The sequence below is a fragment of the Aulonocara stuartgranti genome (genome assembly GCF_965226115.1).
Source record: "Aulonocara stuartgranti genome assembly, chromosome: 6".
In the NCBI taxonomy this organism is placed as follows: Eukaryota; Metazoa; Chordata; class Actinopteri; order Cichliformes; family Cichlidae; genus Aulonocara; species Aulonocara stuartgranti.
Window position 1 is genome coordinate 23,443,557 of NC_138944.1, and position 143,731 is coordinate 23,587,287.

General features: G+C 41.4%; 8 protein-coding genes across 9 annotated transcripts in view; 3 read left to right on the forward strand and 5 right to left on the reverse strand.

Moving 5' to 3' along the window:
• Positions 1-596: 596 nt before the first annotated feature.
• LOC309708839 (ecto-ADP-ribosyltransferase 4-like) lies at positions 597-3,888 on the reverse strand. The gene is made up of 6 exons (XM_082537161.1): positions 3,585-3,888; positions 3,372-3,470; positions 2,530-3,248; positions 1,624-1,671; positions 1,507-1,536; positions 597-1,399 (listed from the first exon to the last, which is right to left on the reverse strand). Exons 2-6 carry the CDS (start codon positions 3,432-3,434, stop codon positions 1,321-1,323), a joined length of 939 nt encoding a protein of 312 aa, XP_082393287.1. The 5' UTR covers positions 3,435-3,470; positions 3,585-3,888; the 3' UTR covers positions 597-1,320.
• LOC309708833 (uncharacterized protein) lies at positions 2,285-20,835 on the forward strand. Its single transcript, XM_082537146.1, has 2 exons — positions 2,285-2,326; positions 18,898-20,835. Exon 2 carries the CDS (start codon positions 18,911-18,913, stop codon positions 20,348-20,350), a length of 1,440 nt encoding a protein of 479 aa, XP_082393272.1. The 5' UTR covers positions 2,285-2,326; positions 18,898-18,910; the 3' UTR covers positions 20,351-20,835.
• Positions 7,342-10,910, reverse strand: LOC309708842 (ecto-ADP-ribosyltransferase 5-like). Its single transcript, XM_082537163.1, has 5 exons — positions 10,674-10,910; positions 10,421-10,516; positions 9,605-10,323; positions 9,093-9,140; positions 7,342-8,999 (listed from the first exon to the last, which is right to left on the reverse strand). The coding sequence occupies exons 2-5, from the start codon at positions 10,478-10,480 to the stop codon at positions 8,921-8,923; spliced, it is 906 nt and encodes a 301-aa protein (XP_082393289.1). The 5' UTR covers positions 10,481-10,516; positions 10,674-10,910; the 3' UTR covers positions 7,342-8,920.
• On the reverse strand, positions 13,283-32,435 carry glb1 (galactosidase, beta 1). Its single transcript, XM_082537140.1, has 16 exons — positions 31,752-32,435; positions 29,526-29,695; positions 29,034-29,184; positions 27,085-27,145; positions 26,905-26,999; positions 26,633-26,813; positions 26,413-26,471; positions 26,211-26,332; positions 25,316-25,356; positions 25,102-25,214; positions 24,849-24,923; positions 22,751-22,840; positions 22,553-22,666; positions 14,904-15,035; positions 14,365-14,604; positions 13,283-14,002 (listed from the first exon to the last, which is right to left on the reverse strand). The coding sequence occupies exons 1-16, from the start codon at positions 31,806-31,808 to the stop codon at positions 13,772-13,774; spliced, it is 1,932 nt and encodes a 643-aa protein (XP_082393266.1). The 5' UTR covers positions 31,809-32,435; the 3' UTR covers positions 13,283-13,771.
• A 776-nt stretch (positions 32,436-33,211) lies between these two features.
• On the forward strand, positions 33,212-36,533 carry ccdc86 (coiled-coil domain containing 86). Its single transcript, XM_082537165.1, has 4 exons — positions 33,212-35,727; positions 35,919-36,048; positions 36,149-36,223; positions 36,356-36,533. The coding sequence occupies exons 1-4, from the start codon at positions 35,198-35,200 to the stop codon at positions 36,503-36,505; spliced, it is 885 nt and encodes a 294-aa protein (XP_082393291.1). The 5' UTR covers positions 33,212-35,197; the 3' UTR covers positions 36,506-36,533.
• A 4,973-nt stretch (positions 36,534-41,506) lies between these two features.
• Positions 41,507-72,722, reverse strand: rnf24 (ring finger protein 24). 2 transcript variants are annotated; one of them, XM_082537009.1, is made up of 6 exons: positions 72,216-72,722; positions 60,671-60,820; positions 54,272-54,314; positions 53,671-53,712; positions 48,462-48,541; positions 41,507-45,189 (listed from the first exon to the last, which is right to left on the reverse strand). In XM_082537009.1, exons 2-6 carry the CDS (start codon positions 60,811-60,813, stop codon positions 45,048-45,050), a joined length of 450 nt encoding a protein of 149 aa, XP_082393135.1. In that variant the 5' UTR covers positions 60,814-60,820; positions 72,216-72,722; the 3' UTR covers positions 41,507-45,047. The 2 variants fall into 2 exon arrangements, with proteins under 2 accessions (XP_082393135.1, XP_082393134.1); XM_082537008.1 differs by lacking the exon at positions 72,216-72,722 and adding an exon at positions 62,832-62,971.
• A 30,111-nt stretch (positions 72,723-102,833) lies between these two features.
• smox (spermine oxidase) lies at positions 102,834-119,354 on the forward strand. Its single transcript, XM_082537141.1, has 7 exons — positions 102,834-102,965; positions 109,900-110,134; positions 111,994-112,220; positions 114,467-114,640; positions 115,816-116,536; positions 117,867-118,027; positions 118,812-119,354. Exons 2-7 carry the CDS (start codon positions 109,927-109,929, stop codon positions 118,962-118,964), a joined length of 1,644 nt encoding a protein of 547 aa, XP_082393267.1. The 5' UTR covers positions 102,834-102,965; positions 109,900-109,926; the 3' UTR covers positions 118,965-119,354.
• A 14,775-nt stretch (positions 119,355-134,129) lies between these two features.
• fbxo41 (F-box protein 41) overlaps positions 134,130-143,731 on the reverse strand; it is a 77,392-nt gene continuing 67,790 nt past the window's right edge. Inside the window, exons 7-14 of the mRNA XM_082537741.1 lie at positions 143,038-143,276; positions 142,810-142,925; positions 141,746-141,898; positions 141,481-141,576; positions 141,269-141,387; positions 140,858-141,016; positions 140,574-140,689; positions 134,130-138,722 (exon numbers count right to left, since the gene is read on the reverse strand). Coding sequence (XP_082393867.1) covers positions 138,660-138,722; positions 140,574-140,689; positions 140,858-141,016; positions 141,269-141,387; positions 141,481-141,576; positions 141,746-141,898; positions 142,810-142,925; positions 143,038-143,276 — 1,061 coding nt within the window. The 3' untranslated portion in view covers positions 134,130-138,659. The remainder of the gene's footprint in view (positions 138,723-140,573; positions 140,690-140,857; positions 141,017-141,268; positions 141,388-141,480; positions 141,577-141,745; positions 141,899-142,809; positions 142,926-143,037; positions 143,277-143,731) is intronic.

The window sequence follows — 143,731 nt, forward strand, 5'->3', positions numbered from 1 at the left end:
TCATATACTTATATTTCTGTGGAAACAACATCCTTCATATTTCCATGAAGCCTGTTCTTTAAAGTGTTTTGAGTGCTCATGTACAGTAGAAACACACCACTCTACTTGCCACCTCGCCAAGTGCTGCACCCCCAACCTTGGAAAACAACTGACAGTCACTTGATTTACTTTAGTGGAGCAGTACTCGCTGGAACTGCCAGCTGTTTCAAACTTCCGTCTATAGCATTACAAAGGCTGGGACACAGGCATAGCCTGCCCTGCCTCTCCACTCTCTCTCCAGCAGCTCCCTTTGTCTCTCATCCCTCCCACCAAACCCCTTTTAGTCCTCTGGCTGAAAGAGGCCTGTCCTAATTGTCTGATGCCAGTGTCCTTCATGGCCATAAACTCCACAGGTGTGAGCACTAAAAAAACATACAAATGTAACAATAAAAATCAAACAATACAAAAAAGAAATAAATCAATAAAAAGAAAAACAATATTCCCCGGGATGACTGAGCAGATGAAATGACATGATGTAAGAAGGGGAAAAAAACATATTTGTGGGTAAAATGTTTGTGTGATCAGGCTAAATTCATTGCAAAGCCTTTTATATTTTGCATGTTGTTTATTTGACAGGGAAACAGAAGCAGTTTGGCAGGAAGAGCATCAGCGACTGTTTAGGACAGAGCGCTGTCGTAAGTCCTTCAAATCAGTCAGACAGTACAATGCGCACACATCACAGATACCTACTAAAATACATACGTGTATATGTTATCGGTCCCACTGCACTTTATATACATATAACATAATCTCTGTGACATGTCTTGCAGTGTATTTTACTACAGTAACATACACTTTTCTATAGTATTTTGTTGTTTTTTTAATCTGTATACATTTTTTCTTATTTCTTTTCTAATCTATATCAAATTCACCTTTTTTCTTGCTGACCCCTGTGCCGCTAGAACAAATGAACTGTGCAGGCTTAATAAAGTCTATAAAACCTATCAATATATATCTATCGATCTATGTGACCATAAGAACAAATAAAAGCATCTCATGATTGCAGATTATTTCTAGTTGGTCTTGACAGCAGCTGCACATGAGCCTGAAATTTGAACCCACTGTGTTTTACACCAATTTTCTGCATCCCTTTAAAATCTTTATCAAATATTCTGAAGTCATGAAGTCTATAATTCATAACATATGACAGAAACAGAAAATTGCTGCTAAGACAACTAATTCAACACAATCAGTCAGATAACATGTAAAACAATTGTATGAAGAATCACAGCAGTACTGTAGATGATAAAACTCTGAAACTCTGAATGAAAACTGTTTTTGCTAAACAGCTAAAGAAAACAAAGATAAGGCCGCAAGCACTGATACAAGCCACAGGGTGGAGACAACAGCTGGAGGAGACCTGAAGACATGGAAACAAAGCAGAGAGACAGGAAGAGATTACTGTTGTTGTTGTTGTTGTTGTTGTTGTTGTTTGTTGTAATAATAATAATAATAATAATAATTTACCTGTTTCGGTCTGTGACAACTCCTGGAACACTGAATTAGAAAAGACGAAATAAATTAACGGATAATAATAATAATAATAATAGTAATGATAACAATAAAAATAGCAATAATAGTCACCTGGATCGCTCTATGACAGCTGTGGTAGTCTCATGCCCTCTTGAAGTGCTGAATTGGATAAGTCAAAAACAGTAATTGAAGTAAATGTGCTGACACATTTTCAAACCACACCCAACCTCAACACTGGACATGTGGAGAGATAAACCTCACTTTTAAAATCCCGTTTTTGCCACTTTTCATGCCACTTCCACTCACTTCATGCTTTCCTGACAACACCTATGATTTTTCTTAGTAGTTTTCATTGTTTAGGTGTATGCACATTTATTGAGATAAATAAATATGTGTTACTAATATTTTTGTTATATTATATATATATATATTAGGGGTGCAACGATACACAAAGTTCACGGTTCAGTTCACTTCACATGAAAACCAAGATAGTTCCAAACGCCAGATCTGAATGAGGGTGGGGGAGGTTCAATTTCGGGTAGCATTGAGGAAGTTGCCATGTTGCAACGAGCTTAGCTTCTGTCTTGCTAGCTTGCGCTGCGCTCAGTGGATCTGCGCTCGACAGTGCAGCCTAGGCGGAGTAGTCGAACGCAGATCCACTGAGCGCTCAACACAGACAGCATCGTCAGAAGAAAAGTTGATGAAATAAATAAAAAATGTTGTATTGTTCGATACATATGCGCACTGAACCGAAAGCACTGTATCGAACGGTTCAATATCGATAGGAGTATCGTTGCGCCCCTAATATATATATGTTATATAGAAATACAGAATGTATGGGGCTTATGAAGTATTTTTATCATGTTTTTATTATATGCACTTAGACTACGTAAAATGTTTGTATCTCCTTCGAATATGTTAACACTCACATGATAAACATCACATTAAAAGTTAACTTTGCAGTTCCAAGTTTAATAGAAAAATATTTCACTTTAATTGAGAGAATATGAATCTTACCGTGGAAAGATGTAACAGTTGTGTGAGCTTTTCAGTCCTGACTGTTTCAAATCAATCTCAAGGTATTCGTCATCATCCGATGTAGTTTTTGTTTTCACTCGTTGCACAGTGAAAACTTCTGCTGGAGATAAGAGTATTTCATCCTGTTCTTGACCGCACACATAGTCTTTCAGGTTGACAAAGAAGCATGAAGTGAGATTTAAAATAGTATTCTCATTGACATCTTCAAGTCTCTTTAGCTCTTCATAGTCTGAATAAGCTAAAGTGAAACTTGTAAATCTCACTGTGGAGCCTTTCTGTGGTTGGTTTTGACCATCTTGAAAAACATAAACGTTCTTGCACTCCTTTGGCTTCAGCAGCCTCATGGAGTCCATCAGCAGGAAATGAAGAGACTTGAAGTGGAAGCGGTTTTCATAGATGCTAACATTTCCACCCATTGTCTCTATTGCTTTGTTCAGTGTTAGTATGAAAGGCTGGTCTCCTTTAAGATAGACTGAAAGTGCAGCAGTATGCTCTTTTCTTCCTCCAGGGATCTGCTTTGAACACTCGTTACTTTTATTCCACGCTTTCTGAAATCCTTCACTGTTGCTTAGTTCTTGTTTTAACACGTCTGACTCGATGAACTTCTTCATGGCCTCTTCACGACATCCTTTGTACTGGTCATCTACAACATCTGTGGTCTTTTGGACATCCAGTAATCTTGTATCCTTTGCGGCCACCTTTAATTGAGGTGTATCACATTTAAAAAGACATTAATAGAGATATATCATTTTTAAAAGCATTTTTAGGAGGATAATTTTTCAAATCTTCTTATATTTGTTTGTATGAAACATAATTCTTACTTTGTAGCAGACAGCTGTGAAAAAAAATATTGTAGCAAGAAGCACTCTTTTTTTGTACTCCATTTTTTTTCCTCTTCTTCTACAGACTGAAAGAAAGTACTGCAGGATCACATGTGGATAGAAAAAAGTTCTTTAACACTTTACATGGTCCAGAAACTTTGATGTGGAAAAAATATATAAGTAGAAGACTAAAAAAAACTAAAAGGCACTTACCAGAAGCAAGGAAAGTAAACTTGTGCTAGCAACTCACAGCAAAGGGTCCATCAAACAGCCGGGACACCCAATAGGGTCTGGAGAAGTGAAGCAAGTTATCTTACCATAGAACGTCTTAGTCTTTCCTGTGGAGGAAGTAACATGGCACCGGGGGATTTGTTTTCCACTGATTTTTCCTGTTACTTGTCCTTCTGGAGCTACTGAGTTTCTGTAACCTTGTTTAGATTTGTCAAGTAATGTCTACATAACTTAGCTCTTTTAAGCCCAACCAAAGCACCAAATTGCCTTTACATCCCTGTTCTCACATTATTTCAGTATAACTGATGGGACCAAATACCACAGTCCTTGTTCCATGCAGATTTTATCTAAAGTAAACAAGAGACTCTAGCAGCCCTACTTGGACAAATGAGGGCATATTAAAGTTACAGGAATGAAACTGTATGAAAACAAGCTGTTGTATAACAGAACTGCTGTCCACACTGGGGTGCACCTTAACTTTATGTACGTAATGTAGGAAGGAGTAAGAGCAGCACATTTAAAAAAAAGTTCATTTTGAGATTAAAGTTGAAATGGGCAGATTACAGTTATTGTTTCAATTCAAACAACTGACACAATTCCTATACCCTCAACAAATTTCCTTGTGTAGATCAGTTAGTGAAACAACTTGATCAGCTGTGTTATTGTGTATTCAGATACAACATACATCGTCCTTATTGCACAAGGGTGTAAACATCAGTATTCTTGCATCTGTTCATTGCACAATTTCCTGGATGCCCTTATACTCATTACCACACTGTGTTTACGCGTTAAAAGAGCAACTAAAACTGCTACTAAAACTGATTCTGAAGTATGATTTCACTAACTCATGTTGTATAATAGATTACTATTTTGAGTAATGACCCCAACACTGAATACAACCTTTGCCATTGTCTGCCATCTTTGCTCTACACCTAGTTTCCCAGTACTCCTGTCTACTTTCTTCATCTCCCTCACTATCCCGCTTTTTCTTTGTTAACCTTTGTTCTTTGAATATTTTTCTTTGTAGAGCACCAAACATCTTGCTGCCAGTTTCCCTCAGCCCTGCAGCTGTCATCTGCTAACTCTTCGCTACTCCTCAGAGGCTGTCGCAACTCCTTCATGAACTCTGTGTGACATTCTTACTTCCTCAACATTCACCATTTAATCCTTGGCTCAGCCTTCACTTGTTTCCATTTCTTGATTTCTAAAGCCATGTGACAGCCTACCATCCACAGCCTAGCCACATTCTCCCCCGACACCACCTTCCAGTCTCCTCTGCCTTTCAGGTTGCACCTTCTGCAACAGATATATGGTGCTATGCATTTACTGCCTTCCTGATTTCTATTTTTTTAAACCAAGGAGATTCTGTTTTAAGTATTGGGTTTGCATACTCTGTTTTCTTCCCATCTACTGGAGAGAGAGAGAGAGAGAGAGAGAGAGAGAGAGAGAGAGAGAGAGAGAGAGAGAGGAAGTGCAGTTGCAAAGGTCTTAAGCAAACCCTCAAATCTTTATAAAACAGAAAGTTGACACAGTGGTTTAGTGAAATATGTTTAAACAGCCACACTACAGTCAGTGACCAGAGCTGTGGTCCACCATTGCAGAGAAGAAGACAGGACAAACACATCCTGCAGTGTTAAATGAAAAAGAATGAGGTCTGGCTTCCTGTCAGGCTCAGGAAGTCTCACAATATCCGAGCATTGTCTTTTATTCAGTTCAGCAGCTTCTTTGTTGCATGTTTTTCAATGACGTCCACAGAAATGTTCACAACCTGCTCAAGAATCAAACATGCACAGGTTTCGTGTTAGCCTAGATTCTCTCGGTTAAGTGATGTCTGGCTGGGTGGTTGGCATCAATCGATATTTAATTAGCAAGTAATTAATTATCAAAAAAAAAGCAAGAATGACCCTACCAATTAATCCAGATTGTCTAATAAATCAAAAAAGCTATGGCAAGTACAATTTTCTGTCAATATTACTGTCTTAATTAGGGATGGAAATCGAGAACCAGTTCTTCTAGAAAACTGGTTCCCAGTAGTCCAATTCCTTGGAATTGTTCACCTGCCTATCGATCAGGCTTATTGGTTCTTGCGCTCGCACTACAATCAACCGATATCAGTTCACGTGTCAGAGGAAGAAAAAAGTAACACCGTCTAGTGTGGACATGGACATTTAATTAATTTTTATTGCACAAAAAGACAAGATAAATGGCAAAGTGCAAAACTGCATCCAGGACAGAAATAACCGCATTATGCTGCTGACACTAACTTCAGTACTTTGCAAGCATCAGCCAAGATAGCATGCTAATGCTAAGCTAGCCAAGAACCCAGAGTGAAAGCTGAGTGAATGCCGACCCCAGCTGCCAGACCCTGAACCTTGACAGGTAACAAGAAGATGAGCAGTTAAGCTGCAGCTTCACTTTCTACCTGTTTATGTTTCTAATCAAAATCCCTGTGGCCCTTTTTGGTGTTGGTCTTCTTTTTCTTTTGGTGTGTGGTCAGCTTTGTATTCTACTACGAGAAAGATGTTAGAGACGTGTGTCCTCATTAGGTATTTGTGTTGGTGTGTATAACCTTAGCCTCAGGTTATATTGTTAAATGGTGATTATGAGTCAGTGGGTTTCAGCTGTTTTACAGAGTAACAGGAAAGTAACGTAATGAGTAGTAAAATGAATTACTTTTTCCTGGCAGTAATTAAGTAACGTACAGCTTTAGTTTTGAGAAAAGTGTTCTGGGTAATATGTGCAGTAATTACTTTTTTGAGTAACACTGATCACAGCAAAGTGAGGAAATACCTCAACAAACATGCACAAATATTTGACCCACAGCAACAATTAATTTGCATGAATGTAATTTAAGTTTATAAGTCTGAATATTTGTAACAAATTATACATAATTATTATTTTTAGTTATTCGGTTTAGTAACATGAACGAAGTGGGCTTATTTGTGTAAACAAACAAAATGATCACGTGAGAAGTTTCAGTTTTGTAAAATCTCCAGTGAAAGCGAATTTATTAACACAGGATATATATGAAACTTTAACAATGGCAGTTCATTCATACACTGGGACACACGAAAAACAAATTCAGTTTGAATAAAATGTTATTTATATGGCACCAAACCACAACACGTTGCTTTATATTGTAAGAAAAATCCCTACAATAATACCAATTAATAAAGACTAAACAAAACCAAAAACCTAAGTATGCCCATGATTCAGTAGCTTGTACAAACCCCTTTAGCAGCAGTAGCTTGATATAATCATTCTCTGTATGACTTTGTCAGTCTGTCACATCATTGTGGAGAAATTTTGGAAGTTGCTTCAGTTTCTTGAGGTTTGCAAAAATTTGTTCATGCACAGCTCTCTTAACAGCTCAGCATTTCAGGTAGATTGTGGTCTGGACTTTGACTGGTCTCAGTGCAACACTTTCATTCCTTTCTTACTCAGCCATTATGTTGCAGATTTGCTGCTGTGCTTGAGATCATTGTCCTGTTGCATGAGCAAGTTTGAGTCAAACTTTAAATGTCAGGCAGATGGCCTCACATTTGACTCTGGAATATTTTAGTATACAGATGAGTTCAAAGTCCACTCAGTGACTGCAAGTGTTGGGTAGATAGCTTGTACTGGAAGGACTGTAAGGTGCTTGTTCAGGTTTGCAGCTACCACTCCCCGGAGTGTCGGCCAGAACACTGCTCAAGGCCCGGATGAATGTTCAGAAGGGAGACAATGAAGACACCGAGGATAGTGCAGACTCTTGTATTGACTTCACACAGTTGAAGGTAACAGGGATTGTCAGAGGAGCAGGTATTGCATACAGGTTTAGGTGCGTGGGCATGGGTGTGTGTGTGTGTGTGGTCTGTTGCTCATTAACGCACACTTCTCACGGAATAACCAATTCTCTGCCGGTAATCTGGAGCAGAAAAGCTCAGGTGCTTTGCCCACGTTTCTCCCTGGACATAGTCTCTCATACAAAGCGGTGGGGTGACCTCTACTGGCCACTCTAAAAACTACAGGTGAACTAACAACTGAACAGAATAAAACCATAACTACGGGGCCTTTTGTACAGCAAGGTTCCCAGGTCCTGTGACTACAAAACAAGCCAAAGCAGCTTTACAAATCTAAGCTGTGCTTCATGATGTTTTTAGATAGAAGAAGCTTTATCCTGGCAAAACCTTCAAACAACCTTCATACCTGTTCAGAGTTTTTCTAATTCTAATTCTAAAGTTTAATACAGTGGAACCCTGACTTACGAATACCCCGTTTCACGAAAAATTCAAGTTACGAAGGCACTGAACGGCAATATTTTTGCCTGCCTGCCGCCAAGATGCGGTTTGTGATACATGTGGCAAGAAAGTGAGGTGTTGTGGCGACACCATTTACCTCGTCAAACACCTCAGAGTAAATCATATCACAGAATATGACAAGCGTATGTTGAGGCGAACTAAAGACGAGGAGGGGGACAGGTGCTGCTAGGGCGAGACAGACGACTCTCGAGGAGTCCTTTAGTGCTGCAGGCAGGCAACATGCTCAAATGGCGCACAACTTCAGTTTTCTGTATGATAATTCTGCATTATTAAGTGATAAGAACAAGTAATCTGACGTCCTGTAATCATTATGAAGCTATAATTTGAGATACAATAAAAGATACAGTAAAAAAAAAAAGTTTTTGTACAGAGTATCGGTATCGGATCAGTATCGCCGATACCACCCTGAATTATACTTGGTATCGGGTCGGAAAGAAAATCAGTGGTATCGCACATCACTACTGAATGCCACTTACCCTAATCAGTAAGGGCGTATTTAGTTTAGTCCTGTGAATCATACATTAAAGTTTTCCTGAAAGTCGTTTATGTTGTAATATACATATATTAAATATAATATACAATCATTTTCCAGAATTGCATTAAAGAATTATTGTATTTCCATTGTTGAATACTTGGAGGTACACCAGAAGCAACTGTACCAAACCTTTATTCTGACCTTATCGACACATATCGGCTTTTTTCATTCCCATCACTCATTTCCTATAATCATTTTAAAGGCATGCAAACCCTAACAAGAAATAATAAACACATACTGTATATATATTTCAAGTATGCTGTACATTTTTCTAGCGTGCATAAAGAAAATAAAAACTGAGTTTATAATTCATAATATATGACAGAAGCAGAAAACTGTATTTGACTATATTTTGACACAATACTGCAATACTGCAATTCACCACAATCTGCCAAATAAAGACCTAAAAAAAGGTGTATGAATAATCAAAGCAATATTGCAGATTATAAAACCCAGAAAACTCTGAATGATAACTGTTTTTGCTAAACAGCTAAAGAAACAGAAGATAAGGCTGCAAGCACTGATACAAGCCACAGGGTGGCGACAACAGCTGGAGGAGACCTGAAGACATGGGAAAAAAGCATATTATTATTATTATTATTATTATTATTATTATTATTATTACAAAAATAATCATTAATAATAATAGTTTACCTGTCTCGCTCTGCAACAGCTGTGGTAGTCTCCTGACCTACTGACATCCTGGATTGATAAAGGAGAGAAAATACTTTAAGTAAAATCTACTGACACGTGGTTTTATTTAAACCACACTCAACCCCAGTGGAGATGTGGAGAGCAATCCTCACATTTTAAAATCCTCTTTTTGCTACTTTTCACATCACTTAATTTTACATCATGCTTTCCAGAGTTTATAAAAGCTTTGATAAGCTGAGTATTCCCCAGTTATTACTGTGTACTTACAGCAATAACAACCACTAAGTTATAACAGAGTAACAGACTGTTTCAGACACCAATATTTCCCTCTTTTGATTTATGGGGCTTAAGTATTTTAGTATATGCAACTAGAACTTTTTTTTTTTCAAATACATAAAAAACATATTTATATATTTAACATCACACTGAAAGATACATTTGTAGTTCTAAGTTTAATTTCTGTAGAACTAATAAAAAAAAATTCACTTTACTTGAGAGAATATGAATCTTACCGTGAAAAGATGTAACAGTTGTGTGAGCTTTTCAGTCCCGACTGTTTCAAATCAATCTCAAGGTATTCGTCACCATCCGATGTAGTTTTTGTTTCCACTTGTTCCACAGTGAAAACTTCTGCTGGAGATAAGAGTATTTCATCCTGTTCTTGACCGCACACATAGTCTTTCAGGTTGACAAAGAAGCAAGAAGTGAGATGTAAAATAGTACTCTCATTGACATGTTTAGGTCTCTTTAGCTCTTCATAGTCTGAATAAGCTAAAGTGAAACTTGTAAATCTCACTGTGGAGCCTTTCTGTGGTTGGTTTTTACCATCTTGAAAAACATAAAAGTTCTTGCACTCCTTTGGCTTCAGCAGCCTCATGGAGTCCATCAGCAGGAAATGAAGAGACTTGAGGTTGAAGTGGTCTTCATAGATGCTAACATTTCCACCCATTGTCTCTATTGCTTTGTTCAGTGTTTGTATGAACGATTTATCCTCATTAATATAGACTGAAAGTGCAGCACTATGCTCTTTTCGTCCTTGAGGGATCTGCTTTGAACACTCAATACTTTTATTCCATGCTTTCTGAAATCCTTCACTGTTATTTAGTTCTTGTTTTAACACATCTGACTCGATGAACTTCTTCATGGCCTCTTCACGGCATCCATAGTACAGATCATCCACAACATTTGTGGTCTTTTGGACATCCAGTAGTCTTGTTTCCTTCGCGGTCACCTAATTGATATATCACATTTAAAAAGACATTTAAAAAGACATTTTTAAATGTATAATTTTTTAACCTTCTAATATTTGTTTGAATTATGATTCTTACTTTGTAATAGACAGCTATAAAAATTATTGCAGCAAGAAGCATTCTTCTTTTCTGCCCCATTTTTCTGCCTCTTCGTCTACAGACTGCAAGAAACCACTGCAGGATCAAATGCGGATAGAAAAAAGTTCTTTAACACTTTACACAGTCCAGAAACATGGAACTGACAAGATGTGAATGATCAATTATTTGTTTAGTTTCCTTTGAATATGACAACTTCAAAGTGTTAATGTTGAAAAGGCTGAAAGGCACATACCTGAAACAAGGAGAGTAAACTTGCCTTAGCACCTCACAAAAAAGGGTGCAACAAACTGCAGGGAAGCCACAAGCACAGCAGGCTCCAGGAAATTTGGAAAATATATATTATGCAGCAGTAAGTGTCATAGTAATCCAGAAGTTAATAAATTGCTTGTAACTGCATACGGTAAAGTTTGAACAGGATGTGAAACTCATGATCATGGGCCTCATAACGAGAGCAACAGGAAACAAAACAGAGTGAAAGAGCGTTGAGACTGTAAGTGAGGTGTGAACATTACTGCCTTAGAGGGGGATGAAGTTAACTGTCACTGTTGCATGATAACATACTTTGCTTATGCAGACAGTGCGTGTTCAGCCCTTTAAAATAGTGAAGCCTGTGTGCTTCCAATTTGAGATCTACCGGACTGCGCTTTGGGTGGTGTCGTGTGGATCTACCACATATATGTGCTTAATAAATAATTGTTGTTGACCGGACCTGCTCTGAGTATTTGTTGTTTATTCTCAGCCCATCATAAAAGAATCGGGACAGAAATGAAATACATTATCTTACTATGCAGTTCTTTAGTCTTTCCTGTGTTAGGAAGTAACTTCTCACTGGAATACCTGATATCCAGTCATCCTGCTTTATCCACTGAGTTCCTGTAACCTTGTTCAGATTTGTTTTATAACCAGAGAAATCGCCACAGCGCTGTGAAAAAGTATCTTCCCTTTCCTGAGTTTTTCTTCTGTGTGTGTGTGTCTTTTTCTCACACTTACATGTTTCAGATCATCAAATAACTTTTAACAATTCTGTTTTCAAGGATTCAAGGAAGCTTTATTGTCATTCTCATCGCATGTTTACATGAGATGGAACGAAATTACATACCCACAGGTTTTCCACAGGTTTTCCATAAAAACAACAGAATGACAGGTAATAAAATAGTACCAAATAGTAATAAAATAATACAAATAAGTAATAAATAATACAGATAAGTAATAGAATAATACAAATTAAGTAAAGTGCAACAACCTGAGTAACAGTATAAAGTATAGAAGTGTAGGTATAAGTATTTTAGCAGCAAAGTATCTGTAGTGATTACACCACAGTAGCAGTTTCTTGTCCATTATGTATTGAGATGTCTCACAGCTTCTGGAATGAAGCCGTTTCTCAGTCTGGGGGTTTTGCATTTAATGGTGGTTTTGTTTTGAAACAATGATTCCATATAAAAGAAAAGAAAAGCAAAGTTATCCAGCCTACTGTGTAAAAAAGGTTATTGCTCCCTAAAGCTAATAACTGGTTGTGACACCCCTGGCAGCAAGAGCTGCACACAAGCATTTGGCAATGAGGCCTTCACATCTTTATGGATCAATTTTATCCCACTCTTTTTTGCAAAATTGTTTTAATTCAGTCACATTTGACAATTTCAAATCATGAACAGACTTTTTAGGACGTTCCAAAGTGTCTCGGCTTATTTCAAGTCCAGATATTGACTTGGCCACTCCAAACCCTGTTTTGATGAGTCATTCAGAGATGGACTTGCTAGTATGTTTCCAATCATTGCACTGCTGCATAACCTGAGCTCTTGAACGTCAGGGCATAAACTGATGGCCGGTCATGCTTCTTCAGAATTTTTTGGTAGAGAGCAGAATTCATTCATCCATCAAGTCGTGCAGGTCCTGCATCCTGACACAAGGATGGATGTTTTATATCCAATTCTGACCCTAGCATCCAAATGTTGCACCAGAAATCAAGATTTGTTAGAGCAGGCAATGTTTTTCAATTCAATTCAATTTTATACAGCGCCGAATCACAACAACAGCCACCTCAAGATGATTTATATTGTAAGTTAGACCCTACAATAATACATACAGACAAAATCCCAACAATCATATGACCCCTATGATTAAGCACTTTGGCGACAGTGAGAAGGAAAAACTCCCTTTTTAACAGGAAGAAACCTCCAGCAGAACCAGTCTCAGGGAGGGGCGGCCATCTACCGCGACTGGATGGGGTCAGAGAAGGAAGACAGGACAAAGTCATGCTGTGGAAGAGAGCCAGAGATTGTAAAATACTACCCAATCTACTTATTGTTGCCTTCCTATCAGCTGGAGACAGTCTGGCTATTCTCATCTGACCTCAAAACACTTTCACTCAGAGAACCGCTGCTCACTGGGTTACACAGTTTTGTGCAGGAAAATCCCAGCAGACCAGCACTATCTGCAATATTCAGACCACGTTCAGTCACTTGGACTTTATCAGGTTGTTTTCACCATGACTACATATCTAAATGCTTTGAGTTGGTGCCATGTGATTGGATTATTAGACATTTGTATTAACAAGCTAAGTATATCTAATAAAGTGGCCATAATGGCTTTGTTCGCCTTATGGTGATGGATACATCACACCCAGTATTTCCCACCACAAACAACGCTTACCTTTTATAGAGAGGACTACATGTTTTTGTGCACTTAAGTGCAGCCTCACCCAAGGCCACTTCAGAAGAACCTACAGCCATGTTTTTGGACACAGACAAGCCTCGGCAGCAGATCCCAACCCTTCCAACCACTGTACCACCACAGCAGCCAGGCGGACTGGTATCTTTTCATACAAAGACAAGACAAAGGGGATTTCTGAAATTCCAAATTATTTGGTTTTTATTTGAAAGGTGTATAAAGGTAAATCAAACTCAGAGTGCATGTAATGTAATGTAAAAGAATAAAAGCAGCAATCCCGCAGTAATTTAAAAATACAATAATTCCCTGATCTGAGTTTTGAACAACAAAGAAAAAAAAAAAAAAAACAGCTTTCAGTGGCTTTCACTTCATTCCCTTTTTGAAGAGGAAAAAAAGTCTGTGAATTTGGAATCATGTGGAATCAGTGAGGTAGAGAAACCCGAAGTTAATGTGCTGATAAAAAACAGGCTAAAATAATTCAGCAAAATGCACAAAAACACACATCATTGATATTATTTCCCAAATTTAACCACTTTTCATAGTTTAAAAAAAAAAGAAAGATTGTTGAGGTGACCCAACAAGTGCTAAATCAATGAGTCTAAATGTGCAAATAGATCCCTTTTGTGCAGCGGAGAGTTTTCTTATCGTCACAGTAAATCCTCTTTAACAACTGTGCTGTTTGTAGTCAGACTGGACTGTTGCATTGAGGATGGGGGTGTTGGTGAACTCCACAGTGCACGCTTTAGAGCCGCAGAGAGCCCCTTCAAGCTCCAGGACGGTCACATTGTTTGGTGCAGCTGTACTGAGGATGTTAGCAGGGACAAAAAGTGTCATCTGAGGCCCTCGAGTCGGCCAGTAACGTCCTACATTAAAGCCGTTTATCCAGATCTGTCCCTGAAAAACACAAAATCACAAAGACAAGCTACTTAGCCCATTTTTCATCAAAATAAAATTAAATAATTAACAAAAATTAAAAATATCTTGTGTATCTATCTAGATGTCAAAGGTCTAATACACCACCTGGTCCTAAAAAATTGTACACAATAATTTCATTTACCAGGATGCAACTAAAAATGAATATTCAGTCTGTATACAGTCACATAAACACATGTACTTTGAGGTCAAACTGTCACCTTCTATCCAGCAGACCCTCTAAAACCAAAAATATTAAATGCATAAGAACATTCAGCAGAGAAAAGCAAAACCTGTCTTTTGACAAGTTAGCACCAGTGTGTGCTATAAAACATGTCACATGCCTTTCTCCAACTGCTCAGCTTGATGTAGGTGTCCTGAGGGAGGTCTGGGATGCCGTCGGGTATCACGAAGCTTCCCCCGTAGAAAGCTGGAGGGGAGAGATCAGCTGGCTGAGGTGGATCAAAAAGTGCAGGCTCTTTTTCTCCGAGGAGGCCCTTCATGACTGCTTCATCAATACTGAGACTGTACATGGTCCAGTCGGTGAGAAGGTCCGCCCCCAGGGTCAGATTAGACACCAAGCCCTGTGATAAGAGAAGAGAAGATCTCACGGGACTGTTTTTTTAAACAGCTAACAATAATAATAATAATAATAATAGATAAACAGAAAATAGTTTTGTTTGTGTGTCAATTATTATGTTTTATTATCTGATCTCTGATTGATGAAACTCTGAAGAACCAAAAAAAACCCTACATGAACCTCTGGACAATTTTTACAAAAGTGACCAAATTCCGCATGACCATAGACCTGGGATACTTACACAAACACTAAAATGTCCAAAGGACAAACATCAGCACGGCATGTTGTAGCACAGAAACAAACCTTGAAATCGTTGATCTGTTTTCCGTAGTTTACTCGGCCCATGTTCTCCACTAGTATGTCCACCTGACTTCGAGCCTTCCCGGTTACATTGATGCTTAAGACTTTATCCCTTTCAAGAATTCCTACAGCCAGCTTGAGAAGAAATAAAAAAAAAATCTGTAAAAAAAATCCAGATTATAGCAGAAATAATCACATTTTCTTGATCAGTGCAAAGCAGTTTTTGGGGAAAAAGTGGAGATTATATCAAGTTTAAAAGCTTAACCTGTTTTGTTTACTAATCTATCTTATTATACTACCTGTAGTTTTAGACTTAAATGAAAATGTAAGAAAGATTAAGAACCACGAGGAGGTAACGGAAATGGCACTTTTAAAATATTATTTTCAAAATAATAATAACAAAAAACCCCACACCAAGTATCACATCTGAAAAAGATTTTAAAGGAAATTTGAGGGAAAACTAAACATCTAGAGCTCCTTTTTCTTTTCTTTTAATTTCAGTTCTTTTGAGATGAAGGAAGAAGAATCCAGATGCAAAAAAAATAAATAAAAAATAAAACCTACTCAGTGAAAAAGGAGAGAATGATTTAAAGGTCTAATATATGGTGCAACGATATTCGTATCGATATTGAACCGTTCGATACAGTGCTTTCGGTTCGGTACGCATATGTATCGAACAATACAAAATTTTTGATTTATTTTATCAACTTTCCTTCTGACGATGCTGTCTGTTGAGCGCTCAGTGAATCTGCGTTCGACTACTCCGCCTAGGCTCGACAGTGCAGCCTAGGCGGAGTAGTCGAACGCAGATTCACTGAGCGCTCAACACAGACAGCATCGTCAGAAGGAAGAGCGCAGGGCATTCAGATCTGGCGTTTGGAATTATTTTGGTTTTCATGTGACGTATGACCCTGAAGGTAAGCGAGTCATGGACTAAAGTAAAACAGTATGTTTGCCATGCAATGCTCAATTACATGGGTGGGAGCTAGTGTGTTAGCGCAGTTAGCTCGTTAACATGTTGGCCATCTAGCCCCATGCACGGGGCGATCGGCGGTAGCTCGTTAACGGAGATTTGCCGTGTTGTGGCGTTAAGGTCATTTCAACGAGATTAACCTGAAAGCACTAGTGGGAACACAACGAATATGACTCGACATTTACGCCGACATCATCCTAGTGCAAAGACAAGTGGAAGCAGAAAAAAACAAGCAAGCATGCTACTAACTTTAGCCGAGTCATTTAGACAGCTGTTGGCACATGATTCTCCTTATGTGTTTAATATGCTGCTGAGAATATAGCCCAGAAGAAGCGGATAGTATAGCTTTTATTTTGGAAAGAGCCATTTCTCTGTAATAAACTCTCTTTTCCAAAGATGAGTGATTCCTCAATCAGATACAGGGCTCGCAATATCGCTAGCCCAACGTCCCGGGGCTAGCGATCTTTTCAGTCGGGCTACCAAAATCTATCTCTTCCCTGCCCGTCGGGCTATTGTAGGAAAAATATATGTCAATGCTTTTGCATTCTTTCAGAAATGTAGCTGGGTAATTATGTCATTGGCATCGGTGAGCCACTGTCAATATGTGACATATTGAAATCGCGTTTGAATTTGCGCTTGTTTTTTTGCTTTCACTTTGCAATCGTGCGAACTGTGTATAGAGAGCGACAGCACTGATCTGTGAGTGATGATAATTTGTGCACCAATTCCTCTGACATCGTCTTATTAATTGTTAGCTTACTATGCAAACATGACAAGTGAAATCTCCCGCAGCAAGCTTAAACATGTGAGAGGTTGATCGCGCAGAGAATCGCTGAGCTTATGTGAGTGCGCGTGTAAAAGCAGCAGGATATATATTTGACTACGATGACCTGGATGACTGAGAACCTTCACAGACAGATATATATTTTAGTTCTGCTGAGCCAAATAAGACAGGTCAGGGTGAAGAAGTGACAGCCAAAGAAAAGCTTACCACAAAACGGAGAAGTTATGACAAATCAGACTATAAGGCAAAAAGAAAGTGCAGCTTTATGGTTTCATGGACAAAAGAATTTCTGTGGCTGCAATATGATGAGCTAAATAACCAGGGCTGCACATAAGTGGTCCGCAGGTGCGCATTCGCTGTCAAAATAAAAAACACGCACAAGGGTTAGGGTTAAATTTAAAAACTGTACTTTTGAGTTAAAATATATATTTATAATTTTAATAAATGACAAATTAAAAATGCATGAACATTTTTTTTGTATCGAAAAAATATCGAACCGTGACACCAAAGTATCGAACCGTGAATTTTGTGTATCGTTGCACCCCTAATATATATATATATATATATATATATATATATATATATATATATATATATATATACATACATACACACACACATATATATAGCCCACCGATGCCTTCTTGTTCCAGTAGCCCACTTTTCGTCAGGGTGCCCTGGTTCCTCAACACCTGACGCGGACCTTGTTGATCCGGGCGACGTCCGAGCCGGCATGCCTTCATATTTATCTGTCTCGCTCATGTCTGCGGTAGGCTTGCTTAGCATAGGGGGTCTAGCCTTAGGACCCTTACTGGATACAGACGCCCCAGGCAGGAATCGAACTTGCGATCCTCTGTTCCAAAGGCGTGTAGTCTAACCACTACGCTATCCAGCTGCTTGAAACCTGTATCCCCCGTAGTCGGTTACCAAGATTACGTGAAGTACCCTCAGAAGGTCTGCTAGATGATGTTAATGCAGCACTACGGACGATACCTACAACCACGATTACCGACACTAACAAGCTGATCTACAATACGGCAGCAGTGATCAGTGAGATGCTTGGCTACAAGTTGAACAGCCACAAGGGGCAGTACCCTCCATGGAGAAGGAGGCTAGAGGGCAAGATCAAAGTAGGAGGGAGGTTAGCCAACTAATGGAGTTGCAGAAAGGTGCGACACAGAAGGTGCATAAGAAATACAGCAAGCTGTCCATACCTGAGGCCTTGGAAACTGCCAAGCAAAGACTCACAGCCTTGGCCAGCCGCTTGAGGAGGTACACCAGAGAGATAGAAGGCAGGAGAATAAACCAGCTGTTCTCCACAGAACCAGCAAAGGTGTACTCTCAGTGGCAAGGGAACAATAATAATAATAATAAGAGAACAGCACCACCAAGGCTGGAGACGGAGCAATACTGGAAGAGCATATGGGAGAAGGACGCAACCCATAACGGCAATGCTCAGTGGCTAGTGGATCTGAGGGCAGACCACAGCGACCTCCCTGAACAGGGTCCAGTAACCATCACAGTGGCAGATATCCAAGAAAGGGTCTCCAGTATGAAGAGTTGGACAGCACCAGGGCCCGACATGGTTCACGCCTACTGGCTGAAGAAGCTGACTGCACTCCACGAGCGTCTGGCAGCACAAATGAACCAGCTGCTAGTTAACGGGAGACACCCGGAATGGCTAACCGAAGGTCGGACGGTCCTGATCCCCAAGGACCCCAAGAAGGGACCGGTCCCCTCCAACTACCGACCAATAACCTGCCTCAGTACTACATGGAAGCTCCTGTCAGGCATCATATCGGCTAAGATGAACAGGCACATGGGTCAATACATGAGCGGGACACAGAAAGGGATTGGCAAGAATACCAGAGGCGCAAAACACTAGCTACTGGTAGACAGAACAGTCAGCCGAGATGCAAGACCAGACTGACCAACCTGTGCACTGCCTGGATTGATTACAAGAAGACCTATGACTCAATGCACCACAGCTGGATACTGGAATGCTTAGGGTCCCATTGATCTTGTACAATTCTAAGAGCCTTTATCAGGAACTCAATGGGGATGTGGCGTACAACACTAGAGGCCAACTCCAAGCCCATAGTACAAGTCACCATCAAGTGCGGGATCTACCAAGGAGATGCTCTGTCCCCACTGCTGTTCTGCATAGGCCTGAACCCCCTCAGTGAGATCATTAACAAGACTGGCTACGGATACCGACTACGGAACGGAGCAGTTGTCAGCCACCTCCTGTACATGGATGACATCAAGCTGTACGCCAAGAGTGAACGAGACATCGATTCACTGATCCACACTACCAGGCTATACAGCAATGACATTGGAATGTCATTCGGACTGGAGAAGTGTAGTCGGATGGTAACAAAGAGAGGGAAGGTAGTCATAACTGAGGGGATTGAACTACCAGAAGGCAACATTGCAGACATAGAGGACAGTTACAAGTACCTGGGGATCCCGCAGGCGAATGGGAACCATGAAGAGGCCACTAGAAAAGCTGCAACCACCAAGTACCTGCAGAGGGTCAGGCAAGTCCTGAGGAGTCAGCTGAATGGTAAGAACAAGATCCGGGCCATCAACACGTACGCCCTGCCCGTGATCAGGTACCCTGCTGGGGTAATAGGCTGGCCAAAGGAGGAGATAGAAGCCACTGACATAAAGACAAGAAAGCTCCTTACCATGCATGGAGGGTTTCACCCCAAGTCCAGCACCCTGAGGCTGTACGCTAAGCGGAAGGAAGGGGGCCGGGGACTGGTGAGTGTCAGCACCACAGTCCAGGATGAGACAACGAACATCCAAGAATACATTGGGAAGATGGCCCCAACTGACCGAGTGCTCAGTGAATACCTCAGGCAGCAGAAACCCAAGAAAGAGGAGGGAGACAAGGAACCATCATGGAAGGACAGGCCCCTGCACGGTATGTACCACCGGCAGATAGAGGAGGTGGCTAATATCCAGAAATCCTACCAGTGGCTGGACAAAGCTGGACTGAAAGACAGCACAGAGGCACTAATCATGGCAGCACAAGAACAAGCTCTGAGCACAAGTTCCATAGAGGCTGGGGTCTATCACACCAGGCAAGACCCCAGGTGCAGGCTGTGTAAAGATGCCCCAGAGACAATCCAGCACATAACAGCAGGGTGCAAGATGCTAGCAGGCAAGGCATACATGGAACGCCATAACCAAGTGGCCGGCATAGTGTACAGGAACATCTGTGCCGAGTATAACCTGGAAGTCCCGAGGTCAAAATGGGAGATGCCCCCAAGGGTGGTGGAGAATGACCGAGCTAAGATCCTGTGGGACTTCCAGATACAGACGGACAAAATGGTGGTGGCTAACCAACCGGACATAGTGGTGGTAGACAAACAGAAGAAGACAGCCGTAGTGATCGATGTAGCGGTTCCAAATGACAGCAACATCAGGAAGAAGGAACACGAGAAGCTGGAGAAATACCAAGGGCTCAGAGAAGAGCTCGAGAGGATGTGGAGGGTGAAGGTAACGGTGGTCCCCGTGGTAATCGGAGCACTAGGTGCGGTGACTCCCAAGCTAGGCGAGTGGCTCCAGCAGATCCCGGGAATAACATCGGAGATCTCTGTCCAGAAGAGCGCAGTCCTGGGAACAGCTAAGATACTGCGCAGGACCCTCAAGCTCCCAGGCCTCTGGTGGAGGACCCGAGCTTGAAGGATAAACCGCCCGCAGGGGCGTGCTGGGTGCTTCAACTGTGAGAGACAGAATGTGAAAAAAAAAAAAATCCATGAATTCACATGGTAGGATTTGTAAAGAATTTATTCGTAAATCAGGGTGGAAAATAAGTATTTGGTCACCTCAAACATGGAAAATCTCTGGCTCTCACAGACCTGTAACGTCTTCTGTAAGACGCTTTTCTGTCCCCCACTCGTTACCTGTATGAATGGCACCTGTTTGAACTCATCATCTGTATAAAAGACACCTGTCCACAGCCTCAAACAGTCAGACTCCAAACTCCGCCATGGCCAAGACCAAAGAGCTTTCGAAGGACACCAGGAAAAGTATTGTAGACCTGCACCAGACTGGGAAGAGTAAATCTACAATAGGCAAGCAGCTTGGTGTGAAAAAATCAACTGTGGGAGCAATCATCAGAAAATGGAAGACATACAAGACCACTGATAATGTCCCTCGATCTGGGGCTCCACACAAGATCTCATCCCGTGGGGTCAAAATGATCATGAGAACGGTGAGCAAAGATCCCAGAACCACACGGGGGGACCTGGTGAATGACCTGCAGAGAGCTGGGACCAAAGTAACAAAGGTCACCATCAGTAACACACTACAACGGCAGGGAATCAAATCCCGCAGTGCCAGACGTGTTCCGCTGCTGAAGCCAGTGCATGTCCAGGCCCGTCTGAAGTTTGCCAGAGAGCACATGGATGATACAGCAGAGGATTGGGAGAATGTCATGTGGTCAGATGAAACCAAAGTAGAACTTTTTGGTATAAACTCAACTCGTCGTGTTTGGAGGAAGAAGAACACTGAGTTGCATCCCAAGAACACCATACCTACTGTGAAGCATGGGGGTGGAAACATCATGCTATGGGGCTGTTTTTCTGCCAAGGGGACAGGACGACTGATCCGTGTTAAGGACAGAATGAATGGAGCCATGTATCGTGAGATTTTGAGCCAAAACCTCCTTCCATCAGTGAGAACTTTGAAGATGAAACGAGGCTGGGTCTTCCAACATGACAATGATCCAAAACACACCGCCCGGGCAACAAAGGAGTGGCTCCGTAAGAAGCATTTGAAAGTCCTGGAGTGGCCTAGCCAGTCTCCAGACCTCAACCCCATAGAAAATCTGTGGCGGGAGTTGAAAGTCCGTGTTGCTCGGCGACAGCCCCAAAACATCACTGCTCTCGAGAAGATCTGCATGGAGGAATGGGCCAAAATACCAGCTACTGTGTGTGCAAACCTGGTAAAGACCTATAGTAAACGTTTGACCTCTGTTATTGCCAACAAAGGTTATGTTACAAAGTATTGAGTTGTATTTGTGTTATTGACCAAATACTTATTTTCCACCCTGATTTACGAATAAATTCTTTACAAATCCTACCATGTGGATTCATGGATTTTTTTTTCCACATTCTGTCTCTCACAGTTGAAGTGTACCTCTGGTGCAAATTACTGACCTCTGTCATCATTTTAGGTGGGGGAACTTGCACAATCGGTGGCTGACTAAATACTTTTTTGCCCCACTGTGTGTGTGTGTGTGTGTGTGTGTGTGTGTGTGTGTGTGTGTGTGTGTGTGTGTGTGTGTGTGTGTGTGTGTGTATATATATATATATATATATATATATATATATATAAATAAAGTTCAGTTAATAAACTGAACTAATAAAGACGAAATGACTTTATTAGTTCTACCTTAATTGTGGAATATCTCTTTTTTATTTATCCTGCTGTTGTTTGGCAGTAAAGTGTGCCGTCCTTGTCGTGTCATTGTATGCGGTTGTACTTTGTGCTTATTGCAGATCAGTTCTTTTCAGTGTTTCATTTCTGTTTTCATCTTTTGTAACATATCCAGCTGCATCTTTAATGATTTTATTATGATTTTTTTTCTTGTTTTATCCACAGCGGTTACTGCAAAAGAAATTATGGGTTTTGATGCAAAAGACATCGAAGTTTGTTAATGAATAAATAAGTGACTTACTAAACATGAACACAGGAGCCTAATCAAAAAAAACAAGACAACTTAATGAAAGCAAAAGTTGTGTAAGTTTAATGATGCATACGTTTGGCTTCCACCGAAATATTTAAGAACAACAGCTAGTCTAAACTTGAACTGACTGAGCGAACTGTGATAAAGTCTGGCTTCATATGAAGAAGAACCTCCACCTAACATCTGATACTCACCCCGTCCACTGACACGTATGCTCTGTCATGGACCCCATTCAGTGGAGATGACAGTGGAGTTGGTGTGGTGCAGTCCATGGGCAGGATGGTCCTATAGAGCATAAAACCAAAAGCCTAGAGGAGCATAAGAGACTCGTTAATGACAGTACAAAGTTATTATTGCTGATAAAACGGGAAAAACGGAACAATTACTGGTACCTGATTCAAGTCGATGAAAGTCTGAGGATGGATGCTTCTGACAGGGCCAGAGAGAGACAGTACGTCTAGGGCATCCGACACGGTCTGGAGCTGCAGGTGGCACAAGGTCAAACTTTAATCTTTAATTTTCATCAGTCCATAAGCTTCATTATCCATTTTTTAATAAAGCAATGTGAAAATCATTATTAAAGTGCTAAAAAAGTAGCTGTTTGTCAGAGATTTACAGTTAACAAACAGTCAGGTGAATAAACAACACTGAGACACTCGAGATAGTTAACGTGCTGCACGGGTGAATCTCAGACAGAGCGACACCACGAACTGCAGCATTCGTTTATTTTTATAGGTTACATCGTCAATATGAAAATATAATCACATTTCCTGTTACGCAGGTCCTGATGCTGTCTGTGTGTAAGCTGTGTGTGTGTGTGTGTGTGTGTGTCACAAAGTGTGTGTGCTAATAATGTCACAGGGTGAGCTTCCTGTTTCTGCAGAGTTGGTACATTGTGTCTGGTGAAATATGTGAACATAAGTATAACATAACATTTGAAGCATAATCCAATAAAACAGTAAAAACTAGGGCTGAACGATTATGGAAAATAATCTAATTGCGATTTTTTGCCCCAATATTGCGATTGCGATGCGATATGCGATTATTTTTTAAGGTCTTTGTCTTCTGTATTATTAAACAAAGACAAGCAATACATCATATAGTATGGCCAATACTATATTACATTAATTTTAAACTGTTCTTTCCTGGAAGACAGACCTCTGTTATGATGACATGAGGTGATGCATGAATTGATGACTGACATTTTTATTTAACTTCTTCAATCACAACAGTATATTTGAACATACACAATAGTTTATTTTTAGCTTACAAACATCTGAGCATAAAGTGCTGACAAGGAACCCTGGTGTAAACATTAAAATGAAAGTCAGTACAATGTGCAGATTGCAGAAATATACATAAAAAAAATCAGTGGCTTTACCACACTCAGTTTTTCGACATCTGTGAACTACTAGACAGTCATTCAATTAAAAAATAATATTAAATAAATAAAACTAATAAATAAAAAATACACACATCTTACTGATCTCTGCAGTCAGTAACATTACACATAAAGTGCAAACATAATAGCAATTGTATAAACACACACACAAACACGCCTTTAAAGTTTAAAGGCGTGAAATTGGACGGTCTAGTTCTGATTAGCGTCACCGCTGTCTCGGTGGAGTTTAATAAACTCGGCCGTCTGCTTCTTGCTATCTAAAATATAACCAGACACTGGTGTAAATTCTCGACTGTCTCATACTTCTGTTTAATAAGTTTTCTGTTTGACGTTTAGTCAGCTGTGTGAAAACCAAGGAGGAACCCACCCGGGGGATTAATAAAGTTTTATTTTATCTAATCTAATAACTTTAATCTCAGCCAAACCGATTTACTCACGAACAAACAAAACACTGAAAAAAGCCCAACAATAACATTTTTAGGTTGTCTAAGTGACTTATATATTACGTTTAACCCGAGCAGCGAAACTCCGCGGTGATCTGAAAATGATGTGCCGGGAGTTGTGCCGTTCTCGGCCGCATCAGTAACCCTCGAGCTCCCGGCTAGCTGTCGAGCTGGTGGGTAGCAGACGCCTCTGAAAACGTCGAAGCACTTTTGCAAATATGGGATATCTTGATAAACCGAGCAGATATTTGATGTTTACACAACTACTTTCTCGCCTGAAAATATGTTAAAAGTTTATTTTGTGACCCAGAAAGATTAGTATGAGTAATTTTAAAACTTAGTAGCGGCCGCCATTGCTGGAAACTGGAGTTTGGCTGGGCCGCGCTATGAATTCTGGGATATGGTAGTAATTTGGACAGCCTTCGGTGCGTCGCTGTGACGTAATCGGTCTACAAATGCGGCCTCAGGAGGATGCAGCCCATGAATTGTATAATATAATCGCAGTATAATCGCAGCCTTTGCGGTTAGAAAATTGCACTTGATCATGTCGCGATATTATCGCAAATGCGATATATCGTTCAGCCCTAGTAAAAACTCTATAACACTGTTTTAATGACTTTATTAAAGGTGATGAGTATCACCCACCTTCTTCATTGTTACGGCACCATACGCATACTTTGGAGTTGTTGGTGGTATCGGCCCTTCTGGTACCTTACTGTACTGTTGGAAAAATGCAAGTTTGTCAAAATGGCTTATACAAGAAAACCATACTCAAAAGAAACAATGAATTACTTATTGTAACTACAGTTAGCGTATGCTAATGAAATGCTGCCACAGTGTTTTATTACCTTCACAGATATTAGACACTGTAAAAGTAGAAGCTTACGCTTGTTCGTACCATTTTGATCACCTCTCGGATGGCAAAATATTTCTCTGTGAGGTCTCCGGCTTCTGTGAGCGGAGCATCGTAGTCATAGCTTGTAGGCTGTGCAGCGTATGGCATATTGGCCCCTGAGGGTATTAAGTGACAGTCAGACAAAAGGCAGTGTTTTGTCAGAAGTCATGTGAAACAATCATCATCTCAGCAGATCAGTTTGTCAAAGTGGACTCACCATTCCAGTATCCAAAGTTGGTTCCTCCTATGAACATGTACCTGTGTGAGGAGGAAGGAAGGTGAGTACCGGTATATAAGCTAAAATATGCACCTGCTGTATTTGCAAATGTAGAGCAATTAGCTAGTATCCAATTATTTTACATAGCAATGTGTATATTCTTACAATAATTTAGCCCATTTCAATCACTGTTTGCCATAGTTGCAAACTCAAGATGGAAATGTTCAAGTGTGGATTTAAGATCAGACTCATTATTAATCACACACTACACAGAGTAATAATGTTTTACAGATCTGCTTCTTTTCACCTGCTCCCTGTAGATGTCACCTAAGAAGCTCATATGCCTCTTTGTTACCGTTATTCACAACTGTGTTGTCAAAGGAGATGTCTTTTTTTTTTTATTGTAGAAGAAACATTTGGCTGAAACTTTTTGATCACACCACCCTGACACACTGTGGAAATGTAGAATGGTGTATAAACACAAGAGAATGAAAAAGGTAAATGAAGGAGAAATGCAAAGTGCATTATGGGATGGGGTGGTAGATCGGTACCAAAGATTTTTGTCACTTAAGCCTGTTGCAAGGTTGTTGCTAGGAACATCTAATTTAATGTTTGTGTGGCAGTTGTAAAATTAAAACGATACAATACCAGTGCATAAATCATTTTAGCATCTTGCTAAGTGGCTGCTAAGCAACATGATGCTGCCATAATGTCTGATAGATAAGAACCTTCTATCATTTACCTGTGCACCATGTTTGGCCAATCACTGTATTAGGTGGCAGTTGTAGCAGTGGATTGATCCCTGGAGGCATCACTTCACCAATACATTTCTAGCTTTAGATGATACAGCCCTTCACTGTCTCTAACAATCAGTCTCTGAGATCCATAAACTCACAAGTTGACATTTGCTCCCATGAGCAGCATCTCGCTGAGGACCTTAGCCACTCGAGTGGGCGACACAACCGAGTGATGTGATCCCCAGTGGTCCAGCCATCCAGTGTAAAATTCAGAGTTCACCTGTGAATTAAAAACAGCACCGTGAGCACCTAAAGAGAAAACGTACCATGCTGTGAGAACATTGTGAGGGCGACCCTTACCAAAGGCCCGTGAGGTTGAACTTGTCTCTGTGCTTTAAAGGCAGCAGTAACATTAGCACCTAGCAAAAGGAAGAGACAATAATAATCATGCATTTGTTTTTGCTACTTCCCTGTGAATGACTAATGAAATGTGACAAGGAGTCAGTGCAGAAAAAAAACAAGAAGTTTTCAGCTTAGAGTGTTCACCTCACTCTGCATTTTACCGTTGACAGATACCTACCCGGCCCAAAATCCACAGTGGCATAGAGGTCTTGTATTGAGCCACACTTGAGGTAGCCCAGCCCAGCCCCATCTGTAGTGAACAGCACCACCTCATCACCCAGGTAAGAGCGGAACAGCTTGGACAGGTGACGCATGTAGTTGTAGTCACAGGCAAAGTAACTGCCGTATTCATTCTCCACCTATCAAACAGGTATGTAATGATGATGTAAAACATAACAACAGCAGCTAAAGCAGGTACAAATCCAAACACCAGGAAAGTACTGGACTCACCTGAACAGTGATGATCGGACCACCATTCTGATAGAGATACGGCTTTATCATAGGCAGCAACTTCCCCATCCATTTATCCACTGCTGCGATGTAGTCTGGAATACACAAATGACTCTGTTGCGAATTGTGCTGTATATACAATTTCTACTGGTTACATTACCATTTGCTTTTGTTTCTCACCTGAATCTGTAGAGCGCAGTACGATGTCTTTCTTTTTGAGAAGCCAGGCAGGCAGACCACCCTGGTTGGCAGAAATACACAAAAATAGATAACGTGAAATAAAGTCCAGTGAAACTTAAACAGCAGAAATATAACTTGCAATTCATACTAATATTAAGAAATTTTTGCTAAATGCATGTTTAAAGCTTTGAGGCATGGCATAGCATAGAAACTCAGTTTCTATTCGTTGCTAAAAAAGACAATTACTATGGGGACCACAGAGTATGTATTGCAGTAGAGGTTAATTATGAGGCGTGATGGGTTTCTGGGAATGTTATGATGCTTTGCACCAAAGGTTGGGAAGCTTTGCAATTCGGTTCATCCAGAGGGAAATATAAAATTTTACAGCGGTGTTCCGGGTCCCGAGAGGATCAACTCAACACTTGAAATTTGTTACTTATCCTTTTATCCATCAATTATTCATCAACAGTTTCTGACCAAACATTTAAATAGAAAGAAAATCACTGCTATCTGATTCATAAATTTCTGCAGATTTCAGATGAAGATGATACTAAACTGCACAGTGCTTCTGTTATAACAGCATGACTTTGCAGCCTGGATGATGAACAGGCTTGACTGCCTTCCAGACTTCTCACCATCTAAAAGCATTTAGCTTTAGTAAACCAAAAATACTGCAAAGAAGACCCCCAGGGCTGTTGAGCAGCAAGATCTGATATGAAACAAGAGCAGGACAATAGTCCTCTCCCTAAAGTTGGTCACATCAGTTCCCACATGTTTAGAGACTGTAGTTAAAAGAACAAGGGATGCTACAGAGTGGTAAACATGGCCCATCCACAACCTTTTTGAGGCATATTGATAACCTTCAAATCCAAAATTACCTTTTTTGTGCTCAACTGTGAATAAAAACATCACCAAATCACTGCACTATCTGTTAGTTAGTTAAGTCTGACGTCACTAGCAGTGTCTGGACCTAAACTCCGCTGCAGGTCCATATATCAAACGATCACTATGGCATTACTGAGAGTTGAAAAACTGTCTAAAGTCTTTCATCTTTAATAAAATGATCAGCGTTCTGCTCTACCAGGTGTAACAATTGAGTTTAACATCCAGGCATCCATGAAAACGGAATTTATGACATTTAACGGAGTTAGAAGTTAGCAGGGAGTTAGCTCGCTAGCTTCTATCTAAATACAATATAGCATGTCCTGACTGCGGGGTTTTGGAAACAAATTAAAACGTACAGCTCTGTTATCACTTCCAACATAAATGAAGACAGAAAACTAAACAGCAGTGACGTTTGTAGGGTTACTGAAGTTGGGCTAGCTGGTATATAATGATGTGCTACGTGACCGCTAGCGACACAGCTATGTTAGCATAATATAAACAAGCTAACTTTTTTTCCACTCGATAAAAGTTAACGTGAGTGTTCACGGTGGTCAGGAACAAATGTAATCGCATGGCAGGATGCTGTAAAAGGACCAAACTTCAGCCAGGAGAACAACTGAGATAATCCATCCACAATACGAGGTTAGTCATTCATATACTGCTGCATGGGCTGGGCTGTAGTTACATCCTAAGGTTTTAAAAACTGAGCTTAAATAAATGATTAGTGGTAATAAAAGCCGAGGGAGGTCAACAGTGATCACTGACTGTTTTTTGAGATTAAATAGAAGAAAATACATAACATTAAACATGTTAACAACACAAAAGGCATATTAAACGCAGACTACTTTAGGCCCGGAAGTAGGATTCGTCACGTCATCACTTAACGACCGGATACACGGCGTCCCAGCTTTTTTGGAAACGACTGTGTAGATGACCAGGTAAGAAGCGGTTAAGGCTGATGGAGGGATTAGACTCTCCACATTATTAATAAAAGGCAAGTGCATGTTTTAAGTGTCCTGTAATAGTTTATTATAAAAACACAGTCAACAAACACTTTCACTCACCATGTCCCACTCTGCACATATGTACGGTCCTGGCCGGAGGATGACCAGCAAACCGATGTCCTGCGCCAGCTTAAGGAAATGCTCCAAATCTCTGTCTCCACTGAAGTTGTACAAGCCTGGAAGCGCTTCATGGTAGTTCCAGGGAATGTACCTGCAAAGTGACTGAAACGTCAGTGTCATCCAAACAAACAGGAAACCTGTCAGATGTGTTTGTGCTTTCATTAACATGAAGCTTTAAATCAAATCATACATCCTTAGTTCTATAACTATTTTGTCATGATTGCGCCATAAATTAATTTGGATTCACTAACATGTAATCTATTTACAGTTTAGTTTATAGAGCATCATAGTGCTAAGATTATGTGTTTGTTTGCATCAACAGAGCAAAACTGCCACAGTTATTAACTTATAAGCTGAGTTCATTCGCTTCAGTTTCCACATCAGTTCCACAGATATGTGAAGATTACAGAGAGTGAGAGGAAGTAAGCCTACGTCTGGATGGCGTTCAGGCCTGCCATGTACATCTTGAGCAGCCGATCTTTCCAGTAGACTCTGGGTATCCTGTTATAATGGATACTTCCTGATATGTATTGAAACTTCTCCCCATCTTTACGGAAGCAGTCATGCTGGTAGTCCACAGTGAATGAAGGAGATTCCCCGAGCTGCAGACAGATCACAACACAACAGATTCACATCTGAATCTTTTTTCCCCTTTTTTTTTTCATATTTGTCACACTTAGATGTTTCATATCATTTTACAATTAGACATGGATAACCCAGCCACATACAAAATATTCATTTTAAATGATCATTTAATTTCTTAAGGGAAAAAAGTCATCTAAACCTACCTGGCGCTGTGTGAAAAAAGCTATTGCTCCCTAAACATAATAACTGGTTGGGCCAATCTTAGCACTAACAGCTATAATCAAGCATTTGCGATACCTGGCAACATCACTGTGGAGGAATTCGGCCCGCTCTCCTTTACAAAATTGTTTTAAATCACACACATTGGAGGATTTTCGAGCATGAACAGCCTGTTTAGGGTTGTGCCAAAGACTCTCAGTCGGACTGAAGTCCAAACTTTGACTTAGCTCAACAAAAGAAACCTTCATTTCTTTTTGTTGAGCCATTCAGAATTACTGGTGTGTTTCAGATCACTGTTCTGCTATGTAACTCCGGTGAGCTCGAGCTTCAGATATTCTCCTTCAGAATTTGCTGGTTGAGAGCAGAATTCATGTTTCTGTCAATTACAGCAAGTTGTTCAGGGTCTGAAGCAGCAAATCAGCCCCAGAACATAACAATAACACCACCATGTTTGACTGCTGGTATTATGTTCTTTTTATGCAGACCTTCCAAAAAGTTCAGATTTTGTGTCATCAATCCACAGAATATTTCCCCCAAAGTCTCGGGGATCATCAACATGGTTTTTCAAATGTGTGCCTTTGTGTTCTATGTGTTGGTGGTTTTCTCCTTGAACTCTCCCATGGATGCCATTTTTGCCCAGTCTCTTTCTTATTTATGGGGCGATCGTGGCTCAAGAGTTGGGAGTTCGCCTTGCAATCGGAAGGTTGTCAGTTCGAGCCCCGGCTTGGACAGTCTTGGTTGTTGTGTCCTTGGGCAAGACACTTCACCCGTTGCTTACTGGTGGTGCTCAGTGGCGCCAGTGTTCGGCAGCCTCGCCTCTGTCAGTGCACCCCAGGGTGGCTGTGTAGCTTGCCATCACCAGTGCGTGAATGTGTGGATGATTGGATGTGTAAAGCACTTTGGGGTCCTTAGGGACTATTAAAGCGCTATACAAATACAGGCCATTTTATTTCTTATTCTTGAATCATGAACTTCACTGAGGAAAGTGAGACCTGCAGTTCATTTGAGCTTGTTCTGGGTTCTTCTGCGACCCCCTTCATGAGCTGCTGATGCGAGGCTGTACACTCCTGGGAAAGTTCACCACTGTTCCACGTTTTCTCCTTTTGTGAATAAAGGCTCTCACAGTGCTTCACTGGAGTTTATGTGTTTCTTTAGATTGTCCCATGATGTGTTACTTTTGGAGATTGTCAGACTGGTTCTGTTTAAGTGATTTCTTGAATCAGCAGGCCTGGCAGTAATCAGGCTTAAGTGTGGCTAATGAGTCTGTGTATATTCATAATTTGAGAACGAAGGACATTAACTTTTTCACATAGTGCCAGGTACATGTGGATAACTTTTGTTTGCTTGTTAAAAAATGAAATGATCAGTTAAAAACTACATTTTGTATTTACTCAGCTTATCTTTGTCTAACATTACAAATGTGTTTAATGATCTGAAACATGTACGTGTGACAAATATGCCAAAATATAAGCAAACCAGGAAGCGCTGTTTCTTAGCACTGTATATTGCAGTGGTCATAATTTAGCAAGTTCGTGTTTTTATGGCACAGGGCTGACATCTCAGGTGATCTCAGGATGTCTCAGTAAAAGATGTCTCATTAAGATCCTGTAGTTATCCCAACATGGTTTTAAATGTTTCAGCTCTGCTAGACATTCCAGTGTAACCTATCGACCATTCATCTTTATAGTCTAAAACTCTGACAAACAACAACCGATACATGAGCCTGACACTACTGATGTTAAAAACCTTTATGATCTCACATCACAGCACCCAATTTCATGTTCGTGTAATGAGGCTGCAGAGTATGCACCAGACAAGTTTAAAACTTTATCTTTAAAAGCGTAGTCTACTCACTGATCGTCCAAAGAGCATCAGCAGAAGCAGCACGCTGCCAGTTTTGAGCACCAACATGATTACGAGTCTTCTCAGGAGTCCTGCTGCTCTGTTTCAGGCTCGGAGCGCATCCAAAGTTACCAAAACATGCAGAATTTATCTGAACACGGTCGGCGACAGACCTTACGTCCCTGGATCTACTGCGCGTGAGTCGTTTCATTTGGGCTCGCGGAAGTGAAATCATGTGATATGCTGGTGGAGTGTGGACGCTTTTACATCAGCAGAGGGCAGTGTTGAGCTTTTTATTCAAAGGCTTTGAAATAATGACAGTCACTGTTTTGAACTATGGGATAGAAGCCTTTTTTTTAAACGTACAATCTGACAGTATAGAGTAAAAATACAATATACAGCAGAAGGAAATATGGGTAAGAGAACGACAATGTATTAAATCCGCAATATTTTTATGTCTGGAAATCATGAGAGAGGTGAGGAACAGATGGTCTGGACCTGTGCGGAGGAGGGACAATGAATATACTGGATGAAGGATGTTGAATAAGGAGCTGCCAGGCAGGAGGAAAAGAGGACGTCCTAGTTTTATTTATTTATTTTTATTATTATTTTTTAAAATATTATTATTATTGTGCCGTATGGTGGCGTATGGACGCTTTTAAGCCAGCAGGTGGCAGTGTTGGGCCTTTTATTTAAGGCACTGAAGACGTTTTTTTTTTTTTTTTTAAATATTCACAATGTAACATTTTACTTTAAAATGTGTGCCAAGTAAGCTGTTTCATTTGGACTGTGTGTGTGTGTGTGTGTGTGTGTGTGTGTGTGTGTGTGTGTGTGTGTGTGTGTCTTTTAGTTACCTGCATTTTTCTCTACTAAGTAAAACCCAAGCAGATGAACCTATGAGGGACACTGTGGGGTGGCCTACAGATACTTGGCCTTGTCCTCAGTGTGAGCAGGGACACTGTGTGAGAAAACTGTTTGGATGTGGTTTAACTAGAGATAAGAATGTGGAGATAAAGACTTTGTGCAAGTTTTTGAGAATTTTGTTAAAAAATAAAAACAGTGGAGGTTCACCTCTGACAGGTGAGATCCCACCCTGAAAAACTTTAGAACAAAGTCAGGCAGTACAGTCACGAGTTCTTGGCCCTAAAGTTTTTACACCAATTGGTCAGGCACAGTCTAATTCTACTTAAAGCTTCGATCTTATCGCAGTTAAAACAAAATATTGAATTCTTTATAAGCAATATAATTATACAGAAGGCTGATGAGCCTATGAGCGGTGGGATGGCCATGTGTGTGGAGGGAAAACAAGTTCAGGTTCCCCTGTGATGGGCAAGATTCCCCTACAAAACAACACCCATGAACACTTGAAAACACTTGGCCTGTTTTCTGCTGTGAGCAGTAACATGTGCAACAGTCTATCTTCTGGGACCTTGCAAAAAAAAAAAATAAATAAAAAGCTTTCAAATTTACAGCAGATAGAAGTGAGAGGGGGCAGAGCTGTGCTATTTAAGAAGGCTTTGGTACGCTTTGACGTGGATTGACTTTATTGATGCCCGGGGCTTGGAGTGGCAACTTCTAATATGCTTTTTTCAGGTGATGCATCCTTATGCTGAAAAATACTGACAGTTAGTGTACCAGAGACTTGGATCAAATACAATTATTAAATTAAATTACAATTACAACAGCAAATTAAATTACAACAAGCAAACCTGTCTCAGTGTTCCTGTCAGTACCTGGTTAATAATCGATTAACATGCCCTTTATGGTTGGATTAGACAGAAAGGAAGCTTTGGGAAGGTCTAAAAAGGTGAAAGGTCAAATCATGTCATAGTTTCCTGTCCTCCAGGTGCAGTTCTGTTGTCTAGCTCTATAAGTTGCATGCATGTTCTTTTCCAGGAGTCGGTGTGGTCGAGGGAAGACTCAAGCAGGCAAACCTGTTTCGCATTTCCACTTACTGACAGCACTTTCCTGTCCCAATTCCTCAGTCTCATCGGAGACTCCTCTGTTCTGGAAGGTTAACTGCAAGCCTTACCCTCCCAGTTCCTATGGAAATACTTGTCTGAATCCATGTTTTGGTAACACTTACCTGAGGGAAGTCCTGGTCCTTGGAAAACTGCTTGTGAACATTGTGTGCTGTTGCACATTCCTGAAACTGTTCACTGAAACCTGTTAAATGGTTCAGCTGTCTCCCGTCACTGTGGATCTTGGGTAACACCTAAACACTAACACACTTTGCCAGGATAGTGATGAAGTCACTCTGGCATTAAAGTCAGACTCTTCCATCAGGGTCTGAAGGGTGACTAAATGTAATCGCATCAATGAAGGAAGAGGATTTTTAGTTAAGAAAAAATGTTTTCACATCTCCCACAGTTAAGGCTCGGCTAAGGTTAAATGGCATGACTGAGGTCTCAGTTTTAATATCTGCTTCTAATAACTTCTGGTATTTATACCTGTCATAACTGCACTATGAAATATAAAAATACAACAAATCAAAAAAGGGGGTTGCAAGCTTTACTACTTGCATGGGTGTGATGTGATGAATCCAAACAAAGCCCTATTCCTTCTTTTTAAACTAAATTTGCTGCCCTTAAGGAAAAAAAAGTGTAAAATTGTTAGCTTATTTAACTTATTCAGTTGCATTTCTGAAAATTAAATCAGTAATAAGTTTGTAAATCGGGATCAGGTTGAGATCAGTGAAGCGCAAACTGATTCTGAGGGTTCAAATCTTTAAGGACCTCTACTGGTCTTTTTGGCCTCAACCCAAAAAGCTCAAAAAGGCCTCACAGCAGCTACTTACATTACTGAGGTTTACATGACATTTGATTTGAAATCCCCCTGTTTTAAATTTAGTAAAATATGAAACAAATTAAAGTTTACATATGAAGTCGACCTATGAGGTTCTTCAGCCTTCATCAAATACTTTGACCACTTTCCTCTTGTTTGTATTTTAGCGTCATTTCAGGATCTTTCTCTCTGTGTTCTGTGGTTCACTTCCAGCAACCTCGCCTTAATAAGACATGCAACCAAAGACACTGACTTCTCAAATTTGATTGTGGCTGTAAAGAAAGAAGACACCCAAAATCCAAGTGTGTTTAATTAGTGTATATGTGAACTGTGACAAGCTAAATTCACTCACTATCTAACTCTAGAGGTATCTCTGAGACTGACTCACTGATGGAGCTAACTAAGCTACACATTGATGGTGTCACATTTATATGAGCATTATTACAAAGAGCAAACACCACAGTTTTCATGATAAAAGCTAAAGCCAAACAATGGCGCTCCTTAGAGGAAGTTCAAATTTGTAGTTTGCCCTCCAGAACTGGAGGTGGCGGTAATGTGAAGCCATGTTGTTTATCGTCGACACCGGAAATAACGCGACGTACACAACGCTGGGAGAGCTCACACGTGGAAACAGAAGTACGGTTTAGTAATGAGCTGTTACTTTATTTAAAAATATGCCAAAAAGAGGAAAACCCGTGTCAGAAGAGAAAGCCGCCGATGAGGCGGAACCGGGAGCGGAGCAGGTCCAGGAACCACCGGCGGAGGGCAGACGGACCCGCAGCGGCCGCACGTTCCGGACTCCAGCACCGGTGCTCGGCTCTGAAGCCCCGGTGAGGACTCCCAGCCGGAGGAGCAGGAGGTCAGTCCTCCAGGAGCTACCGGTAGAGGTGGAGGAAACAAATACAGAGGAGAAACCTGTGAGTCCGGCCGAGGACAGGTCCAGCATGCCAGCGGAACCAGAGCCCTGTCCCGGGGCAGAGCAGCCGACACCGGAACCAGCTGAGCCACAGACAGTGACTCCAGCGGCGGATACAGAAAACAAATCCACAGTTAACGGCAGCGGAGACGCTCCTCTGTCCAGACCTGTTCCAGCAGAGCCGGTCCCGAAGAAGCCTCACCTAGCTCCCAGTGAGAAGCCCCGCCCGGCCATTCCTCTGGGAAAACCGAAATCTGGAAGAGTGTGGAAGGACCGGAGCAAGGCGAGGTGAGGACGATTATTATTATTATTATTATTATAAAGTACTGTATGTGAATGAAAAGTACGTACATGGCAGTTAATGAGGATGGTGATGAGAGTTCTTGGTAATAAGGTTTCGTTTATAATGAGATGTCTTGTACAGATCGCCCTAAAGTTTGTTGGTAAAACTTTAGTGTGAACCTTTTTTGTCTTCTAAGGTTTTCAGCTTTAGTGAGAGACAAACAATTGTGCTCCTCTTGGGAAAAGAAGATGGAGGCCAAGCGGGAGAAGGCACTGGTGAAGCAGTATTCTTTGCAGCTTAAGGATGAGAAAGCTCGGCAGAAGGAGGTAAGGAGGCAGGCTGTGTGAGTGATGCAGGTCTGCTTGACCATTGTGTTGTCAATGCTTTGCACCTCACTTGTTTTTGTGTTTTTGCCTGCTTTAATAGGAAAAGAGGAAAAGAAGAGAAGAAAACTTAAAACGTCGAGAAGAGAACGAACGCAAAGCTGAGATTGTTCAAGTGGTATGTCGACTTGTCTCCAGCTAAAAGAAATACTGGCATATTCTTCAGTCCCTCGTGTGTCAATGCTTTCTCGGTTTATTGTAATATTCCAATCAGCTCATATTTGACTTTTATGTCTCATTTGTTTCTCAGATCCGGAATACGTCAAAGATCAAGAGAATGAAGAAGAAACATCTCAGAAAGATTGAGAAGCGAGACACGCTGGCTCTGCTGCAGAAGTCACAGAAGCAGAGCGGCAAACCCACAAAGAAACAGAAGAACTCTGACCAAGATTTAACTTAAAGTCCAGAAATAAATGTGATAAAATTTATCTGTTCTGGATTTTGACTCATTCTTGTCTTCCACTCATTTATTTATTAAAACTTCACTGAGGCTGAGGGGGAGCACTGGTGGCTGACAGTATTTTTATATCACTACAAACTCATTTCAGTGCAACTATAATAATGCTGGTTTTATATTTGTGAAACTGTGTTTGATGATTAATGGGCTGTGAACTGATGGTTTATTCAGAACTTCAGAAATGGGAGTCTGAGATCATTTATGAGCAGATTGTCCTCCAAAAGTACATTTTTGAACTATAAAAGCATCGCGTTCTTAAGATTTAAAGTCTTGCTAGTACTGAGTTTGACCCCCTTTTTGCCTTCGGAGCTGTTTTAATTCATGGCGTAGATTCAACAAGCTGCTTGAAACATTTCGTCAGAGATTTTGGTCCATATCACTGTCATGTCCTGTGGGACGCAGCCATCTGAAGATAGGTGCACTGTAGTTTTTTTTTTTTTTTTTTTTTTAAAAGAGTCCAATTCAATCAAAAGATTTTTCTTTGTGTCTGGAGTTTTTGTTCTGGAGGAAGAAGATCTAACATGTTTTTCTCCAGACAGCCTAAGAAAAATAGAAGTTGTTTAAGTGCAGTTAAAAAATGATTATATGAATAAAGCAGAATCATCCTGCTGTAAGAGATTATGTCCACTGGATGAGTCTGTGGGACTTTTCTTCTAACCTTGGTCGTGACACGTTAACGTCACCAGTAAGTATGCATACACAAGACATGGCTTTAGCATGTTGAACACACGCCCTGCTTCTCTTCACCTGCGACCAACCCGATTCCTTTGTAATCTGTCAATAATCTCACAATCCTGGAGATGCACGCATGAACAAAGCAGTTTGTTAAACTTAGGTGACTGCTGTGAAAGGAATGGCCATCCTTCAAAGGTGTCTCTTTCATGTCATTCCTCATGTCTGCCATTCACAGTATAAAAGACGGGAAGAACTCACAGCTTGAGGCGAAGTTGCTCATCTGAGGTGCAAGAAGACTCGGCACTGAGACAAGTTCGCAACTGAGCTGAGAGAAATTAAAATACAGGAGTGTTGTAAGTAACACACTTTTAATAGGTTGTTCAGCTTTCTCTTTTAGACCGTTTGCTTGTTAGACAGTAATGTTTAAAGTCAAAATATTACAATTTTCCTTTTGGTTTTCAGGCATTACAGAGATCAAAAATGCTTCTGACCATTCTGATACAGATCCTGATCATCGGCGAGTAAAACACAGTTTCTCATTTATTCTCTTTCTGTCTCATACGGATGTTTTACTCATCAATCAGCAGCATCAGCAAATGCCCAGACAAATTCCACTGTAAATTCAACCGCTCCCACCTTTGCCACTGCCACGACTGCAACAAACATGACAAGCACAATCAGCACCGCTACTGCGAACAACACTGCAACAACATCTAACAGTACTTCAAGCAACGCCGCGGTGGCCTCTCCCACTGGGATCATGTTCATGAGCAGTCTGGCTGTGTGCTACTTCACTGTCTCACTCTTTAAGCGCCTCCTTCCTGTTTAGCTTCTTCTTGTGTTGCCTTCATCTGATCTTTGTTATTCACAGAGAGGCATTGCACACAGTGTATCCTTAAATATCAAACAGTGTAATCATGACATGAAGCACTTCTGTTGACAGGTTTTAAGATCTAGGTGATGCAAAGTGGTCACGTTTTAATAAAAGTGATCAAACCGAAAGTTTGTTGTTCTTTTCTCTTCCTTACTTTAAATATATGTTGAAATGACCTTTTTGATCACTTTGACTCAGATGGAGTTATAACACTGTAATAAAAAATCTTATTATTTCCTGAAATAATTCTGAAAATCGATTTTTATGTAATTGACATAAAGTAAGGAAGTCTACCTTCGATTATCTGAATTCAAGAAGAAAATAAATCAGATCATGGAGTCTTTTGAAGCAGATTTTAAAAACAGGATAGACAGTGGAAGACCGATCAATAGTGTGATCCCAACAAAACCGGGACATGAGGTAAAGTGGGCCATCTTATCGCTTTAAAATTCAACCGAGAGTAATTGCAAACCATTTCAAACTGTTGCCAAAGCAACACTGGATGTTCAGCATTTAATTGATTTTGGTCTGAGGTGGCTGAGAGGACCAGGCCTAGTCCTCGATTTCACATGAGTGGGCTGATGTATCTATGCTAACTTGTCAGTTTTAGGGTTGATAATTAAAAAAGACAAACAAACATCTATCTATCAAGTAATACATCATAATCTATGTCAGGACAGCCCCTTGTTAAATAAAATACTGATATTATACTGATAAACTGCATTTTACGAAAAAGCATTTTTAGACACTGGACCAGTTTCCCATCATGGGTCAGATCAAATGAGTCGTCTATTGGAGTTTTCACAGATATTCTGATGGTTTCTCTTCTTAAAAACAATATAAAATATTTGCTAGCACTTTATAATAATGTCACACTATTAAGTATTAAATAAGGCATTAGCAAGTGCTTAGTTCATCTTTTACAGAGCATTACTCCTCCTTAGTGTGTCATTTATAAATATATAATCATAATGATGTATCTGTATTTATAAATGTCATCATAAATGATGAATGAAGCTCTTACTAGCACTTTACTAATATATTACTAGTGCTTAATAGCGTGACATCATTATAAAGTGCTAACTAATATTTATAGATTTTAAGTTTGTGGGTGCTAGTTTGTATGTCGTATGACACAAATTCAAACGCTCACTAAAATGTGCACACAAGACATGAGTTCACAGTCAGATAAAAGGGAGAGGCTGAAATAGGAATGCTGACATAAAAGTGATTGGTGTTGAAGTAAAGTAGCATTACACTAGCATTAGGATAACAATGTCCTCAAACTTGAGACCATTTTACAGGGTGACAAAAACAAGCCACACCAGTACTTTCTCAGCCTGTTCTCTCTGTCAGTTATTAACATGTGTATGAGCCACTGTTTACTGAAACAGACACAAAACAGACTGAGTGTGCTGTGCCCTGATGAAGGGTTTCTAACATGAGTTAAAACCAGCTGCTGTGTCGAAATGCCGTGTGGCCAGATGTTACTGAGTGCTCCCATTTGTTTAAGTAGAAACAACCTTATAGTAGCCACGACAACAGTGGATGAGTCCTGAGGACGAGAGGCTGGGGACAGGTTAATTGAATTTTGACATCATCCCTTGATGCAATAAATGCATATATTCTTACTGACAGGTAAAAATATTCAATTTAAAGCACAAAGTGAGACTGTTAGAGTGTCCCTGGCTGTAACAGTGGTTGGGAACATTTTCCACTGTATTTCAAATAAAAGGACACCTACGAAGGGTACTGTAAGTCCAAGTCTTATGCACTCAAACCACTTTTAAAAACCATGCAAATCAATATTGAAATTAATATTTTAGATAGACTGAAGGCCACTATATTAGGTAAACCTGTTCAGCTGCTCATAAACCCAAATATCTCATCAGCCAGTCATGTGGCAGTGACTCCGTGCATTTAGGCATATAGACATGGTCTAGGTGACCTGCTGATGTTCAATCTGAGCATGAGAATGAGGAAGAAAGGGGATTTAAGTGACCTTGAATGTGGCATAATGCTGGGGCCAGAGTATTTGTAGTCTGATTATTGTAGTAATCTGAGTATTTCAGAAACCAATGATGTGCTGGGATTTTCCTGCACAACCATCTCTAGGATTCACAGAGAAGATTCTCACAAGCAACAGTAACTCCAATAACTTAATTGGATATGCCTAGAAGCATCTCTGAATGCAAAACACGTTGATCCTTGAAGCAGATGGACATACCGGGTGCCACAACTAAGGACAGGAAACTGAAGCTACCATTCACACGGGCTCACCAAAATTGGGCAACAGAAAATTGGAAAAATGTTGTCTGGTCTGATGACTCTCGATAACTGCTGAAACATTTGGATGGCAGGGTTAGAATTTGGTGTAAACAACATAAAAGCATGGATCCAGCTTACCTTGTGTCAATGGTTCAGGCTGGTGTTGGTTTAGTGATGCGGGGGATATTTTCTTGGCACCAGCTGAGCATCATTTAAACACCACAGACTACCTGAGTATTGACCATGTCCATCCCTTTGTGGCCCGGTGTGTAGTACCCATGTGTGTGGAAGAAAAATGTTTGCAGCTACATCAAAAAAATGTATCAATTTTGTCAAAACTTGTTATTAAAATTGTCCTGCTTCCTTTCATATGCAGGAAGAATCCTACTGGGCATGCCCAGTGTCATGATTCTAGTTTATTTCTTTTTGGAGAAAATAAAAGTGTTACAGTTGCCTCTCGTCTGTCCTGCTCAACAACCAGGACCGCATCCATCTGCAATACCAGGAAGTATGCAGTCAGCAAAAAATTATTATATTGTAACTGAAAATGCAGTTTAAACATTTGAGTATTTAACCAGAAGGTGGCGCTGGTGCATCATATTTACTGGCAAACAGTCCCAACAAGGAGTAAATGATATCAGTGAAGAAAAAAAAACCCCAAAGACTTAAGCAGAGGTGGCCTTAATTTTCTGAAGCCATTGTCAGTCACCAGGATAACAGTGGAACATAATTTTTATTTATATGTATAATTTTGATTTAATTCAAATCAGGTTTATTTATATAGCATCAAATCACAATAACAGTCGCTTCAAGGTGGTTTAAACTGTGGGGTAAAAATCTCTAAAATATTCTGGAGAAAAATTTAGACAACTAAGCATGAGCAAGTTTGTGGATTTAACAGGAAGCCAATACAGAGAATTTCTAGTGTCACAGTATAGTTTTGGATCAACAGAAGGCTTTCAGGGAACTTTTAGAACACCCTGCTAATACTGAGTTACATCAGTCCAGCCAAGAGGTACTGAATGCATCTTGAGACAGGACATACAAACATTATTTTTCCTGAGTTGTCAATTTAGTGATACATTTTGACTACATCTGGAAGAGGAAAAGACAAAACACAACAAACATCCTTCCAAAACTTGGAAACTTTATTTACAGTTCAACTCAAGTCACATGCAACATTTTCTTGAAATGAATACCCATGAAATTAGCAAAAAACAAGAAAAAAAAAAAGCATATTATTTTCTCCAAAATAACAATATACAAAAATAGAGCTTACAAATACTGACTGTCTCCAAAAATATTCTGGCTGCAGAATTCTTAGTTTTACAAACAAATGTCTGTGAAAGTCCACAAACGTAATCAGTGTTAACAAAAAAGAGGCAAGAGGGTGTGTTCAGGTACGCTGCTCAAGCTGGGAGGTGGGAGGATTTGTTTGGACATTTAAAATAAAAACGGGGGGAGGGGGGGAGTATTGGTGGGTAAGGAGGTCACTACTGGAGCAGTGGTGAAATAAATAGCACACCATACAAACAAGAAGAAAGTTCACTTCAGGGCGTCAGTGATAGAGATTTCAAAATAAAATTAAATGGTCCGGTCGCTAAAATCAACCACGGAAATGTAACGCAACCCTCATCTGAAAGGAAAAGGTAACAACTTGACTCTTTTATGAATAAAACTGAGTCTGTCACATTCCCCCATCAAACGCCTTGCCCTAAAGGGACAATAATAAAAGTGGCTTGTGAGGCCGTCTTTAGGAAGCTCTCCACTCACAATACGAGTAGATTCTCGGTGTAAAACTGTGCTCCTGACTGTCGTCTATTTATAGCCCGAGGTAACTCAGGAGCGGCGCTGACGTCAACGGTGATTTCAGCGGTGGGAAGTCGTTCATTACTATATTCATGACTGGCTCAGCTTCCAGCCTCTTCTGCTCACAGCCTCACAGAAACTCCCTCGCATCTCTTTGCTCGATCAATCTGATTCACCGTGGGTTGGCGCGCTCTCTTTTAGCGGGATCGGGACGGCACGCGGGAAGGAAAAAAAAAATCAGGTGGAAGGTGTTTTACAATCGAGCAACATTTAAGATAGAGCAGACTGCGGGGAAGTGTCAGCTGCCGTTCAGTTTACAGGAAGGAGCTTTTTCTTCTTTGTGCACCGTGTGTAAATACACTATTTACGTTACTAGCATCTACATACATCTAACAGTGGTGAAACAAAGTGGCAACTTGACTACGCAAAATAGCACATTTTCACATTAAATCTCTCCTTTTTCTCCTGAAACATACATTCAAAGACAAATCCACTAGCAGGAACAAAGCATTAAGACTTGTGTTATTACCAGCGTCTATCGGGGGACAATGGAAGAAAGATAAAGTGAAGATCTGGGATTAATAGAAGTGCAGAAAAACAGTCACAGCCTTTTTGTAACCGAAACCGAGAAGAGAGAAGGCAACAAATTCTGCCCGTCACACGCTGCAGGATTTGATGCTGCTTCATTTGTTCAACATAAAACTCTTTTGAAGTGGAGATGTTGTCTGATACACGCCCTGCTCACCTAGTGTCCTAATAAGTCTGTTTGGGATTGGCCAATACGTTTCAATCAGCCTTAACATTTTTATGTAGCACCGTGCTGCTTCCATGCAGGAGGAGTGACCGTCACACAAGACAGAAAAATAACCCTGTTTTTGTTCTTATTTAATGTCCACAGAGGTCAACACTGCGGTGTGTGTGGCCTGACATTCAGATCAAAGCAACAATGGAAGAAGCATCGTCCACGTATTGTGAACCTCAACCTTTGTGTAATAATTGAGAAAGAAAGCAGCCAGAAAACAGAACAATCAGTTAGCATGTTAGCCCTGACAGAAAGCTCACTTTTTGTAGTGGGGGCTCATTTTTTGTTGCTGTTGTTTGTGCTTCTAAAAAAGGTAACACACAGCTGTTACTGAATATCACACATCATTGATAAAATGACTATCTCTAATTCATCTCAGAGTGATGAAGCTTTTTTCTTTTAGCCCAACAACATATTAACAGGAGACAAAAACAAAAACACAAAGGTCAGGGGTTCAGGGTTAATGTATGTGTGGCACGAAACAAAAGCACCCTGTACTATACAGAGAGAGGCGAGGGGCGAAAGCGCCAGAATACCACGGCCAAAAAGCTGAACCTGTGTGCGCGTGTGTGAATGAAACTGCTGCTTCATTACAACCTGCTGACTGCTACCTCTGTGGGTGGGGGCCAGAGGGGGGTTCGCGGCTCGAGCCCCTCCCAATGTATGTGTGGAAATGTTGCCTGAAAGCTATGCTGAGTCCACTAACTCGTTCTCTCTATGAAGCTGTACCGAGATATCACAATAAATATATATATATATATATATCTATTTTAAAAAAGCATAAATACTAGAGCGGAAGCAAAAACAAATTCAGCGGTAAAAGCAGCGTGCTTAAACTCAGAAGTCATTCAGATTCAGATTCAGAGGGACGTGCGGTGATATTTCGAGTGACGCCGACTCGACCGTATGACACTTTGTTTCTGTGAAATGTTTGCGAAGACGAGTCTCTGCGGCACCCGCGCAGCTCGGCTTCAATGAAATAAAAACGCTGCGAAGCAAAGCGCAACATCTGTGTTAGTTGGGAAACGTCTGAGTGCTTGATTACTTCCGTTGGGTCTGTTTAACTGTTTAAAGATTAAGCATCAGTGCATACACACCAACACAATTTGAGGTTAAAACAGTGGGCACTGTGAAATGTTGATTTCCTGTGACTGATCCCAACTGTGAGTAATGCCTGGATTGTGGAGGGCTGACAGTATCCACACATGGCTGATGCTATAATTTGTTCACTGCATCATCTTTATGTGTTTGAATCCTTACAAAAAAGGAGAACTGTAACATTATGAATGAGTAATGATGTGGGAACAAATTCTTCATGTTTCATCTGAATTGTGTGCGTGTGGGTTGTGTGCGTGTAAAAACCTTTCACATTCAGTCAGACATAAAGTCGAGGATACTTTGACTTCGGTTTCTTGTGTGTGTGTGCAGCACAAACTAAACAAACTTTCCAAATTTTCCCTTTCTGATGTGTATGTACATTTTGTTTGTTAACAAAAAAAAAATCCAAAATGACCTAACCCTGGTTTATTTGTACTGTACATGGAAATGAGCGTTAATGATAAAATATATTGACCTTGGGACTACGAGCCACATGCAAATTCAGGTTTGCCTTTCTCATAAAGTGCTTGTTAAATAAAAGAAAAACTATTGAGATTTTAGTGTACTGTAGTTCTTTTGTCTTTTCCTTCTTCCTCCTGGTCTTTCGCTGGTGTCCCCAGAAAAGTGCTTTGGTTGTGAAAAAGTTATCGACCGTCTCGGTCGAAAAGGAAAACTTCTTCGTTATCAGCTCTTCTTCATTGTCCGTGAAAATAAAAATACATGAAAACACATGACTCTCAGTTAGAGCAGATGTCAGGAAATCCTTTTGTGAACCGATGCAAAAAGATACGAGAGGTGGCGATGGCGGCAGATTCGCAGCTTTTGTGTAGATCTGAGCATTAGCTCCAGTTTCTCCAGTCTGTCCACGCACTCATACCAAAAGTGTACCTGTACAGGTAAGAGCATGAGTGTCGGGATGCGTGTGTTTGTAGTGTACTGTGAAGGAGGCCGTCAGTCTGCTACACCAAGTTCTCAATACCAGGCAAAGGCTGCTCTATCTGCACAGGAGGGTCTGTGCTGCCGGCCTGCTGGGCGAGCTGCAAGACGGGCATGTTGCACAGCGGGCACACTTTCCTCACCTCCAGCCACTTAATGAGGCACCTGAAGGAAAGAAAAAGCACAGCGCTTATAGTTAAAGGCAGGGATGAAAGAAGTGAGTGATTCAGAGGGTACAGGAAATATAGGATAGCAGCTTGTAAGCAGGAAAAAGCATCAAAATCAGAATCAGCTTTATTGATTATTATGGGTTCACATACACGGAGATGGGCTCCGGTTAGCTCTTAGCTCTCAATGTACGTAACGGAATTGATAACTGACAACAGCAATACGTATGGCATATTTATATTTACATGTGCAGTGGTGCCACAATGTTGTAATAAATTATGGAATAAACAAAATGTGGTATGTTTAAATCAATTTAGAGAATGTGCCATGACAGTTTTTCCACCAGTGGGCGCTAATAAATCGCATGATGTAGCCGTTAAAACATTCGCTTTACGGCAGCGGTCCCCAACCTTTTTTGCGCCACGGACTGGTTTATGCCCGACAATATTTTCACGGACAGGCCTTTAAGGTGTCACGGATAAATACAACAAAATAAAACTAGAACCGGTACCGAAAAAAAGAAGATTTATTCATAACACACATGAAAAGATCCAGGAAAACAGAGTTAACGATAAAAACGATAACAAAATAACGCTGAAAACCGATAAAAACCCTGAAAACCACACATTTCACACCTGAGCCTCAACTCTCGCGGCCCGGTACCGGTCCGAGGCCTGGGGGTTGGGGACCGCTGCTTTACGGGGGTTACACTTCTTTATTAAATCTACCCCATAGGGTACGTCATAACCACAGACCCCTTTGATGGAAACGAGATGGTAACGAAGTATGAAGAACTATGAAGAAATGCACTGACACTTTTGTAAACAAATAAAAACAAGACAAAATTTCTCTGGAGAGACGAGATCCAATCAGAATTAATCTCCTGCAGTAAGGTTAGACGCACACGTTTGATCAGCCCCCCCATTTTTTAAAACCTAAAACTAGACCAAAACTACAAGAATTTAGATGCCTAAATTATGACTAAAACTAAGTATGAATTAAAGACTTGCACATGAGTCTCAGGAGGGGTCACAAGTTAGTGATGTTTTACATGATAAATTACATCTGGAAGACCATCTGGTATAAAATCTATCCCAAATTTAAAAAAACAAACAAACAAACAAACAAACAAAAAAAACCCACGCAGAGTGGAAAATAAAGGGGGCAAATAAATATAAACCTCATATACCAAAGACAACTTTTTTTTCTGGGTTTATCCTAAAATATTTGTGTCTGCATGTTCTCCACATGCTTGCGCGGCTTTCTATCCGGTTGTTCAGTCTGACGTCACTAGCAGTGTCTGGACCTAAACTCCGCTGCAGGTCCATATATCAAATGATCACTGTGGCATTACTGAGAGTTGAAAAACTGTCTAAAGTCTTTCATCTTTAATAAAATGATCAGCGTTCTGCTCTACCAGGTGTAACAATTGAGTTTAACATCCAGGCATCCATGAAAACGGAATTTATGACATTTAACGGAGTTAGAAGTTAGCAGGGAGTTAGCTCGCTAGCTTCTATCTAAATACAATATAGCATGTCCTGACTGCGGGGTTTTGGAAACAAATTAAAACGTACAGCTCTGTTATCACTTCCAGCATAAATGAAGACAGAAAACTAAACAGCAGTGACGTTTGTAGGGTTACTGAAGTTGGGCTAGCTGGTATATAATGATGTGCTAGCGACACAGCTATGTTAGCATAATATAAACAAGCTAACTTTTTTTCCACTCGATAAAAGTTAACGTGAGTGTTCTCAGTGGTCAGGAACAAATGTAATCGCATGGCAGGATGCTGTAAAAGGACCAAACTTCAGCCAGGAGAACAACTGAGATAATCCATCCACAATACGAGGTTAGTCATTCATATACTGCTGCATGGGCTGGGCTGTAGTTACATCCTAAGGTTTTAAAAACTGAGCTTAAATAAATGATTAGTGGTAATAAAAGCCGAGGGAGGTCAACAGTGATCACTGACTGTTTTAGGAGTTTTTTGAGATTAAATAGAAGAAAATACATAACATTAAACATGTTAACAACACAAAAGCCATATTAAACGCAGACTACTTTAGACCCGGAAGTAGGATTCGTCACGTCATCACTGAACAACCGGATAGGAGTTTTATTTCCACCTGGCCTAATGGGGGCGCCCTTTTAAAAGCGTTCTTTGCCACAAGTTTCATCTCATAAGTAAATACGTGTTTTGTTTCTCAGTCTTTTGGTCATTACCCAGAGCTCATAATAATAATTAAGTGGTCAAATGTAGATCACCAGAGGTTTGGCTTTCTGTCTTCCAGTGGCTGTGTTCAAGAGGAAAATATGAAACATATATCAGCTCATTAACCAGCAAAAAAAACAACACATACATTTGCAAACCGTCGCACATCTATTCCTAGAGCCGCTCAGACCCAAGTGTAGCCAAAATCCTCATAAAGAGACAGCCAGGTGAGAGGAGATTTATTTCCAGCTCTCAGAGTGCAACACTTTAAGCCGTTAATAACCACAAACAACATCTACAACTGTATGTACACATCCACAAATCTTGATACAGATTTTGATTACATGCAAGGATCAAGACAAACATATCTCTAAATTCACAAATAATTCTGCACTTGCATGACTCACTAGCACTTCTTTTATTTTATTTCTTTTTCATTAACCAAACATTCACTGGAACCCTATTTTTCTTGTATAATTTGCCTCTCTTCTCATCATTTGTAAAAAGATCTACCCAGCAATACCCTCCTCAATAAACCTTTTCCTCTGCACAGCGGCATGCCTTTCCTTACCTTGCACTAGAGCAGAGCAGTGTGTATATATAGAGGTGAGAGGTCACTACTCTTGCAGCAACTGCAGAGAAAAACTAGGCCAAGGGAGGCATCGTGCTGTTATAATGAACTCAGTTGAAGTAGGAGGCCATGGAGGGAGGTGTGGGACAAACAGGCTGAAGCAATCCAACATGTCATCTGCAGTTCCCAATTCATAAACACTGGGCTTTAGTTTAGTGTCCCAAAAACATGCAACTCTGAGGCATTTGTTATTGTTGGCTTCCACACAAACGCAACAAGCTTGACAATAATTGTTCACCCTAAGTCTCTGAAATTGCAGAACATCTAGCGATTTGTATTTACTATACCTAAAAAGTGGGAAAATCAATGGAAATACACCATCCAGATAAAGAAATCTTTAATGACTTGTTTGTCCTTGACTGGATGTGTACAAACGTGTGTGTCTGTGTGTGCTTGTGCATGTCAATAAGACCGTGTACTTACTTCCTATGAAAGGCGTGTTTGCATGGACAAATCCCCAGCTCATCTTTCTGTTTGAACTCCTCCAAGCACACTGCACAAATCTGAAAGAGATCGGGGGAGTTAGGAGGTGCTTTCTGTATAAAGCCATGCATCATTTTAGCTTTGTGTTAGTGAAAAGAACAAACACACACACACAAAAAAAAACTTTTACCAACAACACCAAAAACTTAACAAAAACCCACCCCAGAACAGCCTGAAAAAAACCCCAAAACCACGGAAAAAAGTCCAAGTGACCAACTATGCCTGTTGTATAACTCTGATGCAACACTCATGGGGACTTGTTCCGTTCTCGGCCAAGAGGCCACACATTACAGTAGTTTTGGTTTTCCCCTTTTCAACAGGAAAGCAATCAACACTGTAATGCAGATGGTGAGAGATTATCAGTTCATTTCTGGAGTCGTAAGTTAGAAAAGCTGAGAGATCTTCAGATCTGGTTTGAATGAAACAAGAAAGCATACTAAAGCCCACACTATGACTACAATTCAAGACTTTAAACTCGATTGTAAGACAGTAACCATTTCTGGGCAGTTCAGCTCAAGTTCCCTGAAAAAAAAGTCCTTGTCAGGGTCATTGAGAAATTCCCGATGAGCAGGATGTGGATGCCATTTTGGTTTAAACAAAAACACTTTCAACTAGCGTAACAGGTCACCTTATAGTTTTAGCTAACTGTTGTGGTTGTGTGGAATTCTTGGAAATTAGGAAGTGAAACATGTGGGGATGGAAAAAATAATATTCCACTGATCCGTTCACCCCTCCACCGCCTGCAAATTCTATTTTGGTGGCTTTAGATGAGCGTGATGATGAGCCCTTGGCCTTTAACTGGGTTAAGAATAGATCCTGGGTTCGTAATGTTGTCACAATCGATTGCAGTAATATTATGATAGCCTATTATGAGCAACACTGGCTCAATCATCCCCTTCCCCCTGACTTTGAGTAACTGCAGGCCTTTCATCAAAGAAACAATGCAGCCCTTTCATGTAGTCGCTGGAATTCAGCGCTCATCAAAATTCCCCTATGAGAGACCCAGCAGAGAACGTTATTTCTAAAACTCCTACACTGTAGGAGTTTTAGAAATAACGTTCTCTGCTGGACCTACAGCATCCATCCATCTATACATTTTCTTCCACCAATCCGATTCAAAGTTTCAGAGTTACTATAGCCTATCCCATCTGTCATAGGGTGGAAGGCAGGCAATTAGTTTTCCCCCATACAATACTGAGTTTAAATTAACTGGCAACTCAAGAAAGCATTGTTAAACCCAGATTTATCTTCATTACAACTGCTTGGGAAGGCTAGGAGAGCTTCCTAGCCTTCTTGGTAGTCTTGGTAATGTGGCCAGACTAATTTAAAAACGGTTGCCATTACTCCCCAACTGTTTTACATGGATTACGACTTTTCTGCACTTAGAGTAACAGGTTTTCTTCACTTCACCCATCTCTTTTTTGCTTCATTTCATACATATGGAAGGGAACAGACATAAGTATATTACTCCAGAAATAGAAAACTAGACTCTGAAATCACATTAGCTTCTGTCTATTTTCTCTCTTTTTTGTGTTTGATCAATGTAGCTGACTGACACGCACGCTCATTTTAAATTTGTGCAGAAGTGCAAGCATTGAGCGATGCCTGTGCATGACCGTCGGTGACGCAGGTCTTATTATGATGGAGATGCTGACGCGAATCTATGGTGGGGCAAATTATACAGTTCACAAACACCCAAGAACCACACGGCACACTAAGCGCTATTTGACGTGCTACTTATTTCAGGCATGCTGGCTACATTTGATCAATTCAGATGCAGATGGATTTCTCTTCCAGTAAGAAGAGTGCTCTCTCAATTTAATATTGCTTGAAACAAATTAAAATGAGAAGTATCCTGCAAGAGTCATCGTTCCCAACCGTTCCTATAACTTGCAGCAAATCTTACTACCTATCCATGCCATCAATGGCCAGCTGGGATGATTTCACAGTGGAGGTAAAGTCTAGGGAAGTATTGTGAACTCTGAAATAGATAAACTGTTGGTCTATGAAGCCAATTTTCATGCAGCCTTTACAGTAGAAGCTTTTAATGAGGGGCTCACTGGCTATTCAAACTCGACGACATTTTCTCTCTAACTTCTATTTTACAAGTGCTGAATGGATGACTGTGGATGAAAAGAACAGTATGGGGGGCTTTAGCTTCCACTCCTGAGGAGTTTTGGACACACAACACTTCTCTGTTAAGATGTCTGCTTTGGTCTCTTGATTGGTGAATAGATCAGTGTTCTTGTTTTTCTCAGTGCCTTTTTCTGTGGCGTCACCCTCACGGCTTAGATGTGACACTGTCGGCCAACTTTTGACAGAACCTATTTTTTCACTGTTAAGTGGATTAATCCTGCAAGCTTCCAAAAACTGTACAAAAAAACCCCAAAAGACACTCTACCCTCTTGTTGATTTTATTGAAGCAAGAACAGTACATGAATGCCAAGCAATGCTCTGCACGTACAAATTTACCAGACAAAGAGCGTTCTTCATTCAACTCAGCCAAGCAACAGAAAGAGATCAAATTAACAGGTAGAGAAAAAGACCATCCGAGGATCAGCGTAATGCTTAAAACGAAATTGTGAGAAAGAGCAGACGTGTGAAGGACTCCGATCTCCTCATCTCTAGCGATGAGAACATGTTGCCTAGCACGCTGGGACCACAAACTGTAATTACCACCCACAGTCTTACCACTTTCTACTGTGTAAAGAGGTACTAAGAGGAACATTAATACCAAGAGTTTCACAGTTTCCCCATCTGCAGACGTTTACTTTCATTTCAATCTCTGCATGTACACTTTTTAAAATTAAAAGTTTAGAGGAAGCTGAAGTTTATGATGATGCACTTACATTAAAATCAGGTTACTAACCTTTAGCCATCATTTTTTAACAGGAACACACAACATGTAACATACAGTTAAAAAAGATTTTTTTAAAAAAGCTCCACCAATGTGTAAAAGAAACAAAACACTCGCCAAAACCCATCAGTGACAAACAAAATGACGCTATAATGTATTAGATGTATTCTTTGAATTTAATGCAGCAAACATCTCTAAAAGAAAAGAAAAAAAAAAGCAAAATAAACTCCTCACAAAGCAAAAGAACCCTTACAATGCCAAATATTTGCTACATGAGTTTATGATACCTCCATATTATCAATCTAATTCTATTTTTTTAAAGATACAATGTAAACAATAACTTGCCCAAATTCCAAATAACACAAATTAATTAATTTCGTATTTGTCAGAAACTTCAATAAACACTCTAGTTTCAAATAATTTTACTTTTCTGGGCTTTTACACGGTTAAAACAACTGAATGTTTACAATAGGCAGTTGCTGCCACTTGCTAACTGTATTCTTGCATACATATTCCCAGGCTATTCATCCAGCTCAACATCAATAACTCTCAACATATGACCAACAACCATATCAAACTGATAAAGCAAATTACACAGCACTAGATAAGATGAATGAAAGATAAAGATATGAAATCATTACCTCTGCCCTACATAGATAGGAAAATGCAACCACAGCAAATAGACACAGTGTTATGTATTGCACTGCTGGAACATGACAGGCATATTTCATGCAGGTCTCAAAGCGTGACTTTTAGTTTTTTTTTAATCAAAGTCATTCAGCACTGATGTGTTTGTGCAGCTTTTCCTATTTTAAAAACGTCCCAAAAACAACACGATACACTTGGGAGTTGGGGGGAGGGTTTCCAAGCATCTGGTATATTTTTAGATGTGTGCACTTGTTTATAACTACAAATACACACACACACAAAAAAAAAAGTCTGAGAAGACACAGAAGCATGAACTTCATGTGATGCTATTACGACAGCCACTCTTTACATAAAACCGACATAACATGTAAGACTGGGATCAAAGCCATGCTAAAAACAGCACCAGCTTAGGATGGTGCTGTTCAAGTTACAGACTTATATAAACACTCAGTGGGTTCCATATTACACTGGTATGCTATATATATAAAAGACCAAATCCACGTAGCTTAGGCTGTGCTCATTTCCACCGGGTAATCCTGTGAGCCTGGAACTGGGTCAGCCTTGTGTGCATATATATTATTGTCCTTAAACACAGCTTGGTTACTCTGTCACGCGCTTCATTCACACGACACTTTGTGATGCTTTCTCCCTCGATTCCTAATAACATAAATAAAACCCCGAAGCCTGATGGGACAGCAGGAAATTCCAGCACGGCTGATGAGAAAATATGGCCATGCCTGTGCCAAAGCACACACGAAGATGCTATTTGTTGACATTTCATTTTCGCTGCTCTGTTAAAAGGCTGTCCGCAAGAAGCGATGCAGCTTTACTTCTGCGTTTGTAATTTTCCAACCACACTGAGCTGACACCGAGCATTACGTAATAATAACAGGGAGGACGTTAATGCCTTAACTACACCTTTTCACATGACAATGAGTGAAGACACATGTTGAATGTTGGATGACAAACAGTGCGTATCAGTCATCACTGTTGTCAAACCAAATCTTAACAAACCCTGTTCAAACACGGTGAACGTCTGTTCGCGATGTTTATTGCATAACATCTTTGCGGACGTCGCACTTGTTTTACATTGTGGGCCACATAGGGATCACTTTGATGTTAATCCCAGAGATATCTTAATATAAAAAAGACATGCAATTCCAACAGCATGTGTCAGTTTCTCTACACGATAAAAAAATAAATGTTTGAAATTACAGATAAAGTTTTAGTTAAAAGACTAAAATCTCTGCCCTCCTTCACTTGTTCCAAAGCCATCCAGTTGGCCAGATTGGAGTCTTTGCCAGGCCAATTCTAGCCCCTGGATCTTATGTTTGATACCTCTGCTCTAAACTTTTTTTGTAACATTAAATTGTTGCTTCACAGGCCCAGAGCTCTGGACTTTGTTTTAAATTAAATGACGACCCAGGACATCTCCTATGCAAGTACAAAACTAAGAGGATGAGATTTAAAAACCTGAATAAAAACACACGGTGGGGCTACAGCTAAGACGTTTGTGACTGACAGGTTTAAAATTGACAGAGAAAAGTGTCTGCTGCTGATACTGCGTGACAAACTGTTGCAGTAGACGCAGCAAGCCTTGACAGTGATGCCTGATATTAGCCAACGAAACAGAAAAGCACTTACCTCATGCAAATTTAGCTCTTTGACTTTTTCCTTCTGAATGACCTAAAGGTGCAACAACAGAAGAAGAACCATTAGTTAGATTAACACTGTATGAGAATAATTATAACCAGTTCCTGAACAGAAACATCACAATATTATACACTAAAATGTGTGATTAACAATCAGAGAGACACAACGCACAAAACATGTGTTTATATTCTGTGATGCCATGTTTGGATGCTTTTTGCATGCTGGTAATACGCAGTATTACATAATGTAAGTTTGTTAACACCTTCCATCTCTCTTTCTTTCTTTACACGCTATTATCTGCTCACATCTTTCACATAACCGTGACTTTTCCGGAAGTGCTGGACGTGCACGCGTGCTTACAAAAAACACAAACCCTTTAAAATTCTTGCTGCTGCCTAAGGAGTCAGCAATGGGAATTTTAAATGATGGCCAATGCACAGCTGATATAAACTAGACACTGCAATGATACTTCATTTCTGCGGTGCATTTAGCTACAGATGATTTCCTATCTCTGAAGTGTGTGTGTGTGTGTGTGTGTGTGTGTGTGTGTGTGTGTGTGTGTGTGTGTGTGTGTGTGCGCGCTTTTTCTTACTTGTTTGTAAGCATATAGCTCTTTGTGCGCCTGGTGCCGTAACCTGGGGAGAAGTAAAGACAAAACACCTTTTTGATTAATAATTGGCCTCCTTCACTTGACTCTATAACACAGAAACAATCCACATGTCCTGAAAAATTTTTTTCCTAGAGTCAGTCTACTCTAGTTTATCAGCAGGGGTGCTTTAATTAAAATGATAAACACTGTCATAACTTGGTGTACATAACTAGTTCAGAAATTATTTCGCTAAGAGACAGAGCAGTGCGCAACCATGAGATATGTTTGGGTTGTGCATTTTTCTCGTGAGTGCACGAGTCCTGCTTCTGGCAAGCTTCACCCCCTCACACAGGGTAAGTAAAATATTTCTAAAGCAACATGTTTTTAAATCTTTTTGACTAGCAATGCAGAAGCTGAGAGCAGGGAAGAGAGCCTGGAGAGCTGGAGGTATGCAATGGAGAGGAGAAAGAGTAAAGGCAGCAGAAGCGAGACAGAATACACGTGTGTGAATGAGAGGGCAAGTGCAGGAAAGGAGACCATGCAAGGATGAAAGGCAGTGAAGGTCGATGAGTTTAAATACATGGGGTCAACCATCCAAAGAAACAGACAATGGATAAGAGAGGTGAAGAAGAGAGTGCAGACACGGAGGTGTAGTGAGACCTACTATGATGTATGATTTAGAGACGGTGGCACGGACAAAAAGACAGGAGGCTAAGCTGAAGATGCTAAGTTTTTCACTGGGAATGACCAGCAGGGATTAGAAACGGGTACATCAGAGTTTGGACACAAAGTTGAAGCAGCAAAGCCGAGATGGTTTGTTGCAAAGGAGGGCTAATGGATATATTCATAAAAGGGTGTTGAAGATGGAGCTGCCAGGCAGGAGGAAAAGAGGAAGATCACAGAAGTTCATGGATGAGCAACAGAAGACATGCAGAGGGTTGATGGAGGCAGACGAGTCGCTGTGGCGACCCCTAAAGGGAGCAGCCGAAAGGAAAGAAAGAAGACGATGAAGGAGAACGCAGTAGTAAGCAAATTACATATTAACAGATACTCTTGGTTTCCTGTCAAAACAAGCACTGAACCTAAGGTAAAATATCAACTCACATCACCAAAAACACAGCGGATCATACATTAAAAGCATTACTGCAGGTTCCTGAGGCACTCTATAAAAGCACAACAAGAGTACCGGTCATTACAACCCGAGTTTAAGCTACAAAAAACATTCAGACAACAGGAAGAACACTGGATAAGAGGTTCTAGGTACTGAGAGGCAGAATAGCATATGCAAAAACAAACAAACAAATAAATAAATGAAATAAAAAATTAGGGAAGGAAAAAAAGAGCAAAAGAGATAGGAAAAATTCATAGGTTTGTAAGATTTACCTCCATTACAAGTAACCTTAACCTCTCGCAGCAGAGTGAGAGGGATCTGTAAAACAAGCAGCACAGTCTAGGAGAGAAACTGACATTTTGAAAGAGGTCAGCAGGTAAAGGTGCAGAGACTCCCAGGGGTAGGGGACAAGATCATGGGAGGGTGGGTCATAGGTGACTGATGGGGGGGAGGGAGGGGGGGGTGCTCATTAGCCCACAAGTACAATGTAAAAGTGGGCAAAAGTGGGAGAATACTTAATATGAGAACCAGGTGCCAAATAGGATAGAATTACGCTGCAGTCAGTGCCACCTACATAAAAACATGTATCATCTGCCCTGTGGTATCATGAGCACGTAATGAATATTATAAACTGCAGTGATGACTAACAGATTCAAATATACTTGCCGCATTTGTTCAGTGCTCCTTTTCCACGTTACAGAAACACCCAATACTTAAGACTCTTTGAATGTTTGTGCAAACTGAACTGCATATTTTGCACCTGTGTGTGTATGGATTAGAGACTCGCTGAGAGATGTGGTTGCGTTTCTCTGTGAGAGTCTGCCTTCTGTCAAAATTTATCTGCGAGTATATGTCTGCTGGAATCTTGCGAGTGAACTCTAACGTGTTACTTCATCTCTCCTTTCTCGCCCCTGCCGGTGATGCTTTACTGCACAGAAACCTTAAGATTCCCCCTTCATGGTGGTGTGAGCCGTGTCCACAGAGCTCCACAAAGTATTTCCCAAATATGGAGCAATCGTGTCATTTTTTTTAAATTATCGGACACCATGAGAAAATTTATACATATACTCATAACTGATTCACCCTTTGGGAGACTGCATCTTTAGAAGTCTTTTTATGGAGCCAAAATCGCTCATTTGCATTTAGAGAGTGAACCTGGCAATGTCAGCTTTTAGTACTGAATCATGGGACTGCATCAAAGTCATTAAGTGTCTCTTTACAGTTAGATGAGGAATTGTAAGGACACAAGAGGAGTTAATCTACTTACCATTTGCCCTGCAAGACAGGACATGACAAGACGGCGAGGGGAGAAATTTTTGAGCAACTGCTGCTTCTCACTGTTTTAGATAAAAAACGCTGGGCATTATTTGTGTTCAGTCTGCTGCTGCTAGGATAAAACCCGTGTTGCAACAGCAGCCGGGACAATTTGATTAGGCCAGTCGGCTTACAAAAGGAGCTAGCAAGGGAATGAAATCATGTCCACACTAATACGTTTTCATTTTAAAAAGCAAAACTTTCTGGATGTTTATAGCTAGTGTCCACATGGCCCTGACTCCTACAGCAAAGTTCTGAAAATGCTGCTGGACACATCTTAGCTTGTGCTTTTTTATTATTCAAACTAGGAGCGCCGCAGATCAAACACAGTTTAATGTCAAGTCCAGCTAATTAGGATCTTTTAGCTAACGGCCCTGCTAGGTCATTCCTAGAATAGCTTAGTGTGTGGGATAGGGCTGTTCGATATAACGATATATATCCGATGACGATATAAAAACGTCTATCGTTTCATTTTACGCTATCGTTTGTTTCGTGGTGTCGCAAAATAAACTGTTTATGGCAATATTTTTTCATCGTTTTGATGGTCACTGTAGTGGCTATATTAATTTCTTAAAGTTCTCTCTTTCTCTTATATTTTATATAACCAGTGTTGGGGAGTAACGGAATAAATGTACCGCCATTACGTATTTAAAATACAGAATATGAGTAACTGTATTCCGTTACAGTTACCGTTTAAAAAGGTGGTATTTAGAATACAGTTACTTTGTTGAAATAAATGGATTACACGGCGGTATTTTCCTGTTTCATATTGTCGCGGGTCAGGACTGTTTGGGTTTTGTTTGACAGCTATGTTCTGTTGTTCCAGGCGGCAGCGTTACGGTTGCCATGGTGACGCAGTCTCTCTGCAACTGTGTGCTTCCTGGGTGAGAGAGCGCTTTTTTGTTGTTGTTGTTGTTGTGCTAAGCTAATAGGCCTAATGAATGTAGCCTTATGGCAGTGTAGTCCGTGCTGCAGGGAGAATGGACTGCCATACCAGTTATGTGTCTGTGAGCGCGAGGAGGGAGAAAAATGTGAGTGGAAAAGTACGAGCTGTCACCGAGCAGAAACAATAATAACCACTTCAGCCAAGAAGAGTGCCTGACGAGCCCAGTTGTAAGTTAACTATTAAGACTCGACTGTACACTGTGTTCGTGTTTTCCTCCGAAACAATAAGTTCCGTTGGAGCAGCCTTTCAACGCCTCTCTCTGTCTCTATTTTTCAGCTACGAGCCCGACACGGAACCAACGTATTAGCCAGAGGTCCCTTTACTACGGTTCGGAGCCACGGACCTTCAGTAATAGTAATAAATCACACAGCAACAGTACATTCATGCAGTTGTAAAAAGCATGATAATATATCCAAAGTAATCCTAAGTATGCAGAATACGTTACTCTCATTGAGTAACGTAACGGAATACATTACAAAATACATTTTGGGGCATGTATTCTGTAATCTGTAGTGGAATACATTTTAAAAGTAACTTTCCCAACACTGTATATAACCACACTACGGACGGACAAGCGCCTGTTTTTATGCGTTGTCGTTAGCAACAACGACGGTAAAACCATCGCGTGTCCGCTTGTTTATGTTCCACATAAACCTTTCACAATAAAGCTCAAGATCCTGTTGAGACTTTTCAAAATAAACTGAATCACGTGAAAGAGCAGATTATTTACGGATGAGAAGTAAAAAAGAGCCAGCAGGTGCTAAAAAATAAACCTTAGACTCAAACGTTAGAACAGGCAACCCGCAGCACGCCGTGTGATAAATACAAAGAAAACGGCGGCCGGTACAACTTATGTCTAAAAATGTATCGTTTCATGCATCGGTTAAAACACTCGACTCCGGGTAAAGGACGCGCAGCTGGAAACACTTCCCGCAAGTCGAGCTGCCCGAGATTCACAGAATTTACAGAAAATGTTACATTTTTGTGATTTATATCATTATCTGGACGATAAAATTCTTATATATCGGGATATGAGATTTTGGTCATATCGCACAGCCCTTGCTGGGGATGTTTTAAACTCCCCAAAAGAAACATCCTGTTTTGTTCTTCTGTTAAATGAACATTACGCTGTCTCTTCACATTACAGACAAGCGGGACTTGCCATGCTCCAACATTACTGCTATCTTTCTATTAACTAGCTACAGCCGCTAACTCAATGATAACTTAACGGAAAAGACATGTGGCTGTGTGGTAACATTTAACTGTGTGCACTGGCCTGGTTAATATGTACGTTAACAGTTGGATACTTGTCAGTGTCTCAGCTGCTTTGCCAAGTCTGTTGCGTTGCTGTGGCTGCGTGTCCGTGAAGATCGCACCATTAGGATGATTGCAAACGAGTATCTAAATTTTGGTACTAAATGCTATAGTAAGAATTGGCCTCATCTGGACAGCCAGACACGCATTTGGAAGCAGTTAGTATTTGCTGTCCTCTACCTCATGACCTTCTCTAGAGAACAAAAAGACATCAGCCCTGGCTAACTGGACACTTCAACATGGATTATGAATCACAACACGTTCACGCCACTTCTGTCAACACAAACAGTTATGCGATGTACGCTTTTAACCATTTCAGTAAGTCCAGAGATGGTTTTCGTAACGTTACTAAACAGATGAGTGTTCATCTGTTTAGGGATGGTTTTTTGTCAAAAGCAGCGTATCAAAATGAAAACGTATTAGTGTAGATGTAGCTGGTAAGTAGCAATCTCTGAATTTTCCTTTAAAGGAAATAATTACACTAAAGATGCTGTGCTTACAAAGGGGCTTAAAAAAAAGATTAGTTACAAGCAACATGTTTAAACACCAGTGGAAGTTTAATGCATATCCTAAAGGTTTAGGTTAGGTTAAGTGGCAATAAAGCAGCAAATAAATAAATGAATAAAAAAAGTTATTACTAGTTTCTTTGACATGTAGTGCCATGATCATCATAATGTATCAAAAAACCACTTTGGATATCAGCCATTTTTAAATATTTTTTAAGATATCAAATTGTTATATATGTATATCAGAGAAACTTTCTCCAAACTGTGCTGTTGAAACATTTTTCCCCACTTGTGAGAAAACTATTAGCAAATGCTTATTAACACACATTTCTCAAAAAAAGGAAGAAAACAAGAGCTTTTTTCTTTCCCCACAAAATCTCAGCCTAAAGCGGCAGTGACAAGTGCCATACAGTATGTTGTTAAAGGCTACAAGGTCATGTTATGTAACCAGCTCGCACGTATGCACAAGCATTTCCATGTTTCTGAATTACTAGTTATAAAGAACTCATTAACATTAAGCCATTTTCAGTACTCAACATCTCCTCACATTATGCAAAAATATGGACAGAGCTAAAGTGAAACAGTACAAGGGGAATTCTGAATGAATGTGAGGCAAACAGACCTAGAGAAAGAGCTATCGTGCCGTTGCATAATGACAGTTTTCAAGTGTCAGATGAGCACTGGCGCTGATGGTTTGGTGGTCAAGTGGTACGCTGTGTTCTAAATCACCATCGTCTTCGAAAACAAGCTTCACACAACCTCTTCTGGACAGAGCTGTGTGAATTACAAATGTGCGCGCAAATTCCAAGCCTGCTGGGGCTGATTTACAGGAATGGGAGAGTAATGATTGGAATTTGCTTCCTAATTTGCACATGTAAATGAATTTGTATAGGCAAATCTGGGAGCCTTCTCAGGTTAACTGATTTACAAATACCAACACAAAAATCAATAAATAATGAATGTATTAAAAAAAATACAACAATGTGTCTCTTTAAATGATTAATAAATGTTTGTATCTTCCATCCTAGCTTTTCAGAGACCACATGCGGTACTAGCACCAGATTAATCTTATGCACACACTAATGTTGCCTGTATGACACTTTATGCCACAAACCCGCATGGCAAAGCAACCATTTCTCTCTCACACACAGACACATTATAAAAATTCCAATCCTCCGCTGATCCCAAGCTAAAGTCTGCATGACTCTTACCTTATTAAGTAGCAGCAGAAGAGGAGGCTGAGGATGAAGACAAAGATGGCTGTCCCAAACACCACAATGTAGATGTTAAGGGGAAGGTTCTGGAACCCTATATTTGGCATCCTGAAACTGTAGTGTGGGAAATCGGAGCTCATGGATAGCCTGGATGGAAAGACACAAATGGACATAAGTACTTCCAGACACCAACACAGTCCACAGAAAGAAAACCCCTTTGTACCAGTAAGAAAACTAAATGACTCTAAGGAGCTGGAGCTGAGGGCATGTCATCATTTTAGAAGTGCTGCTTAACTGTAATACCATATATCTACAAGTGTTACAATTAGTTAACCTTGATGAAGTGATGTAAAATACAATGTAATGATAAAACACGGGTTAACTGGGACTTGTTGTCCAAAGACTAAAACCATCCTGCATGAAGGTAAACTTAAACCTCAGAATCTGCAATGAAAACAAACAGCAGGGCAATGATGCAACGAGTAATAAAGGGCAACTCAGAAAGCACAACTGTGACATTATAGCATTCACGACCTCTTGGTATCGAACCACTAAAGCTTTGTTTCTACCAAAACAAGGCAAGAGAACAGAGAAAATTGTTTATTTATGTAATTTATATCATTTAAAAAGAGTGTAAACACATGTGCAGGCAACTTTTGTTTAATATTTTCTTCCATGTTTGTACTTCTGATAAACTTAATCCATCAAATCCAAGGAACACTAACAAGGATAAACTGGACAAGTGCTCTTACTCAACTTATGAAAAAGGACAAGACTGGGCATGTCTGAGCCTACCCACAGAAGATGAGGAGGGGGGACCGGAATAACTTTTGCTCCTTTTGGACCCGTGTCTTGTGCTCCTCCCTCTTCCCTAAAGGCTTCATTCCTGTACACTTCCCGAGTGGAAAGTTTTGGAGGTTTTACTGAGGCCATTAACAGAGTCACCTCCATATGGTGGGCACTTTCTTAGCTTTATTTCGAGGCGCTTCTACATGACATTACTCCAGCTGGTATTAGCAATCATGATAGCTACCTTGCTCCAGAGCTGCAAGTCATCCATACATAAACGTGGTTGGCACAGCGTCTCTTTCTAGCTTTACACAAGAGCAATGCAAGGCACATGGTTTATGATACAGGAGAAGTAAAGGACCTGATGTTCTCCTAACAAATGTTTCAGTGGCTCAGCATGACTTTGAAACTGTCAGATTACAAAAAGACTGTAAAAGCTACGAGGACCGAGATTTATCCCTTAAATATAAAGAGCTCTGAGTGAACTGAGCACATGGAGTCACCAGTTTAAAGGGGGGTGAAACGGGAAAAATGTCCCAAATATTAGGCACAACAGCCAGGTCAAGCTTGAGTAGTATCTCAGAGGAAACTGAGCCCAAATTGTATGTGTAAGTATCACATCCCAGAGGATGGAATCCGGCGTTTAAGATAAGCATAGCTTAGATAAGGAATGAAGCTAGCGTGCTGTCTTCAGAAGAGAGGCTATTGAACTCAAAAGCTAACTGAGTTTTTTGTTTGTTTTTTCCTCCAAAGACACTTTGAAAAGACAATTGCTGACTCAGAATAGAAATGAAATTCTTGTGACTTTAACAACAGTTTCCTCTGCTGGCCTGCAAAACATTGTGGTGCATGTAGAGATCAGAGTATTACATGAACATCAGGGAAAGTCTATTATATTCAATTTCAAATATCCTAAACTCATAGGGCTCCCAGTGGCCCCGTGAGTTTAATCATTCATGAACGAGCAGCAAAAAAGACATTTCAGTTTAGAATTTTGCCAGCTAACTGAAGCTTGGTAGCCTCGCATGTGCAAAACTCAAGCCCCAAGCTCAACTGTCTTCTTCACAAACAAAGTCCAGGCAACTATGCTCTTGTTATCCGATAACAAACATGCCTCTGTGCTGCGTACCTTTGACACAATGTGAGAAGCACCTCCAGAAACACCTCCAAAACTTGAAAACAAAACACACACGTTCATTTACAAGATTAGTCCTCTGTTGCAATCTTGCGTCAGTTCACACAGTTAGAATAATTTCTTCGAGTAGTTCAGGCTACCAAGTTACACAACTACATGTTAATGAAATTATCTCCAGACTGCATCACTTATATTTTTGTTAAATATAGAATAAAGAAACTCACATATACATACCCTATTGGTGCTTTCATGCTGAAGAGCAGAAAAGTGTGCATCTATCTGTAACACAGGCCTTTACAAAGTGCCATGCTGTGTCCTTGAGAGCCTTTTCACTGAGTGCATCTGTTTGGATCATATCTGCGCCCTGTTCATAAAGGCTCCCTGCCAAACTCGAGCCCCTCTCTGCTCTCCGACTCTTTTTGGCTTCTCTGTATTAACAAGAGCTGAGCCGAAACTGAAGTTTTGGGGCCAATTCCGACTTACAAACTGTAGAGATGGAAGGTTGGAGACACGGCTCAACTCCAAACCGCATTGTGACGCATGCTCTGTTATTTGTGAGACTCTTGTAAACAAAGGAGCCAAAGTTGGCAAACTACTGTAACTACTGTAAGACACAGTTCCTTTATCTGCATTCAAGTTCAAAGAAAAAAAAAAGCTTCTGTCTGACATATCAGGCCAATATTGGTCAACATTGTCCAACCAACACAGCCGCAGCATCATACCCGAGCTTAACTAACCACAGAAACATGCTGCGCAAACACCTCTGGAGAAATCTGAGTGCGACACACTGACAAACCTGTTCCTCATAGTAGATAATTAGGACAGAGGTCTTCAGCACAATCTGGAAAAACAGACGCTGGAAAATTGGAATAAAACTAAAACACTACAGTTTGGAAAACTAGTATTTAGTCGTATTATATATTTTTATATGTCTAGTATTATTTTTTATTATTAAGTTTTTAAATGTCATTCATAAAGAGTGGCATTTTGTCAATGGGGAACAGTTTAAATACAATAATGAGTTTCCACAGTTCCACAGTTCTTAAATATCGCAAAGTAAACAAAAGCACATAAACTGACATGTGACCCAAGCGCTGAACTTTAACTCTGTTTCTCTGAAATCCAGCACAGATATGGTTTTATTGCTTGCTATATGAGAGACACGTAGGTCAGGGATCTGGTTACTGGGATGTGTCTATTAGGTATGCTGGTCACGGCTAATACGATCACACTGAAAGATAGGTTTAAGAAGTCTTTTGCCCTAAACCATGAGGCTGTGTCTTTCACTCTGTGCAGCATCCCTTCAGTATCAAGATTCGCTGACTGACAGGGTCGTGGGTACATCAAGATCTTGAAATATAACCCCCTTGCAGTCAACAACTTACATACCTCCAATTTTGTTTGTGTGTGTGTGTGTGTGTGTGTGTGTGCGCGTGAGGGGGAGCGGCATCACGTTGTCAAACACAGGAGAGTATTAGAAAAGGAGCCAGTGTGAACTGGGTGATATAAATTATTCTTTTTGTATTAAATGTATCTGCTCTCCTCATTCCTCCCTTTCTTTCACCACCTGCCTGTCTCCCTCAGACATTTTTACACGGCCTCACCCTATTACGTAACCAGCAACAAGGCTATGCACACTGCAGATGCATTGGAAATGAAGATGAGTGGGAAAATCTTCACATTCCTTGTGCATGGCTTTGTGAGACATGATTGAAAAAAAACAAAGCAAAAGTAATTATTCTATTTTCATCAAGAGTAAAATAGAAAGGAATTCGTGCAAAGTACAAATGAGGAAAACATGACTTTTGATGTTCACCTTTTGTCTGACCTCTGATATTTTATTGTCCAGATTCATGTGCGATGGGACTAGAAAGAGTTACTCCACACTGAGGTCCTATATGTGGGTTTCCTAATGATAACAGCATATTCTTGCACAGAGTTTATTTCAAGAAGTTGCATGATCCACACGACCAACCACAATTCTTCAGTTTAATGTCACATCTTGGGGATGAATACACACAGGAAGAGGCATGACAAGCAAAGGAATTCCTCATAAAATGTTCACAACTGAACACTGAAATGTCCAGTATTTTGCGTTAATGCTGAACACACGTAAGCTTGTGACGCGTGTCACAAGCAGCAGAATCACGCATCGCTATCGTCAAGCGGTTACATACACGACTATTTTAGCGTAACTGACTGCACAATGCCCAAAGTACAGTGCCGCAGCACAATGACTAAAGGACACAAAGGATACATTTTGCCTGCCGAATCATGGGATTAAAAAAACAAACAAAACAACAACATTATCGGGGTGTATCTGCAGAATTTGTTGTTTTTGTGTCAGCAGGATGTACTTAAACACAATACACAGGGCACATAACATCACGAATGTCAGCAGCAGACTGTAAAAACAACAACCATGTAATACGTGACAAGAGGAACAATTACACGCAAATTAAACTTGTGCGTCAGATCTACGTCGTAACTTACACCATAAGTGCAACCCCACCTAACCCTACGCCGCAACCTTCTACGTAACCTGGTGTGCACCTCCCAATAAATGTAACTACAATCGAGTCCATGGTTTGTTTGTTTTTTACATTGTGTTATGGTTATACAAACATAGTAAAATTATAAAGCGAGCACTGATAAAGCCAGCCAGCACGTGCAGAACATTTCCCTAACCAGAGAAAACTGAAAAACGTAACTCAGATTGTTTCCACAGTTTTATATAATGAAGATAAACATGTGTTGCCTAACTTACTGGGAAGTCTCCAATCAATTTTCTACAAAAGCAAGTCATCATAAGGACACGTGAAAAAAAAAAAAAAAAAAAATCAATGAAACTTCAGATATTTGTGTACATTTGTAGTCTGTGTTTGTTTTGTTCCTACCTACAACTGAGCCTGATTCTGATTTGATCACAAACTTTCAACTCCGTTTAATTTGAAGCAACAGCTCTCCTTAGACCCGAGACAAAAACAAGCCGGAAAAAATAATGGGAGAGCTGTTGCTTCCCATTTGTCGGAACTGTGCTTCTCCTGGGGATAACATCAACTTCCTAACTAAGAGAGGAGCAAAGACAATGTCTCAGACTGCACTTTTTCATCTCTGCTGGCAGGCAGTTTCAACTTTTAAACTATTTCATAACTTTTTTGGGATTTTTTTTAACTGACTGCAGCCCATGAAGAAACTTTTCCAGTAAGCCAGTGACTCATGATTTATCTGTGCAACAGACTGAAAGCAAAACAATGTTATGCAGTTGTTTCACACTGTAAAACATTCACATCTACTTGAGTCTGATAGGTCAGCCTGATAGAAAAATCTACACGTACGTTAAACCCACTAAAACAAACCAGATGACAATGTAGCCACTACAGAATAAAGTCCTTATAAGAACGTTAAAAAGGGTCACCCTTGGATACAGACCTAATGTTTTCAATGAACAACCCAGGATAGGAACCTTCCCTTTCCATTCGCTCATTACCACACCTCCTGATGAGCATTGTGTAACTTATTAATGATATAACTCACTGTTTGTAAACCTTAAACGTAAAGGACACACCCCGCCTCCACCACCCACAATCCTGCCTTGAACTTCTGATCAATAGAAGCTGAACCTTTTTGAACGAGTACCACATGATCCCTCTATGTTTCTACTTTCTTTTGTCCAGCAGCTGGTGAGTTTTACTGCTACTGGGTTCCAAAGAGGAAGAAGTAGTTAAAACCTTAACAAATTTAAAAAAAACGTTACCTATATAAATAAACACCAAACTGCTTTTAAAACAACGCCTAAACTTTTAAATCTGTTGTACAGTTTCTTATTATCAGCCCTCAGCATTATAATACACAAGATGCTGTATGAAGAGAAGTGGAAATTTCCACTAGCAGCCATGAACGGCCATGAGGTTTGCACATCTGAAACTTAATATGCCAAAGGGCAGCAACAAACACCAGGGCCTCACAGGCAGAGTAAGGGGCTCTTTAAAATGTGCTGGCAGCGAAAAGTGAAATGTCTGCACTCACATGACACTTCACTTACATATCATATTTTCAGCAGTTTAATGTTCAGATAACTGAATCTAAACACAGCTGATCCTTATGCCTTAAGACAAGAGTATGATACAAGCCTCAGCGTGAGAGAAGAAAGCTTTTAAACAGTAATCCAATGAAAAAGATGGATTATGTTTTGCATGCAGCAGATAAAGACATGGTTGTGCATCTCACTATTTACTTTTGGCTAGCAGTGCCCACAAACGCTTGCTTTTCCAAAGTTGGACCAGGTTCTACAATAAGTAGGTCACTGTAGCTGTAAATCTAGTTATGGAGACGTGGGAGACAGGGTTGTCAACGGGGGCGAGCTCATAGCAACTGATGACACCTAACAGAACTGCATGCGCACTTATACATTCAGAAACATGCATGAAATCCACACATATAACAAGCAGTCTTCGTCATCATTAAGTTTCCCTAGAAAGTGTTAACTGTAAGGCTCCTTTTCTAGTGCCGGAAATGTTGAGTATACTTTGTCACTAGCAAAGACGCCGCCCCTCATTTGCTGATCGGCTGTTCGATACGGTGTTAGCCTTACTTTTTAATCTACTTGTGCATATTTACCGACTCAACACATGTGAATCAGTGAGGAGGGCGTTTTTACAATAGGTAACCAGTCATTTGTAGACTCCTCAAAATAAATCACTCTTTATTAATTTTATCTCCCTGCAACAGAGACAGAAAGCCAGGAACAGTTTTATAAAAGGAAGTCATTAAAGAGACACTGGGGACTGGTGTGATTACTTAATAATAATAGATGAAACATGAATGCAGTAGTACAGGATTTTGAGGATTTTCTGGCATGTCCCAGTTCAAAAGCCAAAACGTTTACAAACCACAACTTTTAACCATCATTAACCAAAAAGAAAAAAAGTCTCCAGCATCAACAACCTCGTATTCACTCGACTTTCATATTCATATTTTTTCCCTGCTTGTCTGTACTCTACCTGCCTTGCCTCCACACCACAGCTTTAGAACCACTGGTGTAGTATACGGAAGGGCTGTATTTGCAGTAGGCTAATTAGAGTTTTATGATGTCAGTACAGCCTGTTCCCATCCCGCCAGCATTAATTACTGCATATTTGTCAAAGCTAGTGGCTCAGTCAGGTACAAGGTGGCCTTGGAAATCTTTGCTCCTGAAACACTGGGTCAAAGCACGAGTGAATCAGAGTGGTCACTCCCACCTCATCGTTTGTCACATCTTAAACTGAACCAAGCGGCTGTCAGTGCTGAAATATAAACAGCAAAATTAAAAGGCCTTGACAATTTGTTACAAGAAAACCAAATTTAACTATAACTTCAAGCCACAAGTGAGACAAAGGCTCATAGTAGAGGTGTCATGAGCGGGGAAATAACCTACAGAGAGCAAAACCACTTGTGTACCAGGCTGTACGTGGGCGTCTGTAGTCTATAGGGATTGACTCCCTTTTGGCACCAGCAACAAATGGCCATTTGAAGCTTGGCATGTTTTGGCACTTGTGCTTTGGCTTAATGTTCAAACCCCAAAGGCTCACTTGTTTACAAGTTTCTTTGAGCGTTCTTTCACTTTCACTAGTCTACCACGCTGTAATTCACTCCTGTAATCGCAAAGATTAGAGTTTACCTTTATGGTTTTTTTCTCTATGGTGTTTTGCGTGCGGTGATAAGTTGTTATTTTTCACTCGGTTTAGTCTCGATAGTGTTGCTTCTAAATGAGAAAATCTGCTGCCTACTTCATGCTAACTTTTAGAGTATGTTTTTTGAGGCTATATTCAAGCCATACTTGAACATTTGATTGATTTCTCTTCCTTTTTAACCATTTTTGTCTGTCTCCGTCTCCATGAGCTCATCATCGTTCCTCAGTGGACTTTCACAGTAACACAAGACGACACAAATACAAGAAAACTGACACACACAGCTGCCTCATAGCACTCTTGCCCCTGTGCTTCTCTGCAGTTTCTTTTTTCACCCTTCTTTCAGCACTCCCTGCCACCTCATTAACCAGTTTCCATTTGACTGTCAAAGTTTTACTTTCTTTTCTGCTCTTCATTTTATTTGCAACTTCTCGGCTGTTTATTTGCCTTCTAAAAAGCAGCATGATCGCTGAACAGGCTCGTGGTTAAATTGTAGCAAGCAGCGTCCTTTTACAACTACCTACTTTAGGGAAATGGGACCCTTGGATGTGCAAAGTGCAGGGTCACAGCTAGTATAAATAACCTGTAGTCATGTGAGGGTGAGTAAGTCAAGTAGAAACATGAAAACAAGCTGAAGTCATATCAATTCTTAGCGTTATCTGCTATTGACCCACAGGGAATCAACAACCAGCCTATGTCAAGTGCAACTTTTGTAAAGAAAACAAGCTGTAAAACTAGTCAGTTAACCCATAGTTAGTATCAGTGAGTCCATACATAAGTGAATTTAGTACTTAGCACTTAAGTACTTAGTTGAGGCCAAGAGCCACAAGTGAATGATCAGTGGGTGAAATCTAAGCTTTAGATGATTTTCAAAGGGGATCATAAGTATCTCTCTTCACCATATACTCACTAATAGAAACCCTATATTTTGGTTTATTTACTATAATTAAATTGGTTATCATTTGTGAAGGCTTATTGTGATACAGATACATATGAGCACAGGAGCGTACACAAGGATTTGTGGATCAATTACATCTCAAGTGCTGCAGCCATCAAGCTTGTATTTCCAGATCAGAGAATATTTGGAACATGTTGGACAGGCTTTAAGCATACACCATGAATTTGTTAAGTCACTAGTCTATTTAACCTTTCCCTTAAGCATTAGAGCACTTGTGGGATGTGTGTGTGTGTGTGTGGGGGGGGGGGCTTCCCAGCTTAATATGACAATGCTCATTTCCTGTGAAACAGGACAATTGCACAAGAAGCATTAACACACTGTAAGGAAGCATTTAGCAAGTTGACTGGAGTATAACTACTTGCTTCAATTCAATTCAATTCTATTTGTATAGCACCATGTCACCCCAACAGTTGCTTCAAAGTGCTTTGTATTTTGAGGTAGAGACTCTACAAAAATACAAAGAAAACCCCAACAATCATATGACTCCCTACAAGCAAGTGCTTTGGTGAAAGTGGGATGGAAAAACTCCCCTTTAACAGGAAGAAACCTCGAGCAAAACCAGGCTCAGGAAGAGGCGCCATCTGCCGCTACCGGTCGAGGATGAGCGGATGAAGACAGGACAAAGGCATGGAAGAAAGGCAGAGATTAATATTAACAAACAATTAAATGCAGATGTGTGTAGACACATAGTAGGTGAAAAAGGTGACTGAAGAAGAAGTACTAAAGGCATCATGGGAATCCTCCAGCAGCCTAGACCTATTGCAGCGTAACTAAGAGATCACAGGTGGATGTTTTTGTATCTGTGACACAGCTTTGCCTAGTTTTTCTGAGTATCTAACAAGTCTTCAAAGAAGGCATTAAAAAAGCAGAACGGCCATTATTGATGCTCTGTCAGACAGTGAAGTAAGAGGAAGCCCAACCCCTTACTGTTACAGACATCCAGTGTTGCATCACCAGGTGCCCTTGAGGAAAAAAAACAGCCCACTTTTTAAGTAAACAGGCATGGACTTCACTCCTTCCCTCATGGAAAATTTCTGTGTAATCGGTTGCACCATCAATTCATTTCCTCTAACTAACACTATTTTTCATAGACTTACAAGCTATTACCATCATGGACTGTTCGCTGCCTGCTCTCACTGAATATTCACTTACATTTTTTGGTAGTAAACTTTTGTTACAATGTTTTCTTTTCTTTTTGATGGCTGAAACTGCACAGAATCAAACATGCTACTTCGAATGCTTGAAGGCTGTTAAAATAAGCTTTATTAAATGGATTTCACATTTATGAGCAGGTTAGTGTTAATGTACAACCAATCCACTTGAAGACTGAGTGATTGCTAATGCTACTATCTTTATCAATACGCTAGATATAGGCATTATACATACGTAACCCAATTATTACATTGTACAAATTAAATATCCCTGCTTGCCTTACTTGTAGAGGAAAGAAAAAATTTGGGGGGGGGAGACTGCCAAGCCATTTTTACTCAGTTTTGTACGTATCATTCAGTCACATGCACCAACCTGTCATTAGTACTGGTGCATAACGTCTAAACTTTTGGAACAAGCCATTTAATTACTTCATAGCCCAAAGTCACAAAGCAACAGTTCATACAGCGTGCACAAGGACTCTATTCTTAGACCCCTGAACGTCAGGGAACAGTTGAAATATAAACTGTTCAATGCTGCGACTGCATGTTTTCTTTTCCTAGAATGAGTGGGTGATTACAGCGTTGAATGTGTGATTACACTTTACATTGTCTCGAATTGTCTACTTCACAGCTGAGACCACAGCTGCAAGTCAGGTTTGCAAGAGTCAGTGCAATACTGCAACATTGCATCTAGAGTTCACAAACGAGTTCAGCACAAAGACAGCATAACACTTTTTTTTTGGCCACAATCACCTATGAGATGCTGAACCATTTACGTAACCCATGTTAAACACACTGTAATAGCAGAAAAAAGTTAAAAATATTGTTTAATATTAAAATAAAGTATAATATATTGCTCATTAATCTTTTTGGAATATGTAGATAAACAAATCATTGCCTTAACGTCTTGGAAATTCACACTATTTTTCCTCAGTTATAATCAAAATGTAGAGTCATATGTGGGTGACCAGATACCAAAAAAATTTGTGTTTGTGTGGGGCCGTGCTGCCAGGTAGACTGATATTTTCATACTGAACTTAAAAATAAAAATACATATACTCTGCAGGATGCCAGATATGCACCTAAAGGCAAAATAAATTACATCTGAAAGCTACTTATCCAACTCTCTTGATGAGTAAAAACAATAAGCCTAAAAGGGGGAGTTGAAGTTTGCTCTTATTGTCTCATACTCTTTATATTATGTGCATTGTCTGTATTTTCAGCTGCTTTTCTGTCTGCTGATCATCACTGGAGCTCAGCAGGGATGCACCCATCAATCGTTGTGCTTTTTTAAAGCCATATCTGATGATTTTGATCATTTATGTGTCACTTCAGGCCACATTTTCCTCTGTGTGAAATTGAAGAAAAACTGTATTTCCCACTGTCGTTTCATTTTCTTTGAAGTAGTTTCTGTTACATCTCTGTGGTGTAACTGAGCCATTCATGATATGGTTGTTGCTCATTAAAGAACAGGAGACCAGTTGGGCGTGGGCTCCCAAGCTAGTAGCCGTCAGGCTAACCTTAGCTTCAAATGACATAGCATTACTTAACGTGAGCAGCCCCCCTCCACCCCCTTTCTTTTACTACTGAAAAACCATTTAAGTTCACTTACACAAATTCATGAACATTCAGTCATTTCCCTGAAACATTTTAAGTTGTTTTATAATAACTTGAAGAGTAATTTAGTGCAATACTGTTAGTTTTGGCTGGTTTTGAACTTAAATTGGGAGCATCAGTGCTTTTTACCAAGTTGGGCTCATTGGATGTTAACAGTTGACAGTAAGCTAGCAGCTACAGATAACAGGTTAATTAAAATAAAAAGAAAGTACTATCAACTCACCAGCGATCCCCCCAGCAGCCCCAGTAGTAGCCGTGCTTTTCTACAACGTGCTTCTTCTAATAGGCTTTAAAGAAAAGGCGACAAGTCGATCCAAACCGAAACTCGTCCTGGCAGCAAAGAGCCGTCTTATCTCTGCGTTACCAAATCCCCGCTGTAGGGCGACGATCTCATCACACAACCCCCCCGGCCTGCGGTGTTCACGACTCCTGGCTGTTGTGGTTATCACGATTCTTGATTCATTTGATTCAAAATCAGCGATGAGTAAGAGAGCAGCTTGCAGCGGCGAATAACTGTCTCAGAGGCGGGCGGTCTTAGTTTTTTTCCAGAGAAAAAGAGCGCTTATGGGAGTGGTAACCGAGCTTGGCAGTCTGCACGGTTCGCACGTAGTCGTTTGTTAGCCCACTACCACAACTAGCATATAGATCCCACCTCCTCCTGCTAGTCGGATCAGTGTGCACAGACCGAGACGGGCAACGCCACTGGAGGTTTTGAGGACACCCTGTACGAGGGGAGTGATGCTAGGGATGGAGGGAGGGGGGATGCTGCACATGATGGTCACGTAGCTGATTGCAAAGCTGCACTCACAAATAATGGTTGGAGTCAGAACCGATGCTAGTTCTCTAAATGTTCACAGTCATTTCCTGATTTATCGACATAAATATCTTCTGAATTAACTAGGTTTTATGTTTTCTAAATATTTTCTTGTAAAAACAGAATATCGTCTCCAACTAAGTTCTGTTTTAATGTTTTAAAGTATTTCTATTCCCAAAGAGCAAACAATTACTTGAAAACTTTAATACAGTTTTTCTTGGTTCTCTCGGTGTTCTTGGTGAATTACTAAATTCAGTTGTAATAACAACACTTTGAGTTTTGTAACAAAACTTGTAATGGTTGAGTAAACTTCAAATACATATTACAAAATTGTTTTAGCTCCGGTCAAGCAATAATATCTCCATTTCTGTACATTCTGTAACCATAATGACAAAAAAGTAAACCTACACTTATTTTAAATTATTATTTATTGGCTTTGGTTTATTTTATACTGAGTATTATATGCATTGTAGTTCATTATATACTGCATGTAACAACTTTCAAAGCTTACTAGGTCACAAAACATTGGAAAGACCTTACATGAATTATATATCTCTTTACATGTTAGCCTGAATTTTAAATAACTAATGAACCGTATTATAGTGCACATTTGCTTTTAGCTACAACATATTTATTTCCTTTTGCTGTTTTAGTGCCCACAGGTGATATTATTATGTGTGTTTTACTTTGATTTGGTTGTGGAGGTTGTGCTCAGATCCTCAAGGTAGGGTTAGACTTAAAAGAATTTAAAGTAAAAATGTCCACATGGCCTCATATGATCAGTCTTTATAATCTGATCGTCAATTAGTTCTTTCAGCGTTTTACTCTTACAGGGATGAAACTGAAGCTTACTAGCCTGCATTTTATTTACTGAGCACAGCTGGCTCACAGATTTTTGAAGTATTTAAGTACCTTAAAGTGAGAGCTAAATAAATGCTCATCACTACAGATGAGGGTATGAGTCATAGCGTATATACTTAACATATTTCATTAAAAGCATACAAAGTTACTGAGTGAAAATCCATTAATTTACATGCTACTAACATGTTTAACTATAGTGACTCAACTGTTACCATGTTAAAGAAGCAGACACCCTTCAGTATTATTTAATGTTATTCAAACCTACAATTGTTTGTAATCTATCTCTAAATATCTAAAAGAAACAACTATTATTAGTCATCATGTCTGCAGTAGTGAACTGCATGCTCGGGTTTTTCTCAGATTTAAAAATAAATGTGGTTCTTGTCCTTTTTTTTTAGTGAGGGCAGAGAAGCAGAGCCGTAACTGGCAGTAATATCTTAAAATCACCTAATTTGGAGATCAGTGCCTAATTTTAGGTTCATTTTTACCGCACAGAAAGGCAAGTGGGGATTTTCTCTGAAATCAGTTTTATTTTAATGAAATCTAAAATGATAATAATACATGACAGAGCTTTAGAGACATTTTGGTAGGTGATTCATGCTTCATCAGATTACTAACCTCTTGATTTCCTTTGCTGCTAAAGCACTGACAAGCAAAACTTGCTGCAAGGGCTCTTCTTTCTTTGTTCATTTATTTTTATAGCAAGTCTCATCCTTTCTTATCAGCCAATGTTCGGCCTGAGGTCCTCAGATAAGATCATCTTTGAAAACTACTTTTTAAAAGATTCTTTTTAGCAGTTAGTCTATGTTTGTGTTTCCTTCTATATTTAGCATATTGCAGATGTTCAGTTTTTATCTTGTTCCTCTTACCCTGGTTTATGAAGTCAGTTTATGAGTTTTATCTACATATCTCTGTTCTGTTTGTTCAAATTGATTTTTTTTTTTTCATTTTATGGCAAATACCAGATTTGATTATTAAACTTGAGCACATAAAACTAAACAAAATATGTCAAATTTAAGGTTTGTTTGTTTGTTTTTTACATATAAAAGTATATGTATTTGCAGGCTAAGAATTATTTATCCACCCACAGGTGACAAAATGCTGTCATTGGCAGAAAAATGAAATTTAAACACAGCAAAAGAAAATTTGTTACTTTGAAAACTTTAACTGTAACTCATTCTACACTCTTATGGTATTAACAAGACTATCGTTATCGTCATTGCAATTTGCCATTCATTCACAGTAGTAACGGAGTTAAAGGTTGTGGGAGGTTGGCATGTTACTTCTGCTGAAACTCGTTGCCAGCTCCTGACACACATTTCAGCACTTCCTTCCAAGAAATATGAACACCGTATCCAGGAAGCCACACTTTGGCCACCCAGCCCGGCACTTCATTTCCTTTGAAACTAGTGGAAGAGCACGACCATTCCCCGATGCACATCACCATGAGCGCATGTCAATGAGGTGCCAATGACAGGGCCGCATTGTGAGATAGGAGCAGAGTGGGAGTGCCATGTGACACTCCTGAATGGGCTGCCGGGGGTTGGCTGGGGGAGGAGGATGGCAGCATCCACAAAAGCCCATTGAAGGATTGCAGACTAGGTACAAGTCTGGCACTGGTCCTCCTTCCCTTCCATGGGACAGCAGGAGGAGGCTGCTGCTTGGTACTGCCTGAATGGTGGGATTATTTCGGAAGAATTGGAGAGAGGAGGTTTATTATCACCGTATTACACTTCCTCCAGTATGTCGATGACCATTATGCCCAGATCTGCATATACACTACTGTCTTGTGTGCTTCACCAGCATAGAAAAGACTGTTGTGTTAACGTATTTTCAGCAGTAAATGGCCCATAATGTGAGCCATGCACACACACTTGCATACATCCACCCTGTACCAAGGGCCTAAGTAACTGTGACACTCCTGTAAGTCTACTTTTAGCCATAAAATCACTTTGTTCAATCACCATAAACTGATATGTATGTTTAATGACTTGTAAAACATGCCTGAAGTTTGATATATTTTTTGTGAAAAAGTACATTTACCATGGTTTACTATGTCTAATGATCCTGGTAGTGTTTGTAAAACGAAAGCTTGCATAGAGGAAATAATAGTATAGTAAATAATATAGTAACTAATGGTTAATGGTCTGCCATTTATATAGTGCCTTTCTAGTCAAACTGAGCACTCAAAGTACTTTTTACTACAAGTGTCATTCACCCAGCCACACGCATGTTTCATGCAGCACTTTTATATGTGCCTAAGCACTTTGTCTAACATTCACACTCTCACTCCGATGGATTCAGTATCTTCAGGTCTACTTGGTGTGCAGAAAATCATAGCAAATCTCAAATCTACTGTAGCAGCGGGAACTATGACATATTATGGAGTTTGCAGATTGCCACAGCTTTTTGGATAATTAAGAATGAAAACCAGAGTTAAGTATCAACAAAAAACAAAACAGATTTATTACAGTACGTGAAGCCTTTATATATTTTTCAAAGGTTTTCATCCTGTTTTATTTCTTGAGGTTACAGGAATCTATCACAATCCACAAGTCCAGTCCAGGGCAGAGAAACATACCTTTGCTTGGTGTAACTTGTGACTGGTCCTCATGGCAGTCTTATTAATGCATATTTGCTTCCCTCCAGTGGAGATGATGGTGAATTACACAGGACCCAACATATTTCACATGTGAAGACACTGTACATCCACTGCACAGAAAGACTGTCATGCTGACTGTACGTGAGAAAAATACAAACAGGAAAACACCAATTATTATCTGACATAATACCACCTTTCAGAAAGGGATCAAGACAAACTGTAAAAACACAGGCTAATTAAATTTCAAGGGTTTATCATATAGCATATATGATATATGATAAAAAAAAAGACCGTTTAAAGTAAGGCAGCACTGGTTGATAGCGGATTAAAAGCAACAGTAAACAGATAAGCCGTAAGGCCCAGTTGTATCCCAGATACAGTGCATTAAAAACTTAATGTGTAGTTTTGACTCTTAGAGAAAGTAAGCAGACCCGTCCACATGTTATGCTTCATAACAGATCAGCACGATTGGTGCTGTGCTTTACTGTATAAACCAAAAACATTTAAGACATTTAAAGTCAATGTGAGAAAAGAATGGGGCAAACTAACTGTGTTAAATTAATAAAAAGCCAAAGTTCAGTATGATGTCACTTCATTGTGCTTTTATTCTTACCAGCAATTACAGTGCCAGTGACACTTTAACACAAGGGAAGCTGGGACTTTTACACAGAGAAAGTCATCTCAAACATACCAGAAGGAAGGTTAGAAAACATCAGTAGGAAACATGAAAGAAATGTTAAAGTTATTGGACGGATTTATCCACAGCAATGCTGAACTTTGCCTGTAGAGGGCAGAGTTGTGGTTTTTAGGCTGTGCTGCACTCAAAAAATGGGAAACCTGAAGGATTTAGTTTATGTTGGATCTAAAATATTTTTGAGAACATTAATGCAGTATTTCTATATTTCTGTGTTTGAGGACAGACCATATTTTCTGTCCTCAAACTGAAATACTAATAAAAAAAATATAATTTTTGTGTCCTAAAATGCTTCAGTTAAAACAGCCACATGTTATATGTTACATACTGTTGCCCTTGCCCTCTAACATTATAACTTGCTGCATGTATCCTTTTAGAGGATGAAAGTGGGTGTGATGTATTCATTCAAAGGTGCTGCTGTCACTCCGTGTTTACATTTCAGAGACAAGTTGTTCTTGTACTTGTGCAAGTACAGTTGCCCTGCCCGCTTGGGTGTGTTAGCACTATACAGTCTTGTCGTTTACATGCGTAGATATTAAAATGCAAAACTTAGAGCAGCAATAAAATAGTTAATTTATACATGCAGTTTAAAAAATGTGCAGAATATAAACAGATGCCTGTATTTATGTAGCATATTGTCCATGGTAGCAACAGGAAAATGAATGTTGCTGTATTTTAATGGGATATAGTCTCAAGATGTTAATAATAATACTTTGGTATTTCTTAAGCAAAACAAACATAATTCATTTGAACTCAGAATTTCACCAAAAAAAATTGCATTCCTGCTACTTTGATGTAAATAAATATGGTAAAAATTTGATATCTTCTTTCCATAAATGATTTATCTAGTGAAAATAGACGGTTTGTAGTTGTATTAAAGGTTTTCAGCAGTGTCAGTTGTGCTTTACCATCACTGGCATCATTGATAGTATACTGTATGTTAGTTGCTGGGCTGTCAGCTACCTCACAAAACAAGTGAATCGAGTCTCACCAGCTGTCATTAAGGATGCCTGAGGCTAGGGTGGGGGGATTCCCATTCCTGCCACTCCCCACTGGCCGTAAATAAATAAAATAGAAAAGATTAACAAGAGGAGCCCACAGAGAGTGTATAGAGCTCCTATTGGGAAAACCAATGTGTTTGGCACAGCAACGCATTTTGCTGTGCCAGCAAGCAGGACGGTGTTTAAAAAAATGAAATAAAATAAAGGATGCCTGGGGAGCAACTGAACTTAAACTATGATAGGATGAAAACTGTGCCTTCTTTTTCAGCATCCCAAACTTGCCCTAATGGACTGTGATTTGGTGACAGTGGAGGACATCTGAGTACTTATCATACTGGAAGCAGCCAGCAGAAGATGGGTAAACTGTGGTCCTGAAGGGATGGACGTGATCAGCTCCAAGCAGTTGACCATTCACATTTGACCTCTGGCATCGATGAGGCATTTTTACCCATTAGAACTGCGGCTCACTGGATAATTTCTATTTTTTTCCAGGCTATTCCGTGTAAACCATAGAGATGGTTGTGTGGGAAAATCCTAGTAGACCAGCAGTTTCTGAAATGGTGTGTTTACACCATACACCATGCCACATTCAAAGTCACTTAAATCACCTTTGTTTCTCATTCTCATGCTCAGTTTGAACATCAGCAGGTTGCCTTGACTACGTCTACATGGTCAAATGCATTGAGATACCGCTATATAATCCTATTTTATATGAGGTTTTAAAATGTGTTGTGGCTCTTTAATAACGCTGTTATTGTCCAACTTTAACCTCTTAGGAGTCCACCTTCTTTTCATTAAAAGTTTGTGCTGCTGTGCAGATCACCCATGTTCAAGACTTTGTTTACAAAGCCGACGAGCTGTGATTAAAAACTTGAAGAACATGCAGCATGTGAGAGAGTCAGCATCTCCTGCAGTTTCTGTGACATTTAGAATCAGCAAGGTTGTTCAGCTGCAGTGCGTGTTTTGTAACAAGAGAGGCCTACAGTCAAATAACTGTGACTCCCAGTGGGATACACATAGCAGAGTGGCTTGTAACGAGGCAGCATATCCAGTGACAAACACAGCAAACACAGCCCAGATGAAAACAACAGTGTGTTTGTTGACCTCACGTGGATCAAAGAATGAAGGAGGGCGAGTACTAGCGATGCACAACTGTAGCTGTAATCCTTCTGTCCATTTTCTCTTGCTTAACCAATTCAGGCTCGGGAGGGGGGCTGAAGACTATCCCAGCTGTCATAGGACGAAAGACAGGGTACAGAACAGCCTGTAGCAGGGCTAACAGATAGAGACAGGCAATCATTCACACCTACGGCCAATTTAGAATTGCCAGTTAACTCATGCATGGATTGTGGGAGGGAGCCAGAAAGCCCAGAGAGAGCCCACACAGGCATGGAGAGAACATGCAGCCTCCACACAGAAAAGCCCCAGCTGGCCATGGATTCAAACGCAGCACCTTCTTGCTGTGAGGCGACAATGCTAACCGGCATTTGTAGCTATGAGTTAAATCTAATTCAGAGCCTGCAATCTATTTTTTGCATGGCTTCATTTTGAACATGTTAAAATACAATAACAACAACAATAATTACAATAATAAATTTAATAAGTTCAAAAAGGAGTAGGAAGCAACATGTGCTTATTTAATCCCACCAACTTTCTACAATTCAGTAACTACTAATCATTACATTTGTTTCCTTGTTTATGCCCTATCCTATCACAAATCCTTCTTTTCAATTTGTTACATTTATTTGGCTTTAATTCCAAGTAACATGCCAAGAGATAAACAAATATATAATCACATACAAAAGTATGCACACACATATACATACACATACATGTCCATACACACACATATGTCAGAACACTCAGTTTCCTCACTGAGCCTGTTCCTTGGCTTCATTTGACTTTTGAGTGTGGTAAATTTAATTCCCCCCTTAAATTGTATCCACCATCTCTTTTGGACAACAAAAGGATGACATTATGAGGAAGTAGGTTGTTTACTGTTCCATAAATAATTTGTGTCATAATTTTAGATGCAGCACATCATACCACTTTTTTAGGCTTTATAGCAATTGTTCTGTTTCACTGGATTCCAAATGCAGCAGGTCACTGCTTCTTCAGATAAACTCTACATTTAATCACTTCCAGTCAGAGACATGCTGGCAGGATGGAAAATGAAGACATTATTCTTCTAGACATTGTCGTAAGTTGAGCTGCAAAAAAGAAAAAATGAGTTAGTTAATTAGCTCTATACACTCTTGTCTTTTACATGGGTAGAGATATAGATATATTCAAAAGGTTAAACATGGAAGTTTTCCCCGCTACTGAGCATTGTAGGTTCACATATAGTTTATTACCTCGGTATTTTTCCATGACAGAGCACCAAAAATAACTGCTTTAAGGGGAAAAATACAGTAATTATATTTTAAATCCTTCTTATTTGGAAATGGGTTCACAGCTGCACTTCAGTGAAACACTGCATCTGGGTGTTGGTCACTCATCCTTTTCCTGGACTTCTAAAATAACCTCAACATGTGTACATGCCAGGTCAGCAGGTTACCGCTAGCTTCCCCCTGCCCTGTAGGAGCACCGGATGACTGACTGCAAAGAGCCTGGATGCTAATGTGATTATCATGCGTCATTTTTTTGTTCTTCAGGCTAAAGATAAAGCAGGAAATTGTATTCACTATCATTCCCGTCACTCTACATGTCTATCTTTGTCTACTTCCTACCTCCTGAAACTCAACATCCATCTTAGTGCTTATTTTATCTTTATGTAGCGACCCATTGAAGTGATTGTATCAGGAACCGCTTTTTTCACCTTGATTTATGCTGTTTTTTTCTACTGAGAGCTATTGTTTTAATAAATTAATTTATAGAGGTGTTAGCAGAAGGATGCAGCAATAATCTTTGGACTACCTAGTGCCAGTTGCTTTATATTTAGAGTACAAATAAATTTGTACAACGTTACTCAAAAAGCAAGCCTTATAGCACGATCTTAGTTTCTTCAGTTTGCTGTATTTGCTATAATGTAGATGTTTTGATTTTATAAGCCATGCCAACTTCATAGGCTGCAAGCCCTGTTGTTTGACAACAGGGGTGTCAAACATAAAGCCCAGGGGCTAGAATCGGCCCAGCAAAAAGTCCAATCTGCCCCGCTGGGTGTCTTTGGAAATTGTGAAGGTACAGATTTTTTTACTTTTAACTGTATTTTGATAAATTTTACAGCTTTTCCTACTATTAAAGACCTCTCCTATTATTCATACCACACCAAAGAAATTAGAAGTCTTTCTGGCATCTCTTCATTGGCACCCTGTTTAATTTAAATGTTGGGAGGAATTATTATATAGCATTTTTCTACTCTCCCAGAGGATTCAAAACATCATGTATATATTAACATTTTTCTATGCTTAAGAGCTTTTATCTAACAGTCACACCTGTTTATATTCCAATGGGTGTCAGTATCTTGCCCAAGGAATCCATACTGGAGCCAGGAATCAATCCACTACCTGATTAGTAGATGCTTTAGGTTAGGCTGACTGGTTTGTGAGAGCAATATGACAGCTGTGAAGTTGAGAACGACGCTGTGAGCAGGATTTGAACCTGCGCAGGGAATCCCCATTGGATTTCGAGTCCAACGCCTTAACCACTCGGCCATCACAGCTGCAAGCCAGCACCCTTCCCCTCACATACAAGGTCTTAAATAATGAGGTTTTAAATAATAAGGCCAAATCTTGTCTTGAAGCGCTCATAGTGCCATATCACTACAATAAAGTACTGTTGGGGCTTCCCATGATGCACCGAGTGTTTCCTGTTCACTCACCTTTTTTCATTCACTATGCGCTTACAAACCTCTTCATTTAATCAGTAGTTTTTATTTCTATCTGGCTCTCTTCCACAACATGTTTTTTGCCCTGTCTTTGCTCCCATCATCCCCATCTGCTTGCAGGTGGCTGCCCTGCCCAGAGCCTGGTTCTGATGGAGGTTTCTTCCTGTTAAGAGGGAGTTTTTCCTTTCCACGGCCACCAAAGCTGTTTCTCAAAGGGGGTAATTTCATTGTTCAATTTATGTAGACTGTCTGGGTAATTTACAATACAAAATGTTGCAGAACATTTTCTGTAACTTTACATGTGTTTATTCGTAGATACAGCACCTGCTTTTCTTTTACTTTTTTTTTTTTCCCCCTGTCCCATACCCAATGGATTTACTTTGCCAAATGGATCATCGTGGCATTGCCGTATTGGTCCATTTGGTCGATCTTTGTTTTTATTATTTATTATATTTTATTTTCAGATGTTACAGACGGGACAGACATGAGTGAGGGATAGGAAAGGGAGAAAGAAAGAGGAAAGAAAGGAAAAACAGAAGGGGAGAGGGACAGTGAGAAAGGGGGGGAGAAAAAAAAATCTCCTGGATCACCTGTTGAGAGAAGAATAGAAAACAAGCAAAAAAAGACAAAAAAAAAACAAAGCAACATACTAAACACAACACCATCGCATTAATCTAGCTAAGTGTAAACAGCAGTAAATACTAAATATTCAATGTTGTTGTGCAGCACGCAGGACAGATGTGCTTCGAAGTAGCAGCCAAGAAAGGTGTAATTTGGGTCTGCGAGCAGTGAACACCCGTGTGCATACCTGTGTGGATCAGCGCGCTTGTATTCCAAAGGTTTCTCCATGTAACGATCTGCTAGGGAGTGTGGGGGGGCCACAGCCCCGTCCTCCAGGGTGTGAAGCAGGTATGGAGGAGATCAAAACTCCAGACATCCAGAGGCCCCCCAGAACACAAGAGACCAAGGAAGACCAACAGAGGGGCAGCCGCGCCACTGTTCCATTAAGAGCTGAGGAGAGTCCCAGATGAGGGCTCACTCAGCAGCCGCGGAGCAGAAGCCAGGGGGAGTTGCAGTGACGCGCCCATGAGCTCCGCCGGCCGCCAGCTGTGCCTGAGTGACCGAGCCCCAGGCCGAGAGGCCGGGGGCACCCCACCCCCGAAGGGGCCCGAGCGAGCCCCAGGCTCCAGGCCCCGATAAGCGGCCGCCAAGGAGTGAGCCGGTGTGTACCTGGACGCCCACCCCCAGACACAAAGAACCACCAACGCACCGACACCTGAGGGAGTCCGCCACCGGCAGGGGAAGTGGTGGTGGGTGGAGATAGGCCTCCAAACCTTGGAGGGCCTGAGATGTCCCCAGAGAGGTGGCGTCTGATACCCAGCCTGACATATAGACACAGACATACAGGCACACACAGACACAAATATCCATTCCCACCCTCATGCTCTCATATACACTTACTCCACACTCAACCAACGTGGAGACAGACATAAAGAGACGCTGTACACACGATCACACTCCCCAAGCGTACTCTACAAACCGGGTCTAGGTACCCTTGCCCCTGGAAGGGGGAACTGCACCCAGACCCAGGTGGTGTTACCCTTTTCCCTGCGGTGGGGAGAGGCAGACCACCCCGACTCCGTAGCAGCAGGGAAGCCCCACACTCCAGACCGCAGTCGGACGGCCAACTCCACCCAGCCCTCCCGCTCCAGCAGGCCGCAGAGAATGGGGGTGGGAGAAGACTCCAAACCTCCCTCCACCCGCTCATTGTAGTGTTGATGCATGTGTGTTCTAAGGTGCAATTAAAACCCAGGAGGGCATGGAGCTACCTGCCAGAGAGCAGCAGGTAAGCGCATGGTCCCTCCTGATAGCCCTCAATGTCTACGTGTATTTAACATTGAGAGGTGGGCAACGACGCCAGGGGTGAGGTGTACACCCTGATGGTAATTTGGACTCCGTGATTGTGCCCACCCCCAAGATCCTATATGTATGTGTAATGAGAGTGTGAAGAATGTGAATGTCTAAGTTGTGGGATAAAATTGAGGCAGAGGCAGCCAGAAGGGGACAGAGGGGGGGGGGGGGGGGGTAGCCTCCTCTGCACCCTGGTGACATACCCCTACTCCAAGGCCCTGCATGTGTGGGTGGTTGTGGTGGCTCCCCCGCTGACCCCAGTAGGCACTCCCACACTCCGCGACCCGCCAGGGAAAGGGGGCCCAGGCCCATCCAGACCGGGGCCCAGTGCAGCAGCGCCTTCCGGCCCCACAGAGCCCGGGACAGTCCACCCAACCCCACCACAGAGAAAACTGCACCCACCCCACCATCCACTCATCTTCCAGACTACATAAGACAGTAAACGCCCAGGCTGAGATCTTCCTCCACCTCTCCTGTATCTCCCCCTCCTGCTTTTCTTTTACTAACTGCAATTGAATGTGTAATTAAACATCTTTACACCACAGAAAGGGAGTTTCGCTGGTTGCGCCCACTTAGGTTTAGACGGGGTTTAATATGGCCCTCGATGTAAAATGAGTTTGACATCTCTGCTCTAGAATTTCTTTTTCAGAGATTCAAAGAGATAAAGAGTTACAGAAAGTTGTGGTTATAAGGTTAAGAAGCACAAAATAATAATTTTGTTCTTCACACTTCAGCAATTGCACCACCGGAACTCTTAAGGGATTTTACCTGCCAATACGTTGAGTAAGCTGCAGACATTTGAGTCCTTGCTGCCTAAAGGAGGGACTGGTCACCCTTATCATTCTGTCAAGCTGCTACGTGGGATCCCATAAAATCCGGCATAGACAGTCCAGTTGACTGAATAGTTCTTGCGTGGTTTAGATGTTTGCTTTGGGTCATTGGGTCAGTTATCAGGCTTTACTTTTGTCTCAAATCTTCTTTTTAGACAAATGCACCAAACTGTGACTGTTGTGAAAGCAACCCTGTTTTACCCTTCTTGTAAAGAAGACTTTTACAGCTCTGCAAAGAAGCAGCATCGTCTTTATTTCTAACATTGTCACCGGTGTGCTGCTATGGCTGTTATTAGGCTAATATTTGAGGAGCTCCAGAGTATTTGTTTCTCTATAGACTCTGACATATTGTCTCTGTTCTCAGATTTGTGCAGCACCTCCCACTTTACTTTCTATTCTGGTTCGAGCCAGTTTGTGCTGTCCTGTGAAGAGAGTAGTACAAACTGTTCAATGAAGTGGAAATTCCTGGGAAGTTTTATCTTCTTTTTTTTCCATTTCGTGATCACATTCAAGCACACACCGTCTCTGAAAGCTATATCTTCCTTAATCAGTACAGCAGCTTTTAGCTGGGTTAACATAAATGGAAAAGTGCCTTTTGATTGCTTAGTTGGAGTAAAAATGTGACAAAATCATCCTCCAGAATACAGGAGTGATGCTAAAAACGGTCCCATTCATTAGATGTTTTATTTTTTTAAATAATTAGGAATTTATGATAAATGTTCTGTTTTGGTTTTGGCTTTTTTCCATTCCTAAAGCTAAAAGGAAGACACAAAGAAAGAAATGAATTACATGACAGCAGTTGGAATAATGGGAATGTAAAGAGAAAAGATTTCCACTCACAAACAATCCATTATAGGCACAAACCGAATGAACCATTCTGTTGTTTCAGATGAATAAAAAACAAAAAGCTAGGCTGGATGTGTTCCTCTTCCCTCAGCATTTTCCTTTATCCTGTTTGCTTTTTAGTTTGGGTCAACAGACATCTTTAGCTTAAAAAATGCATCATTGCAGCATGTTCCGCTGATTCAGCTGGAGAAGTAAAAATGGGCCAAGGAATTGAATATGCTGAGTAGAAACAAACATCCAAGTGAACAGACACTGACAAAGTGAGCAGCTCAGTGTTACCACAGTGCACGATGTATTTAGAGAAATCCATCCATGCTTCTATGCTTGATTTTCTGGAGCGCAAAAACAGAAGCCTTTAAAAAAGCCACCAGCTGTTAGACTGGAACTACCAGATTAGACCAAAGAGAAACAAACAAACAAAAAATAGAGTGAGACAAACCACATACAACACTGTATAAGAGATTGCAGCTGTTCATTTGGTGCAAATCTCTGCTGGCATTATATCAAAAATGTCAAAAATATCCTTATGTAGATGTAGATTTTTTTCACTATGCAATTTTTAAAAAAATGAGTGGTATTGTTATTATTTTATTGTAGGGGTGCATATAAATACTAAAGTATTGTTGGTAAGAAACACAAAGTAGCCATAATATCTGATATAGATAAAAACCTTCAGGGATTTTGTTTGCTAAACTCCTGATCATGTAGGATGAAGTTTGAAATTTCCCCTCATAAGAGCCATTTAGTTTTGTCTCTTATATTTTTGTTACATGTGTGTTCCCTCACATGTAATATGACATTGTCACTTTTCAACAATGCTTTCCTCCAAAACTCCTTTTGTTTTAATTGCAGGGGAGATCATTACTGGTTCAGTGTAGACTCCTTCAATCCTGCAGCTTCATAGATTCATAGGCTCTTTGTAAATGTATAGTTTTTAGTATTGTCGCATATACCGTCTTTATTCTATAATCAAACCTGCAATAACCTGAAGCTGTGATTCAGAGATGTTCATGGCTGCCATGCCTTTGTTTGTTTTTGGCCATGGTTTTCTTTGCTTGACAGCGACTTAAAATGGGAACACCGTGGCCTCTAAAGCTAAATTAAATTAGCACATCGAGATCATGCGGAGAAAATAATCTTAGCACAGACATAGTTCAGAAAAGCAAAGCGGTACATCTAATGGGAAGTCTTTATTTCCAAAAGCATGGATCTGGAGACAGCCACAAACCTGATGAAAACAGGTTAACTGTAGAAGAAATAAAAAGAAATAAAAGAAACTGAGAAATAACAAATAAGAATCTCCCACCCTTTCACTCATAGTTTAGCTGATGTTTAGAAGCCCTGATGTGCATTTATTGAAAACACAGTTCTAAATTGGGTAATTTAATCACCCCTTTCGGATTCATGTTCACTATAAAGACTTCTTTTAGTAACACGTCTTTCACTTCCTATATCCTACTAAGCACATGTCCTTGCTTTATGTTTTTCTTATGAAATAAAAAGTAAGAGGGAGGGAGGCCAGGATAGATTTTTACAGCTCTGGTATAATAGTCTAAACTGAGCTGTGTTATTCTTTTGGACCTTCTCAACAGGCAGTTTAATAGTTAACATGTTTGATATAAGGCAACTTGAGACTAGAGAGAGCTGAGGAGGAGGGAAGCATCAGTTTCAGCGAGCAGGGAAAGATTTGGCCGAAACACTTCGTCACAGGGCTCCTTGTTACACTACAACAACAGAAAACTCAGACCTCTGGCCAAGACCTGTTGCATAACCGGTGGTGTGATAGTATACACAAAAGGGAGAGTAAGGGGAAGCAGGGATGAAAGGATACAAAGGAAAATGGAGCTGACAGTGAAGTCTCTGGAGAATTAACGCCTGCCGTGATTAGCACTTAAAACTTATACATTCCCATAGATGCTTTAACATGCTGTGGTGTGATTATACGATATTACTTAACTCAGCCTAGTCATGACATGAAAAATATCTATCTAAAATCTTCAGATGTCACTTTAAGTTGTGTAAATGTATGCAAAGAGGGTCATTCATTGTGTGAACGTGTCTAATTTTATACTGTGGTAAGACACAGCGGATGCTCTGCTTTGTTCTTGGACCACTCGTAAATGCAGCGGAAGCATAATCTGTGCAGGCAGCGGTCCAGGTGGGAAATGTTGCTGAATGCTTCCAAACAGATGGGGCTACTTGGAGTCAGGTCACACCTCTGCAAATGTCATTTCAACTGTTTTTTTCTGCCATTCTTGGCTCGGATGCAGGCCGATCTTGAATGCTGATATGATCTGACGCGATAACACAAATGAAATATCAATTAATTAGTAATTTGGAAATACTTACATTTACCAAAAAAAGGCACTTTATTGAGTGGCTCACATTAAATTACACCCTAATGTTCTGTGACATTCATATTGTTATATATCATGCAACATAACGTTACAAAACTACACCATGCTAAGTGCTCTTTCAGAGAGAAGAGGTTTTCTCCTGGCAGTCCTTCCAAATAATCTACACTTGTTCCATTCTTTTCTAATTGTACTTGAACTTTAATGTTTGACACGCTAACTGAGGTCTGTAGAGTCTGAGATGTAGCTTATGGGGTTTTTACAGTTTCTCTGAGCATTGCTCAGTCTGATCTTGGGGTGAATTTGCTGGGACCTCCACTGTCAGGAAGACTGTGGCAATGTGATGACACACACCTGAATGCTCCAGACCAGCAAACTGACCATTCTTGGTCTTTTACAGACACACACTTGCTGATGATTTGTTAATAAAGTCTATTTTAGTAAGATCAGCTGTTATTTAGCTTCTTAACTCCTAATGGAAGCAATGAGAATCAGAATACTTCATTAATCCCTAAGGAAAATATGTAAGCATTTTCTTGCAAGAAATGTGTTGTCAGAAGGGGGTTTTGAAGCCACACCTCTAGGGGAGACTGCAGGCTAAACGCAGCGCCTTAGACCTTGCAGCCAGAACTCTTTTAGGGGGCTTTAATAGCAAATGTGAGCTGGATATAGTGTCTTCAAGCTTATCTTACATATCTAATAAAAGCAACAGTAGTTGAGGTGGGTAGGGCTTGTGACAAGGTAAATTACAATTGGACCCGGAGAATCCTCAGCTACTGTCGTTATTACACTGTTGCCTATTAATGATCAATCTGAATGTTGAATTAAGTCTCCCAATGCTAATAAATGTGCTAATAAATAAAATACAGCTTTTATAAAGGCCGACTTTTCATTTATTCCAGAAAACATTCGGGCCTCTTACATAAGTAAGGAAACTTGCTTTTCAAAATGTTCTGCACTGAATGCCCTGAGACTCAGTAGCGAATGTTCGTTTGAACTCAAAGTAGACCTTGAAGTCTGACCAAAGAAAAGTTACACTACAGCAATAAAGCCTGCTAGTAAAGATTGCACTCTGATTGGTCTTTTGCACCCTGGTCACTGCTTCCTGGAGTCACTCTGTAGTGTTCATGCAAGTTGCTTGTTGCTGGGAAATGGCTCAAGATCATAAAAGGCAGTTGTAGCCAGCTGACTGGCTCCCCTCTTCATTGAGTTCCTGTGCATGCTCCAAGTTACCCATGAATGAAAAGCCACTTTCTTCCTCTTCTCTGGTGCGTGGCTACGCAGGAGAGAGAAAGGGAGGTGGAAAAGCAACGGACAATACAGTAACCCAGCGCTGGCCTAACACACAATGTGAGGTCTCTGTGCCCTGGTGGACCAACACACAGAGAGGCCTTTCTCGTGATCCAACTGCTTCTCCAATCCCACGCCAGCATTTCTGTGCACTTTAATTACGCAGCAAGCACATGCATATTCACGTGCTAATCACGTCACCTCAGCAGAGACACCCTGTAAAGTAATTAAGACAGCAGAGGAACATGTGATCAAAGTGGATCAGCACAAAGAAAGGACATTAATTGTTTGGCGCTTATATAATACTGTCAGTCAAAGCAGGCTGATTGTTCTGTGTTGATATGTTTTGCTGTGACCAAAGGGTTTCCTGCTGTGTCCTTCAATGAGCTAAAATAGCAAAACAGTGATCTCATCAGCCCCCGTATTCAAGAAAGTGTGCAACATAACGTCCATTTACCTAAACTGCTGTTTATTAAACTACAAATTATTTGCACTTTGCATTTATACTGTGAGTTTTGTGCGAAAAACCTAAATTTCAATAACGCTGGAAGATGCTGTACAGACAAATTAAGCAAAGGCTGCTTAGTATATTACACAGGAACATATGTATGCATGATACACACAGGGCATCCTTCCATATAATATTCCACTAGACTGATTTTCTTGCACAGGCTGCTATTTTCAGTAAAGTTAGAGGACAATTCAGTGAGATGCTTCTATTCTCCTTTCATACAATAGAATATAAAGCACCTTACTTTATAACTTAATGGTAAAACAGCTCATCATTGGTGTGGCATCTGTTAAGGTACTGCTTTTGAAGTTACTTGTGCCTTTGTGATCAGTGTAAGGATTTTTACAACAAATTAACCATTTAAAAACTTGGGCACCCATGAAACTTAAGACATACGTATGATCATTCTTCACTGTAACATAGAAATATGTTAAAATGATATAAATAAAAATTGAAGCACCGGTTTTGAAGTTTTGTTTGCCTTGATGTACAATAATTAGCCACAGAGAATAGATTATTGTCTGTAGGAACAGAAATGAACTTTTACTGCATCCCTCTGTCCAAGATGTTTGCTACATGACTGAAATAAATAATAACATAATAAAAATAAACGAACCCTTAGATTTGCTCATGCTCAAAAAACCCTGCTGGAACCCCAGCACACAGCAGCACAGAAAGGCTTGTTCAGCAGAAAAAGCAGAGTAGTGTTGTGGCTGATACTTGATCTTTTATTGGATTTTATTTTCTGGGCTCGCACCCAGTTAGAAAAACAAAGACAAAATGTTTTGTTAGCTTGATATTCTGCAGGATGACAGCATGAAGTAGCAACACTTTGCCCTGAAATTTAATAGTACCATTTATATGCAAAGCCTCTTAAATTGAAGGCATTCACACAGTGGAGCTCTTGAAGCTTTCTGCTTCACAAGTTTCTGAAGACTCAGCTGAGTTGCAGTGCTTTGTGGGAATATAGCTTTGATGGCACAAGCTGCATCATTCCAGTAGACTTCTAGTGGAAGAAATTGTTGCACAAGTTTTAATTTTGTAAAACTTCGGGCGGGGGGGGGGGGGGGGGGGGGGGTTCTCTTATCAACACAGGGTAAAAAAATATATGCCTATAATCCTATCTGCAAATATAAACATCCCCATTATTATTTGTTTTAATGTCCCTCAGAAAGTTGCACCTGAACCAGATGCTTCCTATAGGCATCAATGAGACTCCAGTATAATCGTGACTGGATATTTGAACACGCTTCTTGAAAGAATTTGTAAAGTTTCATTAAACTTGGTTGGCACAAACTCAGTCCTTAAGCATAGTCCACAAATTTTCAGTATTTTCAGGTCGGCGCTTTGGGAAGGCCATTCCAGAAGTTTGACGTTAGCCTGCTTTATCTTTCAAAAAGCAGTTTTGATTTTTTGTTTGGGATCATTTTGACCATCTGACCATTAAACCTTTCTCCAGAAGGCATTTGGCCTGTCCATGTGGACAACTCCGATTTTCAGTTGAGCTTGAAGATGTCGACTTTGGAGCAGGGGCTTCATTTTTGGGGCAGCTCTTGGTGGTTCCTGGGTCGTTCCTAACTCATGCCTTCTCAGGTGTCAGTCCGTTAGTACAATAACTTGTACTTATGTACATTTTTTGGAATCTGCAGTTGTTTAGAAATAGCGCCAAAAGACCTGAATTATAAATCTACACTTCTCCTTCTTAGATCTTCACTGAGTTCCTTGGACTTTCCCATTGCTCTGAGTATCGGTCAATCCAATGAGTGCTGGCACGAAAATTATTTTTATGCTATGAAAGAGAAAATACCAATTTCTACTAGTCAATCATGATCACCAATGAAATAAACAGGCCTCGACCTGGTTTAAAGATACTGTAAAACCTTCATCAGCGCTTATTTAAAGATTTAAGTCAGTGTATGCTTACACAATAACATTCATGCCCATGATGAGTGCATGTATATTTCCTTTATTACTTCACACTGTGACTGGTGAGCTATACAGAGTTTTCTGAACTCTAACAGTTAAAGAGAGCACAGGTCATATACTCACACATTTAACACAGAACATTGTTTGAAATATGTGAACAACAGCAGAGTTTTATCAATTTTAGGTGTACAAGAGGGAACACACACAAACAGTTTTGTCATTGCTGCTTCAATGTAAACCTTCAGTGAAAGGCTAGGCTGGGGTCGGGTGGTTTCTGGCATGATTCAGTCATTTCAGTTCTTCAGAAAAAGGAAATACCTAAAAGAAACTAAGGCAAGACTGTTGGAGGTGCCTGCTGATAATTCCACAAAGCATCTAAACTGAAGGTTTCAAGGTGAGATTCAGGGAACAAAGTAAAGTAAAGCCTTAAACCTCAACAGGAAAGAGCAAGTAAACCAATTTAATGATTAGCGCACAACTCCAGTCAGACTAGTTACACTTTCACCAAACTGTCATTGTTTCACTGGCACAAAAAATATTGCTGGAAACATTTCTGAGTCTGTGTAATCCATTTCAGACTTGGTAACTTGGAGCATTGTTAAGAGAAATACCTCGCTGTCATGCACAGAGAAGCAGTTTCCATTTTTTCAGCAGCATGATCATGCTTTATAGTTTATTTATTGAGGTTCTACTGAGCCATTTACTAATGGTGATTTACACACAGGAATTAGTCATGTGGTGTTAAACTATGTCAGATTTATTTACCAACATATTTTTGAATTATATCTCCACTTGTTTCAATAATGTCCTAAGAGTCAGCTGATATTTTTTTGGACTGGGACAATGTGCCTGAAATACTAAATCAGCACATTATGAATAATCTGCTGATTATTCAAAAGATTCAAACTTCCGTCTTTCGACTAAGCACCGAAAAAGCACAGCACAGGAAGGGTGGCATCGTGCAAGATCAACATCTAAAATTATCAGCCTGAGAACAAACGCCGAAGACATCCGAGAGGTGCACAACTGAATCATCAGGATAACTTCCTGTTGACTTTTGGGTTTGGACTTGTGGATAAAACAGTCAGGGGTGGTCTAGAAGTTAAACTAAGGGTCAATCCATTAAACAAACAGCTCCTGCTTCCCATGGAATTTCCTCCTCCACATGAAACAAGTCCACTGCGGGGACATTGATTTATATACTGTGTCTTGTCACGGAGAAGACAGTCTCCACTGTGTTTAACGGATGTCTGTAAACCTCTCTCTTCTCCCCCTTGTGTACGTACTGATAACAATTTGAGCCAAATTTTGGATTTATCACTCCATAACAAGTGTTTCTACTGATTTTCCACCCAGTTCTAGTGTAATTTGCTATACCTCAGCCTTTTCTCCCTGTTTCCTGTCCTTAAGAATGGCTTCTTGACAGCCAACCTTCCACTGAGACCATTTCTGATGAGGCTTCAGTGAACAGTAAATGGATCATCTGAAGGTTCAGATGCATCATCCAGGTCGTGTGTCAGGTCTTTGTTTGGATTTTTCCTATTTCTGAAGGACAGGACTTTCAGATACTGTTCATCTGCTGGATATAATTTTCTAGGCCTGCCACTTCTTTTTTTGTCCTGCACTTGTCCAGTTTCCTCAAATGTTTCTAAGGCCACGCTGTACACCACACACTGAGATATGCCAAATTTTGGTTATAGCTTATATTTCCACATCACTCTGATTGATACAAATACTTACTGACCTTGTATTGATTATTGACAAATACTACCCTGCTGCCCTTCAGTTCCTAAATTCTTTTTTGATCTCATCATTGTTTTATCACTGGTTCAATATTTCACCTCCCTACAAACAAGACGAACTGGTCCCTCTGTGGTATTTAAACCTCTGATATCTTTTAGTATTTACTCGTGGTAACTACAGTAAACTTCCCAGTTGTTATATAAACTTTGATTTTCTTTATGCAACTCAAACCCTGACCAAACTGGTTTTAGGTTCATTAAATCTTTCTTATGAAATGTAAGATGCTGTAGACTAGACTCAACCTGTGGGCATTGTGTAGATTTTTTAAAGGTTACATTAACCCCTTAACTGTGTTAAATCTGTTTGTTGTTTGATACTTTTTTCTTATTTTTAATGTTTTACATGCTCCTATTCACACCTTAAGAGGGAGTGCAATGGAAAAATGATGTTAACGGGTAATAATGCACCTCTACTCTGCAGTTGTTTGTTTTGACTATTTTTATGACCAGTTCTTTGTGCACCACACATTATTGTGTACTTAATGATCCTGGTCCTATCAAAACAAATTAATCTATTTTAATTATAAAACCATGCTGGATAAACACCCTATTTATCTGTCTAATCTCCTATCATGTACCAACAGATGTTATAATTCACCCTCCTTAATAGCCACTTACCCTGGATTTACTCAGAACTATACAACATCTTTTTGTTTGCACACAGGTCAGGCAATAATCTTTAAAACACACACACACTGTAATGGAGGAGGTCACTGTAAGTGGGATGGACTTGACCTCCTGACTATGACTGATGTAGATGATAAGGTGCTGACTCTAAGAATCCACAATCTCAACAGGGTTGTCCGATAAGAACAGATGGCATATCCACAAAATCCACTGCCACTCAGGTATCTGTCGTTCACTCATTTATTTAGCAAGAATCCGAAGCACACATCCATAATGTGAGTGAGGGGATTTAACAGACTGTAAAATGCTATATGCCGTGTGATGAGTGATGGTGTGGTTTAGTCTCATGGACGCACACCGCTAACAGCATTAGAAGGAACGAAAATCCACACGGTGAGTAAACTCTGCTGACTCTTCCCACCTGCAGCTCCGACCGAACTCTCTGCGTCGACGTGTGCGTAGTGATGAGGTAGAATTGTGTCTTCTGATTGGCGAAGAGAATGGGTTGCCTCACCGCTCATTGGCTAAACGGCAGCAGTATGCTGATATCTTACTCCGCAGATGTGGCTCCGTTCATGAGTTCTGCGAACTGGCTGGCCTTTTGTACAGCCGCCCCCAACTTTGCGGAGCAAAGGTGCACTTCACTAGGAAGGTCAGGCAGTAGACTCCGGTGGAAGAGCTGGAAGTCTGATAAGTCGTGCCACTGATCGTGTATATGTCTTGTCTCCAACCTTTATCTGAACGGTTCGAACCCTGCCATCTGCTCCAGGGATTACTTGGCTGACCTTACCAACTGGCCATAGGGCACGAGGGAGCTGCTGGTCCACAATGAGAACGATAGTGCCAACAGTCAACTCATCTCTTTCCTGCTGCCATTTGTGCCGCATCTGGAGTGAAGGTAGATAATTCCGGATGTAGTGGATCCAGAATTGATCCGCCAAGGCTTGACATTGTCTCCACCTACGACGGCTCAGGAGTTCTGCTTCTGGGTAGACGACCTGTGGCATACCGGAATCAGGCCGCCCCATCAACAACATGTTGGGAGTGATCGGATCAATGTCTGCTACGTCTGAGGAGACATAACCTAGCGGCTTAGAGTTGATGATGCTCTCTACCTCGCTGAGTATCGTCCTAAAGACTTCCTCGGTGACATGCTGCGAGCCGAGAATAGTATGCAGCGCAGACTTGATGGAACGAATCTCCCGTTCCCAGGAACCACCGAAATGTGGAGCCTTTGGAGGGTTGAAACGAAAATGAATCTGCTGGCTGGCCAACTGTGACTTCAGAGCTGGGCCGAGTGCGTTGAAAGCCTCCTGGAGTTCAGAGCTACCACCTCTGAAGTTGGTACCTTGATCCGACAGCAGTTCGAAGGGCTTCCCATGTCTCGAGATGAAACGACGCAGTCCCATCAGGAATGAGTCAGTGTCCATGCTGGCAAGCAGATCAAGGTAGACTGCGTGGGTCGTTAGGCATTTGAAGATGATCCCCCACCGTTTCTCTGTACGCCGCCCCATCTTGACAAGGTATGGGCCAAAGCAATCCACCCCAGTTGAATAGAAGGCTGGGCGATGAAGTCTTAAACTGGATAATGGAAGGTCAGCCATCTTGGGAATGACCGGCTGGCTGCGCCACCTCCTGCATTCAGGACAGTTGTACTGGTGCTTCCGGACGGCCTCTCGTCCTCGAAGTATCCAGAATCTGCGCCGGAGCTCAGCAAAGACCCTCTCGGAGCCCGGGTGAGCAAGCTGGCGATCGCAATCCTGGACGATGAGCTTTGTGATAGGATGCTGAGGGTCAAGAACGACAGGATGCAAGATGTCTTGACTGAGGGTTTCACATCTGCGAAGCCGCCCCCCTACCCGAATCAGTTGAGCCTCTGGGTCATACTCAGGAGCTAAGGCAAGTAGGCGACTGCTGGCAGCTACCGGTTTGTGAGATGACAGCCGAACAAAATCTTCAGGGAAACTGTCTTCCTGTACCTTCCGGAGGAGTGCTAACTCCGCTTGCCTGTAATCCTCTGCCGTGGGTGTCGAGTCAGCAGCTGTCCCATGGACAGCTCGAACGTAAGCTTCCAGCAAGGTCTGGTAGCCACTGAAAGAACCAACATCAGGTAGATGTGGATCAGGTATTCTGGTGATGTTCCCACAGAAGCTCTCCTTCCGCAGCTCTGATGAATCATCAAGGGAAACGTGGTTCGGGAGCTCCGGGCAGTATGATGCCGCCTGCCAGAGAAAAGGTGGGCCCCGGCGCCACCGATGATGAGAGGTGAGCTGTGAGAGCCGTAATCCTCGAGTGATGTCGTCGGCAGGATTGTCGCCTGATCTGACATATCTCCACAGGCTCCCTTCAGTTAGCTCTTGAATATCTGCAACTCTAGAGCCCACAAAGATCTTGTAGCGGCAGGATTGGGACTGGAGCCAGTTCAGGACTGTAGTGGAGTCGGTCCAATAGACAATGCTTGAGATATGAAGGGTGAGTTCCCTCTTGAGGACGGCAGCAAGCTGGGCTCCCACATGAGCAGCACAGAGCTCCAACCTCGGAATGGACTGTTGACGGACGGGAGCAACTCGAGATTGGGCAGCTAGGAAGGCTACCTGGATTCCCCCCATATGATCTTCTGTCTGAAGGTAGGCTACAGCTCCATATGCCTTCTCAGATGCATCGGAGAAGATGTGGATGCTCTGCTTGCAAAGGGATGGGTCTGTCTCTGGCTGCACGTAACAACGTGGCAGGGAGACATCAGGGAGCTGAATCAATTCACTTTCCCATGCATGCCACAGCTGCAGCAGGTCGATTGGCAGATTTGGATCATCCCAGTCTCTCCTTTTCCTCCAGAGATGCTGCACCAGGATTTTGGCCCGAGTGGTGTAAGGAATGAGAAGGCCAAGCGGATCATACTGCTTGGCCAGAACCCGATAGATGTTGCGCATTGTGGGCTCCACCAACTGCTCAGTGTGCCGAATCTGATATCTGAGCTCGTCAGACTGACAGTGCCATTGCAGGCCCAGAGTCCGCTCTGGTACATCAGTCCCATCGGGGGAAAACCACAGTTCACTGCTCTGTGAGACTGATCCAGGTGGCATATGACTGATGAGTTCTGGGTAGTTGGAAGCCCACTGTCGTAATTCGAAGCCACCGGTGAGCAGCAACTGCTGGATTTTGTTAACCAGTTGCTGGGCTTCGGGAAATGATGCGAAGCTCTGGAGGAGATTGTCAACATAGAAACATTTCTCCACTGTGTGACGGGTATCCTCGCTGGGGCTGCTGTGATCCAGAACGTGCCGCTGCAGAGCATAGGTGGCACAGCAGGGACTGCATGTCGTCCCGAAAGGCAACACTTGCCATTCGTAAACCTCTGGTTGCCTCGTGCGATCCATATCTCTCCAGAGGAACCGGAGGAAGGGCTTGTCCTGAGTCAAGAGGCGGACCTGATGAAACATCCCCTTGATGTCACTGCTCACTGCAATGGGATACTCCCGGAAGCGAAATAACACACCCAGGAGCGTCGAGCCCAGGGTAGGACCAGGTAGGAGATGCTGATTCAGGCTGTTACCATTGTGCACGAAAGAACAGTTGAAGACAACGCGATCCTTGCCATTATGCTGAACCATGTGGTGTGGTATGTACCAGGTGCTACCATCCATCTCCATGTCTGCGATGGTCAGTTTACTCACATAGCTTGCATCCACCAGCTTCTGAATTTCCTGGTTATAGGTGGCTGCTTGTACAGGCGTCTTCAGGAGGCGCTTCTCCGTAGCTCGCAGGTGACCCAAGACAGAGTCCTTAGTGGAATGAAGCGGGACTGGTTCCTCTTTCCACAGCAACGGGGTGGCATACCGGTTGATACCATCCACCTCCACTCTAATGGTCTTCTCCTCTAGCATCTTGACAGCCATGGTATCCTGTTTTGAACGTGTGGCCACCTTCTCATTCTGGTATGGGAGAACATCCATCTGCCAGAGCTTGGCTACATTACTGAGAAGTTCAGCACTGGGAGTCAGGGTGCTTGTGAGTAGACACTGAGGAGTGGAGGCTTGATGTAGAAGAACCTTGGCTGGACCCTGCAGAGTCCAACCCAGCCGTGTCTTGAGTGCAGCTGGTCCTCCCCGTGGACCCAGATGGACAGGCTCTATTGGAGTCAGGAGATGTGGGTAGTCAGAGCCAATCAGCAATAATGGTTGAGCTTGGTGGAACGAATGAAGTGGAAGACTTCGCAGGTGGCGGTAGGACCTTTGCAGTGCATCAGCTGGATGTGAGTGTTTGGCAAGCCCAAGCTCAGTGGCAGTGAATGCTCTTTGGATCCGGAACCGTCTCCGAGGGTCAGTGGCGGAGGCTATAGAGAAGGAAACGGAATGTCCTTCCACCGTTCTAATATCTTGTCGGATGGTTCGGAGCGCCAACTCCTCCCTCTTTCCCTGAAGGCCCAGCTCTTGGGCAGCACTGTGAAGAAGGATTGTGCGCTCTGACCCATCATCTAGGATGGCATATGTCTCTAGCTTCATTTTGCCATTATAGAGGCACACCCTGACCATTTTCAGTAGCACACAGCTGGTCCCCCATGTTGGATCAACGTAGTACGTGACGGGTTGGACAGCTTCCTCCGCCGGTCTGTCAGAACTAGTAGATCGCGATGCATTAATCTCATGGAGTGTCTCCAAATGCACCTGATTGCATTGCTGGCATCTAGCTTTCAGGTAGCATTGCGCCTCTGGATGGTCCCTTCCACATCTCCAGCACCGCTTGCCTGTCTGAATCCAAGACAACTTCTGCTCTATATTGAGCTTCTTGAAATCTGTGCACTGATTGAAATAGTGCTGAAGATTATTACAGAAGGGGCAGAATTTCTTTGGCTTCCCCAATTTGGAAACTGGACGTGATGCCTGTTTTGGAGGCTCTGGGCCTTTAGCAGGAGGGTCGTAGCCCAATAAGACGGTTGTGGTTGCCGCTGCAGATCTCTGCTTGGGTCTGGCACCCTTCCCACGATCCACACGTGGCTCTCGAGGTTGCTGATGATGATGGAAATACACATCATCATCTTGGATGCGGACTTCATATTCAAGCCACTCTGCCAAATCTGCTAAGGTTGGGATGGGTGTCTGAAGAGGATTGATGAACCGCTTAAACTGCGCTCGAAGACTGTGTGGCAGTTTGGACAGCAGTCTGGTGACGTGTGACCCACACTCTAGTTCTGCTCTCCCCTCTTTCCCAAGCTGTTCTAACATTCCCACAAGAGCCCTCACTTTCAGGGCGAAAAGACGGAACGCTCGGCTGTCACCACTTCGCACCAGAGACTCTGACAACACGTCAGTGATCCGCTGCAGGGCAAGTTTGTGAGGTTGACCATACAGCTCTATCAGGGATGACATGGTCTGGCTGTATGGATAGCGACTATTGCTGTAGGAATCGGCAATAAGGAGGGCGTCTTCCAACTTGAGGTGATCGACTAGGATCTGGTACTTGAAACGTTCAGTTGCATCGTGAGGCAGGATATTGTCAAGGGCCATTCGCAAACGAGCGAACTGGCTGGGGTCATCAGACGTGAAGTATGGAATGTGTGGTGTTGGTCCCCGGTACACGGTCTCTGTACTTGGTAGAGGTTCGTGCTGACCATATTTCCTCCAGGCTTTGGAATCAGTTGGCGGCCAGCGAGGCGGGTCCCCAGTCATCTCCCAGAAGCTTTCTGGTTGTTGGCGCTGAAAGGTGTATGGCTCTGCATATTCAGGGGTGACCTGCCTCTTCACACATGCTCCAGGCCCATACTCGTCCTTCACGTTAATTTTCCCGACCTGTTCAGTCACAGGAAGTTGACTGTACTGATAAGGTGACGTACATCTGAAAGGACCTGAGGCTGCTGCACTAGCAGGAATTTCTGATACCGGAGGTGGTGGAACAGGGAATGGCTCAGCACTCTGAGGATCAAGTGGAAGTGATGCCTCTGGCCAAGGTAAATCCTGTATGTCATCCTCTGGTATGTGAAAGGAACGTACCGTGTGTGGGTAGTGTCTGGAGGCATGGTCAGGATGAGGAGACTGAGGCATGGAATCAGTCCACAAGGACTGCCTCTGGTCCTGGGTACGGGGGCCTAATGCAGAAGGTTGGGGAGCTGGTGACGTCTGGAGGGCTGAGGACCGGAGAGAGAGGGCACCAAGCAGAGTCTGAACCTCTCGTCTGAGCTGATTATTATCTTCCTGCATTTCTCTCAGTACTGATAATACCACGTCTGAGGTGCCATGCTGAGAAGTCTGGTCAGCTGGAGTGGCTGAGGTGTTGGGATGTGCCCCATGGTCATCAGGGGACTGGTTGTGCGACACATGCACCTGTGGTAGTGATCTCTTCGGCAACTGCACCAAGAAGTCATCGAGGTAACGAGGCCGATGACCATCGCGACGAGGACGAGGAGTGGATGAGAAAGCCATCTTGCCTGTGAAACTGTAAATCCGGCTCGAAGGACCATGTAATGGAGGAGGTCACTGTAAGTGGGATGGACTTGACCTCCTGACTATGACTGATGTAGATGATAAGGTGCTGACTCTAAGAATCCACAATCTCAACAGGGTTGTCCGATAAGAACAGATGGCATATCCACAAAATCCACTGCCACTCAGGTATCTGTCGTTCACTCATTTATTTAGCAAGAATCCGAAGCACACATCCATAATGTGAGTGAGGGGATTTAACAGACTGTAAAATGCTATATGCCGTGTGGTGAGTGATGGTGTGGTTTAGTCTCATGGACGCACACCGCTAACAGCATTAGAAGGAACGAAAATCCACACGGTGAGTAAACTCTGCTGACTCTTCCCACCTGCAGCTCCGACCGAACTCTCTGCGTCGACGTGTGCGTAGTGATGAGGTAGAATTGTGTCTTCTGATTGGCGAAGAGAATGGGTTGCCTCACCGCTCATTGGCTAAACGGCAGCAGTATGCTGATATCTTACTCCGCAGATGTGGCTCCGTTCATGAGTTCTGCGAACTGGCTGGCCTTTTGTACACACACGGTGCAAAATCTCAAATAAATTTTAAACTGCTATTCCTACTCTGGATTGTTCATTATGTACAATGAATCCAGCTCTGTGAAAAATATACAATATATTAAAAAAAAAAAAAGCCAAAGTTATGAACACTTACAGATAACAGTAAATTTTTACACTGAACCTTCAGGCCTGGTTCAACTAAAGGCCCAGACCTGAATACAAATTGAAAATTTGTACTGATGCTCTCAGCATTTTATTACATGGAGGGCACAAAATTAGTCTCAATAAACACATCCATCAAAGCCTCATCAGCCAAGCTGTGATTAAAACTACAAAAATAAAATAATTTTTCTATGAGTTAAAACTACAACAGCCTGGTTATGTCGATGGGCACATCCTTAAACTAATACTGTTGAAGTACTATTTCATTTTAATAGAGCATTCAGACTGTCTTCATTTAGCCACACTTGCCCACTCTCCCGTGTTAAAAGCGCTCCAGATCTGTCAGACTGTGAGGGCATCTCCTGTGCACAGCCCTCTTCTCACAGCCTCACAGATATTTCTACTGGATCCAGGTCTTGGTGTTAGCCTTGTTCTGGTGACGCCATTCTTTTCATGATTTGAAAGCATGCTTTGGATTGTTGTGCTGAAGGTCATTCAGCATCCTTTATGTAAGACTTCCCTCTTTACGAATAACTTTTTTAAAATTGCAGTTCAGCCAACATTTAAAAGATTTAGATAAAAAAAAAATCACATGTAACACAGGTCATCAGACACGTGGCGAAAGAAATCACATGTAACACAGCTGACGCGAGACAGACAATTGATCAGACACATGTGGATAAATACCACTGTTATGGTAGCTGTGTGGTGGCCTATGTCACTGTGTTCAGTCTCATGCCCCTCCAAAGTCCAACACACTGTGACTTGGTGCTCTGACCCCCATGAAGTTAACTCATATGTTTATGACAAAATTTCATCAACAGCAAAATGCAACAAATCCTGGTGTAGAACACCAAAACCAATTTTGGCTCAAATTTTCTCTGTCAGATTTGGATAGCCATCGGTTGTAACATCTACCCATTTGTCCCTGTCTGTTCAAGCATGCAGTTATCTCCAGGAACCTTTCAGTGAGTGCATTGGTGCCAACTCCATAATCTCAAACTCATTTGTTAACCCACATGAGTAACTAAGGTGTCTAGGGTACAATAACCAAAGGGCTGGATGTGACCCAGGGGCCGTGCAAAGCCCAGGTCTGATTATGTGACTCTGGGGCAAACTGTTCATGTTTTAATGATTATTTTCACTGTTACACCATATTTTCTCCACTTTTAGACGACTGTCTTCACTATCTCACACAGTATACCGTATCTAATGCCTTAGAATATCATTTGCACCCTTCTCCTGACTGATACCATATCTTTCAGCAATGCTTTGTAAGCTCTTTGTAAGATGCAACCAAGTAAAGTCAGAAAAGTCTCAGGACAGCTGATCTTTGACTTTAATCAGCCACACTGGTGGCAGGTGTGTTCTGACTACTATTTAACATGAATTTGAATCTGATTGTTTATTTTGAACACAGTCATATCCTGACAGTATAGATAGATATTGGTGTCTTTTTTTACATCACAAAAAAACTTCCATTATAACAGGGCTGTGCAGATCCTGATGATTGAAATCATACACTATCCATCAGATGCATGTAAGTAAAATCTATTTATATAGCTCTCTTTAAGACAAGAAACCAATCACAACGTGATTTACGGAGGTCTTAGTAAAAAAGACGACTACTACACGGTCAAAAATAACACACATGAACCAAGTAAAATGACGCGGAACGCAACGTTACCCGAATGTCTGTCTGAATAGATGAGCATGTGTGTGCTGTCTGTACAGCCCACAGCTCTATGGGCACAGGCGGAGCGGGGGGCAGGTCTGTCGTCATCGCTCCTGCTGCATTATTAATGAGGAGGCAGCGCCACGGAAAAACTGGCTCCTTCTGGTTTCCAGGCATAAATACAAAGCGCAGCCGGTCTGAGGAAAAAACGGCACAAAGGAAAACGGAGCGCTCTGAGGTTTTACAGCTAAAGACCAAGAGAGTCAGGTAACCAGCTCTTCTACTAAAGGGAAAAAACTGACATATTTGACAAGTTATTATTCAGCAGCGGGACGGTAAAGAGGACCGCCGTGATTTTAATTGTTAACGTAAGGGGGTGGAAAGAGGCTCTGTTATCTGTGGAAACACTGTGACAGCTCAGGGGGTCCTGAAGGCAACCGTACACACAAAACGTGACCCACTTGTTTGTGTTGAGAAAATATGAACGGGCACTGCTGCCTGTGTTTAAGCTCGCCGGTGGACGAGCACATCAGATGTTAGTTGATGTATCGCAGGTCTTTCTCTCTCTCTCTCTCTGTGTGTGTGTGTGTGTGTGTGTGTGTGTGTGTGTGTGTGTGTGTGTGTGTGTGTGTGTGTCGGGACAAAGTGCTCAGGCTGGAATAAGGTGGGTTTTTGCTTCTCGCTAAATGTCCGCTTTGAGGTGCCTTCAGGTGTTGTATGTTTGTTGTTGTTCTCACCATCACGTGTTGTCTTTCATAGATAATTAGTTAAAGTAACGCAGTAACGGAGTTTGCTTTGTTTCAAACTGCTGCCACTTTGGCATCACAGCTGAGCTATACGTGGCAGGGGGAGGCTTGTACTCCAGCTGATCCAAGCAGGATATCCACCAGGGAATCAAACAGTCTGATTTCCACAGATTTTTTACCTTCTCTCTGCTCTGCTGCTTTTCTAATGATCTTTGAACTCGTTATCTTCAGTTTATCGGATTTTTTTCTAGACCTAATTAATTTTATTCTTAATCATTTACTTATTGATGAGTTCTATTTTATCAGCTTCTCACTTTCTCGTACTCCCCTTCTTTTTTTTTTTAAAAAAAAAAAAATAAATTATCAATGAATCCATGAAAATGATTTAATAAATAAAGTTGTCCTTGCAGGTAAAAATGTTATATGTAAATCAAGGGGATTTTTACAGCTCGACAACCCCAAAAACAAAACCTGTTGTTAACCTCTGTCGTGATTTCCTACAAATATAGCTTAAAATACCTTTAATTGGTTTTCTCGCTTTACATGTTTTCTGATTTGTGAATTTTATGCTTTGACTCTATCAGTGGTCATTTGTATACCCTCTTTGTGCATCTCTAATTGATTTCATTAATTATTGGATGCAGCAGCATCTTAGGGCACGGCTCTCCTCTTTATCTGCATTTGGAGAAGAACAGTGTGGTGTATAAAGGGGCACGTCGGTGGAGTGTTTATGTCTTTGTGAGCGGGGTGCCTCCGGTCCTTCCTCCCAGCTTGGGAAATGTAGAGATGGGAGAGAAGTGTGGAATGTCTGGCCTTTGGCAACACCCCCCGCCCGACTACCCTGCATTTTTCTTCCCCCATCTTTTTTCATGTAAGGATTTAGAAATGTCCATTTCCATGCTACTACTTGCATGGGACCAAAAGAGGAAATGCAGATGTGAGTGTGGACACAGCTGGAAAGGGCTGTGTTCACAATTAAAGCGGAGAGGAAAGCAGTAAAGATGAGAGCCACGAATGAGCTCAGACTCAGTGATTTAAGACATTCCAGCCCAAGACTCGCCCTGCAACTTGACAAGTCCACCAGCACGCACACTGTACTGTAGATTGCTATTTCTAGGTCAATGGTAGCCCTACCCCCTCCCCTCCCCGTCTATTCTCCTCACTCCACCCCACCCTCAGCCGTCTATCTACCCAAGGCCAAGCCACACATTAATCTGCTCTAGTGGTGTAAAGCCTGGTGCGGTGACATGTGGCGAGTGTATTACCCAGCCATAGAATTACATGCTACCACGGAGTGATGCGCAATCTGTCAGTTCTGTGTGTGTGTGTGTGTGTGTGTGTGTGTGTGTGTGTGTGTGTGTGTGTGTGTGTGTGTGTGTGTGTGTGTGTGTGTGTGTGTGTGTGTGTGTGAGAGATTAAATGCTTTCCATCAATTAGATCATCATCCGTTCAGGTGAATTTTAACAGTGAAATAGGATTTCTTTTGTAGGTCAAGCCAGATTTCATCAGAGTTATTCTAGATGGGTATGTTGCACTTACATTTCAGCACAAAGAAGAAAATGAACCTTACATGATTTCCAACATGGCCTAAACCTGGTTTGGGATCTTGTTTTAGGCACAAGTTCCCCCACGTCTGAGTGTCTTAGTCCGAGTGTGTGGAGAAGTGGGGAAGGGGGAGACAAAGCCTGTAAAGTCCCAGTTCTGGAATATAGAGGGTAGATAGAAAGCATTTCTGAAAAATTAACAACTGGGACTGTCACAATGTTGTCATATACAACATTGGAAAGTGCTGACACAAGGTCAGCGTATTAATGTGCGTCTCCTCCAAAGTGGTGGTCAGAGAAGCTGAGGCATTTATCATAATGTAAACAGTAAGTACAAGTCACACATGAAGGTGGGTCTTTATTGGTTGCTGGAGATGATTCACGTAGTTACTTGTGTTTTCTGTGGACTGTGTCTGAGGAAACGCTTGCGTAATTCATCCGTAGAAACTAGTTTAACATCATACACATTTGCATCATGTGAAATAAAGAATTTAGCTTAAAAGGTTTTGCACATACATACATATGATCAGAGGCAATGGGCTGCAGGATATAAACAAAAAGGTACCCAACTAATAGCTCACCAGCATCCTTTTCTCTTTTCTGTTGTTGTCATTGTGTTTTGTTTTCTGCCACAAATCAGTTTCCTGTGTGATGTTCAAACTTAACAGCTGCAGAATTTAAAAAAAATCAAAATCACATAATGCTACAAAAACGCATTTGTACACCACATTCTTAAACAAACTGCCTTTGAAGCAGCAGAGCAAAGAGACATGGTAGTTCCCGACTGGGTTTTAAAAAACCGAAAAAACCAAAAAAAAAAACATTTTTGAGTCCTTCATGAATATATTATTGTTCCAGAAATACATAGAGCAGACTAACACCAACCTCTTTTAAAGCCTGTGAATGAGTCCATTCATGTTGATGCTGAATTCATATTTCAATTTTAGATTCTGGGAATGTAACTGATGATTGGTGTCATTGTTAAAACCGTTTTCTTGTTGTTGTTGTTTCTGTGTGCAGAGAGTAAATGGAACATTTCTCAGCTCAAAGCATTCATGGCTGGGATTAGTTTCAGAGAAAAAGGCAAAACTGAAACTCATTTAATACTTACAAAGATGCGATTCAGTGTTTTAATTGGTAGCTTGTTCACAAGTGCTAATGGAGAATGGAGTCAGTCGAGCGTTGTGCATGGATTAACCGCTTAATATTCTTATATGTTAGTAATAATACAGTTTGAGAAAATCAATAGATTATGTGTCCATGGATACTAGGGCTGCCACAAATGATTATTTTGATAGTCGACTAGTCACAGATTATTTATGCGATTAGTCGACTAATCAGATCATCATCCACTGGACGTAAAACTACAGCTTATTGCACCAGCAGCATCTGCTCTTATATAACTATCATTAGCTTACAGCTTTAAGCTTTTAAGGTGCTAACTAAAAATAAAGACAAGATGATAGTTTATTCAATTTTAATGAAATTTGCAGATTGTTTCGGTAAAGTTTAATAAACTCCTTGCTATCTAAAATATAACAGGACACCGGAGTATATTCTCCAGCATCTCACACTTCTGATGATCAGCTGCCTGCTTGACGTTTATTCAGCTGTGTAAAAACTATAACTTTAATCTCAGCCAAACCGATTTACTCAGGAACAAATAAAATACTAAAAAAAAAAAAAAAAAAAAAAGCCAAACAACAACATTTTTAATTTATCTAAGTGACTCATATATATTTAACCTGAGTCGCGAAAGACGGCGGTGGGTTTGAAAACAATTTGCCGGGAGTCCGGTGTTCTCACGGCGCTAGTGACCTAGCCCCCGGCTAGCTATCGAGCTAGTGGGTAACAGACGTCTCCGAAAACGTCGGAGCGCTTTTGAAAATATGTGGTGTCCTGATAAACTGAGCCGATATTTGAGGTTTACACAGCTATATTCTCGCCTGAAAATATGTTAAACGTTTATTTTGTGACCCAGAAAGAATAATAAGAGTAATATTAAAACTAACTAGCTACCGCCATTGTTGGAAACTAAGCTGGGCCGCGCTATGAATTCTGGGACACAGTTGCTTCTTCTTCTTCGGGGTTTAACGGCAGCTGGCATCCTTGTACATGCTGTGCTGCCATCTTCTGTTTCAGTCCGTTATTACACTCTTAAATCCTGCTATTATTCCTGCGTCTTTTGCGATCTTACAAAGCTTCAAACGACACGTCGACTATTAAATCAGTCGTCGACGATTTTGATAGTCGACGTAATCGTGACTAGTCGACAAATCGTGGCAGCCCTAATGGATACACAATATTGTTCCAGTTTACAGAGTGTATAGAAAAGATAGACATAGCTTCTTGGTCTGAAAAGTAAAACCAATGTAAATGTGCCTCGAACCTGCACTCGTCAGATTGGGAATTGTGAGTGTGACAATCATCTGATTTCAAAACACGTGAAACTCCCAAATCCTGTTTTTCTAACAGTACGTATTTCGATTGTTACCAGTGAACGACTGCAGAATTAAAGCACTTTGAAATCAGATGTTTCTTTTTGATACACCCTGTACTTTTCTAATTGCTTTATGGTCTCCAGCATCTCAAAGGACAATAAAGAAGCATAAGCGTTATGGCGAGCTTATCTTGTGATTTAGAAGTCGCTGTCATAAGATTGTGGGGTGTATCTCAGTTTGCTATGCCAATCACACCCATTTTCAAAAAAAAAAAAAAAAACCCCAGATAGCAGCGGGCAAAAGCTCAGCTTCTAGGCAGGACGGTGTCAGTGGGTGATGTCGTGGCAGCTGCATCCGTCTTTATATACAGTTTATAGTCTAAATCTGTAAATTCCAGCAAAACAAATAAACATCATCCACGGGGGAGAGGAAAATAAGAAGAAAATTATTTTATTCACAGTGTTGCTCCGTGATTTGAAACATTGCTGAAAAAAGAACCCCTCAAACATAGTAAATATTGGAAGAAGCCCCTGTTCTACAAATCCAGGAAGTCTGACCTGTATTCACGAGGAGGATCATGAAGTCAGGCCACATGTCATGTACTGACAGGCAGATTTGAGGGTTTAACGCACATCTGTTTCAGCCGTCGGATACGAGCGTTTCTCGTACAGATGTTCTGTCAAAGCTTGTGGTTTCCTCTCTGACAGCCTTTTTGTTCTTTGATCAGCTGATCTTGCAACTGAACTATCACTGCTCACAACTTTCTTACAACACAGTTCCTCAAAAAAACCCTCCAAAATCAAGTCAAAGTTTAATATCTGTGCAGAGGCCTATTGTGTGTCACAGTTATGTCTTTTTGCGGTCTGCAGAGTGCGTGTACGTCTTTCAGCTGGGTGGCCTCAAGCTAAACGAAACTGTCTATTTTCTAAACAGTATATTATGTACTGAACTCTCTCCGGTGTTGCTGTGGTAACAAAGCAGGGAGTTTTGTGTGTGTGTGTGTGTGTGTGTGTGTGTGTGTGTGTGTGTGTGTGTGTGTGTGTGTGTGTGTGTGTGTGCAGGATATGGGTTACCTCAGAAGACATTATGCTGATGCTTGTACAAGTCAGGAGTAGGAAAACAGACCTAAACGTTATCATATAATGGTGATAACTTTTGACCGATATATCTCCCATAAGGAACTACAGTGTTAGTTTGTAGTGACGTTCAGGAATGTCCTCCGTGCTGTTTCCCACACTCATCCACAGCTGTCCATACATCGATAGTGAACAGCCTTGTGTGGCTGAACAACAAGGTCGTCTGTGTGTTATGTCTTCACAGTCACGGTGTCTCTGAGCAGTTTCAGTTAAATTAGAGGGACTCTGGCAAGAAATGAGCAAGGGTTTGCTTTTGTGCCTTTGTATAGTCTATTCTCTGATGGAAATAACAGGGTTGTCTCATCGCTTCTAATTTGGCCTTGTGCTTAATAATAAACAGACACACTATGGGAAGGCAGAACATTAGCCGCATGGCATTAAGTTAATCACAGGTATAAACACAGCTGTAAATGTTGGTTATATTCACAGGAATGCCAATAAGCAGGACTTACCAGTTGTAAAATAGGTTGTGTGTGGCTTTATTTTTGTGTTAAAACAAGAACATACTTAGACCAACAAGCAGAGCACCAAAGAGGCCCAGATTTGACTCTGGTTTGAGGTCTACTGGTCAAAAAGTTCTGGTTTGGTTGGGTAGTGTGAATAAATCATCGTCTTGTGTATGCTACATTCGCTGAACAAGATCATTTTATTATCTTATTTTCACCACGTCCTTGTTATTCTTGTTATTCTGTAGGTGAAACTGGTGAGAGAGAATTTAAATTCCATTCTTTTTATATGTCTTTTTTTATATTTATCATCAATTCCTCTCCAAGGTAACTGCCTTTAACAAACCCTGCCACTTTTTTCTGTCATCGTCCTGAGGGTGGTGAAGTCATGCCCAGGCAATACGTTTGTCAGGCAGCCAACAGCACAGATGTGCAGGGCACACCTGTAAATGTTTTGGGTTTCGAAAAGTCCTCAAACTGAAATCATCACATGGATAGTCGCCGCAGGCTCTAAAAACAGGGTTTTGGAAGCTAAGAGTTTGACAGACTTAAAGCTGATCTTTCTTGATGTAGAACCTCTGAGCAAATTGGCACTTTACGAACACACGCACGCACAGATATACACATGTTGTGTTGCTGTTACACTTGTTTTACATGTACATAGCAAATTTGAGTTAAATAGCTTTAGACTTTATTGTCCTCTTGGGTAGTTTTGCTCTAAAGGTTCCAGTGTCAAGTAAAAAATGCACTCTCAGTAGTTTCCCTAACCTTTCCTATACATAGCAAAACTACATAATGTGGAGTTTCTGAGTTTTACATGTGTATTTGTCACCCTCCTGTCAGTGTCATCATTTGTAACTTGGTTCTTGTTCTTTGCTCTGTCCCCAGCCTTCATTGCAGAGGAGTTTGGACGGCATGCAAAGTTGTGAAATTTCCTCAGACAGCACTGATGATCCTCTTAGTAGCGGCCTACGTATTCATCGGCAGCCTCGAATAGTAGTGATTGGAGCTGGCTTGGCTGGCCTGGCCGCAACTAAGATCCTACTGAAAAACGGCTTCACTGATGTCTCTGTCCTAGAGGCATCGGACCACATCGGCGGGAGAGTTCAGAGCGTTCAGCACGGTGGGAGGATTTTTCTGTCTTAACCCAAAATTAGCATCACACACTAATTGGGTTAACGGGTAGAATGGAGATCTCCAGTTGATTAAATCATGAAGTTCTATGTCAAGTTATATTATACGATGGGGCAAAGTCTCTAGAAAACCATTGTGCTTACTGGCAATCATTTGAATGGATCATGGACGAGGTCACTGGTTAAGTCGTTTGGAAAGCTTCTCTGTTTTGATTTTGTTTGGTTAATAAGAAGTCACATTACCCACACGAGTGTGATTAAGAGTCTAAGTTGGCTGTTAAAGATATTGGAAAACAGCAATTTATCAGCCCCGAGAGTGTGATTGAATCAACTTTATCCACTCAAGACAACATTAGAAAGCTGGCTGTTTATCAGCATGAGCAACTAAATTAGCATTAGCTAACAGATCATTACAAACTGTTTTAATATATGAAAATTGCTACATGTTGCACTTTTAAATGGATTTCAGTTTTATCTGTTAGCTAAAATATGAGGGCATCTAGCTTAACTTCACATAAACGGTGAATAAAATAGTTGGGCGTAGCCACCATCTCGTCACTCACACGTAAATGAAGTCCTGTTATGGTGAGCTGAGCATTTTCGCTGCTGCCGTCTTATTGTTCACTAAATGCACACAGTCCTGACCCAAGAAGGCATTTAGAATGAAAATAATTTACAAAATGTTTTATTATATGTAATCTGAAGCTAGTAACTGAGCCAATAGCCAAACAGCCCCTGTAGTTACGCGGCTGTTTGCTCAAAGGTCCTTGCCTGATGACCGTGTAAATGCCATAAGGCACTTCAGCACTGACTTCACCTGTCATACCTGGAAGCTACGTCCATCTTTATGGATGAAGCCCAAAAGCTTAAAAAAAATTTGATGAATGAATAAAACACAAAAACTTGCAAAATGGTTTCTGTAGGTAGCTAGCTACTAGCTTTAGGAAGCCACTTCACTTCACTGTTAAACAAAATGTGCTAATTAGGTAAACTGACCTAGCCATGTTCGTCTTAGCAGCGTCTTATTGATCTTATTTTAAACATACAGACCTGCATAAGGCCCCTTATGAACCCAATAACTGTACAGAAAAGGTTTTGAATTTTATGCCAGAAAAACTAAGTTAATAATTTTGCCCTATTTAGGTAAAAAAAATTTCCAGGTAACAGTTTAAAATCTGCTGAGGTTTTCCCAAGAAGACAATATTTGACATATGGTCAGTTTTTAACTTTGATTGGTTAGTTTCAGTTAAACTGTGCTGTTAATCAGTCATACAGTCGCACAATCAGGATTTCCTGAATATGCCAAAAACCGCACTTCCTCAAATGCATTTCTACATATTTTAGTGACGTTGTTGTGATTATCTTACAAAATCAACTGAACTGTGAGTCTTAGGCAAGAAAAATTTAGCCTTCCACTGATTTCCACCATGATGAATTCTTCTAACTGGCAAGAACAAACGAGCGGTTAATAAAAAGAGCCTGGCTCTGTGCGCATAAAAGGAGCCACATGTAAAAAACATGCACGCATTCGGTTACACGTAAGTCTATATGTTAGGTGCTGTGTTTGTGTGCTTGAGTGCGTGTGGTTACTTCTGTCGTTTTATCAAAAAGTGAACGCATACAGTGGGTTTGATGCTATTATCCTCAGAAAAGAAAATTCATGGTATTCCACTGGGGCTTTAGCTTTGGTATTTTAATTGTGTTGACCTACTTTTGAACTCTATAATTACCCAAAACTCCAGAGTGATTGTGCTTGAGCCAAGAAGACCGTATATACTGCATCACTCAGGGGCACTTAGGAGACCCTGTGTTCTTTAAATTAATCTCTATTGATTTTTCTGTACTACAGGAAAAGCAACTTTGGAGCTTGGCGCTACCTGGATCCATGGTGCCAATGGGAACCCAGTATACCACCTGGCGGAGGACAACGGGCTGCTTGAACACACCACAGATGGGGAGAGGAGTGTGGGACGCATCAGCCTGTACACCAAGAACGGTGTGGCTCACTACCAGACCAATGTCGGGAAGAGGATCCCCAAGGACCTGGTGGAAGAGTTCAGTGACCTGTACAATGAGGTGAGGGGACACATTTGCGCACAATTGGATGCACACATCAGCATGCAAAAATGGAAGTGTGCACGAACAGAGATGCTGGATGTTCAACCTGCATAACAACTCAATATGCAAGTGAAATTTTGCCACATATTGTCGGCAGTAGCCAGATTATATAAGGTCAGCAGTAACCATTGAAAAAACTCACTGTGCAGGCTCACTTTGTTCTAGCTGTAATCCATGATTTTAAATCCAGAATATGTTAGGCTGGATTAATAAGAATGTGGATTAAGTGATGCACAAGAGCAACGCATTTGTGCAGACATGGAAAAACAGGCTGGAACAGCTTCAATAAATTATTGTAGTGAGCAAGGTGATTTTACTGTAGCAAGTCTTCTCACGCTCATTACTTTTTCTTTTTCTTTTTTTTTACTGTTGTGTAAGTTGTTGTTTAAGTAGGTCACATCTGGAAAAGCACTTACAGAGAGAAGGTATAGCAGCACACACACATTTTTCTTTTCAGCATCTGTGCAGTGACGAATCTGAATTTTACAGCTTCGCAGATATGAGCAGAAAAAAGAGCTTTACATTATTTTAAAACCTGAAGATTTGTGGTGAATTGTCCTCTTACAGTGAAATGAGTCTATGCTGTTCAAATCACTCCAGTTTTCCAGCTCTTGTGAATATAGTGCATGCTTTGATGCACATTTGATTGCACAAGCTCTCTTGGTATTTGTGATGCGTATAAAAAATTGGTTTGACTTTGAAAGGGAAGTGATCCTGTGCAACTTTGCGGCCCGCAAAGTTGCACAGGATCACTTCCCTTTTACCACACGGTGTACTGTGATATCATCCAGCCCAGGCTGAGGAGTGATGTGGACAGGGGTGAACACTCTGTCACCCTTAATGATTATGGTCCGTGTCATATGAAGGTTGCTTCTTATGCCCTGTGCTGGGTTTCTCCTTGAGGTTCAGCATTGGTTACTGTCCCTTTCACATGTGTAATATTGAGTTGTTTCCTTAATGAATAAAGTTGAATATGTTTAATATTTATGTGGTATAGTTTAATTATTCTCTCTCTATTAGCTGTTAGGTCTTATTCATTCACTTGTAATATATTTATGCAGCAATCTAAAAGGTTTTTTTTATTGTATATCAAGTTAAATCAACCTTCATTTTTCACTAGAAAATCACTATGAAATGTCAAAAATCAGAATTTAATAAAAGCCAAATTCAGATCAGTGCTCCTGTCAGTTTACACTCACAGCACCTGCAGCCAGCAAAAAAGAAAAATGTCACAAGCAATGAAAACAAAAATAACTTCAGTGATTTAAGGAGCTTGGAAAGAAAAGCGTCTGGACTTCTTTAGGTTGCTTGAAGATGTTTCGCCTCTCATCCGAGAAGCTTCTTTAGTTCTAGGGTCAAATGGTGGAGAGTCCCAGATTTAAACTTAGAGTCCCAGAGAGCAGCCATTTGGCTTTTCTACCTTTAAACCCTGTGGGAGTATCCCCCCCCCCCCCCCAAAAAAAAAAGAGGGACAAAAGGGACCCCCTGATGATCCTCTACCTAATCACATGAGCCAAGGTGTGAAAACGGGTGTGGTTCAGTGATTATTCCTTGAGCGAAACGAAAAGTAGTTTGTAACAGTCAGCAAATAGCTCAGCATTGTGCACATGCTGATTTAAAACAGAGCTGGGAGAGAGATCAGAGCTAAGAAAATGACCAACACACATGCAATCAAGCAAGAAACCATCAGGCACAAGGGGAATTTGGGGGTTGGGAAGGTGAGGTAGAGTCAGGAAGTCAGTTGGAACCATTTGTACTTAGGCCCAAGCGTAACATTCAACCTGAAATGTCTAAACTCCAGTACATGGGCTGCATTCGGAAAGTCAGGGATTCATTAACTGGAAGTCGAGACAACAGCTTTGCGCTGTTATGTTTTGACTCAATACATGTTGATGCATAACTGATGTGGTCCTTACTGGCTGTTCTTTCTAGGAAATGGTTCATAATCAACATTGTGGAAGCACATTTTGTCAGCACACCAGCATTTCTTCATAGTGTCCTTTACCGCTGTCTTTGTTCTGCTTTTTACCGGCCTGTAATGTGTTGTAACTTGTTCTGTCTGTAGTGTTTCGCCATGATGCCAGTGTTTAGTCCTGCAAGTACAGAAATCTGGCCTGGACTGAAATAAACGGGTTTCTTTTAGTTCCTCATTTCACAATGCCCTGCTTTCTTTACATCGTTCCTTGCCTTTTGCTCTCGTTTAGGTGTACGAGCTGACTCAGGAGTTCTTCAAGAACGGGAAACCCGTCTGTGCTGAGAGCCAGAACAGCGTTGGCGTTTTTACACGAGACGTGGTCCGCAAGAAGATCATGTTGGATCCTGATGACTCTGACAGCACCAAGAAAGTCAAACTGTCCATGCTACAGCAGTACCTCAAGGTGTGCGTTGTTTTGTTTGAAGACAAACATTTGTAAATTTGGAGTCCTAGAAAATAACTGATACTCATGAACCCCGAAGCTTTGGTTTGTTTCCTTATCGCTGCCTATAATCCATGTAGCTATCAATGGACAAATAAATATTATAAATTTTAAAAAAAAAGGCACAGTGAGCGGCGTAAGTACAACTTGCAGATAAATAAAAACAATCTTGCTAACATACATCATTTACATGGGAATGGGGCATCTGTCTGGTATGATTGCCATAGCAACCCTAATCTTTCATTCATAAAGTAGGCTAACATTGCTGTGGTTAGCATTTAGCATGGGCTAGCTGCCTGTAATTCACTTTAATCAGTTAAATTGGGGTGACAAGTCACAGCAATGATCACATTTTCCAGTTTAATGTGAGCCTGCATAGTCCACCTCTCAGGATACTGCTTAGTGATCACCCTGGATTGTTTTAATTGGGCTGAGCGATTCATTTTCCTAGAGACTACATGAGAATCTGGGACTGTTACTTTAACCTGCTGCCATTAACGGTCGCATCGCAGTAGCAGATCCTCTGCCTCCATCTTCCTCTTTTGTTACCATCCTCTTCTGTCGCCAATTAGCTCATAAAGGGATGAAGTCAATAACATGGCATAACAGTCCCAGTGTGTCATGTGTCCCCTAGGGAGATTTACTTGACCACAACTAGATAGACAAATAGATCTTGATTGACTGTCGCCTCACATAGTTGTTGAAAACATTAATTTTCTATCAACCCTGCAAGTAGTACAAGCAAAGCTATGCTAACCTAGCTCATTAGTGGCCTAGGTACATCCTCATAGAACTGAAGTTATAGCCTGTATAACTTTATATTTCAAAGTGAATATAAAGTGAGTGCATGTGGAGAAACGCAGCAGGGAAGCAAATGGCAAACATTAGGTAACTGCTGCCATACTGGTTCACCAGCTAATGAGCCAGAAGCAGGTGTAGCTGTCCTCTAAACCCTGTGTATTCCCAGTATGTTTAAACTAGTTAATTCATGCTGATTTGTTGAGTGCAGTAGCTGCAGAGATGACTTGCTGACACGCAGTAAATACTTTAATGGCTGCAGAGGTTTGATTTTGAATGTTAGCATTGCTACTTTAGTGACACCCGATCCTCTATGTTGATGTTGCATCATGTTTCAGGTGGAAAGTTGTGAAAGCAGTTCTCCCAGTATGGACGAGGTGTCCCTGAGTGAGTTTGGTGAGTGGACGGAGATCCCCGGGGCACATTATGTCATCCCTGAAGGTTTTATGAAGATCATGGAGCTCCTGGCCCAGGACATCCCCTCCCACACCATCTGCCTTCGCAAGCCGGTGCGCTGCATCCACTGGAACTACTCAGCCCAGCATCAGGAGGTGATCACTAAGAGCAGCGACGACAACCACAATGAAAACAACCACAGCAGCCAGCCTGTGATGCGGGGTCACCCTGTCAGCGTGGAGTGCGAGGATGAGGAGTGGATCATGGCCGACCACGTGATCGTGACGACCTCTCTGGGCGTGCTGAAGCAAAACCACGAAGCCATGTTCTCGCCCTCTCTTCCCGAGGACAAGGTCCTCGCCATCGAGAAGTTGGGCATCAGCACCACCGACAAGATATTCTTGGAGTTTGAGGAGCCCTTCTGGAGCCCCGAGTGTAACAGCATCCAATTTGTGTGGGAGGACGAGGCCCAACTGGAGCAGCTGGCCTACCCCGAGGAGCTGTGGTACAAAAAAATCTGTAGCTTTGATGTCCTCTATCCACCTGAGCGCTACGGCTACATGCTGAGCGGCTGGATCTGTGGGCAGGAGGCGCTGTACATGGAGCGCTGCGATGACGAAACGGTGGCCGAGACCTGCACTGAGCTGCTGAGGCGCTTTACAGGTGAGGGCATGTAGACGCAGATGTATAGAGCTTGGACAGTTTTACGCTCATAACAAGATATGCTATTCTTATGACTTTTTAAAACTGCATTTAAAATAGGATCTAGTTTAACTAACAAAGAACTATTGAGGACAAATAAGAGATCTCTACTTTTATAATCTTCACTTCTGTGGATTTAATAAACCAGGCAAATTCAGCTGTAACCTCCTTCTTTAATTCTAGTGAAGCCTTCACTAAGAATCAGTCATCTAAAACTAACACGGTTCAGTCTGAGGCTGTGAGTTCAGTGACTCATTTGTACTATGATTAAGGTTGGGTCATTGTACTTCATAGAAAGGAAATGATGTCACCTTTCAGCTGTGATGTAAGCACCTTTTTTTTTTCTGCAAAGAAAGGCTGAGAGATAATACCGCTGAATGACTCTGGTGCCTTCTTTGTGTTCGGTGAACAGCAGCTTACCAGTCTCGTGTCACCACTCAGAGAGCTGATGTTGCACAAGGCAGAGAGTCATTTATTGTCACTGGGATTTTTAACCATCCCTTCTTTTATACATACACAAACAATCCAGTACTTGCTGCTACCAGTTACATGATGCACGTCACATCTTGCGCAACTGGGGAAAAAACAGAAGGCTGACTAACTGCTTCAAAGTGACTGGAAGCTAAAATGTAACACGCACTACTGTTTGGCAACTTGCATAAGGTAAGAAGTGCAGAGAGGAAAGGTCTCGGATTATATTCTACCTCAGAAGTAGGTCACAGAGACACTTACTGTCACTTCATGATAAGGTCAGTGGACTGTAATTTGCACAGAGAAGCCAAACACATACAGTCACTCCTCATTTAGGTCAGCGTGGTTTAATCCCTTCAGCTGTTTGCTTAATTGCATCACTCACTGGTGCCTCTCTGCTCGCACACAGTCACAAGTTGATTTGTGTTGGCAGATTAAACATCCAAGTGTAAAAGCTAGTCCAGGTTAGCTGCTGGTCTTTCATATAATTTTACCATTTTAGAGGTATCTGAAAAACATCTCAACAACTTGGAGTTGCTTTGAAATTGTTGTACAGACATTTCTTTCTTTCACACCTGATGATGATGGTGGCTCATGAAATGTCAACCATCAGTTATCGTTCTCTGCTTTTGTTGATTTAGGGATGGTTTTTAAATCTTAGCATCCTAACCCACTGACATGGTAGCTCCTAAACATGTTGGATCTGCCACAGTGAGAGCTGAGACGGATAATAAGAGCAGCTATTGTCGACTTGCTGACTGTCATTGTCTTTTTATCTCAGCTGACTCCTTTGTCTTTCCACCCTTTCGTCCATCTCCAGGGAACCCCGACATTCCAAAGCCCCGGCGCATCCTGCGCTCCTCATGGGGCAGCAACCCGTACATCCGAGGCTCCTACTCCTTCACCAGAGTCGGATCCAGTGGTGCGGACTGTGAAAAGCTGGCCATGCCACTACCTTATGCCAATAGCACCAAGGCTCCAGTAAGAACTGCTTACATTACAGTTGCTAGATATTTAGTTGTCATTTATTGATTAGTAGACATCCTTTTTTTTTTAATGCACTACACAAACTCTTTGAGTAGAACAGTGCCATGTAAGTGCCAGTCTATTGACCATTTTACCACTTTTATCCATATACTGTATGTTGACTTTACACTTTTTCTTTATAAATATTTCCACAGTTCCCTTTCTAGAAAATGTTTTACTGATTATTTTATAGTTTGAAATCTTATATTTTTTACTTAGAAGCTGAACTGTTCTGAGTGTAGACGTTTGGGATGGCAGTGTTTTTGCCCTCATGGTTTGTTTACAACCTTCGGCCACACTCAGAGATCATGTGCCCAGTGTGGCCGCGTCATCACATACATGTCAGAGCCCAGCTGGTGCAGAGCGAATACAGCTGGTGTCAGGAGGGTCCGAAGTGCTGATTGCAGGCCAAAAGTCTAGACCATGAAACTCGATGCATTCTGGGTGAAAGGGAGAAGGGGCTAGGAGTGTGGGGGTGGAGGATCCGTGTGTTCACTTGACACTGCTGAAGGAACGGCATGACCCCCTTCTGCTGAAGTGTACAACCCTGGCAAAGTGAAATCCCGAGCCCTCAGGAAAGTTTCTGTAGCCTCCTACATGTGGAGCACTAACAAGGGAGTGAAATAGGAGCGAGTGCCTCAGGAGAAACAGAAAAAACCAACATGATGACATTGATGGATCGTGATTGAATCTCATTTTTGTTCCCTCTCTGGTTTCCTCTCCTCCCCTCTTTGCTCAGCCCTTACAGGTCCTGTTTGCTGGAGAGGCCACCCACAGAAAATACTATTCCACTACCCATGGTGCTTTGCTATCAGGGCAGAGAGAGGCCACTCGCCTGATGGAGATTTACCAGGACTTGAACAGCGCGGAAACCACGAAGCCTAATATATAAAAATAAATGAACCTCTGACTAGTGAAAAAAATACAAACCTGTTGAGTTGAAGCTTTTCATCCTGATGATTAAGTTATACTTAAAAGCATAGCTCGGGCATTATTACACCTGTAACAAATGACTTTTGTTTCTATTGTACTGTAGATTTGAATCATGCTAAATTTTTATTTGAGATGTACTGTTCAGAAGTTGCCAATGGTGCTGTCATTTCATTTCTTTATCATTCTTTTTTTAATCAGTAATTTAATGTTTATAATAACAGCATCTGTAATTTAACTTGTTTTTGTAAGTGCCTTCTGTACGTAATGCTATGTTATTTCGAAAATAATGAAAATACTAAACAAAAAAAATCGAAGGTTTTAACAAAATAAAAGTTTTATCATCATTTAATACGGTTTTGTTTTGTTTTCTTGATTCATTAAATTTATTAAACACCAGTGGATGTGCAGATGTTCTCATTATTTTGAGTGAGAGGGAGCACAAAGTGGTGCACGTGGAAAGAAGAGGAAAAAGGCTCCAAAGTGACAGATGGTGTTAGAACAGGCCTCAGCCCAGCCTCCACTTCTGTTGGACAACACTGTCAATCCTCTTAATCAGAGACGGAAAAGACCAGGGAAGGTTTCAATTAACAACAAATGAAAACGGGTTTTAAATTCTGTGTTTACGCCCCACCGATCATCATTTTCCAGAGTCAGGTGGTCGTATGAAAACAAGCCCTCTTTAACTACAAACCCTCACCGCTTGTTAACACACAAATCTAACCAGCTAATCGCATGACAGCAACTGCATGATTCAGGCATGGTAGGTCTGAATCTGTCGCGATTGTTGGTGCCAAATAGGCAGGTCTGAGTATTTTAGAAACTGATGAGCAGCTAGAATTTTACTCAAAAATTTAAGGGAACTACTTAAAAAAATGTTTTAAAGTATTACAAAGAATGCTCTGAAAAAGAAAATGTCCAGTGAGAGGCAGTTCTGAGGAAAAGTGCCTTATTAATGTAAGAGGAGAATGGCCAGACTGCTTTAATGTTAAGTGGGGGGTAATATTAACTCAAATAACTACTGGTTAGAACTGAGGTATGCAGCAGAGCATCTCAAGATGCACCACAAGCAGCAGAAGACCGATTCACACATGCTGACCAAAATTGGATATTAAAAGACTGAGAAATGGGATGTGTCAGCAACAAAAGTTTCATCACATCAGGAGAGCTAAAATGACTAAATTTTTCATTTAAAAAAAAAAAAGTTTTTTAACATTTAGGCTATTTTTCATTAGGGGAAAGAGTAAGTGGCTTTTCCAACACTGAATATGGGAAGCTTTAAGGGGAAAAGTTCACAACATTGACTTTCACCAATTTATGCTAGCCATGTCAACAAACACGCTAACTGTTGGACTTTATAGAGCATGGAAGAAAATAACTTATGTGGAGTCTGGCAGGCAGATGTCAGTTCAGTGCATTATTTGTTTCAGTTGCTTGTAGATTGTTCAGAATTAATCTCACAGAATTGATAAATGGTTCAGAAAAGTGTTTTATTTTATTAAAACATTCACATATAATTAGAGAACTCCAAGACCGGCACAAAAAATAACTGCAGAGGAAAGTAACTCAAAATTGCCCCTCTGTGCTTTAAGGATAAATCGGTGCACCCTGACAAGCACCATGTCACGAATGGTTACCCAGAATCCATTACTGATCACATGTTTGGTTGGAAGTTTCCAATTAAAATCTACTTAGGCTGCAGATCTGTAGTTGTGGTCAGCTTTATTTAAGCCACATTAAGGAAGCAGCCGAAAGAAGCCTACAGTACTACATATCAGTTCTGCACAGAGACTTTTACCTGATTTCCAAAGTATTGCAAACAGTATGTGTTTCAGATTTTTGCCTCAATGTCTCTTTTTCAACCCAGACACTTCTTTTTTATTTTCCTATATGCCCCAAAACTTCTTAGTCTCAAAAACTCACAGAAATCCATGCATCAAACATTTGGCATTACAGGGTTAAAGCACAGAGACGAGATAATTTGAGGGTTGCGAATCTGCACCCTACAGGCAGCTCGGCTCTTATGGGAAACAGCTGAAGCACAGACTGACGACCACATAAGCAGCAAGGACACAGATCCATCTTCGTGATGTAAACTTGCTGCCAGATATGAAAATCAAGCAGCGTCAGATGGTGAACAAGAAGGAGAATAGACTCAAGTTCAAACGTGAGAATGACGTGCATCCAAGAGTTTAACGTGTCAGTGCTGAGGGACACGGCGCGCCCCCCGAAGATGAACAGACGACCCGTGTAGGCTCTTTAATTTTGTGTTTAAACTGTTTGGGAACTAAAGCCTCTAAATGGTCACGGGCCACCCACACAGGTGTTTTCACTTTGTCTGATTAGACCTCGTCTCATTACTGTGTGGGCAAGTGCAGACAGAGCCTGACTGAAGTCGCTGTTATTGCTCCTTTCAAGGTGGAACAATTCGTACTGCCACACAGAAAAAAAAGGGAGCTTTAATTCACGACTGAGAAAAGATGTCTGTTCTCTAGCATGGGGTGCATTCTGTTCTCACTCAGTGCAATCCACAAAGACCATCACGCACACATTCAAAACAACATTTCAATGCATTCCCCAAATCTTGGAAAAATGTAAAAGCAGTAAAATTACAAAGTCGAAAGGCCCATATATAAAACTAGATAGTCGTAATTCCTGGTATCTAATAATAGTGTTGATATTTGTGCACGTTTGCTGCTTAAATGTATTTGAATTTGAACAAAGGTGACCTGCTGCTCAGCTGCAGTTCCCAGAACACGTTTCAGAAGTCATCAGCGGTTTGGCCTTCACAACAGACTTTCTGCTTGTAACTGCAGGAAAACCATTAAAAGCATTAACAATGACTCACTTCAATGCCTCTCTGTGAGCATGCAGGCACACAATGTCAGGACAATCCCTCAGAGAAAGGCAGTAATGGTTTATACATTATACACCTGTGTTTTTCTGCACTGAGCTCGAAGCGTCGCTTGTGAATGATGTCTGATATATGTGCTGGATCGATGGATGGCTCGGTGTGAGAAAATGAGTACCTCCTGTTCCTATCGTCTTTTAATTTGAGCAAGAGGCAGAATAAATATTCAACCTTGATCTTTTGTGAATCGGCACCAAGCCTCTGGGCAACTTTCAGCCCATCTAAGCAGAGGTGGAAAACCCCTGAGTGGGTTTGTAATTAAAAATGAGTGAAACCCTTCTTCCTTTTTCAATATTATGCAATTAACTGTATATTTACCTGTACGTGGGGCACTTAATAGATCAGCTAAAGCTAGGATTTGTAAGTAAATACATTTAAAGATTACCAATATATCTACTTTTTATCACCTGTTAGCTTAATTTATATTACATGCATGTATATTGTGCTTTCCTTCCTCCCTACTTGTGGAGCTGTTATGTGGTATTCTAGCTGACAGTTGGGAATGTGTGCCACAATAGCATGTAGAGACCAACACCTTATATTTGGGAAATACCGCTAAAATAGAAACACACTTCCTCATATTGAAAGGTTAGTTCATGCTTGTATTACTTCTAGGCTTGACTACTGTTATTCATTATTATATCACGTTGCTGTAAAAGCTCCCTGAAAAACATTCATCCAGAATGCTGTGGCAAAAGTAGACGTGCTCTCTGCTTTTAGGATTAGGCTTGAACGCTTATAGTTTGGGCTGGATCATCAGGCACTCTAGCAGAGACTAAACTTTTGAAAAACACATATGCCTGTGTCAACTCCACTGCCTGCTGTTCTCTGCTTCCCTTTGCAACAGGATGTTAGTAATTGCTTTCACTTCTTCCACTTAACAGAATTGAAACTAGAAGTACAATACATAAAGAGCAGCGCGGTGGTTAGCACTGCTGTCTCACAGCAAGAAAGAACAAGGTTCAAATTCACCATCTGGCCTGTGTGGAGTTTGCATGTTCTTCCTTTGTCTGCGTGGGTTCACTTCCAGCTTCCTCCCACAGTCCAAACACATGCAGTTAGTGGGGTTAGGTTCAGTGGTGATTCTAAACTGACCATAGGTGTAAATGCGAGTGTCTGTCTGTTAGCCCTGCAACAGACCTGGATCTGTCTATGTGAGAGATACACATATCGACGGGGCCGGGTTATGTTAAAAAGTATAAATGGTTATACTTTGTTCATTGGTTCAAAGGTACCCCACACTTCTTTTTTGGTTGCTTGTTTGTTCTGGTATATTTTTCATTTGAACTGTTATTCTGCCAGAGTACTCATATTTACAAGATGGCATTGAACGCCCCATTGGTGTGTTAGGAAAACTCTTTTGTACATATGTTCCTTGAAGGGGTTTTTGGAGTGGTTCTTTTTCCACCGCAGAAAAGGGCTAGGAGTCGGATAGGAGCTGCTGTATGTTTTTGTTATGATCGGATTGTGAAATAAAGCATATGCAGTGAGAAAGGAACTCCAGGAGTCATCCCTGCCTTAAAGCTGCAACATATCATGGCGAGCCAGCCAGGAGGAAGGTTTGAAGAACTTCCCGCACGAGAGTGAAGCAGAAGCCTGGTTAGCGCCATTAGCGGCTAACGTTAGCGCTACCGCACGGCTGAAGAAAAACCTTTCTCCAAGCACCGGACCTGAAATCTGACGGACTAAAGACAAGCTTGTGAGTACCCACAATGGAGATAGAAGCCCGACGAGATAAGATCACCGCCACACTCTGCCAGCTAAGTCGTGATCAGCTCATAGAAGTGGGTTATAAGGTGAAAGGCTTTGCTACACCGCTAAATGAGCCTACAAAAGACACTTCCAGACGCCAACTGATGAAAGTTATAGAACATAAACTGGACGAGGTGGAAAACAGTTATACACCAGACGATGCTGTACAGTTTGTGAAAGAACTTTTATCGTTTTTGGGTGAATATAAAGCTAAAGACAATACGGCCGAGAGTGATTTTTCCCGCCCTTCAGACGCAAGAGACAAGTATGACGAGCTGCAGGAAGAAATTAGAGCGATAGGGCAGAAACTCAAGATGGCGGACGCTGCCCCGAACCTGCTGTCTTCTAAAGTACCAGAGGTGACAATTCGCAGGGAGTTTCGCATCTGTGGCCAAATAGGTGAGGGAGGGCAGCGCGATCGGCTGTCCTATACCAACCTGCTGCATCAGATGGAAAATGGACTCCGCAAAGGCCACAGTGAGTCAGAAGTTATTGAAGCAGTGATAAGAGCCATCAATCCAGGTCTCAAACTGCGTGATATGCTTGAAATAAAGACTGATTTGACACTCACACAGTTAAAGACAATATTAAAAGGACATTACCGAGAAGATGACACATCTGATTTGTACCAAAAACTGATAAATATTTCCCAAGATCCAAAAGAGTCAGCTCAAGACTTTTTATTCAGAGCCATTGAGCTTAAAGATCGCCTCCTGTACGCATCCAAGGACAAAGAAGCAGAACACTACAGTCGGGACCTGGTAAAAAGGAAGTTTTTGAGATCAGTGGGTACTGGGCTGCAAAATGACAACATAAAGTTCCAGATTAAAGCCCTTCTTGACAACCCAGATGTGACTGATGAAATGCTGATTGAGAAACTAAATGAAGCTGCCAATCTCGAGACAGAAAGACTGAACAAGTTAAAGAGGAACAATACAAAACCACCAAGAATCAATGAGCTACATACTAGGGATGAACCACGCAGCAGCTCACAGATCCCCGCCACCAAGGAAGACAAGAAAAATCATCCTCCACCCGAAATGCACGACCTGGTGAAAGAGCTGAGGAACGAGGTTGCAGAGGTGAGGCAGATGGTTCTTGCTTCCCTGAACGCTGGCAAGTCGCAGACTACAAAGAGGACATCAGATGCTGCCGCGGGTACCTGGAGGAAGAAAGGCTGCAGGACCTGCCAGAGCAACGGAGAGGGAGACAACTGCACCCACTGCTTTAAGTGTGGCCAGCCTGGCCACATCTCCAGAGGATGCCGAGCTCCACTTCAGCTGCAGGGAAACGCCAGAGGGCCACTGCCACGGGACCAGCAGTGACCCCACCGCCACATCAGGAGTCCCGCCGCTGTGGTTGCTGCCACCAGAGAGAGTCGGTCAGCACCCCACTCCAGAGGTGTGCAGGCTGCTCATCTGTCAGTTACTGTTCTAAAGCCTGTCAGGGACAACACTGGCACCATCACAAACATGTATGTAAAGCGGTGAGGCTAGTTGAACAACATTTGAGGGAAAGAGAGAAAAAGGGGTGGTTGTCATACATGGGATATTCTGACCTTCTATCAGATAAGCAAGGACAAAAATTAGTGAAGCTGATTGGTAGACGAAAAATGGTGAGATGCACCTTTGACAATGTACCAGTCACCGCATTGTGGGACACGGGTGCACAGGCTACCGTAATAAATGAGAACTGGAGAGTCGAGCACTTACCTCACACCACTATCAGGGGGATAGATGAACTCTTAGGTTCAGAACCATTAAATGGGCTCGCAGCTAATCAGACAGAGATACCATTTATGGGGTGGGTCCCTGTAGAGTTTAGACTGACGGGGGTGGAGACGACCAGCTCGAGTCTCCTAGTGCCCGTATTGGTCTCTAGTGACCCAAATGTAGCTCAGGATCCCATTATTGGATACAATGTTATAGAAGAAATCATCAACAAGCAACTTAAACAACAGGGTGTTAAAAACAGTGACTGTGCTGCAAATATTGTGAGTAGTGCTTTTGGTATTGACGTCGGATCTGCTAAGACTTTTATCCAGTTGATAGAGACACATCGAACAGCTGCGGAAGAGATCCAAGTCAAGACAGGGCGGAGTAAAGTTGTTTTAGGCCCTAGTGAAGCTACTACCATTCGCTGTCGCACACGCATACAGGCTGACGAGGACACTGTAATGTTATTTTGTCCTGTTCTGAACCCCAGCCTGCCTGAGGGGCTTCATTTGCAGGAAGTATTGTTTAAAGTAAAAAGGGGCAACTCAGCCATGGTCCCAGTATCTGTCACAAATACCACATGCCATAATATTACTGTAGATCCGCGTGTGGTCCTGGGGCACATTGAGGGCGTAAAAGCAATATACCCAGCTGCCCTAAAACCTGTAGAAACTCCAACAACTAAAACAGCAGACGATGCAGGTGTCGAAGTCCCATTAGCCCCCACAGGTGAGACAAGTGGCGTTTGGGATCCCCCTGTAGTTCTAGACCATCTAACGAGTGGCCAACAGTCGGCGGTGAGGATGATGCTTAGGGAGGAATGCAAAGCTTTTGCAAAAGACGAAAATGATGTAGGCTGCATTCCTAGCCTTCGGATGCACATCACCCTCAACGACCAAACACCAGTTCAAAAGACTTACAACAGTGTGCCTAAACCTCTGCATCAGGAAGTAAAAGCTTACCTGCAAGACTTGATCAATAGGGGGTGGGTTACAAAATCCAAGTCGCCTTATTCGTCACCGATAGTCTGTGTTAGGAAAAAGTCCGGTGACCTCAGACTTTGTGTGGATTATCGAGAACTTAATCGCAAATCGGTGCCTGACAGACATCCTATTCCCAGGATACAGGACATGTTGGACAGCCTTACTGGTAGCTCCTGGTTTACAGTACTAGACCAGGGAAAGGCTTATCATCAAGGATTCCTAGACGAAGACAGTCAGCCACTCACTGCATTCATCACCCCCTGGGGTTTATACCAGTGGGTTAGAATCCCATTTGGACTCAGCTCCGCCCCAGCAGAGTTCCAGAGGAGCATGGAGGAGTGTCTTTGGGGTCTGCGTGATGATATCTGTCTACCGTACCTTGATGACAATTTGGTCCACAGTAAATCTTTTGAGGACCATGTTGAGCATGTAAGAGCCGTGCTACAAAGGTATCAGAGACATGGGGTCAAACTTACTGCTAAGAAATGTGAACTGTTCAAGCCTAAGGTCAGGTTTTTGGGTAGAGTGGTGTCAAAAGATGGCCATAGTATGGATCCAGCAGAAGTCGCCTCCGTGATGTCACTTAAAGAGAAACACCCTAGTACAGTGGGGGAAGTGAGACAGATTTTGGGCTTCCTATCTTATTATAGAGCCTATATACAGGACTTTTCACGTATCGCCAAACCTTTGTATGAACTGCTAGCAGCCCAAACAAATGCTAAAAGTAGCCCACAGGACTTAAAAACACAGAACAAGAGAAGGAAGGAGAAAAACAAACAGGCTAAAGGACAGTTGCCTTCATCAGCCCCTGTGAAATGGACAGAGTCACACCATCAGGTTTTGTCTTACTTAGTCAATAAACTGGCCAGTCCTCCGATCCTAGGCTACCCTGATCTAGACCAACCATTTGTGCTTCATACTGATGCTTCTCAAGCAGGGTTAGGAGCAGTGCTCTACCAGCGCAGTAATGGCAAGTTAAGAGTCATAGCTTATGGATCTAGAACGTTAACGCCGCCAGAAAAAAATTACCATATGCATGCTGGCAAACTGGAGTTTTTAGCTCTCAAATGGGCTGTCTGTGAGCGCTTCAGAGATTATTTGCTGCATGCGCCATCGTTTGTGGTTTATACAGATAATAATCCACTCACCTATGTGTTAACGACAGCAAAGTTGAATGCATCAGGTCAGCGTTGGGTGGCTGAGCTCGCAGATTTCAACTTTACGATAAAATACAGGCCAGGAAAAACAAATGCAGATGCAGATTTTTTATCCAGGATGCCCCTCGATTTTGAGGACTATATGAACTGCTGTACACAGACGGTTAGCCAGGACGTGGTTGTAGCCTCACAGCAGGGCATATTAGTGCAGCAAACAGAAGCTCTAATGTTTAACGCTGTCTCCTTCCACACCCTTCAGCATCAAACACAAGCAGAGGAACTGCTGGACATGATTCAGCCAATACCGAGAGAGGAAATCTGTGCAGCACAGCGGCAAGACCCCGTGATAGGTAAAATGTACGAGTCTGTAGTGCAAAACAAAAGGCCCACCACACAGGAAATTAAGACTGAGAGCACTGAGTTTAAAGCATTGGCTAGAGAGTGGAGCAAACTGAAAATCAGAGAGGATGGAACTATGTTCAGAGAGACTCGACACAAAAAACAACTAGTTCTCCCCTCAGTTTACCACCCACTAGTGCTCAAAGAACTACACCAACAGATGGGCCACTTGGGATCAGAAAGGACCCTAAATTTAATTAGGGATCGTTTCTTCTGGCCTAAGATGCAAAGAGACATTGAACACTTTGTCAGTAATGTTTGTGAGTGTCTCAAGCAGAGGAAGCCAAACAGACAGGCACGGGCACCTATGTTGAGCATAGAGACCACTCATCCATTTCAGTTGGTTTCAGTTGACTTTTTGCACCTGGAGCAATGCAAGGGGGGGTGTGAATACATACTTGTAGTTATGGACCACTACACCCGCTTCGCTCAGGCCTACGCAACTACAAATAAGACAGCTAAGACTGTAGCAGAAAAACTATTCAATGATTATTGTCTCAGGTTTGGTTTTCCAGAAAAACTACACCACGATTTGGGGCGAGAGTTTGAGAATAGACTATTGCACCATTTAAAAGAACTGGCTGGTGTTAAAGGGTCACACACTACTCCTTATCACCCACAAGGAAATGGGCAGACCGAAAGATTCAACAGGACCTTGCTCTCGATGTTAAGAACACTAACAGAGGAACAGAAAAGAGACTGGAAAAGCCACCTCCATAAAGTTGTACATGCCTACAATTGTACTGTTAATGAGGCCACTGGCTACCCTCCTTTTCTCCTAATGTTTGGTAGGTCACCACGGTTACCAGTTGACCTTCTCTTTGGCATTGAGCAGGAGGACAGTTCAGGCTCCTACCAGGACTATGTGGACAGATGGAGAAGGAGAATGGCTGAAGCTTACACTGTCGCCTCCAAAAATGCAGCTAAGTCAGCTGACCGAGGTAAAAGGCAGTACAACAAAAGTGTGCATGGTCCACCACTTCAAATAGGGAGTCGTGTCCTTGTTAGAAATGTTGTGGAGAGGGGTGGGCCAGGTAAAATCCGCTCCTATTGGGAAGACAACATCTACATCATTAAAAGACAAAAGGGAGAGGACAGTCCTGTGTTTGAGTTAGAGCCAGAGAATGGTAAAGGCAGGACAAGGATTTTGCACAGGAATATGTTGTTGCCTTGCGATTTTCTTCCGCTCCCAGCAGATAAGGAGGCAACTGTAACTAGTACTAAAACAAGGAAAAGACATTATAACAAACGGAAACAAACATGCATGACTCCGACACAAGTGGGGAGTGAGGAGGAGGAGGACACAGATGAGTTTTCTGATGCGGTTTTCACCTGGCCTTATCCTGAGCCTCAGTGTTCACCTACATTGGACCCCACAGCGGCAGAGTTTATGCCACTAAGGGACGGGGGTGAGCCAGATGAGCTTCCTCACATGTCAGGAGATGGCCAGGGGGACCCCAGCCAAGCTGATGAGGAGAAAATGGACAATAGGGAACCAGAGGATGTGGCTATTGTGGGGGCAGGGGAGGTGGACAGCAGCTCTGATGTCGAAGAGGCTTTGGAAACAGACCAGCCGAGTCCATACCCAAAGAGAGAAAGGAGGAGACCACAGACTTTGACCTATAGTAAACTTGGACAACCAAGTCTTGAAGAAAGAATAGTGGCCACCAAATGTGTGAATATTCAAGGTTACTGGCGACCTTGGTAAAAGGGGAAGATATAATGTTTACACTTGGTACCCCTATTTCAGATTGTAACAAATGTACCTATGTTGATTGAAATATTGTGACACATGGATTGCAGGCCGAACATGTGTATGAGTAAAGGGAAGATGCTTAGTGTTCAGATGAGATGTGGACAAAGTTAATGCCTTTACAGGAGAGTACAAATAGCATGGTAATTTGATAGATTGAATTGTGGACAAAAAAAAAAAACTGAACTGATTATATCAGGAGTATACACAACTACAGTGCACGGTAGTTTGGGTAACTTAAAAAAAAAAAAAAGGGTGTAATGTAACCTGGTACATAGTCCATGCCATTCTATTGTTCTCTATGGATTGTCGATTATAAGGTACATTTATGTCGGGACGACATTTCTCGAGTGGGGGAGAGTGTGAGAGATACACATATCGACGGGGCCGGGTTATGTTAAAAAGTATAAATGGTTATACTTTGTTCATTGGTTCAAAGGTACCCCACACTTCTTTTTTGGTTGCTTGTTTGTTCTGGTATATTTTTCATTTGAACTGTTATTCTGCCAGAGTACTCATATTTACAAGATGGCATTGAACGCCCCATTGGTGTGTTAGGAAAACTCTTTTGTACATATGTTCCTTGAAGGGGTTTTTGGAGTGGTTCTTTTTCCACCGCAGAAAAGGGCTAGGAGTCGGATAGGAGCTGCTGTATGTTTTTGTTATGATCGGATTGTGAAATAAAGCATATGCAGTGAGAAAGGAACTCCAGGAGTCATCCCTGCCTTAAAGCTGCAACATCTAGGTTGTATCCCGCCTCTCGCCCTGCGGTAGCTGGGATAGGCTCCAGCTGCACCTCTGACCCTGATAAGGATAAGTGGAAGAAAATGGATGAAAATGCACAAAGCATGAGCCGGGGGATTTTGTGTGTTTGTGTGTGGAGAAGGCTCGGAGAGCACTATGCTGATTGCTTCACTGATATGCTAACAGCTTTTACCGTGATGGAAAAGCAAGGCTCGTCATCATTGAAGCCAACCTCAATGCAGAGATATTGATGAGATTCTGCAACCAGCAGCAGTCCCATATCTCAACACACTATGACTGAACTCAGTCCACCGACATGACAATGCTCGCCCCACAGAGTGGGGTTTATCAGAGACTACGTTAAGTTTGGGAGTGGAGAAGACAGATGACTGCCTGCAGTCCTGATCTCAACCTCACTAACACTTGTTGGATTAGGGTGGGCATGCAGTTTGGGCTAGAGTTACCAGTACAACCACACTGGCTGACTTGCGGCAAATGGGGGAAGAAGAATGGGATCCCATCCCACAGCAGTGTGTGACCAAGGTGGTGACAAGGAGGTGGCAGACAGTTGTGTCTTCCACATGCTGTTGAGGCCTCTCTGTGTTAAATGAATAAACTGTTAAATTGCCAGTACCCTCTTGTTACTTTAGACTTCCAATCCTCCAATAAATACGGACACCAAGCATGAATAAGCTGTTCAGCATTGGCAGAGAAGATTTGGGGAGCTTTTCATGGGCTCAACCCACAAATGCATTTTGCTTACAAATGTGGTAACATTTAGTGGAAGTAAACAGGCTTTCCAACGGTATAGGATTTATTGCAAGAAGCTTTGGGACAACAAAGAAATAAAAACCAAACACAAATATCCTTAGTTTTTGTCCTCAGTTTGTTTACATAATGGTTTCTGTGGCAATTTTACTGTTATTGTGGTGTTCGAAGTTTTGATTTTCATGTTTGTTGACCTTTCAGTTTCTTGTTTTTATTATAGTAGATTGTGGTGTTTTTAAATTGTTTTTTACTAAAACAGGGGTTAAAAGAGAGATGTTTCGGGGCTCATGAGAGCGTTAAAGCACCTGCGCTGCCATTTCAGTAAGCGTGGGAAATGCATGCAAGTCCCACACACACAAAGTTTCCTGCCACTGCTTTGCATGCTTCAATAACCTTTCAATAAGAAGTTGTGATTGTTCCATTTTCATTATTTTCTTTAAGAAATAATATATCATTATGATTTAGCTGTTGTAGGAACGGCTCCAGAATATTTGTACCATTTTCACTTTCAATAAAATATCCTTAAATTATTATTATTGTCTGTTGTGTTTTTATGTTTTCCTTAACCTTCTGAAATATGAGATTATACCATACTATAGTAATAAAATCAAAAGCTAAAGAGAAAAAAGAAAAAAAGTCTGTGCTGGGAAATTGTTTGTGTGTAAGAGGCAGCAAAGCTGAAACTTTGTTCTCCGTGTGCAGCGTACTCAGCCTCCTCCTCCTTCATTCAGACTGTAAGAAAGCAGAGAGGAAACATGGGGACAAAGTTCTGGCAGGAGTCCCGGTCCAGCAGGGAACACGTGAGGCTGAAGAGAGAGAGGATTTAACCATTCAGCTACATCTTTCCAGGCCAAGGCTAAAGTGATCTGCTCTGCTGTTTTGAGTGGCTCATTACATGTGGGGACGGTGCTTTTATTTCATTTCTTTTTTTCTTTTCAAAAGTATGCACTAGAGCAGGGCGATATGGCCAAAAATATTTATCACGATATATATTTGAAAATTTGCGATAACAATATAACCGACGATATAATTGATGCGAGACAAAATACAACTCCACAACATTACTAGTGCAAAAAGACAACCTTCCATTTATTTTCACATAAACAAGAAGCTGGTTTTTATGTACATTAAAGCTTTATAAAAATTTAACAGTGCAAATGCAAATTCCTTGCTGAAAGTTTAACCAAAAGGCATTTCCAGTAGAAATGGGCTGACATGTCCTGAGCATAACCATGTATAATATCCACTGAAGTTAAAAAGAGGTGTTTTGCAACATTAAACTGCAGTGTGCAGTACGCATTTTTCGGACCATAAGGTGCACGGGATTATAAGGCACATTAAGCGAAACAAAGCAGTCAGATAAATCAAACTTTATTAAACTCATTCTTCTTGCTTCCTCCACTTCTGTACCATTGATTCCTTAATGTTGAATTCTCTGGCAGCTGCTCTATTCCCATGTTGTTGCAGTATATTAATGACTAACCTCGTATTGTGGATGGATTATCTCAGTTGTTCTCCTGACTGAAGTTTGGTCCGTTTACAGCATCCTGCCATGCGATTGCATTTGTCTCTAACCATGAAGAACCTTCACGTTAACTTTTACAAGTGGAAAAGTGTTAGTGTTCGTCCTCCAGCTTCACTGTTTATGTTATGCTAACATAGCTGTGTCGCTAGCGATCACGTAGCACATCATTATATACCAGCTAGCCCAACTTCAGTAACCCTACAAACGTCACTGCTGTTTAGTTTCCTGTCTTCATTTATGTTGGAAGTGATAGCAGAGCTGTACGTTTGATTTTTTTCAGAAATCTCTCAGTCAGAACATGCAATATCATGCTTAGGTAACTAGCGAAACTAGCGAGCTAACTTCCGCTAGCTTCCTGCTAGCTTCTAACTCCGTTAAATGTAATACATTTTGTTTTCATGGATGCCTGGAAGTTAAACTTTATAGTTACACCTGGTAAAGCAGCAATGCTGATCGTTTTATTAAAGATGAAAGAATTTAGACAGTTTTTAACTCTAAGTGATGCTGCAGTGTTGTTTGACCTGAAGCATACGGAGTTTAGGACCCAGATTACTCCCAGATTTAAGAGCATCTTAGTCCGACAAATATGACAATAACAACGGCTGCTTGCATGTTCTGCAAAAAAATGTGCTTTGTTGTGTATCTGACGGACAAACACCAAACCAGTTCCACATCACGGAAGTTGCACCATTTTTACAAACCAATTCTGGATCATCTGTTTCACTCAACAATCGGCCATGTGCGTATGAAAACAAAGGCACCGCGCATGCGCGTTTTACTCCCATTCTATCGCGATATTTCATTTTCCTATCGTTGCCTAACATTATACCGGTATTACCGTGAACGGTATAATATGGCCCAGCCCTAGTATGCGCACGTTGACAAGTCACATCATCGGGTGTTCCTTATCAATTTAAGTCACAGATTTCTAATTTTACAATAATGAATGACATTTTTATAGAAAATAGATGGTAAAATTTGATTTTGGGGTGGATTTAATACAGTCACGTGCATCATGCCCAGAAATGTACCAACTGAGCATCATTTAAACACTACAGCCTATGAGAGTATTGCTGCTGATGTCCATCCCTTCATGACCACAGTGTAGTCATCTTCTGATAACACACCGTGTCACAAAGCTCAAATCATCTCAAACTGCGTTTTTTAACATGATGAAGAGTTCACAGTACTCAAATGGCCTGCACAGTCCCCACATCTCAATCCAACAGAGCACCTTTGGTTTCTAGCAAGGTGTAGATAATAAAGTGGCCTGTGAGTCTAGGTCTAGGTACTGTAAGGTCTTCCAACCGTGATCTTTCTGTTTTGAAGGATTTTCTACTACATAGTCATATCTTAAAATCTTACTAGGATATGATTTTATTCTAAAATGACAAAAAAATTATTTAAAAAAATGAGCCAGTACAATTTAAAGCAGTTTTTATTGATGACAACAAAATGAGTGAAAATGAGCAGTAAAACATTTTTATCTATTGCAGTCATCAGAGAAGGCTGATCATGTTTTGGGAAAGTTATTTGGGTTTTTTGTTGTTGTTGTTTTTCCAGCAACAGAATTAATTTCGTCTCAAGCAAATCGGATGAAGTTCATGGATCAGCCGGCGGTCAAAAAATAAAAGGAAAACAAAGATTACAAAGACAAACGGCACACTTAATTGCCCAGTTAAGTGTTGAGGTAATGTGTAAAATACTGTTCAGATGAATGGGCAGAATACAATCAATCACACATAAAATATGTACAGAGCGGTACATGAACACTCAGACACCATTTCTCTATTGCACACTATGATAAACTGGGGTAACTGCAACAGAGGACACTTGATTTAAATAAAACAAACAAAACAAAAGTGAATGAGAAAGTACCTTCCATTTTCAAAACAATGAAAAAACTACAGGATCATAACTCGAACCAAAAGGAGTCACTGGAGCACGCTTGGCACCTCTAATCTGCAGGTTTAGAGGGCAACAAAAGGGCTCTGCAACAACCTCAGCAGGCCAACTTCAAAATAAAGCAACTGATGTACTGATGGGTGCGCGCGTGAAATCGGCAAATAAAAGCAAAACTAAAGCAAATCAATTAAAAACGTTTCAAAATAGATGAGCGTAAGGTCATATCGGTAACCTAAAAAACACTTGAATGTAGCTGAATCAGGGTCGATCTTTTCCCCTTCCCAACATGAAGAGGTATGACAGATGAGAAACCGTATGTCTGTTCACTTATAGAAGATCGTAAAAGTATCGCTTATCGTGTTTCCGAAATCACCTTCCCAATGAAACCGACACGTAAGCGAAGAGTTCCTTTTTAGTAGCCCATCAGAAGGCGCAGACGGGCAGGCCGACCGCCGTCGCTCCCGACACAACCGACGACCGGCCGGCCGATAAAAGGGGGGGAAAGTGCATCATATTTCTGTTAAAATACTGAGAGATAGCTGAACATTAAAAACAACACTCTTATAATAAACATCTGAAATATCTTCTTCTTTTTTTTAAATCCTGTTTTGTTTTTCACTAGTGCAACAACAGACGGGTTGAAATAAAGATTATTAACCTGCAGGCAATCAAAGCTCTTTAAACATCGAATAATTTTCTCGCCACAGTAGCAGAACAGTAAAGAAGGCAACTCAATGACTGATGCGTGAACACAAACATGCCAACAGTATTACACATCGCTCTTTTTTTATAGAAATAAATAGCTGATTATTAACTTTAACCTCTTCTTAAATAATTTCCATCTCTATATGACTCTGATGCACATTTAATATAAAGTATCTAGTACACAACTGCAATTTCAACACTACTGTTATACATAATATAATTCTCTCTGCTCGTCTGTCGTCAACCTTTGGAGAGAAAACGCTTACAGAGTGAACACCTGTAAACTTCAACTTTGCCACTCGTTAGTATGACCTTAATATTATATAACATCAAAGGTTGGTCATTTTTTAAGCAAACATTATGTACAGAGTAGCTGATAACCAAGGCAGGATTGTCTAAAACTGAAAAAAAAATCAACAAGTGCTTTTGTGTTTTCTCTATTGTGTCAGCAAACCTTTACATTTCCACATTTCCTTCACCTGCACCCAGCAAACATTCTGTGACCAGTGTGGGATAATAAATATGCGGTACTGGAAGAACACGGAGAAATGGACATCGACGACTGTTCCCGAATTGTCGTCACAACAATTTGCAGTTATACAAGTCTGCGTACGTATATCTGACTGTGAAGCAGAGCAGCTAAGAGCTTTGTTTATCTGGGAATTTTAAAGAGCTCACGTGACAGACACCCACACAGGGCTCCTTGAAAATGTCAACCTGCTCTGCTCTGCTGCAGTTCCGCCCACAAATGATGCAGCCTGGCGTGGCGAGGCAGGGCCGTCGGGCGAATAAGGTGTGTAAAGTGACAGAGTAGAAGAAGAAGTCATGTTCTGCACGTCTCTTGATTAATTTTGAAACTTGTTACAGAACTGTGCTCGTGATTTGTTTATAGCGAGGGACCTGCTATGCTTTCCTTTCATACTGCTCCTCATAATCGCTGTGAACCAAAAGCTAAGGCTTCAAACTAAACGTTTGGTTTCTGAAAGTTTATCAGGCTACAGAAGACATTTTTATGATGTCACCGAGAGAGCGGAAATCCTTGATACGGTCATCTGAGGCAGATAACTGTGAGCTCAGAATCTCCACCCACCTCTCACGTGACTTTCTGAAGGCGTATTTTGCTTAGATTAAGCAAAATAAGGAGTTACTTTTGTCTGTGAATCATGCAAAGCTACCTAGTAGAGCCCATGAATAAAAATATGGCGCTCTTTACCCTCAGCACCCAACCGGTGGCAGCAGATGGCTGCCCCTCCCTGAGCCTGGTTCTGCCGGAGGTTTCTTCCCTTTAAACGGGAGTTTTTCCTTCCCACTGTTGCCAGGTTCTTGCTCACTGGTAGGCGGGGGTGTCATATGATTGTTGGGGTTTCTTTCCAATATTGTGGTTTCTTCTTTACTCCACAACATTAAGCGCCTTGAGGCGAATGTTTTTGGGAATTTATATAAAATTGAATTGAAATAAGCACAATAGGTCCCCTTTAAAACTGATTGTGAGCTCCGTTTAGAGATTTAGTATTGCACTTCCATAAAGTCAGGGAACTCATTAGAGAGACATTTAAAATTCAGTGCAGCAGAATTTTGGTCCATAGAATCATCAAGTTTCAAAAACTATAAAAAAAAATAAAAAATAAAACAGTCCATTGCAGCACTCCGAAATACAGTTTTTTGGTAACCACCTACATCTTTTTACACCCACAGTTCAGATCCCAGGTTTTCTGTTAGAAATGTGAGATAACCACCAGATCACAATTTCTATTTTCTCAGACAGGACAACGCTCCTGCAGAGCCTCGGCATATATTAAGATACTGTTTTCACAGGCTGTGTTACTGTGTGTATCTCTGTGTGTATACGGGTGATCTGGCTGTATAAAAATCACTGGAGCTCCTCCCTTTTAAGCTATTTGCAGCACAGAAAGTGAACACAGTAAGTTTAACTACTGCAGGTATTGCTACTCATACTTCTTGAGGATTTCCAAAACATACGCTAAACTGTAGTCAGGTCGCTTTTCCAATTTTAAAGGTGACACCGAAGACCTGATCCCGTATGTCTGCAAAATAGTAAAAGGTGATCCTTGTTCCATGCTGCAAAGGGTACAAAGTGTCACGTAACGCCAGCTGCACGTCAGCGCTGCATCTGCATGGAATCACCAGCAGAGGGAGGCAGAGGACGTTAATGTTAAATGAATACAAATGAGGGATCACACAAGAGCTTTGGCCACGAGAAGCTCCGTGAACGGGAATGGCACTGATTCAGGTGGCAAACGAAGAAAGTCGGATGACGTCCAAACTCTACGACACCTGGAGACTTTGTCCCATATGAAACACAACGCCTTAAATTCACACACATTTAAATTAAACGTCAACACTGCTTTTGATTTTAGTGATCAAACACTTGGTCCCCCTTTCCCCCTCGTTAATGGCACATTGGAGAAAACGCTCACTGGAATGAGGACACTGTTACGAATGGCACCGGTAACGTCAGGTATTAAATCCTGCTGTCTGGGATGAAAAGGCCCAAATATTTAAAAACACAAGATTCGTGACCTTGTTTGTTTTTGTTTTTTTTAAACATATGGAAACAGAGGATGTTAGAGAAGAGGAGGCAAAATGCATCACTGCCAGGCAGTGTTTAGAAGACTGAAGGTCTGTGTGTGTGTGTGTGTGGCTGTCCTTTGCGCTCTGTCCACAGAACCCGCAGCTGGTGCAGCATATTTCTGTTCTGGGTGGAAGCAGTAAGTGTTCAAAGTCATCCATTGTCCAGTTTCAATGTACAGGCTTGATCCAGTACTTTGTCACAATTTCCATTTATGTGTTTAAGTCATCCACGCAGACACAAACACAACGTGAACTTGAATAAGAGAAGTCACATTTGCCTGTGATCATGGTCTGCAGCCCGTCAGCTGTTGGTGTTAGTCTACATCGAGCACTGTGTGGATGCGGACAGCTAAAAAGTGCTGTCGTGTGGCTTCAAGGGTTGCAATAAAAGGGATCTGCTCTGTGCAATGACAGAAACCACTTTTTTGAATGGAAAAAGCAAAAAGGTTACTGCAAAGGAAAATTTAGAGTAAGCTGTTGCGTTTCTTGAGTTTGTCAGGTTTAAAACAAGCCCCCCTTTCTGATACATAGTGCCGCTGCAAGTCAAACTGGCTAACCGATATTAACGAGATAACTGTATCAAGTTTTTCTGTCTTAGATTTGTACTTTAGCAAAATGCACACTGAGCCCTCAATACTACTTCACGATGCTGCAGACGCATTCAACTCCAGGAACAGCTGGGTCTTTTTGATTGACTGGAGCCGTGATGGCACCCTCTCCAAGGCTTGAGGAACCTGCACAAAAGACGTTAGCAGAGACTGTCTGCTTTCACGTGGAGGATTTTGGAGAAGCCGGGTCTCTTCTTTAGAGCCTGAAAGTAAAAGAGAGTGCGATATCATAATCTCGTTTCCTGTAGAGACACACGGTGTGTATGACTTATCTCTAAATACCTGCAAGCCAAATAGTCTATCCTCTATAAATCTCCATCTCGTCATGCTCTTTTATTTTCGTACAGATGCACCTTTTTTGCCCTTTATGCTTCACCTTTACATGACTTGTTTGACAGAACAGATGATTCACTTTGATGTTTCTTTCTCCACAGCAATCGTGAGGAAGGAGGGATAAAAGTGAATCAGAGCTGTTTGCACCTTTTGGAGAGAAAAGAAAAAAATACCTCAAACTAAACAAATCTCTTGATTCTACAGCTGTGTGTGTGTGTGTGTGTGTGTGTGTGTGTGTGTGTGTGTGTGTGTGTTAAGCTTCAACAACAGCCAGAGCATCTTGGCAGCATAGCAGCAGCACATCCACAACAAACCATCACTGGGGCTTTGAGGACTGAGTCATGGTCTAATGGTATGCAACTGTGATAAAGATAGATGCACTGTACCCACTTAACAACTATTGACCTAACTCTTAGTCATGTGTATACAGGACCTTTGTTACCAGATACAGTAACTACAATGTCAGACATTGACATTGCACAGTCGACCTTTGATGAATGAATGGCTGTTACTTTAGTAAAATAGTAACAGCTCATTCAGGAAGACTCATAACGGGGGCTGACAAAGAGTGGGGGGTGTATATAAGGAGTTATGTTTCCAAATTACAAATCATATTCACTCCTACATAAAAGTTACACTAACAAACAATAATACAAACTGATACTGTACAGTTATTTAAACAAAAACGTCTTTCTCTCATTGGCTAAACTCTTTTTATTTATTCTGGATGTTTGACAGAACAGCACTAAGTCAGCTGTGATAGTCAGCTTTGCCTGAGAGGAAAACGACAACAGCAGAAGAACACAGAGATGCAAAACAACAGCGAGATAAGGTGGCGCCATCTTGGCACATTTTCTGGTGCTCGTGGTTTGTTTGACAGTCACATTGTGTTTGGCTGCATGTTTTTAGAAGGAAATAACACAGAATAAAGTTTCCATCAGTAGCAGGCTCGACCTCCTTTGGCCTTCAAAACTGCCTTAATTCTTCAAGGTGCTGGTGTGATGATATGCCCATATTGACATGACACCATCACACAGCTGCTGCAGACTTGTCAGCTGCACGTCCATGATGTGAATCCCCTTTGCCACTGCATCCTAAAGTTCCTCTACTGGATTGAGATCTGCTGACTGTGGAGGTCATTTGACTACAGTGAACTCAATGTTACGTTCAAGAAACCAGTTTGAGATGGCACCCTGTGTGGTGTTCTGCTGTTGTAGTTGCGCTTCTGCATACCTCGTGGTTGCCTTCCTATCAGCTCAAAGTAGTCCGGTCATTCTCCTCTAACCTCTGACATCAACAAGGTATCTTCACTGTAGGAGCTGCTGCTCACTGGATATTTCCTATTTTCCAGACCATCTCTGTAAACTGCAGAGATGGTTGTGTGGGGATGTTTGAGTAAAAAAAGCAGTTTCTGAAATACTCAGACCAGCTCGCCTGGCTCAAACAGCGATCAGCATCTAAAGTCACTAAAATCACCTCTGTGTGAACTTCCACAGGTCACCTCAATCATGCACTGCATTTTCTAAAAATGGGAAATTTAATTTTAACTGAGAGGTTAGCAGGCAGGTTTGGGTTTCTGTTGGTTTCCTCCTCTTGAGTAATGAATGCCTGTAACTTGATTTTGTCTGAACAGTACTGGATGTCTCATCAGTTGAAAAACTGGTGTATCAAACTATGTATGTGAAGTGTGGGTGGACTGTGAGACACAAAGGTGCTGTTACCTGGAGCTTGTTAACCATCTCATCAAACAGTTTTCTAGCTTCTGGGCTGTTCGGGTCCTCAAAGTAATCTTCTATACCGATCTGAACCACAATGGATTTGAGGTTGCGGCAAACACCTACATAAATGGAAGGAGCGTTAACACACATAAGTAACAACACCGGCAGTAATGTAACAGCAAAAACATGGCTCTGCTTAGAGTTCTGCTTTAATATTATTGACTACACAGCCACACTAGTTAACTGCAAAGCTACTTAGCCTGATCTATTTTTTTTTTCAAACTCACTGTTGAAGTGGAGCAGGGCTTTCGGGGTGACTGGTGTGGAGGTGAGCACCAGCATCTCGAGGCCCTTCAAGCCCTCTCTGCAAACCTCTGCTGCCACCTCCTGGTTGATTTCACTCACATGGTCCAACTCTAACACCTGCAGGCGCATGCAGTTCCTCGCTGCAGAGAGGGAGGATTTCAAAATAAAACACAGCAGAGGTTACTGCAGGACACAAAGACTCACTTATATTTATAGGAGCTGTAGCAGAAATGCAGGTCTTTTAAACTAAATAATGTCAGGACAACAAAGAATGGACAAGACTCATTTGGATAAAAACATCAAATACAAGAAAATACACAAAGTAATTAGATCAGTTAAGCTCAAACTCTAATTTGTAATCGCTAAGGAGTGGAATTATTATTCTAGTTTACCCAATGAGGCCAGTCCCTGAATCCCACACCCAGCACCGCCCACACCAAGAGCACGGAGGTGCGGCCAGCATCTTCCAATGGTCTGCAGACATCGGTTACTGAAGCGAGCGGGTTGTTGGCTGAAGGGAAAAGACTGGGTTTGAAATGTTCATTCATTTGTTTGCAATCCCATATTTTAACAGAGTTTCTGGGTATGAGATGGAGTGTGTTACCATGGATGTAATGGCGCCACCTGTAGGGATATAATGTCTCTACATCCAGCTCCAAGGGCCCAGATAACCTCCTGACCAACTGGATCTGTGGCACTCCTGAAACAGAATAAATATGCACAAATAACCAAATTGCACGCAATATTATACAGATTAGAGCATGACTTCGGGATAAAAAGCAGGATAGTTTCTATCTGTTTTTATAGAGCGGTCTGAGTGTACGTTATTTCACAAAAGACAGGACCTGGATGTCAGTGTGAGAGTCTACCTGTATGTTACAGCCTGAAGGGCTCGGCAGTAGCAGCTGGCCAGCCAAAGGGAGCGATCAGTCAGCAGGTTGGGGCAGTGTGAAATCTTCAGTATCAGCAGGTTACTTCCTGTGGCCTTTAACAACGCCTCTAGACCCTCCTCCAGACAGCCACTTAGACAGAGATTTAAGGGAAGGTCAACAGAAAAAGACAGAAAGTGATGTTTTTTCCTTTTGACACTCCAAAAGTACCATTTATAGAAAATAACAAAAAAGGGTCCACTAACATTTGCAGCATATCCAAGTTGTATCAGCGTAACCTGGGAGCACCTACTTAACTCTAATTCGTTTCCTTCACTCCACGTTCCACTCGTCCACTCATATCAAATATCTGCTTTTCTACTTCCAGGAAATCATAACTGATCTTTTACATGCCGAGCATAATCAGGCAGCACGGAAATGTCAGTATTCATCAATTATCCTTCTCCTGGTGGCTTCCGCTTATCAATCACTCTTTGAGGAGTCATTTGGTATGTCACTTAGTTTGACAGTTTGCACAGCAATGCTTAATAAAGCCAAAACAACACACACTGCAGTACCAGGTGTGAATGAGCCACTAGGCAGGGATTTGAAAAGAGGAACTGAGCTTATCGGTCGAGCAGCGAGCTCCAGGGCTTTTTATCACATGGCCTGCTTGAGGTTGTCACCATGAGCTCTCATGTTAAACTGTCCAACAGTGAAAAATAAGCATACTAAAAGTCAGATTTTTGGTTTTTGTAGCTGAAGTTTTTTTTTAACAACTCATCCATTTTTGAGTTAAGATTTAAAGCTTTGAATTATTTTACCACGGACAGTTCAAGTCATTCAACTGCACCTCTCCACTGCGTCTCTGAGAGCTTTTCATACAGTCCATAGCTTGCTGACATTAGCTGATAGCTTAGCATTCCACCCTCTTGTCTGAAGGTGAAACTAAGTTAGCAACAACATCAAAACGCGAATCCACAAAGCAGTGGAAGACACTGTGGTGGGAGTGACCATATTTTACATGCAGTCTTTGGCAGCTATATGTTGGATGTGTGCCTCACCGTGTGCTTTTCAGGTAATCCTCCTTGGTTTCCTTCTTGCCCCGCTGTCTTGGTTTAAGGTTTTGCAGGATCAGAGAGTGCGTCTGAGTGCACCACTGAGACATTGTGCTAAGAAACTGAGAAAAAAAAATACATGTACATAAGAAAATACACCTTAAATAATAACAGTAAGCACATGGTTATCTTGACTGTTACATATATCACAATATCTTCATGTTCACTAAGCACCTTGGAAGAGATGCGAGCGTTCTCTAGCAGCACTCTGGTCCACACGGCTGGGTGGCGGGCCACAAACTTCCAATTGCGGCAGACCTCGGCAGCTCTCAGCAGGGTCTTAGTATCCAGGTAGGTGAAGATACAAAAGAGGGCAGCACGTATCTTCAGGATCTCTGGACTGATCACCTCATTGGATTTGGAAGGACTCTTTTCATGTCTGCATGGCTTGCTGTAGACGCCTTCAGACCGACCTGTGGGAATAGAAGAGTCTTTAATCCAGTTCCTAATCTAACTAGATTAACAAAATTATTGTGCAAATACAGTACTGTGCAAAAATCTTGAGCCAACACTCATTTCTTTATATTTTGCTTTGAAGGAGCCAGACTTTGTCTTTTTTTTTTTTTAAAGAAAGTAGTCTTAAACAATAGTTCAATAGCTTTCTAAACATCTGCTCGTTCACTCACTCTTTCAGAGGAATGTTTGGGGGGGGGTTTGTGTGTTAAACCACTTAGCACTGACCTATGAATCAGTCAAGCATACGAAAGCACGCTAGTCAAGGGAGGAACCGTGCTGTGTTTGCAACTTAGTAAAGCACCCATTTCTTTAGTTGAATCTAAGAAAAATACCAAAGTTAATATTTGATGCTTGTCAAAGTGTTATTTTTGCAACAACAAGGTGACTCCCAAAGATCTTTTAGCCAAAAATT

Coding starts and splice junctions, on each gene's coding strand:
- ccdc86 (XM_082537165.1), top strand. CDS start 35,198: ATGCCAAAAAGAGGAAAACCCGTGTCAGAAGAGAAAGCCGCCGATGAG. Junction 35,728..35,918: donor AAGGACCGGAGCAAGGCGAG/GTGAGGACGATT, acceptor TTGTCTTCTAAG/GTTTTCAGCTTTAGTGAGAG. Junction 36,049..36,148: donor AGAAAGCTCGGCAGAAGGAG/GTAAGGAGGCAG, acceptor CTGCTTTAATAG/GAAAAGAGGAAAAGAAGAGA.
- LOC309708839 (XM_082537161.1), bottom strand. CDS start 3,434: ATGGAGTACAAAAAAAGAGTGCTTCTTGCTACAATATTTTTTTTCACA. Junction 1,672..2,529: donor AACTGTTACATCTTTCCACG/GTAAGATTCATA, acceptor TATCCAATTCAG/CACTTCAAGAGGGCATGAGA. Junction 1,537..1,623: donor GCTGTCATAGAGCGATCCAG/GTGACTATTATT, acceptor TTTCTAATTCAG/TGTTCCAGGAGTTGTCACAG.
- LOC309708842 (XM_082537163.1), bottom strand. CDS start 10,480: ATGGGGCAGAAAAGAAGAATGCTTCTTGCTGCAATAATTTTTATAGCT. Junction 10,324..10,420: donor TTATAGCTGTCTATTACAAA/GTAAGAATCATA, acceptor TATATCAATTAG/GTGACCGCGAAGGAAACAAG. Junction 9,000..9,092: donor GCTGTTGCAGAGCGAGACAG/GTAAACTATTAT, acceptor CCATGTCTTCAG/GTCTCCTCCAGCTGTTGTCG.
- glb1 (XM_082537140.1), bottom strand. CDS start 31,808: ATGTTGGTGCTCAAAACTGGCAGCGTGCTGCTTCTGCTGATGCTCTTT. Junction 26,814..26,904: donor GTCCGATCATCACTGTTCAG/GTGAGTCCAGTA, acceptor CCTGTTTGATAG/GTGGAGAATGAATACGGCAG. Junction 25,357..26,210: donor ATGGGAGCAAATGTCAACTT/GTGAGTTTATGG, acceptor CTCCTCACACAG/GTACATGTTCATAGGAGGAA.
- LOC309708833 (XM_082537146.1), top strand. CDS start 18,911: ATGGATGACATCAAGCTGTACGCCAAGAGTGAACGAGACATCGATTCA.
- smox (XM_082537141.1), top strand. CDS start 109,927: ATGCAAAGTTGTGAAATTTCCTCAGACAGCACTGATGATCCTCTTAGT. Junction 116,537..117,866: donor GCTGCTGAGGCGCTTTACAG/GTGAGGGCATGT, acceptor GTCCATCTCCAG/GGAACCCCGACATTCCAAAG. Junction 118,028..118,811: donor CCAATAGCACCAAGGCTCCA/GTAAGAACTGCT, acceptor CTCTTTGCTCAG/CCCTTACAGGTCCTGTTTGC.
- rnf24 (XM_082537008.1), bottom strand. CDS start 62,872: ATGCACACTTTTCTGCTCTTCAGCATGAAAGCACCAATAGG. Junction 54,315..60,670: donor TTCTGCTGCTACTTAATAAG/GTAAGAGTCATG, acceptor ACTTCTCCCCAG/GTTACGGCACCAGGCGCACA. Junction 53,713..54,271: donor AGCTATATGCTTACAAACAA/GTAAGAAAAAGC, acceptor TTGCACCTTTAG/GTCATTCAGAAGGAAAAAGT.